This window comes from Streptopelia decaocto (genome assembly GCF_964273445.1).
Source record: "Streptopelia decaocto genome assembly, chromosome: 6".
NCBI classification, from domain to species: domain Eukaryota; kingdom Metazoa; phylum Chordata; class Aves; order Columbiformes; family Columbidae; genus Streptopelia; species Streptopelia decaocto.
This window is the reverse complement of record NC_138660.1, coordinates 1,055,177-1,197,385: the sequence shown is the minus strand read 5'-3', so window position 1 is coordinate 1,197,385 and position 142,209 is coordinate 1,055,177. Positions and strand designations below refer to the sequence as shown.

The 142,209-nt window shown below is 47.9% G+C and overlaps 3 protein-coding genes across 5 annotated transcripts; 2 read left to right on the top strand and 1 right to left on the bottom strand.

Moving 5' to 3' along the window:
* The first annotated feature begins 44,594 nt into the window (after positions 1–44,594).
* On the top strand, positions 44,595–58,254 carry GPR149 (G protein-coupled receptor 149). Its single transcript, XM_082056021.1, has 4 exons — positions 44,595–45,612; positions 46,591–46,783; positions 48,854–49,164; positions 57,247–58,254. The coding sequence occupies exons 1-4, from the start codon at positions 44,644–44,646 to the stop codon at positions 57,817–57,819; spliced, it is 2,046 nt and encodes a 681-aa protein (XP_081912147.1). The 5' UTR covers positions 44,595–44,643; the 3' UTR covers positions 57,820–58,254.
* Positions 58,255–61,693: 3,439 nt separating this feature from the next.
* DHX36 (DEAH-box helicase 36) lies at positions 61,694–81,779 on the top strand. Its single transcript, XM_082055842.1, has 25 exons — positions 61,694–61,926; positions 62,692–62,813; positions 63,618–63,819; positions 64,562–64,600; positions 65,719–65,889; positions 66,847–66,926; positions 67,895–67,969; positions 68,094–68,260; positions 68,819–68,900; positions 69,372–69,512; positions 70,537–70,639; positions 72,242–72,329; positions 73,150–73,205; positions 73,320–73,384; positions 73,849–73,992; positions 74,595–74,712; positions 75,350–75,448; positions 76,415–76,588; positions 76,884–76,970; positions 77,617–77,700; positions 77,796–77,895; positions 77,981–78,071; positions 78,970–79,090; positions 79,643–79,795; positions 80,841–81,779. The coding sequence occupies exons 1-25, from the start codon at positions 61,732–61,734 to the stop codon at positions 81,024–81,026; spliced, it is 2,943 nt and encodes a 980-aa protein (XP_081911968.1). The 5' UTR covers positions 61,694–61,731; the 3' UTR covers positions 81,027–81,779.
* A 990-nt stretch (positions 81,780–82,769) lies between these two features.
* ARHGEF26 (Rho guanine nucleotide exchange factor 26) lies at positions 82,770–124,536 on the bottom strand. 3 transcript variants are annotated; one of them, XM_082055246.1, is made up of 15 exons: positions 124,506–124,536; positions 123,075–123,618; positions 121,612–121,651; positions 119,579–119,724; positions 114,265–114,321; positions 109,760–109,920; positions 102,630–102,782; positions 102,085–102,214; positions 101,482–101,556; positions 100,088–100,177; positions 98,308–98,462; positions 92,181–92,420; positions 88,417–88,508; positions 87,929–88,033; positions 82,770–87,084 (listed from the first exon to the last, which is right to left on the bottom strand). In XM_082055246.1, exons 1-15 carry the CDS (start codon positions 124,508–124,510, stop codon positions 86,942–86,944), a joined length of 2,136 nt encoding a protein of 711 aa, XP_081911372.1. In that variant the 5' UTR covers positions 124,511–124,536; the 3' UTR covers positions 82,770–86,941. The 3 variants fall into 3 exon arrangements, with proteins under 3 accessions (XP_081911372.1, XP_081911370.1, XP_081911371.1); XM_082055244.1 differs by lacking the exon at positions 124,506–124,536 and having other exon boundaries at positions 123,075–124,270; XM_082055245.1 differs by lacking the exons at positions 82,770–87,084; positions 87,929–88,033; positions 88,417–88,508; positions 92,181–92,420; positions 124,506–124,536 and adding an exon at positions 94,862–95,183 and having other exon boundaries at positions 123,075–124,270.
* Between the last annotated feature and the right edge of the window lie 17,673 nt (positions 124,537–142,209).

Here is a 142,209-nt window from a genome sequence, read left to right as displayed (position 1 = left end):
CTTACTTTCACTCTTTGTTGTTTTTAACTGGATGTGCTTGGCTCCTATAGAAAGGCAGGACTAATGGAAACAGCTAATTGCAATACAGAGAGCTCTGTAAAAGCTTGCTCAGAAAATGCTGTTAATGCATTTAAATCCCGGAGATCTGAGGAGCCTCTGACTTTCTGAATCCTGTGGAATAACAGCTCAGACTGTTCAGAGTGCACGCAGTACGACTCGCCACTGGCTTATTTTCAGAGTTTCTCAAGGACTCGGTGTTTAGCTCACGCTTGGTACAGGTTTGGAGAAGCTTCATGAGCGTTCCGTGTTGCTGAGCTCAGCCTGCTGGCCGCCGGTGGGGTGTGCGCGGTGTGCGTGCCGTGCGCTGGGCTCTCCCGCGGTGCTCTGTGGATGTGGCTGCAGCTTCAGCTCGGAGCGAATGGACTGAGGTGCATCTTCGCATTCCTCCACCAAGAGAAGCCTCTGAAGTGCATTACAGTCTAATGCCAGGAAACTCTTCCTGCTGCTGTAATACAACCACCCAGGTAGAAACATTTGGTTTGGAAATAACGGGCATTTTAGATTTACTGAATGAGAATCATCCGTGTTAAAAAGCATTAAACCTCTATCAAAACCTAATAAATGTTGCATGACAATTAGAAGTGGGATTTTTCACTTCGATAGCAGTTTAGCTTTTCCTCAATTGCCATCTCTGGCTTTTGTATCTGTACCCACATAAGCAGAAAGTACAGTTAAATCTGGGCAGGTTTGCTTTCTGGATTGTTTGCCGGATGTATGCTGGAATTCCTTCAGACGAAGTGGCTCCCTGGCCGTCTGTTTCGGGGGTTCAGCTCCTCATCAGCGGGGTGATGTTGCTCCCAAAGGCACAGGAGGGCACTTGTCAAACCGGCTGGGTTTGTGCCTTAGAACGATGCACAGAGGCAGCACAGAACCAGCTTCTGCACTGTGAGCTCGTGGTAATCAGATGACAATAAATGGTAAACAAATTCTTATCGCATACTTGGAGAAGTCCAGACAGGATATTTGCTCCTCTGCCGTTGCCAAGAAAATGAATCTTGATTTGCATAAGGTATCCAACTTCCATTTTACTGAATTGTGACTGATGAAGCTGATGCATTTGATGTACTCCTGAACAAAGAACAGAGAAAAATAATGGAAGAATGTTTTTGTATCCTACAATACTATCCACTGGTTTATATCACCGCACTGGGGTATTTTAAGAGAGTACATTGGTTTGATGTGCCTTAGTTATCTCCTGTGTTTATTATTGTGAAGAATGGATTTTGACGAAATGATTTTTCATGTTTGTAAGTCAAGCAGTGTACCAGTGATCATGTACTGCAACACTGTTCCATATAATTTGCAGTAATTTAAATTCATAACTTAGATTTGTTTTCACTGGGCTGAAATTAAGTTTGATTCCCTTACTCCCGTTATTTTATACTTAGTGGTGTGCACTGACATGGATGGATTTGCTTCTTGTTTCAGGCCAAGGAGAGAGGGAGGCACATACCTGTGTATTGAGGAGGTCTGGAGTTGAAGCAAAGATTTTATTTTTATTAAATTTCTCCTCCACGAAGGCTTGATTCTTGGTTACCTCAGTGAAACTGTGGAATGTAATGTCAGATGTAAAGAAGTGAGGGCAGAGATCTTAGGAGAGTAGAGAACAGAAAGGGCTGGTGGCTGTGGGAGCCCCCGGCGCAGCAGCTGATGCGAAGGGTGGTGATTAACTTGTGGCACTGCTATTGTGCCGTGACTGACAGCCTGAACCCAGGAGAGGCACGGCAGTGATTTAGTCACAAAAACATGCATAGCATTAAGGAGAAACCTGCGCCTTCTCCGTGCCTCTGCCCTGGGTGACGTGCTGCTCCCTGGGGATGCTCCGACCTTGGCCCGGCGCGTTGGGGCCCGGGCTCTGCCAGGGCGGCCCCCCGGCGCACACCGGTGCCCCCAGCCCGGGGGGTTCCGCTGCTCCCGGGGACCCGGCCGGGCTGCCCCCCGGCCGAGCTCAGGGTTGTGCCGGGCTGCGTGAGCCGCCCAGGCTGAACCGGCGGATTCTCTGTGCAAGGAGAGCTGAGCGAGGAGGTTTCTTGTTTTCCCTTGTTCGTACATCTGCGGGTGATCAGGAGCACCCGTACGTGACCTCGGGAGATGTGGCTGTCACTGAGCTGGTAATGGCTTGTGTACTGGTGAGCGCAAGGCTGGACCGGAGGTTTTGTGGCCTCTCCGTGAATGTGGACCCACTTTGCTGAGGTGGGATGGTGACAGCAACACTAACCCAATCCTCCGGATCACAGCACCTTTTAAAATCAGAGATACATTCTCAAAACTGTGAAGTGAACTGTGTGTGTCGCGGGTGCCCACCAGCAATAGTGTTGTGGTGGGAAGTGCCAGCAGTGCTGGCTCGTTCCAGGCAGCACGGGGGGCTCAGGGCTTTGCCGCTGCCACAGCTGCCGTGCCAGGAGCCCAGGGTTGGTGTTCATCACCATCCGCATTCTTCCACAGCACAGATGTTGCTTAAATCTTTAATTTCATGCGTTAACTCATTCAGGGCTGGATTCCTGGGGGCCTCGCGCTTGCATTCTCGTGTCTGTGGGCAGCGCTCTCTGCAGAGGACTCTGCAGCTCTGCCTCCCAGACCAGCAGCAGCCTATGTGCAAGCAGTAATTCTGACCTGCCCTTCTCTGATGGGTGTTTTGCTGACTCCCTGTGCTTGTAGGATACCTTGATGGCATTTTTGAAGTACAGACAGCTTGGCAGAGAGGAGCAAGCGATCTGTCACCCGAAGTACGATGATCACTGTTGTCACAATTCTTTGTTAACTGTTTTCCAGATGTGCCCTGAAGAGAGGATTTCTTTCAGAGAGGTGTCAAAAAACACACAAGTATCTCAAAGAAGTGGTTAATGAGGAGAACAGGAAAGAAAATGGCAGAGCATGTAAAAGATGTGAGTAGAGCTGCAGTGCGGTAACTGCGCCCGCGTGAATGTCATTGTCCCAGTACACACACTTGCTTTGGGAGCTGTTGCGTTCTTGCTGAAAATAATAATCAAATATTGCAGAAAGTTTTAATTTCATGCCATTGCTTTTAAAAGGACTAGGGACAATGTGATTTCCATTAATTTTAGAGTTATGACACAATCATGGTATTGACTGTTGAAATGGATGGATTGTCACACGAGGATCAAATCGAGCTGCAGGAAATGGAAGTTGTACCTGGCATGTGGGCTGTGGCACCTCCGGCTGCAGAGGGGGACGACCCGGACCGTTTGGCTTCCAGCCCTTTCATTTTCCTGCTCTCCTGAATCCGTTCAGACAGTGTCAGGTCACCTTCTGTGCTTGCCCTCTGCAATGCGCTCTCACGGACATTTCAGAGTGAATTTCACAGAGGAGCAACACTCCCACTGCCAGAATATTCTGTGTGGTTCCAGAGCATTGCAAAAGGGATGTGGAGGAATCCTTGGAGAAAAGATCTGTCATCCCTTAGGCATTTCTGTATGAACATTTTCAGCTTGTTTATTTATAAGATATTAATGAAGATGTATATATTTGCAGCATGTTGTCATAATATGCAAATGTCACGATGCTCTCATTGGTAGCCGTACATATTACCCATACATTGCTGCTTCAGTTTTGCAGATATGTCTGCACCGCATTCTGCAAAATCTTTGAGAAACACATAAAACTGACAAATTAATGCATGATTTGGGTTTTAACATTATACAAATTATTCCTTTTTCTTTTTCTCTAAAATAGTCTTTAAGCAAATAGCTGCAAATATTGAAAAGCTACAATATAGCACAACAAAGACGTATAGCTCCCTCAAATTCTGTGATCAAGTGTTTAATATTTAGATGTTCCTTGCACGTGTTCTCACCAAAAGTATTAAACAGGGAAGAAATCTTACTATTCAATATGGAAAATGTGACGTGCTGGGATGCTGCACCGGGGTTGAAACATTGTGTGAAAAGATCAGCTTAACTGAAAGTTTACAAAGAGCTGAGATGCTGAAAGTCATTTGTAACCATTTCCTGCAGAAAATACTGCAAGTCAAAGAAGAGGCTGTAGCTCCTATTTAAAGTAAAACACATATCACCAAATTTCATATATGTACTATTATAGGCAAAGTACCCAGCAGTTTACAAGGAAAATAAAAATAGCTAGCAGAAACTGGATAGAATAACTACAGTATAGGTGAAGTACATTTTCCCTAAATGGAAACTGGATTATTCCAGACCTCAAAGTTCTGAACCATATTGGGAAGCAATACAGCAGGGAAAGGCATCAGTACTGCTGCTCTGATCCAGTAACCCAGTTAGGAGTGACAGACGCAAATGAGCTGAAGACTATTAATGTGCTGAAGACTATTAATTATGCAGTTCCCTTTCTTTTGAATGCTGGGTTACTGTACCCATAATATTCCGTGTTTGTGGGCAGTATACAGCAAGGTTAGCTATGGAAGAGGAAGCACAGAAGGCATACTGACACCCTTGTGAAATCAGGACAGCAGAGCTGCAGGTTCTGTCACCGAGCATGTCATTGAAACGGGCGGCTGGGTGAACTCCAGTCTTGAGGTGGCTTGGAACAATCTTGGGAGGTTTTCCTTTCTTCCCAAGTCATTGTGTTGTTCTGAAGAGTCGGCTCAAGCGCAGGAGTAGCGTGAGAGGGCGAACAGAACTTCTGCAGGAGCCGCGTTCAGATCTAATGGCTAAGGAGATTGCCACAGAGTGTTCAGAGGCACGTTTCTGTCTGATGCTCATGTTATTAGTGAGACTAAGATAATTATTCTAGTTATATTTCTAGTAATCATTGTAAGGAATGGGCCAGATTCCTCTTACCAGGCTATTTTTATACCTCTCCAAATGGAGCTCTGAGTGGGTGCAAATTACCTCTGTAACTGAACAGATGTGAGTACATGCATCCCATTATTAGAAACATTTAAAAGAAGGGCTGATGGAGAAGCACTTGCACCAGCAGAGCTCACTGCACTTTTATGATTTCCATACTTTGACTTTATTTTCCCCCCTTCTAGAAAACAGAGGAGAGAGTGTGATGCTACTGAAGGGCTGATTTCACAGCACTGGAGACTCCAATTCTGTTTGCACAGCGAGCAGCTTTGGTGAGTATTTCACAGTTCAGTCAACATGCCTCTGTTTGAGCTGCGAGTCCGTGTGGAATCTCTGTTGACAGCTTGTAAGTCCTTTTACTCACAACTTCTTCAAACAGGCTGAGATCGGAATCAGCTGAAGTTCTTTGGTTTAATATTTGAGTGAAAAATTCATTAGCCTCTACTTCCACGCACAGGATTGTTGAGCACCCGGTGCAGCTGCCAGCGAGGGTCATGCCCGTAACGTTGGCGCTTAGCGTTGTCAGCATTGCCCGCCTTGAAATTGCCAGCTCTTTTTCATCTGGGCTCTGAAACAGCTGTTAAGGGGCAGTGATTTCTGGCAAGTTGTGATGAGCTGGAATGAAAAGCAAAGTCAAGTCATCTGTTTTCAAATCCGCGTACATTCTCCTACACCCCGGCTCCCACATACGTACGCATTCTTGAGGAAATCTCTGCTTGAAGCAGAAATAGTTTGCAGCAGCGTGGGATATTTAATCAAAGACAGTACTTGCTTAGGCCACACATAAATGGGCTGGATTGCAGCTTGAGGTGGCTCCTCCCGAGCTGCCGGCGCTGCGGGAGCTGTGTGCCCGGGCCTGCGCTCCCGCTCCCCGGCTGCGGAAGGGAGGACGCGCTGTGACCGCGCGGCTCCGTGGGGCAGCGAGCCGCGGCGTTTCCTTTTCAGTCACTGTCTGCACAGAAAGGGAATCGAAAGGGCAGCTTAGAGTGTAGGCTTGCATGTATTTGTAGATGGGGTAGACCTTGGTGTACGTAACTGGAATCCCACCAGAAAATAGCTGTGAGACATGATCTGTGTGCAGCGTCGTCTGGGTGCAGCTGAGGTCATCTAGACTCATGTCTGTCCTCGTCTGAAGCTGATCAGAATATGAAGGAACAGAAAATAACACACAATGGTCATCAGTATTTTTCCTCGCTTTGTAAATTGTTGACTGAAAATGCAGCAGTGTTGACTGGCACTGCTCTTATTTCCTATTGGAAAAGAACCTTTTGCTGCCGGTGTGTTCACGGGTGGGTGAAGGTGAAAGAGGTTTCTACCAATTCTTCCTGCTCTTCCGTCTCGCCCGCACAGCAGTGCCGGTCAGCTGTCCGAGCGGGACCGCTCCCTTCAGGAACCGCTGGGCAGTGGAGCGGGACCCTCCCGCGGAGCAGCCGCAGCCCCTGCTCGCACGCCGCCCGCTCCTGTTGGCGCTCGCTGTGCCGGCCTCCGCGCCTTGCTGAGAGCAGTTGCCTTGGTCTGTTGTTGGGGTTATAGAGCTTTGTCTCCTTATGGACGGGAATGAATTAACTCCTGGAAGTTTTCATATCCAGTGGTGGGGAAGATGCAGAAACATAGATCCTCATTAATGTTGCTGCCAGTGGAAGTTGCATTCTTGAACTCATAACATACTAATTGGTATGGCTGTAGAGTTCCTGGGAGGTGGCAGTCAGAGTAAATTCTGTTCTATGAAAGCTGAGTAGAACGTGGGGACCTTCCTCAGATGAGCAGGTATTACACGCAGTCTCTGAAGGCAGGATTCTAGAAATCCACATTCCTCGTAGCATGCTACCAGGGCTGTTGTGTTCAAAGAGATTTTCCGCAGCTACTGAATATGAGATTAAAAGTCATGTAATTGAGGATATTGCTGTGGTTCCAGCTAAACTAAACACACGTGCATACAGTGTAGACCTTGGCATGGGTAGGAGAGATAATAGCAGTGAACCGGGCAGACTGGGGTGGTTCCGCAGTTCACACTGTTTGACGATGCGGTGCCGGGTGGGCTGATAGTGCTGTTTCAGAGGCCGGGGAGCGGCCAGTCACCACGGTTCTTCTGGTTTCAGTACTGGAAGATCAGACCTACCAGAGTGAGTTGGTCACGTGAACTTCCACTGAAAACATTCCTGTTTAATTTTAGATTGTTTTTGAACTCTGGAAGTGAACTCGGGGTGCTACTTCTGCATTTGGGTCTCCAGTGAACCAGGTCCTGAGGTTTTGATTCAGTCCTTATTCATGTCTGATTCAGTCAGATTCCCACAGAATTTGGTGAGAAAAAATGAGTGATAATCTGTCATAAAAATGAGTCAGGATGCGTGTGCATGCACCGCAGTTCAGATGTGCTCTGTTGGAACCAAACTGCACGAGTCCATGTAACTCTTGAGACACCGTGAGACAGTGTGAAGGTACTTGAGGGGATACTGATCACTCGGCTTATGTTACTTTTATTCCTCACACACTAGAGCTTGAAACTCAGCTGGAAGACAGGAATCTGTCTTTGGAGAGTTCAAGAAGATAATTAAATCTTACTTTCTGGCTGGTACAGCAAATGTCTGTGGAAGGGAGGGATTCTAATTATGCCAGCCAGTCATTAGGACCTTCTGCAAGTACCCATAAGGGCTTTGGGCATAACGCAAGGAAGTGGATGGGACGGTCCAGCTGGAGCATCGAAGGGCCCCGCAGCGATGGAGGCCGTGCTGCCGTCCCCTGGCAGGGCCGCACACCCAGAGCCGCCTGTGCTTCCCGCCCCGTCGCTCAGCGGTGCTGGCGTTTCCTCCTGGAGAACCCTGCGGGCGTCTGGCTGAGGCCCTGTGGGAACATGAGGATGCAGATCATGACATCAGGTGTATGGGGCATTAGGTGTGTCCCTTTACTAGTTACATGTTGCAGCCACCTCTTGCCCCCTCTCTTTCCATCCATTAACTGTTTTTCTTCTCCCGTTTCCCATGATGGTCTCTCCAGCAGTGTCACTCTGTGCTCATCTTTCTCCCTCTCCTGACTCCCACATGCTTGGTCCTTCTTCCTCCATTCTCCTTTCCATTTTGCCATTATAGATCCCTGTAAGCAGAGATACAGTAGCAGTAGATACACTTTCAATACCACGCAGCCCTGTTTGTGCTTTGTCTCTGCTGGTTTTCCCTCCTTCCTTCAGAAGGCTGTGGACAGTTGGAAGGATGTGTTTGCGCAGTCCAGGAGTAACCGGGACTGCTGGAGAGAATGATGAGAGGTTTGTCCTCACCCCTCTGATGGCCTAGGGCTGTTTTTTCTTCTCTTTCGAGGCCCTTGGCAGCAGTGTGGATCTTCGTGTGGATCTTCGTGTGGAGGAAAACGCATGAGGTGTGTCCCTGTTTGAAGTGGACTTAGCAGTAAAAGTCATTCTTACCAGACTTGCATTGTTTGAATTTCACGACACCGTAATTCAGTTTGGCAGTTTTGAAAATTGTCCATGTAATGTCTGCAGCAATTTCCGCACGGCATTTTCCTGCTTTTTATCTTTTCCTCTTGTTTTGGTGGCAAAATGACATTGAGTCTCAATGGCTCATGACCTTAAAGAGGAGGAGTAAAGTAATCTGGCTCCTGCCTGAAATTACAGGCATGCAGCATTCTCTCCCACACATTCTGCCTGTGCTATTTATTTCTTCTCTCAGGATTTGTGCTCATTAACACTGAGTCCTCCTGTTGCTGTTTCGAGCTCCAGCTGCTCCCATCTGTACACCGTGATGCTGTTCTGCGCTATGGAACTTCTCCCGCAACAGCACATTTACTCGTCGTTGAATTCCCCAGTCAAACCCACACAAGGCAGGCGGCGCTGGAGCGGACAGGCGGGGAGATCTTCAGTGCGTAAAAACCTCCCCAAGGCTCTTAGAAATGGCTTTTTAGAGCAGCCCCGGAGAGCAGGGTGACAGACGCCTGCCCCCGGGTGCCCCAGAGCACTGCTGGCCTGCGGAGAGCTCACGTCACCTCACTGAGAGCCCAGAGATCGCTGCGCATGAGGAGGAATTCTTAAGTTGGAGTCTGGGTGAAGTTGATTTATTTCTGATAGAATACACAGTTTAAAAAAGCGTTGCAGGAGATGTTTTTTTCATGTATATTAACCTTGATCCCATTAAAATATTGCATACGTTTGGGATTTAAATTAGACTTAATAACATGGCTTAGAGTATCATTTGGGATCAAAGGTACAGAGTCGTTTTATCATTGCTTTCAATCTCCTCAGGTCCTTGTCAGTGCTTCAGCATTCTTTTAGGGCTAGGTTAAAGTACAGGCAGAAATTTCCAAGGTTTTTTTAGAAACAATTACTTGTTTCCACAATGAAGTGTAAAAAAAGCAACACGGTGGCCTAAAAGTAGATGAGAGACTGCAGGATTCCTTCTTAAAACCAATAAATACACTGAATCACTAAGGCAGCCACTGTAAGGTCAGGAGGCTGAGGCTGGACAGGCCGAGCGCTGAGCGGGTCCCAGCGGCGGGTCCTTCGCTCTCCAGACCAGGGGAGATCGCAGGGGTGTCTCCTCACCCCAGTCAAGACCTTTGTCTCTGTGTTGCTGCATGTGCTGAGTCCTTTCCGACAGCAATAAGAAACTACCACATGTTAGGGAGTATAAGGCCTCGTGGATGTAAGAATATCCAGATTTCTTCCCGTTTGAAAAAGTATTTAATTCATAGTTACCTGTGTAAAAAAAACACAGTGTTGGTCACCTGGAAATTCTCCTGAGGTATGAACACACCAGCTTGTTCAGCAGATTTGTGTGTGATGTGTAGCGTTAGCTGATGTTCAGTAATGAAATTAAAGACATGCAGTAATTACCTGGGTAAGCCCAGAAGAGGCAGGAAAATCTGCTCTGTTTGAGGTGGGGATGAGAGGGAAGGCGTTTGATCTGCCTTCACTTTCATGTTGCGGTTGTGTCTTTTAACTTGTGTGATTTGCAAGGGATGTGTTAATTAGGAAGGGAGTTCTGTACGGTACCGGGAGGGGAGGAGGGAGCAGGGACGCACGAGGGCACCAAGAGGAGTCTCTGGGAGAGACCCGGGAGCCTTTAGGCCAGGATGTGTGTGAATCCAGGTTTAAAAGCTTTCCGTCCCCAGACGACTTCCCATTCTCACAAGAGGTTCAGCTCAGGCTTCAGTTTATACCTGTGGCATGTGAAGCTTCTCTTAAGAAGGTGAGACGAAACCACAGCAGTGTATAGCAGATACCGTGCCAAAGGGTAGAAAACTCCACCAGACAAAGATCAGTGTGCTCCTGAGAAAAGGCCCAGAAATGACCTTTCCCATCTGCTTATCCAGAAGAATGAACACACACCAAGTGGAAGACAAAATACATAGAAAATGTTGATTTTAAGCAAATTTCTTGTCCTCTCCAGGCTTATTTCAGTTCTTGTTGATACTTGATTTTGCCACAGCACAACCTCTGTCTGTGTTCCAGGGGAGTCAGTCCACCCGAAGTGATGGCACTTGGGCTTTGCTTTAGGAACTGAGAGACGCCAGAGGTCTCACGGACATCCCTGGGACACGTTGGTTTGACACACACGTCCCCTGGGCATCCCTGAGCCCCAGAGGGACCAGCCCCGCCTTGCCAGAGCCTCTGAGATCCTTGTTGACACTGTTCTCTTGAAACAAAGGGAGTGCATTTAAAACAAATACTTGTTAGTATTGCTGAACTCCCCCAAGTGCCTTCAGGACTTGCACAACACAGGCATCTCTGCTTTGGCAGAGATGAGTTTTTAAGAATTGACTTCACAGACTGGTTTTGTTTTGCTCTTGCTGTGGGGTGAGCAGCCTGAATGCCACAAGGAAACAAAAGAAAAGGAGCCTGCGGGCGAGTCCTCCTCCCCAGCCCTGCAACCCCGCCCAGGCCAGCTCAGCACCAGCAGCAGCACTGAGAAAAGCGTTTTAACCCCATGGGTCCTGAAGTGTATCTCTGTACTGTTGGCAGGGTCAGGGGGACAGAAAGTGGGTCACTGATCTAAGCACAGAGGGGCCAAGCACCAGGCTGAGTCTTGCTGTGCTTGGAGAAATTCTGTGTTGCAATGCAGACAAACCCCGAGTCAGTCGGTTCTGCAGCGTTTCAGCACGGCACAAAACCACCGCAGAGCTCGTCTGCTGGACATCATGAGATCCATTACTCAAGATAACCTGCAATCTAAGTCAATATGTCCCAGTAAGTGCATCGTAATATCATCTCTAAGATGCAGGGAATAGGAAGTAACTCAGCCTTTCCTCTTGCTTTCCTTGGGTGAGCTGGAGCCTGCTTGAATGATCTGCTCTCTGGGTGTGGAGAACATGTTGGGCGTCCCATTTTTCCTGATAAAGTAGCTGAAGGAGGGGGTGTAGGCATGGCATCCTCCAGCTCCTCACCCCTGGCACGACGAGGTGAGAAGATGGCTGGGTTAGACTCCTCAGCATCCAAACCCAGCGTAGTGTGTGGTCCCTCATCCTCCTGTGCCATGTTGAGTGATTTCCCTGCTGCCTAACTTTGTATAATGAGGCTCCGAGGAGTTAGATCAGTTGTTCACCCTGTACCAACCTTGTATAAGTTTGATTTGTGTTGCTTTGAAAATTCAAGTTCAGGAGTGAGAGTTGGGGGTAAAGTTCAGTGATCGAATGTCATCAATGTGTCATGTGGTGGTGACAAACCGACCTCAGGGAAACCCACATCCGAACAGCTGGAGCCAGGCCTCAGGCTACATACAGCCTGAGAAGTAAGTCTAGAAGTTCTTTCTTGTGCCACTCATCTTAATTATGTGTTTAGAAGTCACAGAAGTGTCTTACGGGGCAAAGAAAATAAGCCCTGCTCAAGCATAAAGGAGCAGCTGACAGTCTTGTTGAGTTTAACTTGTGTATTTGTTTGCTGCTTGTTCTGTGTGCTGTGGTCGAAACCACCAATGCATGTTGTTATTGCCTGTAGAAAAACATTCATTATTATAGTAATTTCATTATTGCCTGTAGAAAAAACAGTGGTTGACCCTCAGCTGCTGGGGCTTCTCGCCGCAGTGGAGAGGGAGGTGGGTTAAGTTTTGTGTACGATTGGGAAGGGGGAAAGCTGACCGAGAAGTGTGCGCTACAGAAAATGAGAAGAATGAGGAAGATGTAGTTTTACATGTTTAGCAATCAATAACTGGCCGGTTTCTTTATGTTTGGTCATCATGAGCTGTCCCTTGTGGTGTCTGCGTGCAGCACACTGAGGATGATGTGTAACATGTAGGGACAGCCAGCCATGGTGCATTGCTTACTGCTAAACCAAAACAAGCAGGAAGGACACGAGAGCCATAAAAAACCATCCACAGCTTTTACCTGGCTAAAGCCCCTTTTCAAAGTCAGAGAGCGTGAACGGTATCCTTGGGCCCAGCTCAGCGAGCCCGGAACCAGCCAGCGTGCCTTGGGTTGGCGCGGAGCTCGGCCGGTTCTGTGGAGCGTTGGCGTGTGTCTGTGTGTGAACGCGGGATCGCAGCTCCCTCTGGTGATCACAAACGTTCACAGTCCAGCTGCCCCGCGCACGTGCAGTTGAGTAACAAAAAGTTTGGCAGCGGTGACATTGGTTCCATGATGTACATATGGCTCGTTCAAAGACACAGTGACTTCCAGGGGTTGCTTTCATGAGCTTGCTGGCGTGACTTGCTGGAACCCAAGAGTTCACACTCTTCATTGTTAATTAGTGCAGTACTACAGTGCATATGGAATTTAAAAAATAATTTAAAACAGAATGTTAATTGTACAAACGTTAGAACAAGAATCTTCAGTGCTTTCTGTACTCTCTACTTTCTCATGTTTTCCTGAACTGGCTTCTGTAGCCTTGCTCCCTCACTGCAGAAGTACCAGTGAAGTTTGCTGGTTTGCCCGCTCAGTGTGTTCTGGGGCTGAAACTGCCTGTAATTACCATGGCTCCTTTTCCCAGAGCACCTTCCCGAGGCTTCAAAAGTGATTTGCACCCTGAAGTTTCACCCTTGAACATTCTAAGCTCACGTCAATACCACTTGAAAGGAATATGTAAGTTTATGCAGGAAACTTTTTATTTTTACTGTAGCTTTGTTTTCCTGTTTGCTTGTGTTTTGCTGCTCTGTCATAGTACAAACTTATTTGTTACCTAAGTTATATTCACTATTAAATTTTAAATTTCTTTCAGATGCATAGATGTAAATAATGGTACGCTTTGGTAAGAAATACATGTGTACTGTTTCTCTGTGGTGAAGGTGATGCCTTTTATCTTGTTTTTATCACTAGCAAGAATTACGGCTCCTGGCGGTACATGGGAAAAAATACTCTGCTGTCAGGCCCTTTCTGTGCGTCCCATCGTGAATACAGGTGGCGTTATATCTGAGACGTGGCTGAAACCCGCCGAGCCGTGGGCGCTTAGCCTGGTTCTGCCGATTCAGAGCAGTTTTTCCTCCTGTGGATATTTATGAGCAGTCCTTTGAAGCATCGTTAGTCTTTGCCGTGATTGCTGCTCTACTTCTGTGCTGTGCCAGCTGATCATTCACTGCTAAACATGGAAAAACATGATCAAACACCCGCTCTGGGAAATACCTAGAGGAGATACTTAAATTGGGTAGACACTGAGAAAGAAGGCGTTTTAACTCATACTGTGTCAAAATGTCGTTTTCATTTCGTTATATAAAGCCAAACATAAGACAAGAAGTATGTGGTTATATCACTCAAACCACTCGCCATTAGCTGTACTGATAACTAGCACTAATTCCAGAGGAAGCACTTAAGTAATTCCAGGATGAAGATTACTGGTGACTGTAGTTTAGTCTGAAGAGTGTACCTGATTCATTACGGTAATACAATTTGCTAAGCGATAAGAGGAAAGATCTAGTTGCTCTGTTAATCTAATGGACGTATGACTGAGTTACTGAGCTGTGCCGGGAGCCGGAGGGAGCGCCCGTGTGTGGCTCTGCGGCCGCGCTTCGTGTTCTCGCCAGCCGCCTTCCGCTCGTCCACCGCCTGCGCCGCTTTCACGCGTGCGCCGCTTTCACATGGCTGCCACTTTCACACGGCTGCCGCTTTCACACGTGCTCCGCTTTCACACATGGCGCCGCTTTCACACGGCTGCTGCTTTCACACGTGCGCCGCTTTCACACGGCTGCCGCTTTCACGCGTGCGCCGCTTTCACACGGCTGCTGCTTTCACACGTGCGCCGCTTTCACACGGCTGCTGCTTTCACACGTGCACCGCTTTCACACGGCTGCTGCTTTCACGCGTGCGCCGCTTTCACACGGCTGCTGCTTTCACACGCGCGCCGCTTTCACACGGCTGCCGCTTTCACGCGTGCGCCGCTTTCACACGGCTGCCAAGGTGGGTTCTGCGCTTGCCCATCCACAGTTCACGCAGCGCAATGTGGGAGTTGCTGTTTATTTGTTGGTGTGGAAGCAGCAATGTGTTCAGGCCAGCCGGTGGATCCGAGCAGCTTTTCTAGCTCCATCGCTGCTTGTCGTTTTTTGGGTCCCATCCTGGTGGTTCCCATGACTGCTCAGACGGTCGTTCCGTTTGTCTGCGCTGGATCACGTGAAAGGATTTGTTAACTGGATCGGGATGTCAGATGACTGTGGGCAACTACACGTGCGCTTGGAAAATGGACATGTCTCAATTAGGAACGTTTGGTTGGCGTGACTGTTAGCAGGGCTTGTTTTCCAGGGTGGTTACCAGGTTCAGACCTCAGTCGTGACCGGAGGATTTCACTAAGAAAAAGCTGTGTCTGGCAGAGAAAGGCACCCAGCTCTCACTCTGCCCATCCTTACTCAGCCAGAGCTGTTCAGACCCATTTCAGTGTTCGATCGTGAAAATGAATGTGGACTCCATTGTCTCCAATGGGGATATAAGCCAGTGCCGCGGGTCAGCAGTCCCAGCACCGCAGGTCAGCAGTGCCAGTGCCGCGGGTCAGCAGTGCCAGTGCCGCGGGTCAGCAGTGCCAGCACCGCGGGTCAGCAGTCCCAGCACCGCGGGTCAGCAGTGCCACCACCGCAGGTCAGCAGTGCCAGTGCCGCGGGTCAGCAGTGCCAGTGCCGCGGGCCAGCAGTGCCAGTGCCGCGGGTCAGCAGTGCCAGCACCGCAGGTCAGCAGTGCCAGTGCCGCGGGTCAGCAGTGCCAGTGCCGCAGGTCAGCAGTGCCAGTGCCGCGGGTCAGCAGTGCCAGTGCCGCAGGCCAGCCGGCAGTGTCAGTGCTGCTCCCTGGCTGTGCCCCTGCTCCGCGCCCTGTGTTTGCGCTCCCGGCCGCTGGGGGACACTGCTCGCTTGCCTCTTTCGCTGTGCTATTGAACACACAAGGCACGTTGTTTCTCTTAAACTCAAGGACATGAATTCCTGTTTTATTCCTCCACATGGCGCACAACTTCTAAAACTGGATCCAAAGGAGACAGAGTTCTGCACAGTATGGTATTAGTTTATTCTTGTTAATAAAGTTGACGGGTCAAAGATGGGATTAAATAATGTTGCGGGGATGCTGATGAGAAGCTAGCACTTCGTTTCCTGTAGGAAACGCTATTGGAATAACTGAATTTAGCAGCCATATACCTAGAGCAGACAGAGGGATGGGACAATAAGCTGTATTTGTCACCTATATATGCGGTTAAGCAGCTGTACTGTACAACCTGTACCCAGTGCTTAAGACACAGGAGTTTTCTGCATAACAGAGCAGGAGACCTTATACTTTCAGTGGTTGTTTTCAGAGCAGAGCACGCAGCTGGCGATAGCAGTCCTGGTTCTTTTCAAGGACATCAAGATTCTCCCTTTAAGTGGAGAGCAGCTGTGAAACACAAAGGAGAGCAAGAGAGAAGGTCTTGTCATAGTCTTGAATATGTTTGGTATGTTAATAGGTTTGGAATTGCTAACCAGATGTGTTGGAACTGTTTGTGTCCAAAACCTCAGGTCTTTTACGTGTAGGTTTGGCTCTTCTTTTGCTCTCAGTCCCTTTAACCAATCATGCCACTAATAAATTCCACTGTAGTTGAATTGTGTATCAACAGTACACAAATAGCCAAAACCGAGGTTGCAAAGAAGGGCATTACAGATGTGTATATAAAATAGTGTAAGTCTCACTGGCTGATGAATCTACCCAATCTGCAGCAGATTATGGCTTGATTTTATAAAAAAGGACACTTGCACTCACCGTTACGGAGTCTGCACAAAGCAACGTGGGACTGTCAGGAGCAACGGGGAGCTCACCCTGCACACGGTGGGTGAATATCCAGCCTGTCCCATGTCAGACCTACCGAGAAAACCAAAGATACTCAGGAAACTTTGAGGTAAATTGAGAAATACACCTTGGAGTGCAGCTGGTACCGTCGGGTGTTGTGTGATTCTGTGTCACCAAGGCTATAGACCTGTGTCGTGTGGCTGCTGATGGTCCAGCATTGAGGGCTTGGGAAGGTTCCTTTGGTTCAGGTCCAACACGTTTTTTATGCGATCACTCCTGCCAGCAAATCATTGCTGTTCAAACAGAAGCTGCATGTAAATAAGCAGCTGGACTCGTATGTTTTATTCAAGATAAAAGCTATTTTTAGATCAGCAGCGAGTCGTTGCCTGTGGCGTTGGAGGGAGGCACGGCAGCGGGTAACAGCGATGGGACTAAACGTGGAGCGATTTCTCATTTGGTCAGCAAACGGCACATGGTGTAAATTGTATTTCTTAGATTTCTTCTCTGGAGTAAATGGTGGATCGTGGGGGAAATGTGCAACTTAATATGTGGAAACTTTTATCTCTGTGGTATTTATAGGTCCACATTGATTTCTATTGTTCAAACACCATGGTGGATAAAAACTCATATGGGACAAAGGCATAAACAGGAAACATGGGGGATGCTACTGATTATTCAGCATAAAACATCAGACGTCATTTTCTTCTCGCTCGCTGCCCTTCTTGCGGTTTGCGTGGCCATCCCCACCCCTTAGGGGAGCAAGCAGGAGCTCTGGGGGTTCGATAACCCTTTGTTTGGAAGCTTCTCAAATGGTGATGTTTCTTTCCAGAATGAAGAAACTGAGATGTCAAATGACTTGGCAAGAATTGTGCAGAGGAGCAGCTGTTAACGCTCAGCTGACGCAGGAAATTGTACCTTTTGTCTCCTTGTCACAAAATTAACACCAAGTCTGCAACTGTGTTTTGTCCACCCAGCAGAAAAAGGGCCCTGTGAGGCTCCCACGGTGTTTTTAGTAGGAGGACACGCTCCTGCAGCCCTGAGCGTAAAGCCAGTCAGTCTTTGCAGCTCTCTTTTCCCAAATGAGGGTAAGAATTGTCTGCTCTCAAAAGGGAATGAACATCTGAACTTTAATGCTTTTAAAGATTACGTTCAGAACAAACTGAGCTTGATACAATTTTATTAGACCCTGCTGGTTGAAAACTAAGTGGTTACTAATAGATAGAGGCTGCTGAGCTTCGGTTTTGGTGGCAGAAGCTCTGAAGAGCGTGCTTCTCAAAAAGCACCTGGGGCTGGGCTGGGCTGCTCTGCGGTTCCCGCTCCGCTCACCCTCAGGGTGTTTGCAGCAGATCTCCAGGCCAGGCTCCTCCAGGCCCGGCTCCTCCAGGCCCGGCTCCTCCAGGCCAGGCTCCTCCAGGCCAGGTTTCTCCAGGCCTGGCTCCTCCAGGCTGGGCTCCTCTAGGCCGGGCTCCTCCAGGCCGGGCCCCTCCAGGCCAGGTTCCTCCAGGCCAGGTTCCTCCAGGCCAGGCTCCCCCAGGCCAGGTTCCTCCAGGCCAGGCTCCTCCAGGCCAGGCTTCTCCAGGCCGGGCTCCTCCAGGCTGGGCTCCTCTAGGCCAGGCTCCTCCAGGCTGGGCCGCTCCAGGCCAGGCTCCTCCAGGCCAGGCTTCTCCAGGCCAGGCTCCTCCAGGCCAGGCTCCTCCAGGCCAGGCTCCTCCAGGCTGGGCCCCTCCAGGCTGGGCCCCTCCAGGCCAGGTTCCTCCGGGCCAGGTTCCTCCGGGCCAGGCTCCCCGAGGCCAGGCTCCTCCAAGCCAGGCTTCTCCAGGCCAGGCTCCTCCAGGCCAGGCTTCTCCAGGCCAGGCTCCTGTGCCAGGACGCTGACAGTGTAAGGTGCCACCTTTTTTTTCCCAAAGATAACTTACTATAAACTGCAAATTAAGGGATTTAATTAAAATAGTGTTTGTGCTTGTAAGTAACTGTTAGTGTCAGCCAGCAAGCAGCTCTGTGCAAAGGCAGGTACTGCAAAACCCTGGAGACATGTTTGTAGTTGTACTTTTCAGAATGGAATCACTGAGTCAATAAATGGGATTACGTGTGCTCAGGAGAAAGGAGGTTGGCAGGACTTGCACCTGCTGTTCTCTTAGGTAAAGAAAGCGTATGTGTGCTGAGCTCCTTTTCGCAGACGTGCTTTACTAAGCATTATGATAATCTGACTTTGCAAGTATTTGTATTGCGAGTGGGTGGAAGCTCTGAAATTCAGGGATATCTTGGTGGCCTATTAAGTACAAAACAGGTAAGAAAAAATGAGACGGTATGGGAAAATGAGGGGGGATAAAGGTAAGCAGAAGCAAAAATGCCCCCCCGCTGTTAGGTCTGCGCTCACATAAGCCCTGCCTAGTGTGTGTGGTGACTGAGGGGGAGACTCTACAGTTTGTGAACAGAAGAGGGAAGGAAAGAATAGTAATGATAATTACTGAAGTGTTTATCATTTGTGATATAAGCATAAGAAGTTTATACTTGGTTTGGAAAATGCAGTTTGGGGTTTGGTGGTGTGGTTTGGCTTTGGTTTTGTTTTCTAGGAAGACAGTAAATAAGTGAAGGATCTTTCTTTCAATTGTTCTTAGTATGTTGGAGAAAAGGTCGTTTTCCCGATGTTGGTTTTCCCCGGCGCTGCAGTTTCCTCGCGACGTGCACGTCTTACGACAGCGACTGCCAAGGGAACGGTGGATTTCTCATTGATGTCAGTCCCTTCCACACGTGCATCCTGCTGACGCACGTGCCTTTCATTAAACAGACAAGACGGATCGGTGCTCGTGGAGCAGGCAAAGCGCCTTCGTTCAGCCCAGGGCTTGGACACAAGTGCTTATTCATTCTCACTGTAGGTGTTCACTCCGCTTTGCCGTACCAGTGGTTTTGCAGCTTCCAGTTGCTCTGGGACATCTGCCATTTTCTCTTAGTTATATTGTTCCTTATTGACAGACTAGTTTTAGAGCAGTACAGCTTATTAATGAGAAAATAAACACTTCTCTTATTTTTCGGTCCGTAAAGCTTCTGAAATGACAATAGGTAAACCTGGTTTGGCTACTCTGAAAATTCTATTTCTTCCCATTGTGAGCAGGGCGAGGAGGAGGATGTGGGATAATCCTGCCCCAGAACGCCTGGCAGAAATGGGGCAGTATGAAGGATCAAATTCCAACACATTTTTTCTGACCTTCCTATTCTTTCCTGTTCTCTTGCCAAAACAGTGACCAGTAATTACTCTCAGGGAGAGTTTCTGGTTTTGGAGTTAATTTGCTGTCGTTGAAATAATGAAAATTCAATTGAATCAATTCGATACATCTGCATGGAGCCAAAAGTTCAAGTCTTCTGCACGCTTCCTTGGTGACACATTTCATTGCATGGAAAGCGGGAGAATCTCCGTGTGTTTGGACAGAATCTCTGTACCTGTGGGTTGTGAGAAGACGTGTATCTGAAGCTGCCTCGTCGTCCTGGCACCCCCTTCATCCTGCCCGCTGTCCAGTCTCTTACTTTAGGCTGTACAAATGGAAATAACAACCCTCCCTACTATGACTATTATTCTCTTCTAGAAGGATAGTTACTGACTCAGTCTTTTCAAGAATGCCACTTTGACCTGCTTAGAAGTGTATAGGAATTCCGTTCAAACGCTGTGAGCTCTTTAATGATGATTTAATACACAGTTACGGTGGGGCTGCGAGCGCGTCTCCGGGACCTCGCGGGGAGCAGAGCCCGAGCCAGGAGCTCTGCAGCGGGTCTTGCCGGGGAGGGACAGCGTGTGCAGACAAACACTCGCTGGGATGAGCTTCGGGCGGGCAGGATACCCAAAGCTATTGACCAAAACAAGAAGAGAACGAGTCTGGAAATGACACACAAAGAGTTTCAAATGATTTTGTAGGATTTATTTTGTGTACATGAAAGCAACAAATGAACTGGAACAGCTCCTGCGATGTGTGTTTCCCGGCGGATCCTTTGCAGCACAGAGCAGTCCTAGCACGGAATGAGCTGCTCCTGTAGTGAGAAACACCATCTTACCCTAATATCTCTGATCTGCTTGTACACTTTTCCTATGTAATTAGGGATCACATCCCTTGTACCGCTCCTACGTGTGAGTGATGGGTATTTTTGACGGCGTTATTGCAGTGTTTAAATCCCTCGCCTCTCACACAGCGCCACAGCCCACCAACTTCACCGCAAGGAATATGCAAATCCTCCAGCAGCTCTCAAGCGCCTGAAGCTGTTGGGTCTTCTCGTTGCCGAGTGCCCGTGGGTCAGCGTTGGAGCCGCTGTTGGCGCAGCGCCGTCCCAGCGCTGGGGAGCTCTCCAGGGACTTGCTCATCCCTTCCTGTTGCTGGCAAGTCGCACTTCACATACACTCCGATATGCTGTTTTGTAGGGATGGTGTGCAAATAGCTAATTCCCAGCGCTAATCCTACGGCTTCTAATAGCTAGTGGTGAATAATGTTCTGTCCATGAATGCTGAAGCCCAAACTGCAGCCCAGCACAGCACAACTTGCCTTTGACCTGTTAGACCTTGGATTGCCACCCGAATACAAGTATTAACTAATAAACATGGAGTTCTTGTTAAAACACAATGTCTGATTTTGGTACCAGGAACGTGTTTGATGACTCAGAGTAATTTCTGTGAAATTTCAGTGAGAAAATGTGTGGATGGGCGCTAAGCTGGGCCTTGCTCAGGCTTGGGTAGTGCACAGGTTCTAAGTACTACGATCAGAAGGAAGTAACAGATAAAAGAACACCAGTGAATTTTGGTTGGGAAGGGCCGTTTATCACGCCATCAGCTGCTGACAGCTGCTCCTTCAGGACTGCTTCACTCTTTAATGAATACATTTACCATGAATTTTTACATCAGAAAATAAACTGTGATTCTTAGAGCTGTAATTATGTTGAGTAACCTGTGGGCAGCATAAGCTCCAGCGGCGGGACTTGAGCTACTGTCATCCATTAATTTGGGCTTCATTAGGTTGTTGTGCCAAGAACGGAAGCAGACGTCTCAGGGAGGTGGCCGGGTGCTGAGCTGATGCTCCGCTGCCCTGCAGACAGCCCAGCAGGCTGTTGGATTTTGCCGTGCTCTAATTCTGAAATAGCTCCACCAGGTTCTCTGTCGTTACTCCGGGTATGTGCTTACGGTAGAATCTAACCTTGTGTTTCTGCTTCATTCTTAGAAGCCTTCTCTGAGGTGCTTCTCAGAAGGCTGTGGAAGCTATTGAGAGATTGCTGAAAATTTAATTGAATCCTGAGTTGTTTTGAGGTCTTCAGTCTGATTGAAGACCCAGAGTGAGTCCCGGCTGGCGGAGCTGCAGCCCTGTGCGTGAGCTGTGCTCAGTGTTCTTTCATTAAAGACCTGGGTTTGTGAAGGGAAAAACGTAGCCCTGTGTGTATGGTGCAATGTTCTGTTCCTCTTGTGGCCTGCAGCTTTCTTAGCTCGTATATTTGACAATAATACTGGTACACCCAAAAAGCAATGTAGCCACCATTCTGCGTTTCCGTCTCTTTCACGCAGGTGGGTTCCTTGCTGAAGCACAGGGTGGAGTGCCCTGGAGAGCACGACATGTTTTTGGCAGGCGGGTAAGGGAACATCCAAACGCCGTCACCAGCCGCACACACGGACGGGTCCTTGGCCCGTTGCGGCCGCTGCGGTGCTGCCGACTCCTGCGATGGCTGCGCATCGCTCAGGCACTTTCTCGCTTTAGTTTAGGTAAACCTAGCACGCTTTCTTTTAAGTAAAATCTGTTGCTCGGTGTGCCTTTCCTAGGCTGGTGGAATTGTTCTGGTGTCTGTTCTGAGTTCAACACTTCTGTAGCCTGTAAATTCCCTTAGATTTTTTAATGCTAAATAAAAAAGTTGTTCCTTTCGATGGAGAACGTGTGTGTTGCTGGGTCAGAGCTCCTCCTCAAGTTCTGTTCAGAAGCCACTCAGCAGTTTTAAAGTCGGCTGAAAAAATTATATGGAAGATGCTCAGAAAAAACGGACAGTAATAGTTGGGAAAGGCCGTTTGTAAAGTGCTCTGTAACCATCAGAGATCGCTGTCAGCTTTAGGAAGATGGACGTTATAAGGTTTCAACTGGCTTGTCTTGGAAGGGGAAATTGGTTCTAATTTCGTGCATAGGAGCAGGGTGCGTTTAAGGAAAAGCTATTATGAAAAGAGAAGTCTTGCTTTATATTAGACTTTCCGTTGCTGACATCTCCGCTGTACATCTGCTGCTCTTCCGTGGCTGAGAGGAACCCGCAGTGGTTTGCATCTGAGAGAAGGGGAGATTCAGGGTGAAGGCACAGCCACAGGAACACGATCTGCAGGAGTCACCGCAGGAACTGTGGCGGCTTTGGGCAAAATATTTGGCTTTGCCTGTAGAAATTCCCAATGTTGGCCACCTTGGAAGAAGTTCAGGCCAGTGTTAGTGCTGGGGTGCGGGGGTGCTGGCGCCTGTAGCTGCAGCCTGGCACAGGTCAGGGATCCGGGTGCGGGTGGGGGCACTTCTGTCATCGTCCTTCTCAGCTGTGATATTTTCACTGAAAATGTCACAATAATTGACCGGCATTTTCCTGCTGGGCACACTTAGTGCCATTGCTGTTGTCCGTCCACAGATCAATCCAGAGCACTGCTCTGTCTTCCCTTGGTTTATTCTACACTGTGAGAAGATCTGGGGATTGACTTGACGTTGTTCTTTCTCACCCCAGCGCCACCATTTCCACGTGACTCCTTTTCCCAGCCGCCTCTTCCAGGAGGCCCGCGAGGCCTTTCCAGCCGCCGTGATTCCCAGGTGCTGCCCATTCCTTTTGCCTGTAAGTTATAGCTGGAGAAACAGAAACGCTCAATTAAGCCAGGAAAGTTTCAGGATTGGATGTACTTTCTCATCTTATATTTAATCCTGATTTATGTCATATAATAATGAAGCTATTCTGCTTTTTGCTTCAGCTGTTTTAATCTTTAAATGAGAAGTTGGTGGCAGCAGTTGTCAGTCGGGTTCCATCCCGGGCAGGCGGGATGAGGAAGGTCAGAAACAGGCTTGTTTTAGGAGGCAGGTAAATAGCTTTAAAAATGCCATCTGCTCAGAAATGTATTCACAAGGCTTCCTTTCATGCTGGCACTGAATCTGGGTCAGTGCTTTTCAGATAATACTCCATTTGACTCAAAAGAACTTCCAAATTGCACATTTCTCACTAAACAATCAGCCTCTGCAAAAGCTTTCTCTGGGGAGGAGCGCCAGGCCTGCCTGTGCAAATGGGTCATTTTTACACTTTGCTTGGAAAATGAGCATAAACCAGCCCAAGCTTTCCCCCCAAAACCCACATGGAGAATTTTCTGCCCCTTGTATATAAGAATGTAAATGTTAATTCTTCCCGTCTTCCATTAGTCGTTGCTTTGCAGGGCTCAGTGCTATGCATGCAAACACCTGCAACTCCAGAACACATTTAATGTTATTTTTTTAATGAATAAATGTAATTAACTAAAATTGCCCAATAAATAGGATTATATTTTAATACTCTTATAAAATTATATCTGATATTACTGTACTGGACCTGCTATTCGCACAAGCGTATCTGCTTTACGTGCTGCCCACTGCGCATTCCCTCCAAGGTGTTATGTTCCATAGGCAGGAGAGTTAATAAGATTTCGTGTGATTTTGTTTTTTGTTGTAATAAAATCCATGGTTTTATAAAAGAAATAATTACATTTAGTAGTGAAACATGAATAAAAAGGTGAAAAACCGTTCCCCATGGAATTGAGCACAGACAAGTTTTGGAAAGATGAGAGCCCGACGGTGTTTGTTGTGGAAGCTCAGGCAGCGCCAGCTGGGACAGCCCCTTTTTTCCCGGCAGTTTTTGTCTCCAGATGATCTCTGCTCATCTCACAGAACATGTTTTATTTATGAAGCGTTAATTAGGTTCTCTTTCTAATGCGATTCAAACATGCCGACAAATAGGGCATATTAATGGGAATATTGGGTGTCACAGTGCAAGAATTACGAAATTAGTATCCGTCCATTTTTGTCAGTGATAACCCCATTCTCATGCATCTCTCAGCCTGATGAAAAGAATACCTTGCTGCTCATTTAGATGGTAAACTGTCTAAATTGTTGCATTATTTTTGATATCAAATTGAGAATAAATTTGAGTAATGTTGAAACCGTTTTTAAAATGGTTTCTCCATAATTCCCAACATATTGAAAGGGTGATATTTTCCTGAACATTTCAAGTCATTTGCAAGATCCCAGCATGCCCTTGCAAGTTACAGAAAAGCCCATATAAATCACAGTTAAAGTACTGTCACTTTTTCAGAACTAGTAGCATTATGATAATGCCTCTACTGAAAACCAACAGCAGAAAACTAAAGCAAATAGAATTGAATCACTTCTCATAAAGGCTCTAAACGTAGGCTTTCCCCATTCCCATTACAAAGGAGAGCTTGTTCTCAGCTGTCTTGGCGTCCGTCGGTGATTCCACGTGTGCGCAGAGCACCAAAGTCCTTGGGACTGCCAAGTCACCTCCTTGGTAGGTGGTGATGCTACTTTTGTATTGTTCTGCTTCTGGTTTGTGAATGCTGATGGATATGGGTTTATTTGTCTGGTACTGGGAACGCTTGGGGAACTGCGTCCACAGTGGGTTCGGGATTCGTGGTGTCTGTGCTGAGCTGCGGAGCTGTATAGTGAAGATTGGTTGGATTTTACCCCCAGCCTTCTTTTCCCTAGAACCCGTATGTAGTTGTCCCGATGTCATCCATAGGTCTGGATTCAGCCCGCTTCACTCTACGTACCTAATTAAGCGCCTAAATTTAAACTTGGGATCTTTTTTATGTTGAGTGGAAAGCAAGAAAGGGACAGAATAGAAGGCAAGTTATTAGGATAAATGCTTCCCAACCTCTGAAGTCATGTAGGATTAATTTTAGTCCTTTATTGGAGGGTTTTCATGGTTTAAGACGTTGTCAGCAGCGCTGGAGCAGAGGGGAATTCGCCTTCCCTTGGCAAGCCCACCTGCTGCTCCTGGTCACCGTCTTGTCCTTCGTCACCTTCCCAAGGACCGAGGTGAAGCACTAGACAAGATATGCAAGATAAGGACAATGCTGTTTGCTGCACAGCAACAAGAATTCCTGATAGATACAGTTCCCGTTTGTAGATTTCAGAGTGGTCGTTCTGCGTTGTATTAGATGGGAATGATCTAAAATATTTAAAAGCAGCAATTTGCAAGGAAGGCTAATTGCTAAACGTTGAATTTGAACATTTTCCTTCTGCATTTTCAAGTGGTTTGGAGAGATTAAAAATTCATGAAGTGAAACCAAAGCGAGCGCAGGCGTGGTGTGAGATGTTGCTGGGAGCAGCGGAGCTCTGGGAAGGCCGCGCTGCTAACGCTGCTGTCTGCGCTCCCTGCGATCCTAATGCGTCTTGAACGATGTGATTGAGTCTCATTAGTTACTTACAGAAGCAACATTTCATTCAGATCAATAGGCTGAGACTGATCTCCAGTGTGACGGGAACAGCAGCAATCAGGGCTCGCGTTCGCCTTTGTGCTCCAAGTAGTGACGTTGCAGGATGCTGGTCCCAAAATCCTGGGTGTTTTGGAAACTGTGACAGATGTGCAGAAATTCAGTGCATGCAGCTACTGTTAGAATTAGGTAGTGAGGTGATACCCAGACAACCAGCTGACCTCTCGAAGCTGGCTTAGATGACTGCAAATCTTGTCTTAACTTGCCTCATTTTCTATTTTTATTGTATTCATTCAGAACTATTTTCTTACAGAGATTTCTTTGCAGAAAGTTTAGAAATCCATCTATCTTGCCAAAAATTTATTTGGGAACATTTTAACCTTAGCTTTACAAGATAAGATCTCTCTGATATGCAGTTAACTTCCACATGGATTGGATCTTTGCTAAACCCAGCATAGCAGCTATTAGAATGGCAAATTACATTGCCTACTACTGAATATTAACTGTAATATTGCTTGTAATGCACAGCAGTGATGTGTCACCGCTGCTCCAGAACAATCAGCTCTAGGTCTAACTTCTAATGTTTTTTTTTCTTTAATGCCACATTCCTGTGTAACTCAGAAGTTACAGAAATAAGCATTACGAATCAGTTTTAAAAAACACTATTTGGTAGCATGTTCTTACTACTGTTTTATTAGTCTGCATATTTAAGGGGGATTAAATGTGTGATTACTCTGTGATTTTATGTCAGAATATTTATTTCAGTTTGACTTTCGTGGCACAAGAATGCAGGATGGTGTTAATGGCAATGAATTACCATTTTTGTTTCATTGTGAAGATCTGCATATGAATCACAAATGACGCCTTCTGCTCCCACTGTTTCTGGAGAAATAGTAGTTGATGAGGCGCATGAATATGATAAATAGTTTCCTAAGCAAATGTCTGAATTACTTTGATAAAGCAGTGTATTTTACAAATTCCTAATGGACAGATTCCCTGGTGGTGAAGTGCATTGTGCTGGAATATAAATTGCCAACAGGAATTTAGTTGATGTACAACAGTGCTCTTCACACATAACGCTCTCCATGGCTCTGGCCGTGTCCCTGGGGAGCGCTGCGGGGCGGCACCGTGGAGCAGACGCGTCTCCCGAGGTCGGCGATGCTCTCCCCTCCCTCGCCCCGCTGTCCGCCCGCGAGCGCGCTGCTGCTGCTCAGGGACGGTTACGGGCACAGGAGCCGCATTTGTAAACACTGTGTGGAACTGGTGATGTGCATCTGTGCTCCCTGTGCTCTGCTGCTGGGAGTTTAGGAGCGAACACAGGGCTTGCGAGCGAGTTTGCCAGAGCCGGGTCTGTGTGCTGAGCCTGGCGTCGGCCCGCGTCCGCATCCCCGGCTGTGACTGATGCCGCTGGGGACCCTGCAGAGCTCGTTATGCTGAGAACTCGCTGTCCTCTGAGCTATTCCTGCCAAAATTCAGAGGTAGAGCTGTAACTGTTTAGCATTTAGGCTGCTTCTTGACACCACAAGACTTCCGTATTGACAGATACATGCATGTGGCCCAAAGGAGGTTTATATTAATTACTGTTCTGTGATCATTGGCACTTCACAAGGGTGATGAATATAAAGCAAGCGATTGTCTTTACGTTAAAAGGTTGAAAATTTTAAGCAGGATTTGTTCATCTCCAGGACATAATGTAATATGTATTTACTTACCCAGCTGAACGCAGCAGAGCTCGTTGGCTTAAGTCATGACTTGAGCTCCCTGAAAACATTGCATTAAGCTAATGATGCAGTTGTGACGAAATCCTAAAGCAGCTCTTTACTAGTTATGGTTAAACTGACTTATTGACTAGTTCATTATTTTGGAGTGTGCTATATCATTCAGCTCATTAGTTCTTACCGAGTCCGTATGAGCCTTTGAAATGCTCTTTATTATCTCTAATCAAAGCTGAGCTTTTGGGGTGGAGTGAGGTTTTTGTGGAAAGGGAGCAGTATTTTGCTAGTTCACCTGAGTGCATTTGGGGTACATTCTGAGGTGGTTTTTACATTTCTTTGGTCTTGATGCAGTAGTTTCACATGAGAAGAGACTTTTTCTTTAGCGGGATGGTGAGTGTGCGAAACCAGTGCAGTTTTGGGGACGCCGCCGCCATGTGCCGTTCGTACCCTTGGAGCGAAGCAGGGCAGAGCACACGCCGTGTGACAAGTGCTGCACAAACGAGCCCTTGAACTTACATCTGCCTTGACCGGTTTAAATATTTACCTTGAACATCTCTCGCAGATTGTATAAGGGGGCTTTTGTTTTGTATTTGCAGAAGCTACAGGATGCAGTACCCTCTGTAGAGCTCTCGGCACAGATGAGTGTGCATTGCCCTGACAGCCCATCAGGGCTGGGATGGCAGCATGGGGTAAGTGTGCATCACCATGTTCACTCCTCTGCTGCCTCTTCAGATACATTTCTAGGTCTTTTTTTTTCCTGCTAACCTTCAAAGTTCCCGTTAGTTATCTTTTTCATGATATAAATCATCTGTTCATACTTGAAAGTTAATGACTGATGAATCACGTTAAAGCGCTGTGCGGTGGGAGCTCTGGCCAGGAGGAAGGGACACGCTGTGTTGCTGGGGAAGGGGAGGTGTCTGGCACCCCAGAGCCGGGGCTAAGAGATGAAAATGAGAGGAGAGTCTTAAATAGATTACTTGGGCTCCAACATCTCCTTTCCAGTCTCCTTATTTGAACTCTGAGCTCACCTGAAAGCCTTTGCATCAGGGGCTGGAAGAACGTGGTGAGAAGAACCTAAAATAAAGTCTCTACATCAGCCAGTAGGTCTGGCAGTAACCTCATTTTCCAGGACCAGCGCTCTGGCAGTACCTGTGCATGTCGTTCTGGGCAAAAAAGTTCCAAGTGATTAAAAATAATACCATCACCCCCCAAAAATGTCAAGTCCTGTCTCCACAGAAGAGAATCAGGGCATCATTGATTCGTGGAGCTGCACTCACTGGGTACACTCACCTGGACTCGCCAGCTGGGCCTTGGAGCTCATGGCCGCCTCCTTCATCTCTCACGTTAATAATCGTGAGCTAAAGGAAGTTCCAGATTTGCGTTCATTTTCCTATACATAACAATAAAGTTAAGTTTAGTCCCGCTTTAAAAAAAGATAGAAAATACCACATAAGCCTACAAATCAGGCTGGTTTTGAAGCTCAGTAAACACAGAGGAAGCCGCATTTTAATCAGAATGCAGAACTGCATCCTAATCACATCTCGGCACATGTATATTTCATAAGTGCATTTTCTGCAAAGCAAATACCGTCGAAGGGATCGCTGGTACACCGGATCTGATCTGCTTTGCTTCTTCACCCCAGACCAGACCGTCACTGCGGATATTATAATCACATTGTGATGTGATCCATATTTTTAAATTTATGTGGAAAATAGAGGTGAGATCCTGAGGAGAGAGTGTGTGTTTGCTTGAGCTCTGATGCTCATCACTTAACGGCCAGCTGGATTTTTGAGAGAACAACCATTTCCTAGCAATGAACTGGGCCCTCTCAGGTTGCTGCAGCCAGGGCGGTTCACGCTGCAGTTGGTTCTGTTGATTGAGTTCGTTCTGATCCAGTTGTCATTTTCCCAAGTAAGTTCTTTTTTCAATTCCATTTCTTTTCCCCAGCATGTTTGACAATATTTCTTTGTGTTCAGAGGGAAGCACTGTACACTGGTCTTGGTGTCCTGAAACTTGCAGTTACAGGTTCAATTACCTTGGAGCATTATTTCACTCTATATTAGCTACCAGAGACAAGAAGATTCCAGTTTCCCAACCACTCAATAGAACTTGCCGAGTGGACCACAAAACACAGTGAAAACAATAGGAATCTTGCATTTATTGACTCTTTCCTACATTAGTTTAGTGGTTTCTAATAAGTGGCTGATAAATTGATCACCGTTCTGTATACTATGGAGTTTGAAATAGTATGTGACGCATTAATTCCGCTTGAAATGGGGCAAATCAAATACCTGCTGTAGTTGGATTGACACAAGGCCAAATCCCAGCCTTTATCGGACTAGAGAAGACCTTGGTTTTCTACCAAGCTACCAGAAGGAGCTTTGTCTGCTGCTTTTATTGCAGAATACCTGACTTCGCATTTTGACTCCAACAAATTAATTACCTTAATATGATTCTGCCACTTTCTCTGAAAAAGAAAAGAAAAAAGAAAAGAAAAGAAGCCATCCATGGAGCAAGTCGTTGAGCTGGGAAGCCGTGAGTTCCCCAGGGCTGGTGTGGGTCGGAGTGTGGGAAATCCAGGCAGCTTTGCTGGCACGCTGCAGTCTCCCATTTGGAAGATGATCCAGAGCTTTCTCAATGTCCTAAGTCTCACTGGGCTGTATTACAATAAATGCCAAAAGCAAAAAGATTCTGACCAGAACACCCAAGTGGACCCAGAAGCTATAGCAATGACCTTGTTTTCCTTGTGGTAATGCAGTTGTGCATTCCTTTGCTCTTGTCTCATGTTGCTCTCTGGCCAAGGTTCTTGTTCTCTTTGTTATGTGAATGGATTTGTCCAAAACTTCCTTTATGAACTTCGGCTTTACCAGCGTTAGTTCCCTGGAGGTAACGTGCTGCTTCGTTCTTAAAACTGAGATGTCACCCACTGCTGCGTGAAGGAAGAAGGTTCAGAAGCTGCAGAACAACGTCAGGAACCCGAGATCCGCCGCACTGGTCCTGGAAGGTCCGTGGTCACTGCGGGTCCTTTCTGCGTCTGCTGGACGCCTCACCCGGCTCCGGCTCCAGCGCCGACGGGGGCTGGCAGTGCTGTTTCCCTCCACTGCCTGCAGTGATTTTCCTCGAAAGGATTCCCAGTTGTCACCCACGCTCTGACAGGTTTTTTCCTCTTCAGACACTTCGTTGATGAAAAAGTATTTTTAGTTTGATCAGAAGTAGGAGGCTCTAAATTGCAGCTGATGTTGTTGCTTCACGTGCCTTTGATTGTTTGGTGAGTTCTTTTTTGTGAGAAAGGTAAAGAGGGGCAAATGCTCTTTAATCACGGTCAATGGGAATTCACCACAAAATCAAAGGAACGTGAAGCAAGAACAGCTCTTGGGGTTCACTGCACGTGGGGTTCACAGCTCTTGGGGTTCATGGCTCTCGGGGTTCACTGCGCGTGGGGTTCACAGCTCTTGGGGTTCATGGCTCTTGGGCTTCACTGCACGTGGGCTTCACTGCACGTGGGGTTCACAGCTCTTGGGGTTCACAGCTCTTGGGGTTCATGGCTCTTGGGGTTCACTGCACATGGGGTTCACTGCACGTGGCGTTCACGGCTCTTGGGGTTCACAGCTCTTGGGGTTCGTGCACTCGGTTTCCCAGCCCTTGGAGTTCCCCCCACGACACAGCTGGACTCTCCACTTGTTCTGGGCTTTTAAGAACAACTCCTGTGATTTTCTTCCAAGTTCTGCATTACAGCATTGTCATTAAATAAGGCTACAAGAATTGTCTTGAGTTAAACTAATGATGCATTCACATCCTTTTGCCAATTTGGCATCGTAAGAACACTCTAAATCAGAGAAATGTCTGAGTAGGCTTCAGATCTGAAGTCGTCATGCTCTGCAATAAGCTTGCGTTTTTCTGGTTTTATGCTCTTAATCATGCTTTTATGAAACCTGACTATCTGGAATATTCTTCTTGTTTATCGACATTAGAAAATCATCTTTACTAATACAGTTCTTATACCTTTTCTTGCAGTGTCTTTAAGCAGGTGTGAAGGTTAGGAAACAACTGTTTCCTTTGTGTGGAATGGTTCATTTCTGGTATGTTGTCATAGAGCTCCATTCCATCAGCAGGAGAGAACTGTGTTCCTCCTCCCGATACACGTGTGAGTCTCAACCTTGCGATCTGTACGGAAATTAGTAGCCTTGGTTATTGAAAAATAAGAATGCAGTAGGGACGGCAGCGTGGGCCCTGGATCTAGCGCTGCACAAGAAGGCTGTAAATCATTTTATCCAATTTTTCTTTCTAGAATTGCATGTGGTGCACGATGTTGAATTGTAGCGTGTTTGAATTATCGTCAGGTTGCTCAGTGCCATGAAATAAACCCTGTGAATCGGAGTGTGGAAAATGGGGAAGAGAAGATGAACAGAATACAGAGAGGCAGAGAAAGAACAGAAAAGGTGGAAGGGTAAAAAGTAACAGGAAACAGCAAAAAACAAAGGAAAATAACTAGATATGTGGGAAAATGAAACGGAGGAGTGAGACCAAGAGGCGTTCAGGAGTGAGGAATGGAAAATCTCTGAGAAACCACTGTAAAAAGATCAAAGGAAGGATGTGGGGGACAGAAGTCTGCTAGTGTGCAACACTGAGAACAGGAGTTTTCTTCTTCTTCCCATTTCCTCTTATCTTCCCAACCTTCTAAAGGTTCCTCTTACTATGTTACGTCTTCCGTTTCTTTTTCCTCTGTCCTTGTACAGTGTCTTCTAGGAGCACCCAGAGCCGTGTTTGGCCAAGACAGCGGTTGGCAGCGGCTTTTTCACTGCACGCTGAGCGGGGAAACAGCTGATTCTTAAACCTTTTTATTGCAGTTCGAACCCAGTTTATATTCGTAACGAACAGAAGGAGCTGGCGGTGTCTGCCGGGCAAATCCTGAAGGAACTGAATCCTTTTCACTGGCAAAAATATTAATGCATATTTTACTCCTTATGTTGTGAACTTTCACTATGAACAGCAAAGGTTTTAACTGAAAATGCATGTAAGGGGCATTGCTGGTGCCTGGGGGGGCAGCAAACAGACCCCCCGGGGTCCTGGGGTCAGCGTGGCCTCTGCTGCGCCTCCGTGAAACACCATTCACATTAGAACTTCATTAGGAAACGGATGACGAGCCTGACCTTGGGTCAGTCCTTATCTTCATTACAGCGTGTTTCTTCCTGTTGCAATCCAAAGATCCCCGTTGTGTGCTTGCCGAAGACACATGTGATGACAGTGAGAGTCATTTGTACTCCTCATTAGACCTGAACGTGTTTGGACATAGACAACTGAATTGGAGGGGTTTTTAATATTCCTTCAGAATCATTTTAGCAAACCAAAATTAACAAAATGCGTACGAGAAAAGCAAACTGCTGTCAATATGTAAGAGCAGGCTTTAAGCAATTTCTTGCATACCGCTGACCCTCAGATTGGGATATTTATAATACATCAACCAAACCTCAACATTTAAATCTTAATTGACTGGAAGTCAGTCTGTGGGATACTGTGTGGCCCAAGGGACTTTTTAGATGGATATATCCATGTGTTAAATTCCATGTATTTGCAGGAGCGTTTTCCCAGGTTGCCTTACAGTCAGTATTATGCCTTTATCTTGAATTATTTTTCCCCTGTCATTACTGTTTCTAAATATTTGTTCTGATCTAATTCACAGGCTTTTGGTAAATGATTTCACCAAATAATAGTTTATGTAAAATAACTTTAAAAAAATCTTAGCCTGCGTTTAGCATTGGAGCGTTAGGATAATGCTGTGCTGAATCTCTGGTGGAGTGGGACTCTGCTGTGTGTTTGCGAACACGGAGAAAAGACACCCTGATTTCTTTCATCTCAAGAACGCGAGTTACCGCACAAAGTGGGCAAAGGGCTCCAGAGCCAGCGGCTACGCAGCCCTGGGGACGTGGCTGCTGGGAGCTTATTCCCCTCTGCTGGATCTTCAGTGGGGTCCAATAGGCGCCTCTTGGAGCAGAATAATACTCTTCCTGCCTACAGACTGGAAACATCAGTGATCAACATTACCCTTCTTTCTAAGCAAAACGTAGTAGTCAAATAGTTAAAAATGGTAGATTTATGGGTCGGTGTTTAATCAGTAAGGACAGCAAACATCCAGTGGTGAGGAGCAAAGCGTCATTCCCTTCCTGGCATGAGCGGTGGTCGATGCTTTTCTGATATTTGCAGAGCCCAAGCACTCGGGTCCATCTTCCAGTTAACACGGGGCCGCGCTGGGCACTGAGCGCCCGTGGCGGAGCAGATTTCTCCGCTCCCATGTGGAGATCACGTGCAGGAACCTCCACGGTTTGTGTCAGGTGTGAAAGGAAGCAGCAGAATTTTAGGTATGTACGTAATACATACATTCCAGAAACAACCTGAACTCCAGACATCTGCCATAAATAGGGATGTTGATCTGGGAGTTCGTGACGTGAATCAGAGAATGAGTGAACAAGGCATGAAGAACACTTTAAAAAGAAATGGACAGTTCTCCAGAGATGAGATTTGACATCTGAAAACTCTTGATGATCGTTTAACACAAGGGATGAAATGAGAGACTATAAAAGCTTAGGTCGCTGAATGTGTAACAAATCCTATTTCTGTAATATCAGGTAATGTAAGTGTTATGGCATGATTGAGTGAAAATCAGTCTGTGAGTCGAGATGGTTCAAGGATCTTTTAGGTTGGAAGTGATGCTGATAGCACTGATAATACAGGTGGTCACACTGTTATCTGCCGGTGCTGGTTATGGCAGAGCAGAGGTGCTGGTGGACTGATCAACTGCCCTCAGAGTCAAAACCCTTTTCTTCTTGAAGAAAGAACGGGAAGACGGAGATCTGTGGACTAACTCTGTTAGTTTGCATCCAGAATTGGAAAAAATAATCAATTCAAATTGTTTTAACTGTTCGTTTTGTGCTGTCTCAGGTCATTGGTTTTCATAAGTGCGCTTTTCTCTCACCACGTGTCAAAAGAGTTGACACCAAGCAGCTCGTCCCGCTGGGAGGATGGAGGACGTAGCATGACAGGTTGATTAAAGAGAATAGAGTAGTTCCTATGGGGGTTGTTGTTGAAATACAATCCAAGTCCTTTAGGTTTTGTTAATGCAGGTGAAAATGTGACCCTGTTAGATGAGTGTGCACGTGCTTCCAGGGGCAGGGCAGGCGGTGGGCGAGCAGCACCTGGCCCGGAGGAGGCTCAGCTCCTGGGGTTTGCTCTGTTTGTGAGAACATTCCGAATGTCCACCCCATCATGCACAATCTGAGGAGCCACACTGCCTGTGCAAGGCTTCTGGCACCTGTTCTGCATCTCCTGGGCTGCCTCCCTTTGCTTTTCTTCCAGCTGCCTTCCCTCCCTAAGGACAGTGGCAGGAGCGCTGCTGCAGCCGCTCCTGCGCCAAGCACCGACCTGCTTGTTTGGTGGGATTCACGCTGCGTCTGCTGGACATGCCTGCTGACACCTGCTGACACCTGCTGACACCTGGTGACACCTGCTGACACCTGCGGACACCTGGTGATGCCTGCGGACACCTGCTGACACCTGGTGACACCTGCTGACGCCTGCGGACACCTGGTGATGCCTGGTGATGCCTGCTGACACCTGCGGACACCTGGTGACACCTGCTGACACCTGCGGACACCTGGTGATGCCTGGTGACACCTGGTGACACCTGCTGCCGCCTGGTGACACCCAGCCAGCCCGCAGGCTCCACAGCGTCCTGCCTTTGCAGCATTGACTCGTCCTTTTGTTACCATCAGAGCCTTTAAAGTCCCTTGTCATTCCTGGGTTCTGCCTTCAGGCCTGCAGAAAGCTGGCTGAATAAAGGACGCGAGCCCAGATCCATCCTTGGCCAGTATTGTATTCATTTGCTGTAATCTTCATTGAAATTTTTTCGAGGTTCTTGAAGATTTGATTTTTTCCCCCTCTTGTGAAATGCAATAAAAAAGTCTGTTCCGAGACTGACACAGAAAATATCAGCCATCTCCCAAGAGAGATGGATTTTTGCGGTAACCCTGGTGTTATTTTTCAGCTCCCATATTTACGCTTAACTTTGTCTGACTTTAACTAACTAATGGACTTTCTGGCTCAATCCAGACTCTTAGAAAACTTGGAGGTTCAGTAACCATCGTGTACAGGGGAAAGAGTTCTGAATGACGTTCCATTTTCGTTTGGTCTGTACGCAGAGGGCAGCTCTGAAGTGCCTCAATATCTCAGAGTTGCTTGTCTTGTCCTTTTCCATACGTTATTTTTATCTGGAGCTCGTCCTGTAGCTCGAACAGCCTCACAACTGGCGAGCACTTGACAAAAAGAGTTTGTTCTGAAAACTGAGTAATGAGGAATGTATTAGAGGAACCAGTGTGTTTGTTTTGCTTCTTGTCGGTGTCACACAGGCTGTTGCGCTACCAGATCAGCCCTTAATGATGTGAAAAATGTCCTTATTGAGAACCACTAGGTCCCTGTTGCGTAAATGCTCACAAATGGCACTGAACTGACTGGAGAGGGAAGCCGGTTTTGGAAGGAATGTATGTTTTTTCTTAAATAATGCATTATCTTAAGCTCAGCTAGTAAACATTTGTTGTCAGCGCCCATCTTAGTTTGCTTTGTTTGTGTGAATATCTGAGGTGACAGCAAACATCAGATTATACTGTGTGCTTTTGAAGGGAAGGTCTTCTGTGTGACCTGGATTTTGAGCTGATAGTTACAGGTAGAGGCACTCGGGCAATTCCCAGCGTCTCCACACCAAACTGGTTTTGCTGCTGCTCTGGGGGCCGCATCAGCCCCCCGGGGGATATTGAAATGGGTGGGAGCTTTGATAGGCTTAGGGGAATATTCCTGAGGAGTGAAAAGAACCCAGGATCGCTTTGGGATTTAACCATTTGTCTGTTGGCAAAGGTTTTGTGGACCGTGCAGGGGAGGAATGCTGGTGTCCATGGCCTGGAATGTTAACGCTGTGCGGAGATGCTGGAGCTGGGAACAGCTGGAGCTGGGGACAACTGGAGCTGGGGACAACTGGAGTCGGGAACAGCTGGAGCTGGGAACAGCTGGAGCTGGGAACTGCTGGAGCTGGGAACTGCTGGAGCTGGGGGAGCAGCAGGAGCCAGGAAAAGCTGGAGCTGGGGAACAGCTGGCGCCAAGAAAAGCTGGAGCTGGGGAACAGCTGGAGCCAGGAAAAGCTGGAGCTGGGGAACAGCTGAATCTGGGAACAGCTGGAGCTGGGAGCAGCAGCTGGAGGTGTGTAGCACCAGGCCGGGCAGAGCACGAACCAGCACAGCGCCGTCGAGCACGTGGCTCCACACGCCTGCTGCCTTATCAGCATTTACAGCCAAAATCCAATTAGTGAAAAGTGGCATTCATTTAGAAGATTCTGAAAATAAGAAATATTATCATCTGCAGTGAACGTTTTCTCTCTCACGCACGTACCACCGGGTGGGGACAGCTGGGAAGTCCAGGTGATTCCTGCGTAGTCTGCAGGATTCCTGCCCCCACGCTTCAGCTTTGCTGAAAACACCGTCCTTTTGGTGAGCACATACTGCAATTAAACCTTTCCATTAAAACAACTTAAATTCTTCCATAAGAGGAAATATTTCATTTTGTATTCCAGTATCATCTTTTACTACCTGTTTCACTCTTCCCAATGCAAACTCAGTCATGCTGTACATCGGCAAGGCCAGCAGACCTTCTTACTGTCACTCAGAATTAATTAGGAGCCCTTTCTTTGTTTCATGCTCTGAAAACACTTCAGAAACACATGCACACTTGATTACTCTTTGGGGAAGAAGTTAGAGGATATGGTTGTGATATAAAGTGTGATTATCAGGGACAGCAGCACCCAGCTATGGCAGAAAGCAGCGGCTGGACCTGGCACGTGAATTCGCAGCCCATATGACATCCTTTTAAATTTATTAACGCTGTGGGAAAGAAAATGGGGGTTTGGTTGGGGTTGGTTGGGGTTGTTGGTTGGTTGGTTGAGTGGTTTGTTGGTTTGTGTGTGTTTGTGGTGGTGGTGTTTTTTCCAGCAGTCTTACAGGATCCACCAGATTTGCTGTATATCCTCTGTTTCTTTTACAATGTCAGTTGTAGGTTTTTTCAGTTTTACCTCAGACTCTTTTTATTTTCCCCCAATTTTTCCAGACCTTTCCAAAGCTTCGAGTCAGACCCGAAGTCTCCTAAGGAAGCCCCAGGAACACCTCGGTACCCTGAGCCGCCTCCTGGAGTGGGTGAGCTCCAGCTGTTCCTGCAGCTGGGATCTCCAGATGTTCCTGCAGCTGGGACATCCAGCTGTTCCTGCAGCTGGGACCTCCAGCTGTTCTGACAGCTGGGATCTCCAGCTGTTCCTGCAGCTGGGATCTGCTGCTGCCCCACTGCACGTTGCTGCTGCTCTGCCGGCACCTGCGTCCCAGGTTTGTCCATATTCTTCGGCTGTCATTTATGGTAGCATTTATATTGGTGGTTTCAGGGTAAAGCAACACTTGATATACAGGTTTTCTTGAATAGTAGTATCTTTTCAGGAAACAGGTCAGTGCTAGAAAGGTGTTAGTTAACACCTTAGTTAACCAGCAAATGCACATTCTTTGTGCCCTGGAGGCAGAGTTTGGTTCCAGAGCTGTCAGTCTTCACTCATTAACACTTGGTTTCATGGTGGCTCCTGGGGCTGAGATTCCTGCTCCCCTCGTCAGCTTTGCTCGGAGGTCAGCGCGAGAGGAGATGCTGAGGAAGTACCGATGGAAAGAGAACCGAAGGGCTAAGACAACCGGCGGGAGAGCTCGAGACGGTACAGCAGGTACTGAAACCTGCACCCGGCATTACAAATGGCTCTTGCGGTCATTAATTTAATTACTATTGGCGAAGGTTCTACATGTACAGCTGATTTTCCTGCTGCTTCCAGACGGGGTCATAGCCAGGTCACTCAGAGGCATATGCCTTCTTCCTTTTTTTCCCTCCCTCCCTCCCTTCAGAAAGGGATCATTATTTCTTCCCAGCTGTGTGGATTCTCCAGTTAACTCCCTCCGTGCCGTTTTCCCCAGTGTGGTGTTACTGCTGCCCAGCTCCCGCTACATTGCTCAACATTTGCTTTTTCTCCTATGTGCTACATACATTTTGCAGTGTCTAAAATAACAGTGACTGTCGAGCACAATGTTACGTTTACTGGATTTCTTCTGAGACTGGGTATGATCGCGCTAGTGCAGCTGCATTACAGGTGTTCTACTGCTAGTAGAGCTGTGCAGCAAGATTAAAACTGTTCATATCGTGCTGTTCCATGAATTGTATTCATAGCCTGCTGTGCTGTCTGTTGGGAAGCAAACAGTGACGGGAGGTGCACTGGAGCTGCTTCGCCGCCGTCCGTCCGGCTGCTCTGAGCAATGCCCGGAGCCAGCGCCCGCTCTATGGAAGGGACGTTTTGAAGTGTGTTGTCTCAAGAGAACATCGTCCTCTCCATGCTCGCCGGAGCTGAGCTGCTCTCCACTTCGGTGCCTGCAGATCTTGCTGCCGTCTCTGTCTTGCCACCCACCAGAGAAACAGTGCCTTCCCGATGGACTGTCCTTTCTCCTTGTGTACACTGAAACAGCGCCTTCCCGATGGACTGTCCTTTCTCCTTGTGTACACTGAAACAGCGCCTTCCCAATGGACTGTCCTTTCTCCTTGTGTACACTGAAACAGCGCCTTCCTGATGGACTGTCCCTTTGTTCTTGTGTACACTGAAACAGCGCCTTCCCGATGGACTGTCCCTTTCTCCTTGTGTACACTGAAACAGCGCCTTCCCGATGGACTGTCCCTTTCTCCTTGTGTACACTGAAACAGCGCCTTCCTGATGGACTGTCCCTTCCTCCTTGTGTACACTGAAACAGCGCCTTCCTGATGGACTGTCCCTTTCTCCTTGTGTACACTGAAACAGCGCCTTCCTGATGGACTGTCCTTTCTCCTTGTGTACACTGAAACAGCGCCTTCCTGATGGACTGTCCCTTCCTCTCCCTGTGGACACTGAAACAGCGCCTTCCTGATGGACTGTCCCTTTCTGCTTGTGTACACTGAAACAGCGCCTTCCCGATGGACTGTCCCTTTGTTCTTGTGTACACTGAAACAGCGCCTTCCCGATGGACTGTCCCTTTGTCCTTGTGTACACTGAAACAGCGCCTTCCCGATGGACTGTCCCTTTCTCCTTATGTACACTGCGTACTTAAAACCTCTTGCCTTTCAGCTTTGCCATTTTGGAATTACTATTTTATAGTTGTTTGTTTTTCTTCTGGGTGGTCCCACTTTGGACATTTCCTGAGGAACAGCACATGATCATCGCTGGCAGTGTGTGCACAGCACAACCCAGACGGATCCATTCTCCTCTCTCAGCCATCTTGTTTATTGCCAAACTCACTCAAGTGCAGGCGCTGTTTTGCTTTTTCATTCGCACACAGTTTATAGACTTCTGACAGTCTCGGGGAACAACACACACCGTGATTGCACCTGACCCGGTGCACGCTCGGGGCTTGCTCGCCTTTAGCTGCAGTTGTCTTTTACTAATCCTGTAATTCTCCAGAAATGTTCAGTTCATTGCAGTCTCAGTCTATGGTTTGTATTCACAGAACAGGAGCAGACCCTGAAGTTGGGAGCTCTGCAGGGGGCGCTGCTCAGTCACAGAACCCCAGAATATCAGGGGTTGAAGGGCCCTGGAAAGCTCATCCAGTGCAATCCCCCCATGGAGCAGGAACACCCAGATGAGGTTCCACAGGAAGGTGTCCAGGCGGGTTGGAATGTCTGCACAGAAGGAGACTCCACAACCCCCTGGGCAGCCTGGGCCAGGCTCTGCCACCCTCACCGGGAACAAGTTTCTTCTCATATTTAAATGGAACCTCCTGTGTTCCAGTTTGCACCCATTGCCCCTCGTCCTGTCACTGGTTGTCACCAGAAGAGCCTGGCTCCATCCTCCTGACACTCACCCTTTCCATGTTGATCCCCATGGATGCGGTGCTGGCCCATCTGCTCGGAGAGGACAGGACGTGGACGGGACGTGGCGGGGCACGGGCTGTGACGCTGCGCGGGTGACGGCAGCCGCTGGTTCCCGGGGGAGCATCTGCACGGCAGGGGCTGTCTGGCTGGAGTTGGAGCTGGCGCAGTCCTGCCCGTAGCGAGCGCATACGTTCAATCATATTTTTAGGTTTAATGGAATTACTCCTGATTTACATTGCTCTAATTGCTCCTCATCAGTAAGCAACCTTTCCTACAGCGCAGCAATACAGCTACAGCGGACACGGATTAAGTATAAGAGTATCTGCCTTTTATTAGAAGCCACCATAGATTTAATTCATCTGAGGCAAATAACTAGATGAAATAATTAGCTACAGTTTAACCATCTTGTATCTGAGAGCGATGTCTGAATCTCATAGACCAAAAATTATCATGTATTTTGACATCTTTTTAAAAGTCTATTAAAAAAATCTAGGGGAAAAAAAAAAAAGGAAAAGCTTTTCTCTCACATCCTCTTGAGGAATAAATTACAAAGACATTTATGGGATTTTATAGATCTACATTTATGCCCAGCACAGAGGTTATATCACCTTCTGAAATGAAGTAATGAAGTATTTGTACAGCTGCTGTAATAACCTTGTCTCTCTTGAGTGACAAAAGGAAGCAAAACCGTAAGTCAAAGCCGAGCTTAGTGCAAGGTATGAAAAGAAAATGTGACTCACACACTAAATAGGATCCATTTTCAATACCCTATTTGTTGACTGTATTTCATGAATGCTGAATATTTCATTCTCTTTACAAGGATTTCTGAATTGTTACATGCAGCGTGTCTCAGAAATGCTTTCACAGTCTGTTGAGTAGGGCTGACTCTTCCTCTGGCGAGAAATGGTTGTGCTGTGTGCTGGAAAAGAGGCCAGAGAGATTTCCACGCGTAATGTGTTTTGTGTTTGTGATCATTCCTCAGCAGAGAGAAGTCACACCAGGATAAAGGATCTATTCCTGCGTTGGAAGGAGCAGTATTGGTGTCAGGGAGCTGCCGTGGCTCAGGCGGCGTGGAGCGGAGGAGGAGGGGACTGCATGGTGAGATGTCCATCCCCGGGTCCCGGCCTGCCTTGGCACAGTCCAGCCCCGGGACACAGCACCAGGTAAAGGTGTCGTCTTCTTCTTTCTCTTGGTTTCTGCAAGGTGGTTGCCCATGGCTTTGTGGCAATGCTGTGTTACTCCAGCCTAGCACGGTTCCTTTGGAAAATTTGGAGAAGGGGGTTGTACTGACTCGTCTCTCTCTGCTTGCCTGCTTGGCCTTGCCACCCCCTGCTCTAGCTGAGTCTGTTCACGAATTTCAGGGTGAAGTTACAACTGCAAAGATAATGTTCCTGTACATTTTGAAAGACTGCAATATAAACTCATCCTTTAGAAGGGCTCAGAGAATCCAGCTGAGGTTCATTAGCCCCAGCCACAAGAGAAGTTTCAGAGCTCAGACCTTGCTGGGTGTGCAAGTCAAATATGCGGCGGCACAGCTCTGGAAAATCCTGTTGCTCTTTGCTTGTTCCTTACTGCGGTTGCTTTATCTCTTTAGTTTTAAGATGAAACTGATCTTTCTGTACATGTTTTATCAGAATTTTTCAGTCATGTTAAAGGAACGTAAACCTTTGGCTTATAACTGTCAAGTGACCAGAGGAAAGAGCATTTCACCATATTGTGAGTGACGGTAAAGCTGACACAGGGCATGGCAAGGCGCAGTTCCTGCAATAAAACACATTCTGAGGGAAGGGAAACTGAAGTGAGTAATACATCATCTGCCTTGAATGGGCATGATGGTAAATAGAAGTGACTTTCCTTTTATAACACCGATGAGCATTTCATTTTGAATACAACGGGAAGGCACAGAATGAACTGCTCTGACCAGAGTGTCCAGACACCTCCCGAGCGGCACCGTGGCCGTGCAGCCGAGCCAGCAGAGCGCGCCGGAGACGGGAGGAGGAGCGCATGGAGGGAACTTCCAGGAGGTTTGTGGTTGGTGTCTGCAGCCGGGGCTGCTGGACACCCCGTGTGGGCACAGTGACTGAGGATACGCGAGAAAAAACTTCCCAAAGCAGGGAAAATGGATTTCCCAAGCATCATTGAAATTGTTTCTAGACACCCAGCAGCAATATGGCAAGGGCACATGATGACACAGGCGGTGGAAACAACCAGTGTAAGAACAAAAGTGACTGATGACATATCAGGAAGCACTAGGACATGCCAGGGTGGATGAAGCTGGTTTCCCACAGTTTAGATCCAGGTTAATTGACATTTCAGCCAAAGCTTGCTTTATGGTTGGAATATTTATAAAGCCTGTGATTTGTGTTGGGCGGTTTCTAGTGACGAGGGGGCGGTGCTGCCGGCTGCCGTGCCCGGGGAGCTGCTGCGGCCTGTCTCCTCGCTTCAGCTGCTCGTCTTCATGCAACTTGTGGGAACTCAGTAGGTTTGGCACCGCCAGTTAGGAAGAAAACGATCATTTTGTCAGAAGGAATTGAGGGGTGGGGAGTGGAAGAGAGAGGCATGTGCAGGCACGTTGCCACACTTGGGCAGCGCGGTCGTGTCTCCTGAGGAAGCCAAAAATAATGGGCCAAACAAGGATGAATGGTGCATCTTTCTCTTCTCACCTCTTGGCTGTACTTCTGCCCAGCTCACACTGTTAAGATTTAGAGCACTGTCCTTAATTTGAAGTTGACTCTTGGGGGCAGAGGTGACTGTGATTTGTAAATAGGAGGAAATGAGCCCTGGCCTTTAGCCGGCACAGCACAGATTAACAATCAATAGTCCAGCAGGACAGATATATCACAAAAGCCACATCAAATCCTGTACGGTTAAAGGCCAGATGGATGGTCCAGCTCCAGGGCTGTGCCTCGTGTGCAGGCAGGATGGATGCTCCTCTCCTTGTCACGTTTCCGACATGAGGGTTGATGGTCCCTGTTTTGGGGCATAACCCTTCCCAGAGCCACGGCGGGGCAGCGTGGAAATGGGACATGATGGCTTATTCAGACAAGCTGCCATTGCCCTGAGCTCTGATCCTTGTCCTTGCCCCACGGCACAGCTACAGCCGTGCCTTCTGTTCTGCTCCCTGTCCATTTGGGCTCCAGCGCCCGAATCGCCGCCGGAGGGGCAGCACCGGGCTGGCGCTTCACACAGCTGCTGCTGGTCAGAGGGCTGAGCAAGGGCCGGGTGGTTAACAACACAGGTTTCTAACCGAGTGCATTTGTAATGTTACCCAGACTAGTGAGTAATTGCAGCAGCCTTACAATATTTAATCAGAAGATATTTTTCTTGCATCCCCGTTGTGTATTTGAACTGCAAGTGGTGCCAAAAAGAGAAGAGAGGCAGAGTGCTCCGAGAAGGTTGAATGAACCTGCCTGTCCACTTAACATCTGAGCGTTGGAAATTCTGTCAGCTTGTTAGTTTCTCTTTCTCTAGAGAAAACACTCATAAGGTGCCAAAATGTGTTTGGCTGTGATTCCGTCCGTGTGTTCCGCTGGTGCAGACGACATCTGATGCAGCTCAGATTTGAATCCTGCAGGGAATGGAAGTTTCCTAAACCCCAAACTGAGTTGAGATCCCGCGCAGGCAGACGACTCCTGGTTAACATGCACGGCCGTTACCGTCAGGAGGGGCAGGTTGTCACCAGGTCACGCAGGGCTGGCATCGGCGTGTGCGCGCACGCGGGCGCTCGCAGCGGGAGCAGGAATGCAGAGCCAGAGCAGACACTCCCCTCTGTTCCGTCTTCAGAACAGGCTTCTGCGGCTTCTCCCCTCGCTAAGCTGGGCGTGCAGAAGTGCTGAGGAATAAAAGCAGCGCTCTGGCTCGCGATGCTCAGCCCGGGAGCAGCCGTGGGCTTTACGGGAATGACATTTACGGCTGACATCAGACGTGAGTATTTGCATTGGATTTGGGTGTCAGCATCGGGGGTGTGGCTTCGCAGGGACTCCGTTCCAGGCTCCTCATCCATCCAGGAGGCAGCTCCCTTGGAGAAGACACTCGCTGCCCTGGCTCCGCTATCCTGCTCGCATCCGACTCCTCCCTCCTGCAGCTCCGAACAGCGCAGGGTGAATCCACAGCCTCTCTTTCCTACTATGTTTCTCCCTGAGCTACTAGAGCTTGAACGTCCGTGATACTCTGCCTTCATTCCAGCTGAACTCGTGAGTAAGGCACGTTGCCTGAGATTTGTCAAAAGTGAACGGCATGTTATTACCTGAAGAGCCTGAACGAACCAGCTGCCAGTACTGAAAGGATTATGAAGAACTGCATTTTTTTCAGCACCTTTGATACTTCATTGTTGCCTGATTTTTCGAGAGCCTGAGTTGTTCTGGTTCTCAAGGGTGCTTTCACCTGGATATTTCTTCATCAGATGTCACAAAAGAGACTCTGGGAAAAGAAACTTGTGATGTGGAGCTAACAGTTGTGGTTTCAGCTAGTGAAAACCTGCAGAGTCAGTGCGAAGGCTTAGACAAACAAATTGCCAGGGACCATGTCGGTAGCGCCTAATAATTTGTCACTCAATGGGACAAGCTTCTTTGCTGAAAATCATGGCAGCACGGGTAAGCCTAGTGAGCAGAGAACTTGGAATGTCTTTCTGTTCTGCTTGACTTGTATCATTGCGTTCGCAGCACTTCTGGGCAGCATTTATTCACTAGTTTCCCTGCTGAAAATGCAAACCAAAACCACGGTTTCAATGATCGTGACCTCTTTGTCAATAGATGATTTGATCAGCATTGTGCCAGTGATTATTTTCATGCTCGCCCAGTGGTCAAGTGATGTCCTCCCCCAGCCTCTGTGCACCACCTCAGCGCTTATGTATTTATTCCAGGGCATTTCTAGCAACCTGAAAGGATCTCTTATAGTTTCTTACAACTTCTACACCATCAACAAAACTGAGCCAGTGAGCTGCAGCACTTCCAAGCGACGAGTGAACGTGGTGTGGGCCATTCTTACCATTTGGATTGTCTGTTTGCTGATCTGCATTTTGCCTCTTTGTGGCTGGGGCAAGTACACCCCCACCTCCTGGGGCTGCTTCACCGACTGCGCCAGCTCCTACGTCCTGTTTTTATTTGTTGTCTACTCGCTGTGCTTCTGCCTTCTCACAGTGCTGTCTGTGCCTCTAACTTACCAGCTGCTGTGCTCAGACGAGCAGCAGCTCTTGCACATTGATTACCAGGAGATCTCTGGAGGCTGCGTCACCCCTGGGACCCCCGTGGGCTGCAGCACGGCCCCCCCCTCGCTGCCAGCGCCAGACCTCGTGGACAGAACCCTGCGGCGTTTCCAGGCCGTGTGCCCGAGCTCGGGGACAGTTCTTAGCACAGGAGTGGCTGAGGGTGGTGCGGCCGAGCCCCGTGGCCTGAGCAGCGTCCAGAGCAGGAACTTCACGGTGGCCTTCGCCCAGAAGCGCTTCTCGCTGATTCTTGCATTGACAAAAGTCATTCTCTGGCTTCCGATGATGGTAAATTGTCAGGCTGCTTTACTTTCTCATGTTTTCTGACATTTAAATGGCGTGTGAGTTGGTGTGCCGTGAATTGAAGCAGATGAACAGTAGCCATTGCAATTGTTCCTTATACTGTAGTTTGTGCTGGCAAAAGTCCCTCTAAGCAGGTGTGTGTCACTATATTTCTGTAGCAGGCTGTGAGCAGAGCCCGGTTCCTCAGTGTGTTACTCTGTCGTCACATCGTTTGCATCACCTGAATACAGGGATGAATAGGGTCCGCCCTTTTGTGCTGCCAGCTGTCTGATAAGCATTTTTTCATCATGATGGGGTGTGTGAATTGCACTGAGCAAGCTCCTCTGCCCCTCCTCACGGCTGGGAGTCCCGTCCTTTGCCAGGCTGGTTAAAAACCAGGAGTTTGTTAGAAAACTGAGGTTTGCTTGCATCTTTGTAATCTGTGTAGCAGCAGGGGGTGGAGGGAGGGCTGTCCTTGTGCATGCACTGGCGTATTGGGAACATATTGGTATGATTTGAAAGGGTTCTGTAGAGAACATGGAACGTTGGGCAGTGTCATCCCTGTCCCCAGGTGTGCAGACCCAGCACCCGAGCTGCTCTCCGAGGAGGGAGCGTTGCAGAGCGCCTGCGGGCAGCCCTGCCTGCTCTCCGTGTCCCAGCAGGAGTCGGGGTTCCTCAGTCTGTGAGGACAGACACACAGACACAGCTGGCAGTCTCTGCTAAGTTGCTTGGACTGACAGTTCCTTCTTTTATTAGTGTTCAGGCATCTATATTGACCTTAAACAAGGGTTTTTCTGAGAAATGCAGGATGAGGAGAGCCTGTGTCAGTGTGTTTTCTCCGCTCTCCGTTAGGCACAAAATCGTTAGGCTCAGCAAGCAGTAATGACAACCTGTGTCTTTATTCATAGCGAGATGTTTTGTTTATTCCTGGAAGCATCTCGTGTGCCCGAAGCCATTTACATTTCAAAATGCTCTGCCTTTCAGATACAGATGGTTGTCCAGCACATCACTGGCTTTCAGAGCCTTTCGCTGGAGACGCTGAGCTTCCTGCTGACTTTGCTGGCTGCCGCCGTCACCCCCGTGTTTGTCCTGTCGGAACACTGGATCCACCTGCCCTGCGGCTGCGTCATCAATTGCAGGAGGAATTCGGATGCGGTGTCTTCAGAAGAGCTCAAAAGTAAGTATGGAAGGGTGATGCAAAGCTGGAATGTATCTTGAACAGAATAGGAGGTTAGTTACAGTACTTTGTACTCCTTGAAATCCTTTACTTGAATTATATAGACGTTATTCAGAGCAATATATGAGACTCGCAACATTCGTGTGAGACAGCTGGGTGGAAATAGTGGATGTCGAGGCACAGAAGCTTGGCTGATTTTCACGGGTCACTGTCAGATCTTTTAGCAGAGTCCGATGGAGTCTGAGTCCTGGTTTCTCTCTCCTACCCTGGGAAGAATGGATCTCCCAAAATCTGCCTTTTGCTAACCATACTATGTTCTGCCATAAGAGCGTGACCATGGGGTGACACTCAGAGCAACAGGAGGCAAGAAATACAGCTCTCACTCCATCAGCTTGTCCCTCGTGAAACACACGTTTAGGCGTCTGTGAACGTGAGTAACGTTGGCATCGTCGTGGCCACAGTTACTTACAAAACACCTCCATCTCCAGTGCTCACGTGTCTGCACAGAGGGATTGCGCTTTGGATTACAAAGGAAAATACATTTTCAGTATTGTTCTGAGACGTGTTTGGTATTAAATGTTTTATTGAAGCTTATTATACCTGGTAATGTAACTTCAGTATCTTTATTAGTGATTAATTTACATTAATTACACACAAGTGTATGCGTATGTGTTTGTACGTTTGCTATCTGGGACAAGCAAAAATAATTTTAAAAACTCAACAATAGGTAATTGTGCAAAGTTCGAAGGATAGAAATCTGCCACAACATATTCCATCCATCTCTATCCGTTAGGTCTCTGTCAACATACAATAAATATGTTCTGGTAAAAATACCAGTAAAGAAACCTGGAAGAAGGGAAGATGGAGCGATAGTTTATCTTTTAAATTTACTTTCATAATTATCATCAAGAATAACTTAACAGAAAAACAATTAAAATTTCCTGTTTATAAGGCTGCAATTATATTTGTATATAAAAATGATAGATTTATGCATTAATCATTCAGAAGTGAGAGCTGCAGTGCTAATGTTTAATGCAGGTGTCCCTGGAGGCCTGGCCCAGCGGGAGCCGAAAGTGCTGGCAAGTTCTGTTTAGGAAGTTTGGAATGGAATGGAATGGAATACGATAGATAAATAGGGAGATAAATGTACAACAGATAGAAAAGTAGCAATTAGAAAACTATTGTTAAAAATGTGACTTTTAGATATTTGTACTAAAGACTGTTCTCAGGTACTAACGCCATGGCTGCTAAGGCCAGAATTTCATCCACTGTTGTATTAGGTGCATACAAATTGTTGAGTAGAAATAGAGGTTGTATAAATATATCCTCGTACCTTTTTAGTTCATAATTTAGCGTGAAAGGCCTGGTGGGAAGATGATTTCATTAGTTAAATAAAAGACACTTCTTTAGTTACTACAAATGTGAGAGGAGAAGGAGGAAGATAAAGAATGGCAGGTGATTTGTGTTAGAAAAGAGGAAGAATGAAAGGGTATAAATAATGATTCAGAATTTGTATTTAGTTCAATTACTGTTTAAGATTAGTTGGAGCACTGAATTTAGAATGGACAAGATGCAAAAATTTTGTTGTGTAAATATTTCAAATATTTTTTAATTGTAGAATTCTGTTTCTCTTGCTTGATTCTCGATATTGAGGGTTAGTTATATGTATTCTCAGAAATGTTTCATCATTTTGTGCCGTTTTTCACCTGCAGGGATACAGCTGAAACAGGCTCTGAAAACGAGAGCATTGCACATGTGGGCATTTTGTTCTCGTGTGTATCCCATAAAACAGCATATATCATGTGTTTTTGAAAATGGCAGATAATCTCCTGCTTTCCGGGAATACATTGACTTCGGAACGTGTCATTTGAATCCGTGAAGAAGGCGGTATAATAACATACTACCTGAGAAGTCTTTCTTCTCAGCAGTTCATTCTTTCTGTGGGTAGAAAATTGCCTGTTCCTAGCGGCAGTTAATAATTTATCCCGTGTCATTTTCGTTGTGTGTGTAATCTCATTTTTCTTCCTGGTTTCCACTCCTCAATATGACGTTTCTTTCCCTTCTGCTCAGCCACACGTCGGGGGTTCGAGTTCAGCCTGTCCTTCCAGCAGGGCTACGGCATCTACAGGATCTCCCGTGGGAACCACCGCGACGGGGACGGCAAATCCACGTCCTGCGGCAGCCTGGGCAGCCAGGGCTGCGCTGGCGGGGCCGGGACGGAGGCGCCCGGCGCCGCAGCCCCGTCGGACGGCGCGCGGGGCGACGCGGGGGGACACGGCCCCGAGGGCGCCGAGCGGAGGTTGTCTCACGAGGAAAGTCACAAAGCCGAGCTCAGCGACTGGGAGTGGTGCAGGAGCAAGTCGGAGAGGACCCCTCGCCAGGTAAAATACCAGTTTGCCTTTTCTTTCTCTAATCGCAAGAATTACCTTACGAAAAAATAAGGATAGTTTCTACTTACATTGAAATGGCTATTGGTAGAGTAGTTACTTTTAGTAAAAACCATACTTAGCATTCTGTGTTTTAGTAACCACACACATTTGCAGACTCTGTTCCTACAGTGATTTCTCATGTGTCGTTTTAATCCTAGGGTTTTAATTATTGATATATTGTGTGCACCTGCATAATCTGTATATGATAACTTTGCTCTATGGATTATATTAAATCATCTTAATGAATATGAATTTTCTCTCTAAAACCTCCCCAAAGATGATGTTTTCAAGAGTATTTCCAGGCATCTGGTGACGTTTTTGTCATGCTTACCCTGTGGGTAGGGGAAGAAAGAGAACTGCAAAACATTGCTTGTCCACACTGAAGTGTCAGTTGCCCGTCAAAGGGGTTTAAATGTCTCCATTGAAATAAGCAGAAGTCTCTCAGTCTGAGAACCACATTTCCAGGTGGTGTAGCTGCATGTTTATGCCCTATTTACGGGCAAGGGAAGATGGTCTGTAATTTTCCTGGAAGCCGTAGTTTTTCCCGGGCTGTCCTGGCAGTGTTGGGAAGGGGATCCTTGCATTAAAGGAGTTAACTTTAAAGTCACCGTGGCCAAGCTCCTGCCCAGGCAGGGCTGACCGCAGAGCTGCAGCGACCTGTGGCGCGTACGGAGGTGAGATGCGTAAGATGGATTTTATATCTAAATAAGGGAATCCCTTCTCCCTCCGAACAAGACAATTTGGTAAATTGAGTCAGAGTAGGAATTTGTTTGATTTTTCAGATGTGATTGATCATCGCTTTCATGAAAAGGCAGATGTTGGCTCTGGTGCAGTGGTGAATTACTGTGTTAGTGGGCAAAAGTAAATGATGACTCAGCCTGGTTTTAATCTACTATTTCTTGCCAGCCCCTCGTGTGCCATGTGCAGTTTGGTTAATAACGTTGGTGTATCACTAGGTTCATCATTAACCGTGGCTCTCCTTGCGGGAGTTTCCAGATGGTGTTTAAAAAAAAGCCATGAAAAATCCCTTTTCCCCTCTCCCGTGTCTGCGGTTTGAAACAGCGAGACCTGTGCCTTGATTCCAGCAGGTACGAGCATCTCCCTGGCAGCAGCTGGCAGTGACTTCGTGTCGGTGGCTTTATTTGCCTTGGGCCTTTATATGTCACTTTTGGACATAGTTCTTCACTACTTGCATTACAAGGAATCCCAGTTCTTCCTTCTGTGACATTTTCCAAGCTGTAACCCTGGTGCAGTTGCCAGGCATTAAGGCTCCTGTGATCTGAAAGTTCAAGGCTCCTCAGTGGCAGATCTCGGTGTTTCTGACATTCAGCACGAGCCTCGCGAGCTCCGCAGCGCTGACATTTGCTTTGCTGCTGAGAAAGGGCAGAATATCAAACTCCAGCAAGCATTGTAAAAATAACTGGAATGCATTTCTCAGATGTATGGTGGATGAAGGATCAATTTGGGCCAAAAATTAAATAAGCTGAAAACCGCTCCTTTCACTTACCCTGTCTGGAAGTCCCTAAGTATCTAAGAAAAGTCACTTTCTCCCCATCACTGTCCATTTCTCACCTTTGTTAAAAAGGGAGTCTTTCCTTAGTATTAATTGGCCATGTACTTCTGCTTAATTTGTCAATGAAGCTATCCAACGGGGAGAAAATACCAAACCTTATAAAGAAATGGATTATCATCCTAATAGGATAAAAGTTCTTCATCCTCAACACTTTCAGGCTATAAGTGCTTGATCACAGAAATAAATACAGCTGTTCGCATTAGAGTACTTCCAGCTTTCTTCTCAATAAGCAGCAGGCTGCTTGGTCACCCAGAAGCAAATCTCTTGCGAGCAGCGAGGGCAGCGGCTCTGCCCCGGCGTGGCTGTCTGCTCATGGTCTGCCCTGGGAGCAGTTACTCCATCAGAGGGATTTCTCTGCGATAAAAGTGGCATCAAAGGAGAACGAGGCAGCGGGTTTCATTTAGTACCTACATTGGCTTCCTGTGATAGAGAGGGGGAGAAAAAATGGTACTTGTCATTTCTAACTCTTGCTCAGCTGCATTTTTGAAAGATACGTTTACATCTCATAAGATACCAGTGTATCTGCCTTTCCAGAAGAGACCGGGTGTGAATATGTCATGTACTTTTTGCCCGTCGTTAAGCGCCTTTAGGCAACAGAAATCTCCCAGGCTTGCAATATGTTGTGGGCTTTCTGATTATTTTTTTTCTCTGACTTGATATGTATGGGTTGCCTCCAGCAAACTCTTTGAACAGACTCTCTCTGTAGAACCTGTTAGTGTGCCCTGCGAAGAGAAGGAGGGGGAGCTGGTGTAATGATTTCACTCCGGAGGAGCCAGCGCTGGATCTCTGTGTGTCTGCAGTTCCTGTGAAGTTTTTCCAGCAGTGATAAATGCACGGGATCTTTCTCACTCCAGGAAAGCTCTAGAGGTTCCAGTAGGCACCAGGCATGGCACTGAGGCTGGGTTGCAACTGGACTTGAAGATATTTGCTTTCCAGTGGCCTCTACAACCGTCCCGCACGTATCTGCTGTGATGGTCTCGGCTGGTCTCTGCCTGTGGGTGGTTTTCCCTTGGTTAACAATCAGTGTAGCATTTCACACCGTCTTCTGGCTTTGCTCCGAGCGGACAGAGCGGTGCGGTCCTTGCGATGTTTGCTGACTCTCTGCTTGCGCTTGAACTTCAGCCGGCGCTCTGTTATTTGCAGGGACAGGAGAAACACTGAGAGCAGAAGCACTTCCCGGCAGGCCGGGCTGGACACAGCGCGGCTCCACGGGAGCGTTTGCCGTCCTGTGCCTGCTGCCTGTTCTGGCTGCTTCACCTAAATGGGCAACAGCTTCCAGACCTGTTGCTCAGCAGGTCTTGATGAAGGCTGGATACAAGTTTACATGCACAGGTGGAACTAGAGAAACAAAATAAAACTGGGCTGAGGAGACATAATGAGGATAAAGAAGCCTTGTGGAGCTGAGCATGACACTGTGTCGCAGACTCTTGCAGGAATCAATCCCGCAAACAGCCGCCACTGATTGCTATCAATGTTCCTTTTCTGAGAGAACAGACAATGCTGCAAACAATCAATATCACACTGACCAAGGGATCTTTGTACATTGGCCCTAATGCCACTTAATGGAATATGAGTTACAAAAGCAGTGCAATTTAGACACCTTCCAATAAAGCCATTACACTCCAGCCTGATATGTTCTCCATTTTTTAAAGGCTTGTGCTGTTCTTCAACATATTTTTCTTCATTATGTTTTCCTAGCCAGCAAAAGCACCATTTCAGTTTCAGTTTACAATAGCTGCAGCTCAGCAGGAAGCCTGTTAGTATGATGCTTGCAAATGAACTCAGATACTTTTTCCTGGGACTGGCAGTACATGTCAAATAAACTTCACTGAGTCTGGTGAAAGGGTGAGGCCAGTTCTGCAGTTACTACAAATAAGAGAATGGACGTCAGCAGATCATCTGTGCAAAGTGTGACCTTCTTGGTAGCGGCGCGATGAAGGAGCTGGACCAGACATCCCGGGCTCTGATTTCTGTACCCACCAGGTGCTGCCCAGTTCACCTCTTTCCTGCAGAGCTGACCTGCGGCCAGTTAATGGTGCAATTAGCCCTGTCACTCAGCACCCTGGGAACTCATTTTCAAACACTGGTGGCTGGAAGGCTTTGGCAAATGTATATAACTATGCAAAAGCAATGTTCTTTAGACTGGGATGTGTAGAGTGCGGAGTTGTGAAGGAGGAAACGTCAGTTCTGTGGATGCCAACACTGCTTTAGTTGTGGTCCAGCGGACAGCCCGCTCATCACTCGGTGTCCGTGGTGCTGTGCAGTGGAGCCGCAGAGGTGGAGCCGTCTCTGTGGCTTGGAGGGACCTGCTCGCCCCGTGTTCTGCTTCGAGACCTCAGGCAGCTTCTCCAGAGGTGGACACATGGGCCATCAGCTTGGCCTTGGATCGCGTGGTGGGTGGTTGCCCAGCCACCTTCCCCGTGCCACAGGAGGAGCCGCACAAGGTAGAAATGCAGGAGCCGCGGTTCATTTATGAGGTAGCCACAGTTCCTTCATCAGGTAGCCACGGCGCTGGCATTGTTACACTTGCAGGTGCATGACTTCATGATTTAAATGTTACTCTAGTGTAGATTTGGATAATATCTGTGTTTCTTGCACACACCCCAAATATTTATCTTCATGCAAATAATGAAAACCAACACTGAAGTTTTAATTCTGAGCACTCTTTTTTACCTGGAAGTGCAAATAAATTATTAGAAATGGTCATAAATATCTCACACTGTGTTGGAGAACAAATGCACAAAATTACGTAAGGACCAAGCCTGTACTTGTTCTAAAAATCTTATTAAAAATAACAAACATTTTCATCAAAGCGGGCACTCCTGTTTTCACAGTTGCTTTTGAAAGGTCAGTGCAGGATGTGAGACAGCAAGGCAAGAGGTTGGGTGAAAGGCAGACATTGCAGCAATCCGCCAGGCAAGCCTCTTTCCGTGTTAAAGAGGGTTGTTTCTCCTAAACCCAGCTATTCCGTGTGTGGGGAAGATGGTGGAAACGCAATAGATCTGCAGCCACGCGGCGGGCGGTCGCTGGAGCTGCCGCACACTTTATTTGGGGAATATTCAAGGGATTTCTGTTGGGGTCATTCACGGCAGCCCCGACGACTGAGTGCACACGTTCTGGCGTGCAGGTGCGAGTGTTCCTACCTCGGGTGCCTCTGTGGCACGTTCTGTTACTAGTTTGCTCTGAATAAAGGTCTGGCCACGCCACGCAGGCCAAAGACAAATACTGGTTTTTAGGGTCGCCTGAGGTGAGCTTGGCTGTTCTTGTCATACCCTATTAGCTCTAAATTGACTGCAGTCAGCTTCTCAAAGGGCAAATCATTGCAGTTATTAATTTTACTGCAGCTAATCTTGATTTTTAGGGAAGTGGAAGACTTAGCATCTATTTTAAAGCAAACAGAAAACACATTGTCTCTGGAAAGAAACGTCGGGATCCTTCCTGGAAACATTCTAAAAATAGAACTTTTCAGCTAGAGCTGTATTCCACCGAAGTAATTAGGAATGCAAACTCATTAGGGCTTTATTTAGATGGCTGCTATTTGTGTTTGGCAGGGCGGTGTGGCCCGACGGGATGCGGCAGAGCCCGCGGCTGCGTGCGGCTGTGTCCCCTGGGCTGTGTGCGGCTGTGTCCCCGCGGCTGCGTGCGGCTGTGTCCCCACGGCTGTGTCCCCGCGGCTGTGTGCGGCTGTGTCCCCGCGGCTGCGTGCGGCTGTGTCCCCACGGCTGTGTCCCCGCGGCTGCGTGCGGCTGTGTCCCCGCGGCTGTGTACGGCTGTGTCTCCGCAGCTGTGTGTGGCTGTGTCCCCACGACTGTGTCCCCGCGGCTGTGTCCGGCTGTGTCCCCGCAGCTGCGTGTGGCTGTGTCCCCGCGGCTGCGTGTGGCTGTGTCCCCGCGGCTGCGTGCGGCTGTGTCCCCGCGGCGTGTCCCCGTGGCTGTGTCCCCGCGGCTGTGTGTGTGCGCGGCTGTGTGCGGCTGTGTCCCCACGGCTGTGTGCAGCTGTGTCCCCGCGGCTGTGTCCCCGCGGCTGTGTGCACCTGTGTCCCCATGGCTGTGTGCAGCTGTGTCCCCGCGGCTGTGTCCCCGCGGCTGTGTGCGCCTGTGTCCCCGCGGCTGTGTCCCCGCGGCTGTGTCCCCGCGGCTGTGTGCGCCTGTGTCCCTGCGCTGCGCAGGAGCCGCTCTCCGTTCTGGGCCCTCCTGCCTTCCCCAGGGACGCCATGCACACTCCGGTGTGATCTCTGCTTCGCTGCAACACTAATGTTACACCTGTCTTCTTATTCCAGAGCCTGGGACTCCCGACACTGGAAAATTAGGAATCGTGAGGGAGTCTACAAACTGCCATGCGCTGGAGTCCGTCTGCCCAGACGCGGGCGTGCGGAACCAGTGGAGAGGGTGTCTGTCCCGCTTGGCCACCAGCTGCCACCTCTGGAGGTCTCCCAGTAGTCCTCTGCTATATTTGAGGGGTTTTTGAGGCTATCTGGGACCCTCTGGCATCTCGGCTGGCGCTAGGCAGCCGCCTCTGGGCAGCGGGTCAGACTGGGGTGTCTGAGTCCTCGGCCGTCGTGCACAGTCAGGGAGGGCAGCTCTGGTCTACCCTCCAAATAAATTTCCTTCTTCCCCTTGATCATGTGGGAATTCCAGGCTCTTAGGTGTTTCCTTTCTTCCTCTGTTTAACCTTTTTTCCCTCCACTGGCCTTTACCATATTGCAATGGTGATTTATTGTCCTTGAAGCGAGGCGTGAGCTACGTGAGCCACCATTCGGGTCCTGTGGCTCTGAACGGTTTCTCTTTGATTGCCGCTGCTAACAAGCGTTACCCAGCTAAGGCTCTCAGCCTTGTTCTCAGGAGATGAAGTATTCATTGATCACCACGTCTGGAGAACGGAGCTGCTCCTGCTTTCCTTGCCCCACTGTGCAGTCATCTGCTCCCCAAAACAACACATTGCCAGGCAATGCTGGGAAGGGTGGGCTTATCCGGGCTGGACGGTGGTCTCTGCAGGTTCTGAGCGCTGGAGAACTGGGACCGCTGAGTTTAGGATCCTTGTAACAGGATTAATCCAGTTATGCTCAATATAAGATGCAAAAAGTATGTAGAAATGTTTGGTACTTGAATTATTCATACGTTAGCCTTACGGAATTTTCTAGGCTTCCTCTAGCAGAATAAATTCTTGATCGCTTGTGAAGCAGAGTTTGAAGTTATTTTGAACATGACGTGTAAGTACATGAGAAGCAGCACTGAGAGCTGGTTCCTGACTTTCCTCCAAGCGCCCAGCTCAGCAAACCGCTGCTCGGCTCCCGCAGCCTGCGGGCGGCAGAGGGGGCGCGCGTGCCCCGGAGCCTACAGCCGCACCGCAGGGCTCTTTGCTCCAACTGTACTTGCAGCTTAATATGCATTTATTAATATTTCACGTAAGTATAACTATTTCATGGCAAAACAGATAAAAAGGGCGTTTCTGTTTGGTTTCTGCCAATAACAGATTCTGTGAAGTTACATTCCCCTTCCCTCCCAGAAAAGCCGTAGGGATCAGACTGATTTCCTATTCAGGGAAGGCCCTGAGGTTACTGGGTTCCATAAACAGCCTTAGTAGGAGCATTTGAACACTGGAAGTGAGGAGGGGACAGGGCAGAGTTTGCCTCACAGCAACAACGGCTGCTCTCTCTCTTCTCTGAAATCTGGAAGGTGGATAATTTAGTTCAATAAAGAAAGAATTTGCTTGATCAATTATGCACAGACTTCTCTGTTCAGAATGCATCAGCGCTCCTTAAGGAACACGTACATTTGTGGTGTATTTCATTGTGATATTTGTGTGTGCTCGTTAAAAATGCATGTGCCGGTATGTGCAGTTCTCCAGCGCCATCCCTGTCCCAGATTGCAGCGGGCAGGAGCTGTGCCGTGGGAGCCCGCGGTGGGACGGGATGCGGTGACACCGGCCACAGACAGTAAAACACGGCGAGGGAAGGGCCGGCGCCCGCGGGCAGGGACTGGGGCAAACGTGGCAGCGTTGGTGGTGCTGCAGCGGGCTTGGCTGCTAAAACGTGGATATGTACTTTGAAAATGACCAACTTGCTGTTTCTGTGGTGCAAACCTGCAGAAGCCAGTCCAGTCCTCATTTCTCTTGGTCACTGGATGAGGAGCTTTGGGGATCGTTGTGTTGGTCTGGGACAGGCAGAGGGTGCCGAGGTGCCCGTGAGCTGCAGCGGCCGGTCCGTGTAGCCTGTGCTGACACACCGTGTCTGTCCAGGAGCTGTGGCTGAGGCACGGCCCTTGGGACTTCGCGTTTTATACTGAAGTGTAGAATTAAAACCACTTCTTTTTACTCTTTAAAGACATGAATTCCAGGTTTCTAAAATAGTGCAAGGGAAAATCTACAAGGGTAAAATAAGTTAATAAGCATAATTGGCTTATTTAAAATGATTCTGACTTCAAAAATTTGCATTAAATAATGGTCATTCTTTCTTCTTGCAGCGGTCAGGCGGGGCCTTAGCCATCCCTCTGTGTGCATTCCAAGGAACTGTATCTCTGCAGGCACCCACGGGAAAAACGCTCTCCTTGTCGACATACGAGGTAAGCACGGAAGGGCAAAAAATAACACCCACGGCAAAGAAAATCGAAGTGTATCGATCTAAAAGTGTTGGTCATGAGCCAGACCCAGAGGAGTCTCCTAATAGATTCGCTGACACGAGTGTTAAAATTCATTTAGAGGTTCTTGAGATTTGTGACAACGAAGAGGCCCTGGACACTGTGTCGATCATCAGCAACATCAGCCAGTCCTCCGCGCAGGTCAGGTCCCCGTCCCTGCGCTACTCACGGAAAGAAAACAGGTTTGTCTCGTGTGATTTAGGGGAAACCGCCTCCTACTCCCTCTTCATCCCGTCAAACAATCCCGGCAGCGATATTAACATCTCCATTCCAGACACCGTCGAAGCTCATCGACAGAACAGTAAAAAACAGCAGAAGGAAAGAGATGGGTATCAGGAAGAAATTCAGATGTTGAATAAAGCATACAGAAAACGGGAAGAAGATGGCAACAGCAATTAAAAGGCATTTAATTTAGGTATTTAAACTGATAGCCGTTGCTCCTCTTGACTCAAGGTACTCTGGCAAATACAATGCCAACTGTTTTTGCTAACATAAATTAATTTTATTTCGGTACGCTGTTAAATAGATTAAAACTTTTAATGATCTGTGGATGGGATAACAAATACTTCAGCGCTTTACAGCTTTCCGTTGTTTATTTCAAGTTATTTATAGATCTATTTATTTGAGGAACACTCGTGTCTAAAAGGAATCCGAACCAGAGTCCTAAGCAGCAGCTTTGGTGGGTTGTTGGCCCCGGGGGGTCTGCAATGGGAACCTGCGGATAACGAGGGAAGTCGGGGCGGTTTGGGCGGACTGGAGTTCTGCTCTGACTGATGTGCCGCACGTGGAACATCCGTCTGAAATGCTGTGGCCCAAACCTAGGAGTGGCTCATTTAGTTGACTAGAGGATTAAAAGATATGTAAATGGTTTAATTTTCTCCTATGTACGTGATTCATATGTAATACCATTGTATAGACATTGGAACATGGGTGGCTGAAATACAAGTGTGCACATTGTGTACATGTGACATTGTGAAACTGAAATGTGCTCATGGTCCGACATTTCTTTGATCGAATGTGACAGATGTTGATGAATTTTCTGCCAGTTACTCGGGAGAGTTCCCTTTGTTGCCTCCACAATCTCTGACCAAGTTAAGAGGTTTCCCAGCCGTACAGAACACTTGCACCCGCTCCAGGTGAAGCAGCATTTGAAACGTTTGAAGAGGTGGGATGTCAAAAGTGATTCAAATAAAGCTCCCTACTGACTTACAAGGAACCGAGAACTAAGTCTAAAACCAACCTTAAACCAGTGAATACTCTTATTTTGTGACAAATCCACGCAAGCCAAGGTGGAAGCAATGGAGTCCTCAAGCCTTACATTAAATATGCTGCATATGCTTGAAATGATTGTGCATTTTGACTGAGAGCTTTTTTTTCTGAGGGTTTGTCATTCGGTCAAACAGAGGTAAATGTACTCCCAGGACTTGCAGCAGTTGTATTAAAATGATTCTTCTGCTTTACCGAATAGATTTACTTTCCAGTGGTGTGCGTGACAACATCATCATTTAGGCGTCCGCAGTTTTCCCCTTGGTGGGAACGTGCAGGGGAAAATAAGCACAACCACGTTCAGGATTCCGTTGTGGGTTATGAACCGACAGAGCAAAAGGGCCAAATCGCGTGTCCATTTGAATGCAGCGTTCGAGATGGAGTCGCGAGAACAAGCGGGCGCGCTGCCTGCCGACTGAGCGGCGGAAACGAGCGCGGATGGCGAGCGGCGCGGCCGTGCCGCGGGACGGCGCTGTGGCGCTGGGCCACATCGGGGCCGAAGGCTGGAGGGGCTGCGGTGGAGCGGATGGCTCTGCAGGCTGTGCTGTCGCGGGCTGCCTTGCCAAGGTGGAAACAGGGGCTCTCTGAGATCACCTCAAGGCTCTTAGTTCCACTAAGACGCTGTTACATTTCAGATTTAACAGGAACCTACAGTAGAAGGAACTGTCAGTGGTAAGTTGATGGAATAAATCTATAGCCATACACAGCAGAGGGGCGTTTTGCTCTGAATATCTTGCTTTTTTTCATGTTCTGTAGAAGGAACGCAGAAAGGGTCCCTATAGCAAGGGACACAGCTCAGATCAGGGTGGCAAAGCTGTGGTGGAGGATATTGTCCGTCACAACTGCAGTGTGGTCGCTGTTCTGTTTTCCTGGAAATGATTTGGACGGTGTTAACAGGGTTACATGCTGATGTGTTTAATCTCTGATGGATATATTTACAAAGCGTTAACATTTGGAGGCATTGAAATTCTGCGTAGCTGTGACCCAGAGCTTGGCCTGATTGTAGGGCATTGTCTTGCTGCTGTAGTAAAACATGCGTTTTCTTTATTGGATCTGTAAATTTGATAACGTACAAATGTCTGACGATTTTATTTTTTGCTCTAAATGACTCACATCATTAAACAGTTTAAAGTGTCTGAAAACCCAAGTTGTAATTACTGACTAGATTTCAGCTCCTTGCACAAAGGAAAACTCACTGTTTGAGGAAGTTTGCTCCTGGCTTGTTTATTCATGCATTAAGCTGTCTGCATTTATCATTTGATGGAATGTATTTGGACGTGATTTTTGAAACAATTCCGTTATAGCAGTTTTTAAGGAAAAAAAAATTTCTTCCGCTTCTGTTGTTTTTCCCCGTCTGACCTTTAATGTGTTTCAGCAGCAGCTTGACATTTGAGAGCAAAGTGTTTGGGGGTGACTTGAAAGAGGCTCATCTGTGCTCAGACACCACAGCGGTGGCTGAAAAAATCCCTTGGAAGAGGTGATGTGAGTCAGCGCCGGCGCTTCCCTGCGCTCAGGACACAGGGTGCTGGATAATGCTGAGGACAGAAAGCAAGGAGCTGGAAAATAATTGGTGAGATCACGTTTGGTAAGCAGTATATGCAATGGGTCAGAGCTTCCTTCCAGTGGCACTTGCGTACACTGAGAATAACGTTACATTAGCAGAGCTGTAAGAAAATAAATCTGTAATGCACAGGGCCAGGCCCAGGAATCCCAAATGCCTTCAAGGATTGTGCTTCTTGAAATAAAACATACGGCCAGGTGCTGAAATGTAAGTTTTCTGTACTAATCTTGCTAGCGAATGTCTCTCGCAGCAGCCCTGGAGCGTCCCTCCCGAGGCTGCGTGAATTGCAGGTGCAGGATGTGGACACGTGAGGCAGAAGGACGTTGCCTGCTGGATTTCTCATTTCTCTGCCGCGCTCCTTCCCGTCATCTGCCCTTCAGTGATTCCCCGTATCCTCCGGTCCCTGCTCGCTCTGTTCTTGGTCCCCCTGTTTCCCTCTTTCTCTGGTCACCTCGCCCTGTGGATGTCTCAGATCTTGCTCTCTATTCCTTTTTGTGCAAATTAAAATCCGAGCTCCTCCGAGATACCCTGGGAAAGGATAAGCCCAGCAGCAAAACAAGCGGCTACTCAGGTGCATAAAGTGTTTTGTGAGGAGAAAGAAAAGAAAATACACAGATCTTTGACTTGAATACCTAGTTCTTATTTCTTTACGTAGCCCATCGCTGGGAGGTGTTGGCCTAACGGGGTAAACTGTCGGCAGAGGAGAAAAGAGAAGATGGTTTCCTTTGGAAGAAGCAGCCCTGTGCCTGGAAGAAGTTTGGAAACCACTGTGTAACGTTGTATTTCAGAGATCTCAACACTAATAATTTCAAAACTTGTGTAGATCTTACCAGGGAAGAAGAAAAAGCAAAAGAATATGTAAAGAAATGAGATTGAAGAAGCATTTTTAGATGCACAATGGTAAAGAAACAAAAAGAACATTAATTAACTGTTGAAAAACAATTCTGTGAATAATTTTATCTAATTACAAGGTTTCATTTAACAATCAAGACAAGTTGGACAAAGTAAACACCAGATACAGCAGCCAGCAGACCCAGACTGGTAGGTATTTGAAGATGTATGTTCTGTTTTAAAAAGAAACAATAGGAATAGCCATCTGGTTCCCAGAAATATGGGTAATAACGCTGTACGTGGTGCTGGAGACTGGCTTTTAATGTTTTCTCAAAATCTTATCCACAGCCTCAGGAAGGGACGTCAAAACCTAGATCTGTACATTGAAACAAGGAGAGAGATTGGAGCAGGATGAACTCCAGTGACATATTGCGGTGAATATATTTCCTTATTTAATGCCTGTTGCGCTTCTCTCGCGGGTGTGTGTCGCGATCGTGCCGCTGTCCCCGTGCTGGGCGCTGTCGGGCCGGTCGCGGGCTGGTCGGGGCGGGACTCGAACCCGCGGAGCAGCGGGGAGGGCGGGCCGGCGGGCGGAAGTGAGGCGGCGGATGAGGCGGGTGGCGGCGGCGCTGCGAGCCGGCTGCCGGGCGGCCATGAGCTACGAGCACCACCGGGGCCGCGGCCGCGGCGGCGATGGCGGCTCCTCCGCCTCCTGCTCGTCCGCGGGGGGACACGGGGGCCGCGGCGGCGGCCGGGGGCGCCACCCCAGCCACCTCAAGGGCCGCGAGATCGGGCTGTGGTACGCGCGGAAGCAGGGCCAGAAGAGCAAGGAGACGGACCGGCAGCAGGTGAGGGGCCGGGCCGGCCTGTGGGCGCCCCCCGGGCCGCTCCCCGCGGGCACGGTCCGTCCGGGACAGCGGGGACGGGAGCGGGCGATGCCCGGGGCCGGCGGGAGGGTCTGCGGCCTCATTGATCCCGTTAACTGGGCAGCGGCCGTGGGGCAGAGCCGCCTCTGACGGGCTCCCCGGGGCTGCCTTGGTCTGAGAAACGGGCACTTTGTTAAACGTGATGAAAGATGTCACAGGATCCCAGAATGTCAGGGGTTGAAGGGCCCCGGAAAGCTCATCCAGTGCAATCCCCCCATGGAGCAGGAACACCCAGCTGAGGTTACACAGGAAGGTGTCCAGGGGTTGGAATGTCTGCACAGAAGGAGACTCCACAACCCCCTGGGCAGCCTGGGCCAGGCTCTGCCACCCTCACCCCCAACAAGTTTAATCTCATATTTAAATGGAACCTCCTGTGTTCCAGTTTGCACCCATTGCCCCTTGTCCTGTCACTGGTTGTCACCAGAAGAGCCTGGCTCCATCCTCCCGACACTCCCCCTTTCATATTGATCCCCAGGAATGAGTCCCCCCTCAGTCTCTTCCAAGCTAAAGAGACCCAGCAGAATTTGCATATGTTTGTTTCTGCATGTCAAAATTCCTTGTGAGGCAGAACTTTAAAAGTTCCTCATCACTCCAGAGAGTCTCACTAGTTTGATATTTAAGTGTTAATAACATATCTGTAGGTATGCTGAGTACATGTTGATGAAAACTGGTTTTTATTTTAACTAGAGAGCTGTTGTGCGTATGGATGAACGCAGGGAAGAGCAAATCGTGCAGCTGTTGAATACTGTCCAAACCAAAAATGAAAAAGAGCAAGAAGCCATGTCCTGGTGGTCTGGGGATGAAGAAGGGTAAGGAGAAAGAATTACTAATACTTTTATTTACTTTGGGTTGAAGAAACTTCCCACAAACTGGCAGAAAGATACATCAGGAAATATTCACATTTAGTAAGTGATTTAGGTTAAGAAATATAGTCAGTTTTCCCCCCATATATTGTCATACTGAAATGGTTATAATTGTTGCTGTAAAACCCTGTTCCAGATTATCGTTAAGTTTGGGGTGTTATATTTTTACTTAAAATCGTACAATCCTGTAAGTGATCTCCAGGCCTATTAAAGTAGATATACAGAATTTTTAAGCTCCCGTGGCAAGTGGAATTACTCTCCCAGAGGTGGCATTCGACTCCATTTTTCAGGTGTTGTGCAGTCTTGGAATGTTTTCTCAGCCTCTGTGAATTATGGTCCATTCTGAGCACGTAACGGATTTTAAATAGCAGTGAAATGGGCAGTCAGGTTGTTACTCAGAGGCCACTAAAATGAGGTGTCCGGATCTCCGTTCTGCTGAGTGATCCCGTTACAGGGCAGCGGTTCTGCCTGCGGGTTAAGTGATCGTTGTCTCGAGATGTCCTTTTGTATTATACAAAGCTAACAAAACGTGGTACATTTCTATATACGGATGAAAAACTTATGGTGGCTGGTAGTTTCCAGACTTGAATTGTTTTAGTGACATGCTCCGTATTCCCATCAGCTGATGGTCAAGCAGCTTGTGGGTGTCATGTCTCAAAACCAGATTTCAGGTTTGCCATGAGTGGGTCAGTGTGGCCAAGCACCTTCTTGGATAACCTTGGAAGTTTCTGTTCTCTGTGCTTATTCCAGACCCGCTCCAGAAGAGCCTGCAAAAGTGAAACCAGAGGCTGAAAAAGCTCCTGTGAGACAGAGACCAGTCTTAGAGAAAACATCCCTTGATCGGGATGTGGAGTATCTCTTTGAAAAAAATGAGCAAGATACTGATTTAGACGAGCAACTTAAAGAAGACTTAAGAAAGAAGAAATCTGATCCAAGATACATTGAAATGCAGGTACTTTTCCGTGTGCTATGTAGAAAGCTTTTGATTGTCAATTTTGTTTAGGTTTGTTTTAATTAAGCTAACCAGAAAACACAACTTCTTGAGGTTTATATTGGGAAGTTGTCATGATGCTATTTTGGCTAAAAATTATGTTCAGAATTTATAAAATACATATCTGTCAGTAGGACAGTGATTAAAAAACAGGCTTTCGGTGACAGCTTCTGATTCCATAAAATCTAACATTTTAAGCTTACACATTGTTTAGTTTCTGTGGGGGTTTTTGATTGGTTTTGTTTGTGTTTTGTTTGTTTGTTTTAAACATACTATCTGCCTGCATTTATGTCTAAAACAGCCCAAAAATGGCTCTGAAGGAATTGCCTCTAAAAATTGTAGTTTATGTTGTTTAATGTAGTTATGTTGTTATGTAGTTATGTTGTTTAATAGCTATATGTGAAGTTGTCAAATAAAACAGTGTTACTGTTCTCCCTCTGATCCAAGGCCCTGGTCTTGCAGCTGCACATACGTACCTCTTCACGTACGGAGCTGTTGGCTCAAAATAATTCTGCTAAATTAAATGAAACTGAAAACATGCATGGAATTTAACTTATTTCTAGTGGGCCCGTGTTTGTGTGTTAACTTAATAGTTTGTCATGTTATTTCTTGGTTTAGTTTAGGTCGTAGATTAAACCAGGTATATTACTTCATTGCTGTAAAGGTGTTTAAAGTTATGTACTGTTACTTTCTTTTTCCCCAGAGATTCCGAGAGAAGCTTCCTTCATACGGGATGAGACAGGTAAATATGTATTTAATTGGAAAGAACACATGTTACTGTTACCCTGTTGTAAAACAGGATAAAACAGCTGGGACAGACAGGAAACCCTTGTTGCCTTTTGTGAAGGTGCTGAAGCATCCCAGGTTCTGACACTGGCTTTGAGTTCTCTGCAGAAAGCAGCTCAGGTTCGCTGCTTCGCGATGTGCCCGAGTTCCCGCGGAGCTGCGTGCAGCTCTGGCAGGAGGGGCAGCACTAGTGATGGGAGTGGCGTTCAATGCTGTGCGTGTTTAAGTACTTTCTTCTTTTTTTTTAAGTGTAGGTCCTTTTTTCTTTCTCTGTCCGTTAAACTTACAGAATATTCCTAGTTATTGGACTTTATATAGAGTAATTGTCATGCTTTCTTTTTCTTAGATATATAAAATTGTGGCCGTTTGTTGAATGTTTGCCCAATTTAGGATGGGATATAACGCAGGTTAAACCTCTTTAATCACAGACTTTATGGCTGTACTGCTGGCTGTTACTGCCATTAATTTCTCAGTCAAATATCAAATCAGTGACAGTGGAGGTTATTATAAATGGATGTTAATTCTTCATTTGATGCCACCAGTATGAAAGAGATGATATGAGTATTCTGTTACGGCATTTTTTGTAGGTTCAGTGAATGATTAGTGAGCTTCCTTTCTAAAGTGTAATAAAATTGTTACTATTGGTATAAGAAACATTACAGTGTTGCACTGAAAATCTTCAGTTATTGCAGTCTTGCAGTCCAACAGAAAATGCTTGCTTGCGGTCACCAAAGATACACAGCAGGCAAGTGAGAGGGAAGGTTAAAAAACATATTTCAGGCTTTCATTTTAGTTATTTTGTGTTTTCATATAGGATCTTATATAATTAGAACTAGTATTCAGGTTTTATGTGCTTTAAACCTTACAGGTTGTAAATGTAAACGTGTAGAAATTACTTCTGTGTGGTTTAAGCTAAACTTTTAGTATTATAAGAAACAGATAAGTGTCTGTCTCTTTAGTTGCTATGACATTATCTTCTAAGTTTGCAGCACAGTAGCAGAGAATTGTCAAAATCCTTCTAAAATCTATGTTGAATAATAATACAATAAATGTTTTCTCTTTGTTTGGAAACAGGAACTTGTAAACCTTATAAACAACAACAGAGTGACTGTGATAAGTGGTGAAACCGGTTGTGGAAAGACAACGCAGGTCACACAGTTCATCTTGGACGATTACATCGAGCGAGGGAAGGGCTCGACGTGCAGGATCGTGTGTACGCAGCCCAGGAGGATCAGCGCTATCTCCGTAAGTGCCGTTTTGACAAACATGGTAACTTAGTTCTTGGGATTATCTTTATTCCCAGTAAGCCTGAGGAAAAATTACTGCCTTACTTAAAATACTGGAATGAAAATGTCCATTTACTGGGCCTGGGATCCACAGGCAAGCTTATGAACTGAGTAGACAGTCTGCTAGATTATATGAAATTAAGATCTGGAAAACCACCAAATGAGCAGATGGGTGCTGTACATCTCTCAACTGCTCTGCCCTCACGTGTAGCCACACAAAACGGGGAGATCAAGATGAGTGTTCAGCCTGTGGCGGACAGTGAAGATGGTTTTTTGTGTGTTTGTTTTCAGTCACCTTGGATTCTATTGCAAGTAACAGTAGTGTTAATATACACTAATGCGATATTTCATAAGTTCTGGTCGTTAGTTGAATACCAGCACTGCAAGTCTTATTCTTCCCTCAATTTAATCATGGCTTTTATCTGTGATTTTAATGGGTTTGAGCACTGCAAATGTGAATTAAGGTAAACGCTAATGTTGTGATTTTAATGGATTTGGGCAGTGCAAATGTGAATTAATGTTGGGTCAGGCTCTTTAGAGGTACATTAATGAGCAAGAAAGAAGTTGGCTTTTAAGTGCACCGTAATTACTCTCCTTGAGAGTTACGTATCAAATGATTATAGAGCCTTCCTTCCCATGAGGAAAAGCTCACCTGCTCAAAGGGAAGTGTGTTGCTAAGGCCTGGACGGTTGTGTTCCTGTAAAACATGTCCTGGGTCACAAACCTGTGCTTGGGTCGCTGACAGGAAACACTGTTCTTAGTGGAGGAGAAAGGGATTTTCAGGGTGTTCCTTGTTGTTGACATAACATCTTGGCTCTAGGTATTCCATGCTGATGTCTAAATCATAGATCAGCCTTGTGGGATTTTAAAAAAATGTCTTTATTGCACTGTTTTGATTTTTATTTAATTTTCTAAGGTGGCTGAGAGAGTTGCTGCAGAAAGGGCAGAAGCTTGTGGTAATGGGAAGAGCACAGGATACCAGATCCGGCTGCAGAGGTAAGAGAGGCAGGTGTCGTGTGTTCATGTAGAGTAGGATCTATTGTTGGTCAAGCAAGAAAACTCAAAAAGTACTTCTTAACATAGGAGACTGCTTTCATTCTGATAATTTCTCCAGAAGGAATTCCTGTGAGTAACTGGAGTAGGGAAGAAGGTTTTTGAAATTTACCAAAGAGTTTGTGCGCAATTCTTGTGTTTTATGCAGTGTGTAACAATGGCTGGCACCAAAATGTCCTTTGTCTAGTAAGTCCTTTTTTTCAGCTCTTCTAAAAGGTTCTACTATAGATAGAGATAAAACTGGTGTCCCTGATCATGAATTTGAAGGAAAAATTGAAATGTTAAAGGAGAGGATGCTGTAAGGTGTGTTTCTGTGGAACACTATGTATTTGTTACTACTTAGGTATTGAGTAACCCTGCTGGGATCGGGTAATACAGTTAGGGGCACTGACAAGAGTCTGTAGCCCTAGTGCTGCAGAGCAAAAGCTGTTACGTTTGGAGTCATCTATAATTAAAAAAAAATAACTGAGATGTTACTAGCAAATAATGGAATCTCAGTTATCGTTGAAGTAAAAATGCTGGTGAGAGATGACAGTTTAGTAATTTCAGCATTTTAATTTGAGTTTATAGAGTCTCAGCTCTAATTTTTCTATACTATTTAATCAATACTGTCATACTGGTGTATATTTAGGTGTCATCTGTGCTGAGCTTAGGTAGCTGCAAGAATTTGGGGTCAGCAGATCAATGTACAAATGGTGTCTGGGAAGTCAGGGCTCCTGTCAGTACCAGCGGTTCATTCCATCTGCAGAGGTGCCGCAGCGGTGCCTGGGCTCTCGCTCTCCCGTTGAACTGTGGGCAGGTGGAGCACGGGGCACTTCCCAGGGTCTGTAATGACTGTCTGCACTGCAAGTTTTTAGAGTACTTGGAAAATGCAGGAGCCAACTGAGGCATTCTTAATGCATCTCTTTCAGCCGGTTACCGAGGAAACAAGGTTCCATTTTATACTGTACCACAGGAATTGTCCTGCAGTGGCTCCAGTCAGATAAGTAAGTTTTCCTATTTAATAAGAGACTGAATACAATTATGAAATGACTACTTTCTAACAGTCTTGGCTCTGTTTTTTTAATTTTGCTAATACCAAATATTTAACTTCCTGCTCTTCTGTTTTAGGCACTTGTCCAGCATTAGTCATGTAGTCCTTGATGAAATCCACGAGAGGAATCTTCAGTCAGATGTTTTAATGAGCATTATTAAAGATCTTTTGAATATTCGTTTGGATCTGAAAGTCATACTAATGAGTGCTACTTTAAATGCAGAGAAGTTTTCGGAGTATTTTGGTAGGTGAAAAGCTTCCTATGAATATTCCTCCTCAGTAATTTAGGCTTCTACAGTATAATGCATTAGTCAAATTTTAGGATTGATTTTTATCAAAAGAGGTGATGACTTCAATTTTACAAATAGTTGCCAGCTGCTGGAGATGCCTATTCTCTTAGTTTTATCTGATCATGAGCTTACGTTGCTTCTGTATCTGCTTTTCAGACAGTGTTTGCATATTAAATATTTACTGGTATTTACCCTGTTTTAGAAGTCTTGGTGTGAGTGCACAACAAGATTGAAGCCTTTAGTTGTTCCGTCTTCCAGCTTTATCCTGTAGCTGAAACAAGGTGAACATGCTAGAGAACAATATGCTGCTTGCTACCTTTGTATTTTTTTTATTCAGCAGCTTTGTTTGGGATTGAATTTGGCGTCTTCCACGATAATTTCAAAATAAACAGAAAAACCCTATGGACTTGGCAACTCTATTGCAAAAATAGTGAAGAATGCTTATTGCCTCTGTTATTTCAGTTCAGTATTTTATTTGCTGTTTGAAAAGTGAGTTATGCCTTCCTCGACAGACAACTGTCCCATGATTCACATCCCTGGCTTCACGTTCCCTGTGGTAGAATACCTTCTTGAAGATGTCATTGAGAAGCTGAGGTAAGCGTATGTTCTGAACACCCTTAGGGATGGTTGTTTGGTTGTTTGTTTTGCACAGAATGCCTTTTCATATGTTATCTTGGTATGAATAACCTGTGGGAAAATTGACATTTTCAACAGAAAACCTTCAAGGGATGTTTAGTAGGTTTAACAGTAATTAAAAATGGCACATAGCGAACTGGAAATGTTGGCTTGAGGAGGAAGAAGACTTGTCTCTTTTTGCTTTTGGCGTGGTGGATTTTCAGGCTACTAAATCAAGCTGGTCACTTCTTCCTACGCATTCTCATGCTTGCTAGAAATGGTACCTATTTTTATAAGTAAGATTTCTTACAGAAAAGAAATTCAAGTATTTACCTTACATCATATAGCTAAAGCGCTGCATATTTTCCCAAGTTCTGAAAACTGCCATGCAGCTGGCTTTAAATGACCTTGGTTTCCGAATGCGGTTATGTCTGTTGTTGAAATGTAAAGGTACACCCCGGAGAGCAGCGACCGGCGCCCGCGGTGGAAGAAAGGCTTCATGCAGGGACATGTGAGCAGACCAGAGAAAGAAGAAAAAGAGGAGCTGTACAGGGAGCGGTGGCCAGAGTACTTACGGCAGCTGCGGGGCAGGTTGTCTCAACTTACTCTTTTGTGTTAAGTTTTTAGACACGTCTTAGCTGAGAAACATAAGTTAATGCTGTATTATACTACCGTGTTTCTATTAACAATGTGATAGTTGCTGCTGTGGAAGGCGATAGTGCTGGAATTGCTGCTTTTTAAATATGCTGCTTTTTAAATGTGCTGGTTTTTAAAAGAACAAACAAAACCCCAATAAAACAACAAACGCAAACCAAAAACAAACAAAACCCAACAAAACAACCCCACCACAACCTTTTTCCTCAGAATGGTTTTATATTCCTCTGTGGTGATTTAAAACCAAGCTACATAATTTTGCCTCTTCGGTACCCAGTAGAGATTTTCCACTTGAAACATTCTTTTGATTGCCAGCATTTGACTAGTTTGGTAATCTGGACAAGATGATTAATTAGATAGCCTGGCTGATTCATTTCAGGAACAGCATTTTCCTGTTCTTCCTCTTGTCTTATTTGTCCTCTGCATTTTGGGACTGTCTATAATATGGCAGCAATAGTGAACGTCGGTGGCTTGGTTGTATCTCCCTTTTCCAAGGGCAGAGTCCTCGATGCTGTGTCTGTCTGGGCTGTGCTCTGCTCCCTGCTTTGTGCTCCTGCCCTCTCCCACCACGGCCTTTGAATCAGCCGGCAATTCTTTCCATAGTGTTGGCTTCTGTGAAAGCAAAAGGCTGAACAGATGAGGTGCCTCCTGTACTTGCTGTGAGGGATAAATTGAAGGGTAAACTGAGATTGCTCAGGTCCCAGGTAACTCATGACGGGGAGAGAGATGGTGTAAATGCTTCAAATGCAGTTCAGTCATAACATGGTGTTTCTTAAACTTACTGTTCTAAACTGACGATAATCATTCTAAACTACAGAGTACATCGGAGGTGTAACTGAACAAAGAATAAGTTGAACAGCAGTGGGTTATGTAGATGCATGATTGCAGAGCCTCGTAACAGAAACAGGGCTGCATGACTCTGTGTTAATACTTACTGACGTGTTTGCTTTCAATGCTGTAGGTATTCAGCAAGTACCATAGATGCCTTGGAAATGATGGATGATGACAAGGTTGACCTTGATCTTATAGCAGCACTTATCAGGCACATTGTTTTGGAAGAAGAGGTGGGTTTCTCTCTCCTATCACCATATTCTAATGATGTGACTGAATTGTGGTCTGTGACTGTTGGGAACATCGGAGCTGATAGTTATTTCGGCTTATGATACAAAGAAGAGTTTTTTCTTTTGCTCTTTTGAGAAGTCATTAACAGCTTTAAATATCTAATTACTCTTTAAGCCCTGAATTTAGAATGTAGTTAGCTACTGTGTTTATTGAAGTGATGGGATAGAATCCACATTTAAAGGGGAGCACGCATCTAAGCGTTTCTGGAAGAGGGGTGTGGGCATTGAGGGGAGCTCAATGTGTGTGTGTGTGCAGGAGGAACCTGGAAAACTTACAGATATGATCCATACGCTCATTTGTGGTTCCTTCTGAGCAAGGGGAAAAAAGAGCCTGAATTCTTTCAGTGGCAGTAGGGACTGTCTTCTGAATAAAACAGGACAGATATCTGAAGGTTTGGGTGCCGTTCGGATTCGGATTGCTCTATTTTCTTTTTCTTTTGAATAAGCTTTTAAAGAAACTTTCAAGTTAATTATACACCTTAGTTATTTGATGGAAAGGAATATAATTACAAATTAAATTTTAACTCGTAGTTCTTTCTGTGACGGCACATTTGTCAAAGGCGGTATTCTTTGTAGCGTGCAGTGAAAGTGAACGTTTTGTGAAATTGCAGTGGAAACTGTCGGAAAACCTCTTCAGTGTACAACTGAACGTCTGTTCTTAATTCCTCGGCGATGAGGGAAGGGGAGGAGCGGTTGTTGGAGTTGATGTTCACTGCCTCATACCTGCACCGTGCACTTGGCTTTAATGGGTTTTGTGCCTGGGTGATCCAGACACGACTGGGATGCTGTGGGGCCTGGGTTTGTATCCAGCCCAGCAAAATCCGGTCCCATTTACCAAGCACGCAGCTTGGAGACTCTTCCTGCTTTCAGCTTGTCAAGATGAGTAGTTAATTACAGCTGCAGTAATAGTTCTCCCCAAATGTGCCTTACCTTGTCAGTTATTACTAACATTATCAGAATACTAATATCAGAAGGGTCCTACGCTCGAAGCAGTGACAAAGATGAAGGAAGAGCAGTCTGTTACCATAGGCATAACATATGTAGATTGTCATAACGTGAAGCTATAAATTTGTTTCTGAGCTCAAAAACATCTGTGGAAAAGCTGACACATTGGCTGATTCCTTAAAGAGAATTTTTACTATTGAAAATACTAAATAATATTTAAGTTGATAGATCATTTAAGCTGAGGATAACAAGCATGAGTTGCTGTTTTCATATTTTGTCCTTCCTGTGTTGAAAATTATACATTAGTTTCTCTCTGTTTTACTTGCAGCTCAAATATCTCTAGTGTTGACATGGCAACGTTTTAAAACACCGCAGGGGAAAAATGTTAAAAGTCCAATTTTTATCTGTTATGTTCAGATAAATATAAGTAGCTAACTCTTCTAAAAAGCAATGTTATAAACTTTGGTCCAAATTTGAGTCAATGTGGTTTCAAATATCACCTGTCCAGCATACCTGTACCAGTGTGCAAGTAGCTGGTTCTTTTCATAGCCTATAACTGATTCTAACCCCTTTTCCTTTCACTGCCTCTTCTGTGTATAGGAGGGAGCAATTCTGGTGTTCCTTCCAGGCTGGGACAATATCAGCACTCTGCATGATCTCTTGATGTCACAAGTCATGTTTAAGTCAGGTAAAACCAAAATTTTACATGGAAATTCTGTCAGTGGCGTTAGTGGCAAACTCTTAATTTTTGCATGTGACTGCTGGTGTTACACTGTGGGCTTTTTCTTGTTTCTCGAGGTGATTGTTGTGTGCTCTGCACTTTCTGTATTTCTGTATTTTGCATTTTCTGCATTTCATCTGCTAATGATAATCACTCATTTTCCTCAGTGTAGGAGTGAACAACTGAGAGTCTGACCTGCATCTTTTTCCTTGTGTCCTTTCATGTAGCTGTGACTTCCACCCCAAATTAATCTCTTTCTTCATTCTGTGTTCATTTCCTCTTTCCCTGTCTGCTGCTGTCTGCTACTTTTAAAGCCTGTTTATTTCTCGTAGCTTTTTTAATTGGGCACTAAAACACCCTGTGCCTATACAATACGCTTTATTCTGTCCTGTTTGCATCACTGATAGTTTCAGCTGACGTGTCTGACTGTGCTCTTGGCTGTTCAGATAGTCGTCTTGTACTTGATGTTGTAAAAATTCCAGAAAGAATTGCAGTTTATTGAAAAATCGAGAGTGTCAGTTTATTTGTTGAACCTCAGCAATTAAATAATTTGAGAGTTTTAAAATGAAATAAAAATTATTGTACATAAATCCATAACTTCTTGTCAAGTCATCATAGTGTAATTTAAAAAAAAACCTTTATAGCTTATTACTTTAGAATTTGCCATTACAATAAATATACATGTGAATTCAGAGTCAGACAGTAGACTTAGTTGCATACTTGATTTTCCTGTAAAATTAAATTTTCTGTGCTTACACCATGTCTTTTACTGATTTTTAATTTTCAGATAGGTTTATTATCATACCTTTACATTCATTGATGCCTACTGTTAACCAGACTCAGGTATGCTTCTCTTTTGTTGTTATGCAATAAAGTAACATTTTGCAACTACAAAAAAATTAATTAAGCATGTGTTTGGTTTTGGCAAACATATAAACGGGCCATGGATAATTACAGGTTTTCAAGAAGACCCCGCCAGGAGTACGGAAAATCGTGATTGCTACCAACATTGCAGAGACGAGGTAAATGGCTGGCTGTGCGGGCTGGAAAAGCTGTGTGGGTAACCGAGTGAACAAACGTGGTAATCTAAACTATAAACCCAAAATATCTGCTTTTGTATTTGTACCATTTATTTAGAACACTTTAGAGATCTTTGTAGACTAAACAGGAGTTTTCCTTTCGTTGTTTTAAACAATTAGAACATGGTGGATGTTGCTACAAAGACTGGCCTTTGTTGTCCATGCGGAGTGCGAGCTGCCTGTCTCCTGCAGGCTTTGGACCCCATGGGCTGGCTTTTGCCAGACCTAGCAGGATAAGTCAGGCTCTTTTTTGAACTGCATAGTAACATAATTCTTCATGAAATTACAAACAATTGTTTTTAATTGTGGTTCCCAATTTGGGTGGGGGTAGAGAGAGGCTTTGAAATCCTAGGTCAAGCTTGCAAAGATGAAGAGTTGCAATGTTTCTTCTCTCTTTTTTTAAACAGCATCACAATAGATGATGTCGTGTTCGTTATAGACGGTGGCAAAATAAAGGAAACTCACTTTGACACCCAGAACAACATTAGCACAATGGCAGCAGAGTGGGTTAGTAAAGCTAATGCCAAGCAGAGGAAGGGCCGAGCAGGAAGGTAAGAATAATGGCATGGTTAGAAAAGATACTAAAGATACTACTTTGTTATTCTTATGTCCAGAAGCAGATGCTGACACAGCCCCCTCTTGCCTTAGGGAAAGAATGGTTACTTTGTCTTTCTAGGAAACCAACTTGTGCTGTGTTTAACTTAGGAGTTTCCTGCTTTTTTATAGGAGAAGTTGTCCCATATTTTTAAAAATTTCTGTTGGTGGTGCTTACCTTCACACCTGATTTATGAAGCTATGGTACATTACAGTGAAAACTGCCTGCAAGTTATTATCCATAAGCTATATACCAATTTTTTTAAAAATTTATCTCCCTCTTCTCAGAATACCTTGTGGAATTGTTTTCTCCTGTTCAGACTTTCAGTTCTTCTCTGGTCTCTTCATGGCTCATTTGAGCAGTTGATGAGGTGTCTGTGCTCCGCGTGCGTTTGCTCCTGTGGACGGGCCTGTGTTTCAGAAAGCTGAGACGGCTTTAACAATTGAATACACTTCATTTCTGATTCCTTGAGGTGTTTTGGAAAGCTCTTTATAAACAAACACAATCATAAATTCACAGGGCAAAAAAGAATACAATTGTTTCTTTAAATAATTCCAGAGTTCAACCAGGCCACTGTTACCATCTCTACAATGGGCTGCGCGCAAGCCTTCTGGATGATTATCAGTTACCGGAGATCCTGAGGACGCCTCTGGAAGAGCTCTGTTTACAAATCAAGGTAAACGTAGGAACCTTCCAACAGATCTGTTACCTACTTTGCCATTGCAAGAAGAGACTGAGAGATGAGGTTAATGCAACTGTGAGCCCAGGGCTGTCTTAGAGTCCAAACTGTTACACCAGAAGTACAATATATTTAGCTCATTGCAGCAACTTTTGCAACCTGCATACTTGTATCTAGATGCAAAAACCCAGGAAAAAGAAGATTGTCTGGTAGAAATAAAAGTTCAAGTCTATTAACAACAATTCAGACCATGCTTCCTTCCCTCTGCCCCCAAACATCGTTCAATCAGAGGAGCGTGGGTGATGCCAGTGAGTTGAGGGACAGGATGTCTTAAAATAATTTCACTAAAAAGTAGGTTTAGAACTGATGTGAGTTTCCTTTTTGGCAGTTTGTATTGAATTCCTTGCATATGCATGAGGAATACATGGGTATGCCTGCTGAATGAAGAGTAGGTGCTTAGTTTCAAATTTCATTTTTAATACATTTTTTAATTTTTGCCCTTAGTTCTTAATTAATGAAAATCTAACTCAAGCTGTGAATTACTCACACTTTTAAAAATGAATGTGGTCACTGCCCATGGATTTTAGTTGGCCATCTTTCTCCACTTGCTTTAGGATTTTCTTCTTTCTTTCAGATTCTAAAGCTTGGTGGAATTGCTTATTTTCTGAGCAAACTAATGGATCCCCCATCTCGTGATGCTGTAATGTTGGCCATCAATCATCTAATGGAGCTGGTAAAGTCTTGCTTGATGTACACAGGAAGAAGAATCTGTTTAGAACCATGTTACTGCCCTTTTTTGGTGTCGGACAGTTCTGACTGTCCAGGTCTGACAACCCCTTATTGTGGCAGACCCTTTGTGTGTATATATATAGATATAGATATAGATATATAGATACATATCTTCACTGACCAGAGAAAATAATTTCACATAACAGATGATGTTTATGAGCTGCATAGAGTAGTTCCTGCAGCTTGCATTTAAGTTCCCCCTACAGATATTTACCTCACTGCTTCTGTACTCTGCTGCTCGTAGCTGCATCCACCGAGCCTTCTTATCACAGTCAGATCAGTGGAGAGTTGAGATGCCTTTTCCGTGGAAAAATCAGTATAAAGGAGAAGGATCTTGGGTGTCATCGCCCCTTTGCATGCTGGGGAAGACACTGGTGACACTTTGTACTGCTCACTTCTTGCCCTGGTACTATTTGTACAAATCAATTGTAGTAATAAATTGAAACATCTGATTTAGGTGAAGAGTAATATTTAGACTGGCCTGATTCTATACAAGCTTAGATAAAACTAAAGTTCAGCCATACACTTGGTGTTCTGTGACAGTGCTGTATAGTGGCAAAGGATAGAGTAAATAAAAACAGAAGTGACATTGTGGGTAAGACGTGAATCTAAAAATAGTCTTGATCGGGAGAATTAAGTGTTAAACACTCAAGTATTTCTGTCACCCAGAAAGACACTGAGCCCTAGTAAACCACTTGAAACACAGTTGAAGATTATTGCCATTTTCTTGTCTCTAATTAAATGTTTCTTTTTCTCCATAACTTGCTGGTCGTTTTCCTACCGCGGCTCATTACAGCTGGCTGTGCTCTCCCGCTCTGGGCTGCCTTTGTTCTCAGCCATAGTGCCTGTTTCCAGGAATTCCAAATACTGCTTTTATTTGTTTCCTTTGTTAACTTTCCTCTCCTGACAGAACGCTTTGGACAGACAAGAAGAGCTGACTCCGCTGGGTGTCCACTTAGCGCGATTACCAGTCGAACCGCACATAGGAAAAATGATCCTGTTTGGAGCGTTGTTCTGCTGCCTGGACCCCGTGCTGACCATCGCAGCCAGCCTCAGCTTCAAGGACCCCTTCGTCATTCCGCTGGTACGGCTCCTGGGAGGAGAGTTACACATAGGATTTTAAGAATCTCAGAAGGATAGTTGGACTTATTGAGATGTTCAAAAGCAGTTAGTCTTATTTTCACGTGAATTACATTTTTATTAGTAAAATATTGCCTTTGCATACTATGAAGATGTTGTCTTTGCCTACAGAATAGTGCATGTAGCTTTAATTTCCATGTATGTGGCATACAAAGTATCGCTCTGTATATGTACCTGAATTAGGGAAAGAGAACTGACGTGTCAGTCGTGACTATTTTATAGGTTCTAATTATTCTTAGGGCAAAGAGAAAGTAGCAGATGCAAGAAGAAAGGAACTGTCGAAGAATACTAAAAGCGATCATCTGACTGTGGTGAATGCTTTCACGGTAGGCATGGCTTAAGTTTGGGTTTTTGTTTTTTTTCTTCTAGAATTTTGAGTAATATGGTTTATTCTAAGGAAAAACTGATGAGTTTGTGTTCAGAAATATTTTTATCTTGGCTGCTACAGAAACATAAAACGAAATTAATTTTCACTCTTCTAGTGTTGAGGTGTCTTGTCTTCAGGCTCATTAACCTAATTTCTTGAGGACAGGCCTGTAAGAGCAGACCAAGAAAACAATGGTATAGTTCCTTTGCTGAAGCCATTAGTCATTGTCCTTCTGGCCTCTCCAAGAGGTTGGCGCTGACTTCAGAAGTACTGCAGGTGCTGGATAGTGTTGGGGTGAGAAGAGGAAGAAATAAATGGCCTGGGATGCAGTTTCTGCCCAGGTCTGTTAATAGCAACAAATGGAGTTCTGGAAAATTCAGCTGGATTTTATTCCTCACCATAGAAAAAGAAGGTTTTGATTCAAAATGTAAAGTTGTGTTTTGCTGCTCTGTGCTATGTATGCATAATATAAAGAGGTCGAAGGATTTGCTTTCTCACTTACAGAAAAAAAATGAACTATATTGTTTGTTGGCCTCCAGTTTTTGTTGTCCTTAATTTTTTAGTAGGTGTTCGTTTAAAAATGTCTTTATGGTTTTTATTTTTAGGGCTGGGAAGAGACTCGGCGTCGTGGTTTCCGAACTGAGAAAGACTATTGCTGGGAGTATTTCCTGTCTGCAAATACCCTCCAGGTAAGATCTGACAGGTTGGAAGAGGATCATGTCTGTGGGAGGAGGGGAAGCTTTTGGCACAGCGTCGTTCTGGGACAACTTGTGTTGTTTCCTAGATGCTGCATAACATGAAAGGACAGTTTGCTGAGCATCTCCTTGCGGCTGGATTTGTGAACAGCAGAGACCCCAAGGATCCCAAATCTAATACCAACTCAGGCAAGCGGTGGGAGGAAATGGAAAATCTCTGATAGCTGAAATCTGATTTAAAGAACTGTGTTATTTACTTTGCTGTCCTCTACAGATAACGAGAAGTTGCTCAAAGCGGTCATCTGCGCTGGTTTATATCCAAAAGTTGCAAAGATCCGTCCAAGCTTTAGCAAAAAGAGAAAAATGTAAGGATTTGGTGTAATGTTGGTTTGTGTTTGAGGTGTGTTTCACATTGGGTAGTTTGAGGTGAAGCTGCCCAGGAAGGCTCCGTGTTATGATCCACTACACGAGAGGCTGGTTACACTGAGCAGTTTGGTGCAGGGGCTCTCCCCACCCCGTGTCTCTCTCAGAACGCTGGACTCCACGTTTTGCAGAACACTTGTGCACACAGGGAGCAGAGAGGCCGTGATCCGCACCCAAAGGATCGCACCTCTGAAATGTGGGAAGGAGAACGACAGTTGTGCTTCATGCATTTCTACTTGGGTTCTGCTTTGTCTTGTCTGACAACACTATAATGTTAGAAGGGAAATGTGATTTCGGGTAGGAAGTATTAATATAACCAAAGCGGTTGATTGTTGTCCCTAGAGTCAAATTTGTTCCAAGGCACATGGTACAACAGAGAGACCCCCGTCCAGACGGGTGACAGGGTGGAACTGCTCCCTCGTTCCACACTGACACTGCTCCACGCTCAGCAAACAATTCAGATGTGCAGGTTCCTTATGTGGTGTTTGCAAGAAATTGCTTGAAACTTGGTGTGTGGCACCAGGTTCAGTAACTCAGAGTCACTCATTTGGAAGAAGAAGGCCACTCATTTGTTCTAGTTGAGAGAACGACAGGGTTTATTAAGAGGGTAAATTTGGCAAAGAATTCAAACTTCTTCAATGCAGAGAGAGATGTCTAGAAATTCATCCTGTAGATTCAGTTGTAATCTTTTGGGAAAGGAGTTAAAGTCTCTTTGAATATCCGTGTACTTTCAGAGTTTAGAACACGAGTGGGTAATTGGAGTGGTTTTGAATTTGGAGCATGATTGTGCTAAACTTCCAAGATCTTAATCCTAAAATAAAAACTTTTTTTTCTCTTAAGGGTGAAAGTTTGCACCAAGACAGATGGAACAGTTAATATTCATCCTAAATCCGTTAATGTGGAAGAAACAGAGTTCCATTATAACTGGCTGGTGTACCACTTGAAGATGAGAACCAGCAGCGTACGTGATGTTTGTGTTTGTGTGATTTATTGCCGTAGCTCTCGGAGCAGGTCGGGTCAGGGCTCGGAGGGGCTGTGAGCGGTGCCTTTGGCTGCAGGCTTCCTGTCTCGGGTCATTTCTTTTACATGCCATCAGATTTTGTTCTTTGTCATACTGGTGGTATTGTTCCATAAGTAATTTATACTAGCTTATGGGTTTTTTGGTTGGGTGGGGGTTTATGTTTGTTTGAAAGGTTCTGGCAATGACAGGTGTCATTTTTTCATTATTATTATGTTTTTCAATCCAGTGTTGTACTTTTGAATATGCTGAAACTTTTTTCCCTCTGTTACAGAATAGCTGGTTTCATTTCACCACTTGTGTGGTGGAATCCGGAGCCGGTTTTGCTCCTGTTCAATCTGATTTCATGTAACTTAGGAGTTGCTTCAGATATGTCTTGCAAATTTATGAATGACTCTGAATAATGACATTCTGAAACTTATGAGTTCCATTAAGGGTTCCTGAAGCCATTTCAGATGTTTTGAAGGGTGACTGGGCAATGTTGTTGTCTTGCAGATTTACTTGTATGACTGTACAGAGGTGTCTCCATACTGTCTCTTGTTCTTCGGAGGAGATATATCCATTCAGAAGGACAAAGATCAGGACACCATCGCTGTGGATGAATGGATTGTTTTCCAGTCTCCAGCAAGAATAGCCAACTTAGTTAAGGTGACTGTGTGTGGTAATCAAGTATATGGAAGGCTTAGCGTAACACTGCTGCTTCTTAGAGAAATCTGCATATTGAAATTACTGTCTACCTACAGAGTTTTCACTGTAGGGAGATAATAGTGTTTTAAACGTATTCCCAATAAGCAGTTGAAGTACACAAAGTAAATGAGAGACCTACTGAAGGTGTGGAGATGAACACAAGTTAACACACAGTAGTAAAAATAACATTCTGAACAGTCTGTATCCCATGGTGAACTGGGCAGGAGCAGACAGCAATGTACTCCCTTATGTTTGCCCGTAGGAGCAGTCAGGTTTATTTATTTATCTGATGTAATTGATTTAATGAGGGCGTGTCCCTGTTGAGGCATCGGAAATGTGGCTGTGATGTTCTTCAGTCGGTGCAGCCTCTGCTGAAAAATTCATGGGAATATTGAAAAACTGTAGAAGCTTCAGGGAAGAGGCATAGGGTGGATTTAAAGGATATATAAACATGTTTTACAGTGAGAGATTTGAAGAGCTTAATCTCTAGTCATCCATAGTAAAAGCTGTAGGTTTACTTGATCTGTGGTTCTGTGACCAGCCCGCGGGATGTCCCCGTGGGTGTGGAAAGGTGAGGCTGGGGCTCGTCAGCCAGCGGTCATGAGTCCCGGTGGAGGAGCTGACTAGAGCTTCGTGTAATATTGGATCCTAGAAATCGTATCTGAGTCTTCTTTTAAGTCAAACATTCTTAATCCTGAAATAGCCAGCTAAGGGACACGTAGCCTGTTAAAGGCCATCGCATCCAGAGATTGTCATCTGCCGTAACAGGTAAAACTGATCATTTTTGAGAAGCAGCTTTTGATCCCAAAGACAGCAACGCTGCAATGAATCGATAGAAGAGCAGGTGTAAAGATGAGAACAGAGGGCCCAAGGGGTTTGAACGTGCTGTGGTAATGCTGTGTGTTGCTCTGATGGCCTCTTTTTTCTTTTCTCGTTTCTCTTTTCTGTTTTTTTTTTCTTAATCTTTTTTTTTTCTTTTTTCTTCATTCCAACAAACTCTTTACAGAATTTAAGAAAAGAGCTCGATGATCTTCTACAGGAAAAAATAGAAAACCCGCATCCCGTGGACTGGAATGCCGTTAAATCCAGGGACACGGCAGTGCTGACAGCCATTATAGACTTAATCACAACACAGGAGAACGAAGGTGCCAGGAACTATGCTCCGCGGTTCCAGAGCGAACGCTACAGTTGACACAGTTCCTTCTGGATCCATAAAACCAACATCTTCACCTCTTTTGTTTTGTTTCTTGTTTTGTTTTTTTTTCTATAACATTTATTTAGCTAAAGGAAAAACTTTTCTAGGGTAAGCTGCTGATGCCCTCAGACTGAAGACCAGTTATTTTGAAACAGTCGGCAATATCTGTATATGCATGGTATTCTGTGTTCAGTGTAGCTTTCCAAGGGAAGATGCAATGCTAGCAGTGTCAGTTGATGTACGGTTCTTGTCCTGCTCTAGTTTGTTTGGTTTTTTACCCACCAGGTAGCAGATATTAAAGAAACCTGCTAACATACTGCTTAATAACACCTGAACTGCTCTTGCTATTGGTAGAAACATCTCAAAATAAGTTTTTTTTAATTGGGGGTGGTGAATAGTTCTACTTAGTGTGTTATTCCAGCTGTGCCACAGTCTGCTCACCAACACTTCCACAGAAAGCAATTACAGCTTAATTAAACTAAACTTGAAAACGCTTTTCCAATTTGTACTGTGGGAGGAAACAATCTTCAGAAATATTCTCCTCTTCTGCCTTTCATCCCTTCAATTAATTTTTGTTCATTTTCTGCGCCCGTCCATCATCAGCACTGACAGAATCTGAGGCCACAGGAACCGTGGGCAGTGAGCAGTCGTAGTGAACACGCTGTCCGCTTGCGTTGCTTTCTGAGGCTTTGTAAAGCAGCCGTGTATGGGTTATAGGATTACATTAAAGGTCTTTTATTTACAGTGTTATTTCATCTGCTCTTAGTTGTTAATGCTTTGAATGCTTCCAGCTCTGTAAGAACATTGTTTAGGATTTCAGGTAAGGTGACTAGCTTGAGAAATACTGTCAACTGCTCAGTTGAAATTATTTTGTGCAGAAATGTTAGTGACTGTTCTGTGCTTTCCAGGGGTTAACAAGGGCGCCAAGCTCGTTATTTGCACAGCACAGCTGCAAAAGGCACCTGTAGCTCAGCCCCCCTCGGTCCGTTAACGGCCTCACCCCAGGTGCGCTGCGTTAGGGAAGGAGGCAACGGGAGCCTCGTGCGCGGCCGCGGGAGCGCGCCCGGGGGCCACCGACCCGGCCGGAGCCCCGGCCCGGCCCCCCCGCCCCGACCCCGTTGTGCGGGACCCCCCCGGGGCCGCGAGACCCCCGGGGGCCGCCGGGATCGGGCACGCGCGGAGGCGGCCGTTCCATCCACCTCAGGGGCGCAGGACCGGCGGTGAGCGAGCGGCGGGAGCTGCAGGTGAGCCCGGGAGCGAAGCGCGGGGGGAAGTGAACGGAATCGGCGGCGGTTTGTGAGGAAATGGCAGCGATGATGTCGCTTGGTGTGGCGCTGGTGGAGACAAAGGTGCAGCTGCAGCGGGGCGGGAGGACACAAGATGGCGCCCGGAGCCGCGGGGGCGGGACGGTCGGACACGGGGGGGGGCGGTCGGACACGGGGGGGGCCGGTCGGACACGGGGGGGGGACGGTCGGACACGGGGGGGCGGTCGGACACGGGGGGGGGCGGTCGGACACGGGGGGCGGTCGGACACGGGGGGGCGGTCGGACACGGGGGGGGCGGTCGGACACGGGGGGGGCGGTCGGACACGGGGGGGGGCGGTCGGACACGGGGGGGGGACGGTCGGACACGGGGGGCGGTCGGACGCGGGGGGGACGGTCGGACACGGGGGGCGGTCGGACGTGGGGGCGGCCGCTCGCGTCACAAACCCCCGGGTGTTGGGGAAGGCTGGTTGGATTAGGAATCAGGAACACTACAGGGTTGGATTAAAGTCACGAAGAAAGTAAAGACCAGCAAGCGATCCCAGTCGTGCTCTTTGTTCTCGGTTTTCTGCGGTACTTAAGTTATGGCTGGATTTCTACTGCAGAGCACTGAGGGTGGAAAGAAAGGGTAACAGTAGCAGCATAGATTGAACAAATTAAATATGGATGGCAGTTCTTTCAAACGGCTGTCCCTCCAAATTGTGGGGGATCGGGCTGTGGTATTGAGGCCTCCACCAGAACTAAAGGTCACGGGCTGGTGTGGTCTCAGCCTTAATTATAATGTGACTGTTGTGGAAAAAAAATGGTACTAGTTACACTTTCCCCAGCTGTGCTCAACAAATCCTTTTAAGCATAAATGTATCAAAAACCTCCATGTTCCTGAGTTGGAAAATGAGCCGTTTCCCACTCGCGGTGTCCTGGTTTGGCTGGGGAGTTACTGTCCCGCCGGGTCCGGTGCCAGGTCCGGTGCCGCGTCCTGCGTTGTGGTGTCAAGAGCTGGTAACGGGCCGTTTGGGGTGCTGTGGGGTGAGCCCGGCTGCCCACAGGGATTGTCCCCAGCTCGTGGGCCGTGCTGCTCGGCAGCCGGAGCTGCAGGACGAGGGGGGGACACTGGGAGTTGCGGGTGTCTTCCCAAGTCATCCATGTGTGTGATGGAGCCCGTTCTCCTGGAGGCGGCTCAACATAAATCCCTCATTTTGCTTTGCTCGTGCGCATGGCTTTTTCTTTACCTGTTAAACTGTCTTTATCTGAACCCCAAGTTTTCTCACTTCTACCCTTCCAATTCTCTTCCCCCTCCCACGGTGCGAGCAGCTTAAACCACAGCATGGGCTTATCGCACAGTCTATGTAGCGATGCTGCTGTGAGGTCTTTAAACCTCCCTTTGAATGCGGTGGCCAGAGATCACAGATGTTTCTCTCCACAGTTCATAGTGCACTTAACAAAGGCTGTTTCTGTCCATGTGTTTGTTAGTTTCTAGCATCTTCTGGAGCTCCAGGTTATGGAATAAAACAGAAATCATTAGTGGTAATTAATTCTTCCTGACCATCGTGTTATTTCCAGTTTGCCCAAGTGATGTGGTTGTTATGATACAGCTGTTGAAGATCTTTTGCAGAGCTCAGAGCACCACTGAGAGCTGTCTCTGTCGTTTGAGGAAACAAGACTTAGTCTTGGCATCAAAGTTCACTCTGGGCTTGTTTCGAACACTTGTGTTCCCTCGGCTTGTTTCGACTGAGTGTGTTACTGTAGAAACAGGATACGCAAGAAAAGAAAGGTTATGTGAATATATTCTATAGATACAGAGTTAAGGTATGTGCATGTAAGTATGGTGCTGCACAAAGACTGCGGTTCATGGCGTGTAGGTTGTTTAAAGTGATCCTGCTTCTGCTAGTTTGTTTGCAGCCGATGAGCTTTGCATAATGGAGAACAAATGTATTCTTTGATGTGAAAGAACAACACTGCATTATCACATCACTTCTCTGGAGTTCAGCAGACAAATGTACTATGTGTTATGTTGCAGGGATGATATAAAGAAGTAGAAGTATGGTGTTAATAACTGTTGTTTAGTGGTGTCGGGTGAGCATTTGGCAACGCTGGGACAGGTCGGGCCGGGGCACCAGGTTCCTGGAGGGCTCTTGGTGGGCTCCTGGTTCTCATCTGCGCAGGTTTAGCTGCCAGACATACATGCTGGACTTCGCATGGCTTCTGCACACCTTAAATAATCTATATTTAATTGCAGCATGTAAAATTAAATTTTGGTTCAGGGAACTGAGAGCCTTTTAGTTTTGGTCAGCTTGTCAAAACCTGATGAGAGAAGTTATGTAAGGAAGGGGTACACATTCCAAGCGCTGCAAAAATGAGAGTTAATTTACCAGTAACGAACTCCCAGCTCTATTCTGTCACTGCTGGGCTGTTTAATTGAAAAGGAGGTACTAGTGTCACCTCGTTGTCCTCGGGTGGCAGAGACAGCGAGTGTGTGCTGGTCAGTGCATCAAGGAATGGGTTTTGCAGATGATTCCCACTGCAGAATTGTTTGTCTTGGGGCAACTCAGAGTTGAAACATTTTTGGTAATGAAAATATGGTGGAGTTGCTACAAAACAAAACCAAAACCGAACCACACTGTGCAAACCCCTGGGTTTGGGAAACTGTTCATACAACTCAAAGCACAGATCCTTAAGAACGTCTTGGCTGGTTTAGTGTGAGCCACGAGCTGCTCTCCTAGGCCTGGGTTCAATGCCATTGCTCCAGCTTCACGGGCTTGGCTGGAACCTGTGTCTGTGACAGACGAGGTGGACACGGGATGGGCTGTTTGTCTGTACAGAACAGATGGGATTTCTCTGACAAGAATGACCCGAACAACTTGCAGTTTAACAGTATTTGTTAAAGAAAAACTGAAGCTTTTTTTAGTAAGGATTTAAAAGTATTTTATTGATTGTTGTCCTATAAAATCATAGAAGTCTTTAATCCCTGAAGAACTGTGTCTGACAACAGGAAAACTGGAAAATGCCTTTAAAAAAAATTACAGCATTTTTGGAAAAACTAGGTATGAAAAATATATACAATGTATTAAAAAAATCTGAATAACATTAATGTCTGGATTTATACATTCAGTTATGTGTTAAACATCTGCCTGTGTACAATAAAATTTGTTAAAAATTTATTAGCAGTATTTCACTATGTTAAATAAGTTTTTTGTTCAATTTACAGTTTCTCTCATTACTATTTTATCAGTCCACTTATAAATTAATTTACAAGGCTGTATAACCACTGTCAAGACCACCAAGGTAAGTACTTTTGTACAAAATTATTGCTATCCTAATATATTTTAAATTGTTACAGAGATATATCTTTATAAACATCCAATTCATTCACAAATCAACATATTACAGTATATAAAACATACAGCCCCTTTAAAAAGACAGGGAATGGAACAAAGCAGAGTCTTGTGTAAGTGTTTCCCTTTTACTGAACACGTGTTCTACCCCCGAGCTGTCAGCTGGTCCTTGGGAAGGTGAAGGTTTTTAGAATACAGACTGTCACAGCTACACACAGAGAAGATGCACTGAAATGTACGTTGTGTTGGGTGTGTTGTGTTCACACCTTAAGTGGTTGTTTTTTCCTGTGGAATTGCAAAGCTGAACGGCAGCGTGAGGGGGGGCAGCGTGGGGGGGGGGCAGCGGGAGGCCCAGTGCTGTCCCAGCCGGGACTGGTCACCCCTCACCTGCTGTCTGCTCCAGGTGAGAACACCTGGCACCTTAACCAAAGTTTACAGCTCCATCGTCTCCTCATTTTTGCCCGTGGATCCAGCACAATGCTGACAGCTGCTGAGGATGGAGGTAAACTGCAGTTCAGTTGAACTTTCTGGCTCCAGAGAAGGAAGTGATCAATCTCCTCTAGTACAGGAGAGCAGAGACACTAACAACAAAACCCAGAACAATGTATTTCATGTATTCTGCAGTCCCATCAAAACTCTTGCTCTGAAGCAATAACTTAACATGAAGACCTAGTTAAACACAAGGAAAACAGGAACAAAATAGACACATTTCCAGCAGTTATACTCCTTTAAAATACCTCTGCTGAAATGGATCTTAAAACAGGCTAATCACCATTGCCTGTTTTGCAGAGTTGGGTACCTCTTTCTTGCTTTCAGAAACGCTTTCACACTGCAGCACGAGGAGGAGAACGCGTCGGAGCTGCCTGAATGAGAATGGTGCAGTCCTGGAGCGCCGCGGGAGGCACCGCTCCGGCCCTGCTCCGCGTCCTGCTCCGCGTCCTGCTCCGCGTCCTGCTCCGCGGCTGCTCCCCGCTTGGCTGGCATGGGTTAGAGAGCCCATTACTTCTTAGGAAGCCCGGCCCTGGGTCTGTGCTGGACAAGCAGGCCTTTCTCAATTACAGGCTTGGCTATTCTCACTCAGGTCACACACAGGTTTTGACACAGTGCCTAAGAAACCTGTTGAAATCTGCGGCTGGTTGAGCCAGCTCTCAGTTCAGAGCTCTCAAAATGCAAAACGACAGGACGGGTATGTGAATATCAGTGCTCTGTCACCGGGTTCTTTGCGCTGGTGCCCCCTCTCCCCGCGCGCTGTGCGCGGCCGTGCCCGCTGCCGGCGTCGGTGCGAATCCTGAGTGCAGGAGGGAGGAGCAGGACGCGGCTACACGTTGGTTTCAAGTCCCAGTAAGCGTCCCATCCGTTCCATGTTCTTGTCGAGCGTGGCGCGACACGTGATTTCTTTAGCGCACTCCATGGGGAACCAGCCCCTTTCGCCATCGCGCAGCCGCTCCCCTTCGTACCAACCTGCAGAGGGAACAGACCCGAGTAACAAACCTTCCAAGTCATGTTAAAGGTGCTTTGTCAGAACTCTGTGTGGTGCACTTAGTCCTCACGTACGTGCTACTTTCACCTGTGTAGTGAACAAAGTACCAGATCAAGAAAGGTTCAGCAGATTGGTTTTTCGTATGGCCAGAACAAAACAGTATGCAAAAAATAAATATTATATGAAACAAGTGTGATACATTTTTGTATTGTAATTCAAATATATTGTTTGAAATAATATAAAGAATATAATATAATTGCAATCTGAAGGAAGCCATGCAGCACAGGTGACAGGATCTTTGATTTCATTTGCAATGTAGAATTGACATCGTAAAAGAGGACTCAGTGCGTCAAGCATCCTGAGGCTGGAGATATTGGTCAAATCACGTGTGTGTCCAGGCAGAAAACGATTTTAATCTCAGGGAACCTGCTGCTGTAGAAAACTGGAGCACAGCGCTGTGCTCAGCAGGCACTGACACAGCACGGGACGTGGGTAATTATGGCCTTTTCTCCTACTCAGACAAACTTATTAAAACCTCTGAGCTCTATGTTTTTTAGGCAGAATTCAGTCTCGTATTTGTGGACATTCACCTGTCAAAAGCAGCCAGCACACACCTGCTGCAGCTCTTTACCTGTGTCGATTGTTTCACCTGAGAGGCGATGGGAGACGGCCCATGTGCCGCCAGGGCAGAGCCGCCGCAGGAACCCCAGCACAGACGCTCGGGTTTGTTCATGGCACGGCCAGCGCCGTTTGGAAGCACGTTTTTCTAGCTGGATTCACCCGCAGTGCTCACAGAGGGTTATTAACGGCAACATTTTCACTCACCGTCACTGACTTTTTGATAAACCAACACGACGTCCGCAACTTGAAGAGAGAGCTCATCGGACTGCTTCGCTGTGTAAGTTCTGATGATCTCCACCTGAGTCAAAGCTGTGGGAGAAACGAGCCAGGCTGAATTAAACAATTCATATTAGCTTTTATTAAAATATATATGTCATTTACTCTAAAAATTTCCATTCTAGAATATACACCCCTCAAAAAAAACCCAAAGGAAGCAGCAAATCATGCAAATGGCTCCATACCTGAATAATCACACGAAAACATGGGATAAACATACACGGGATAAACATACACGGGATAAACATACACGGGATAAACATACACGGGATAAACATACACGGGATAAACATACACGGCAATGGGCTTTGCAGTTCTGGTGAACAGACCGAAACACCCGACAACAGGTGTCAAAGGCTGCAAGGGGCGTGCGGCACGGACCCCGCGCGCCGCCCCCGCTCAGCCCCGGCACTTACTGGTGCGGTCCCGGTCCCGGTCGCGGTCCCTGCCCGTGTCCGGCCCGGCCCGGCCCGGCCCCAGCGCCGTCACCCAGCGCGCTCTGTCGCTCCTGCAAAGCCAAACACACAGCTCAGCCTCCCAGCCCGTGCTCTCCATCGTGCTCAAGGCTGCTCTCCATCGTGCTCAAGGCTGCTCTCCATCGTGCTCCAGGCTGCTCCCCGTGCTGAGATTGTTGAAGTTTTCCCTGGTTTGGATACAGACGACAACCCAAAACTTCCTTTCTCCTCTCTCAAAATATGCCCAGAAGTTTGATACTACTTCTAGTAATAGATTATTCAAACATATTAAACTATTTTAAACATGGTCAATTAGGAAAAAACAAAGCTTATATGCATTGGATCTACCAGCTTCATGTCTCATATACCTTTAATTTTAATTATTTTTAAGTTACACAGATAAACTTCTCCACTAGTGTCTGTAACTCATACTTCTTAGTAGCCTTATTAAAACCAAAACCTATCATCTAATGTACAAAGCATCTGATAAATGTAATACACCAATTGTAATGTACAGTACCACGGGCTGCCTGTAAGAACCACCTGTAACACACACTTAGCGTGAAAAAACCACCAAACCAGAACAAACCAGGCAAAGCAACCCACGGGCCCAGCGCACGGTCACACGTCGGTGTGTCCAGCACGGCTGCCCTGGGACCACCGGAGGCCCCCCCGAGTCGCTGCATCCCCCTTGGATAGAGCAGGAAACACTGAACCAACTCAGACTACACGTGTCGGTGTTTCTGAGCTGAGCAAACGAATTACTGAGGTTCCGAGTGCTACACGATACATCACAGAGTGCAGATCACAACTGATTTTGGGAGGGAGTGGAACAAGCTAAAGGAAAAAGAAAACTAATCCTCAATCACCTATAAATGGCTGAGCTGTAACAAGTTAATGATTGAAACTTTGAATTTCTGCAAATAAAATTTGAACTTGATTCCCAAACCAAACATTCCAGAAAAAAAACAGATTTTCTCACGTTTGCTGAAGGGCTTTGCCATCAGAACCGAGGGAGCTGCAGGGTAGAATTCTTTTATTCCCCTTCCCCGAAGATAAAGGTTTGTTGCTATCTTTGGATAACTTCAGTTTTTAACTAAAATAACATCTGCATTGTGCCGAGCCCCCACTTTGTCAGAATTCAGAAGCCTCTGCAAGCAGCAGCAGATGGGGTTTGGGAACGGCCCGCGGGGTCTGCGGCCGCCGCGCAAACGGGACAGTGCCCGCGGCGGGGGGGGAGCCGGGACGGTGCCCGCGGCGGGGGGGGAGCCGGGACGGTGCCCGCGGCGGGGGGGCAGCCGGGACGGTGCCCGCGGCGGGGGGGGCAGCCGGGACGGTGCCCGTGGCGGGGGGGGCAGCCGGGACGGTGCCCGTGGCGGGGGGGCAGCCGGGACGGTGCCCGCGGCGGGGGGGAGCCGGGACGGTGCCCGCGGCGGGGGGGGCAGCCGGGACGGTGCCCGCGGTGGGGGGCAGCTGGGACGGTGCCCGCGGCGGGGGGGGCAGCCGGGACGGTGCCCGCGGTGGGGGGGCAGCCGGGACGGTGCCCGTGGTGGGGGGGAGCCGGGACGGTGCCCGTGGTGGGGGGGGCAGCCGGGACGGTGCCCGCGGCGGGGGGGCAGCCCGGGCTCCAGCGCCAGCGCCCACCCGGCACCGGGCACCGAGCACCCGAGGGGAACATCCACTCACTGTTGTCAGTAGAAATACAGTTTAGTGGCATTTACTAAGAAAATGGGGGTTAAAAAAAAAAAATCCCCAACATATCTTCTTTCTCAAAGATGAAACACCCGCCCATCCTCCCGACACCTGATACCTGTTGGTCTCCTACCAGCGGCCAGAACTACAACACGAGCTACTTCAGACATTTCGGTCATTAAAAGCGGGTGCTACTAAACTGGTGCTTCAACCAAAACAAGAAAGTCTATGTACAGTTTTGTATGAGCTTAACTTCCTGGCCTTTGTTAGAAACTGGGGTTATTTAGACTCCTCTTTTCCTTTCCTTGCAACCGTTCTTAACAGGAAAACTACATTTCCCTCAGACAACTCTAAGAAAAACGGACTAAGGCCAGACCATGTCCACGTTTAAATACATATTTCTTCACAATCTGTTTATACCGTGCATTTTGTGCCTTATTCACAGGGCAATATAAGGCTCCTGACCTAACACAGAGACTCCTGTCCTTGGGAACCACACGGCACATGAAGTGACAAACACCAGCAAACTGTGCTACAATAATACTCTATAAATAATAAATAATAATAAATAACAATACTCTATAGTAAATAATAATACTCTATAAAAATAGGTAAGTTTCAAATAAAGTCATTATTTTCCGGATCTGTTCCTCTGAGTGACAATCTGCCAGACTGCTATTTATATTACAAACAGTATAGAGCAAATCAATAATAAATCTGCAGAACAAACTGTCTTTTGATAAGAAGCCCAGACAACTAAAAATGCACTGCATTTTTTCCCAATAAAAATGCATTTCCAAACAAGTCTGAATCATCTTGCTTTATAACGAGATCTTTAATAGAAATCATTCATGATCTGTAGTTTCTTTCAGGGTTATTCTAAACTTTGAAAGCAAACCTAAAACCGTTCAGTTTTTCCAGGCTGGGCCGTCTGGACGACTCTGCTCCGCGTCCTGCACCCCACACACAGAACCTTTCAGCTCGGGCACGGGCAGTGCCACGACAAGACGCCTGTTGTTGCCGTTCCTAGTGCAGAACGCTCCAAGTGGCACCGGGACCGGGGGCACGTCCGTCCCGGGACCGGGGGCACGTCCACGTCCGTCCCGGGACCGGGGGCACGTCCACGTCCATCCCGGGACCAGGGGCACATCCGTCCCGGGACCAGGGGCACGTCCATCCCGGGACCGGGGGCACGTCCACGTCCGTCCCGGGACCGGGGGCACGTCCCAGCTCATCAGGGCTGCTCCCACCCCGCACCATCCAACCGTCCTGTTCTAATTAGTAACTCACTAATGGCTGCTCCGGGATGAGCGTTCTGCATTCAGACCCCAACACCGTTTGCCTGCTACCACCGTTCTGCCTGTTTCCTCCCGATCCCGTGCTCTACAGACAACACGGTGTGACCCCAAACTGCTGAAAGAACTGACAATCAGAACAAGATACTTCAAACCAACGAGGAACAAACCAGCACAGAACCACAGAAACCCCATCGCATTTCAGTCATTTACAACCTAAGTAATATTATGGTTTAAAAAAAATAAAGGAAATGGAAGTTGTGCCACATAACACAAGTGTTAAACACAATCTAACGAGGACGTATGGCCAGATGGATGGTTCTTAGTGATAATGTGAACTACAAAAAAGACCTGAGTATCTGAGTCATCCCTGGGGTTTGTTGTAGCAGGAATACAATGTCTTTTAAACACTTGTCTAAGGCCCCTGAGAGCTGCAGTCCAGCCCCAGGTCTGCTATGGAGTTCCTTCCAGAGCCCCTCGAAACCCCCAGAAATCCAAACCGCGTGAGTACCTGTCCTGAAGCCCTTGTTAGCTCACCAGTAACGACTAGAGGGGAACCAGCAGCCCCTGACTGGGGCCTGGCGATCTCTATGGCATTGCAATTCTGGGCCTTAAGAGCCAAAATAGTAGCGCACCATACCAGATACCCAAGTTTCTACAATTCCAGCACACCAGTTCAATTCTCCATCATTCCCGCGCCACGAGCTCGAGGCCAGAGAAGCAGCCGGGTGCACTCACTGCGTGTCGGTGCCCAGGAGCAGCTCCACGCTGTCCCCGGCGTGGTTGCTGCGCACCAGCAGCCGGAAGAGCTGGGCCGCGTTCTGGCCCTGCCGCGCGGCCGAGGCCAGCGCCGCCGGGGCCAGCGCCGGGGCCAGCGCCGGGACGTTCCGCGCCGGAGCCAGCGCCGCGTCCTCGGCGCACGGCTGCACCGCCAGCTGCTCCCGCAGAGCGTAGTCCGTGACGTTGTAGCTCTCCTCGCTGCAACAAAGACAGGAGGAAAAAAGGTCAATGTTTAATGTTCCACTAAGTACGTCTGGAAGCAAACTCGAGTCACGGAATCCACTTCTTACCATGCAGCACGGCACAACTCTTCTGACACCTCAGATCTTCATCTTTTCCATTTGTTTTCAAAACTACCCATTTTCCAAAATATAAATGATGTCAGTTCTTAAAGCCTGGAGAATTTCATTTAGTGACCCAGTTAAATTACTTTGGTGTCCTTGACAGGGTGTCAGTTCAACTTAACTCCATTAAATCTGAAAGCAGGCACAGTGGTTGTATAGAACTGTGCTGGTTTTTTTCTTCTGTAGCTTCAAATGAACAACTGACCTTAATTTTAGAATTTTATAGGGAAAAAGAAGTAGTTTCCTTTCCCTGTGCCTGTGAACTGCAGGTATGTACACTGCCTCCAGATAAACACCCTTGATTCTTATTTTAAATGCAGGACAATCGTTGTCCATCTGCGGGTACACAGTCTAGTCCAGAAACTATTTTACAATATTCTGAAACAGAACCTGAGCTGACTGTGAATTTCAAGAGCGGGCGAAGGCTCCTCACACGCCGGGTCTGGCGAACGCAGCGCACACCGCACCTTTCACACAGTGCTCTGTCAATAAACACACCGCTCTAAGCCACATTAATACAGATCGTGCATTTCCAAACTCCTGAAGCCATGAAACATCATCAAAGAAACAATTACAAGAATTTACACCACTTAATCCAGAACTAGCAGCTGATGACAAGGAACGAGCAGCCAGCTGGAAAGGCCTTTTGATTCTACTGGAACTTGTGAGGGTATTTCCTACAATTGTCTTACACGCACTTCAGCAGGTCACAGCAGCCGTCTAGAACACCAATAGACTGATCACCCCATGACTTCATTTCACACACACTTGTAGAGCTGTTCAGATTTAGTGTCCTACACTGGTACAAGACAGAAGAGCCGTGCTTACATGGGCACAACGGCAGCTCCCCCGCCCTGCCCAAATCCTGCTCGTGTCACATTTTGCAGTACACCAAATACAGCCAACTTCAAGGTGCAACTACACATACTCCACCTGAAGCTAAAATCCATTCATACCCCAGTCTCAAGCAATGAAAAGCTATGCAAAAGCTTCACATTGCTACAGTTCATGAAAAATACTTGAGGAGATTAATTTTGGTGCCAGAGATGCACAGAAAGCTGAGCGCTGAGCCGAGAAACCAAACCCCGACCCCCTGGAGCTGAAGCACCCGAAGCCCCGACGGGACGTTCCCCTTCCCGGCAGCTCAAGCGCGGGTCGGCCACGGTGTAAGAGATGGAGCCCAGGACTCTGCTCCGTTGGGATATATTGTACCCGGCTCGTGAACTGTCAGGGAAACACCTGCAGACACCTCAGGAGCTGATATAATGGTCTCTATAATTCTTGGGTTCAATCCTTCAGAAAAGAATTGCTGAAACACAACTGAGCGGCATTATGGCTGAAACCAGGAGCTGTTGCTGATTCCCGTGACTCATACAGCATTGCAAGAATTTCTCTAGTCAAGTGGCGACAGGTTTACAGATCATATTTAGTTGTGGATTTTTGGGCATTAACAGTTTCTGGCTGTGCATCTAGTGGAAAAACAAAGTTCTCGTTTCAACAGCAGGGGATGATTTTACTTTCGGTCTGTCAATTAAATACCTGAAATGGGGTGTTTTGCAGTACAGGTTTGTACGTTCTCAAAGAAAAGTGAAGGTGTCTGAAGAGGGGCGGGAGCAGAGTCCCCTAAACCCAGCTCCAGATACAAATGAATTCACTTCTGTACAAAGAGATGCTACTGGTCACTGAGAACAGCGGTTTCGAGCGCCAGCTGCAGTAGAAGAAAAAACTTTTGTGTCTAACAGTTATCTGACTCTCCCTCTTAACATACATAATATGGAACAGAAAGGGTTGGTTTGGCGTGGGGTAGGCGGTGGGTTTGTTTTGCTGTGGTTGGTTCTGGTCAGTTCGGTGCAGTCTGAGCAGAGCTGGGCAGAGCTGGGCAGAGCGGGCCCAGCGGGGGGAGGCGGCTGGAGCTCTGTGGAAAAGGAAGAGTCGTCTATAATGCTGCATTCCTTACCAAGCGTAACTAATAACAAAGCCCTTACTCACTAATCAACGGAGAAAAACCTCTACGAATCCTTCCTGTTTCTTCTTCCATCAACAGCGCAGTGCGACGTGAAGCTGCCGCGCAGTTGGTTTGGCCCCGCTCTGCGGTGATGCCCCCGGCCCTGCCCCTCCCAGACACGCGGGCGCTGAGCAGGGGTACGGCGGGTAACGGGAACCACAATTAACACCTCCTTTAAAACTGCTGTGCTCCGCTAATCCAGCAGGGCAACTGCATTTTCAATTCAGAATTGATCTCCTTTGCTGAAGGTTTATTTCAGGTTTGGAACATGAAACAACAGGACTGTTTTAGAACACTTTGCAGGGAATGCCTGCAGATTTCAAAGACACTTTGATGAAGACCAGGTATCTATGGGTGCAACATCAGCTGTTCCAGGCCACCTGCACTGGAACAGAGAGCACACGGTCAGTGCCCTGTTTGCTTTCCTCCTTCCAGCTGCGCGGCTCCCAAATCCTGGCTGTTGCGCAGCAGCTCCCGTGCGTGTGGGTGCCTCCGGTTACAGCCCCCAGCGCGGGGGAACAGGGACCGTTCCGAGCAGCGCTGACCCTCGGGCGCTTTGTGCTATGAACTCCAGCTGCATTCCACCAAAACAGACAGGGCTCCAGCCGCATCCTTAGGGGATGATGGAGAACAGAATATTCAATACATGTACACCCATTCAAAAATAAAAGCCTCTCTGGAGTTCACCCGCGATCCTCTAAAAGCACTCAGGATGTAACCTGGTGGATTTTCTGAACACCTGGATAAAGCAGCTTCTTAGCTGTATGTAACAGACCTTTATTAATTCTGGAGTTCTCTGCAGAACACAGCGCTCGCCCACAGCAGCTCTGAGCGTTAACAACTGAAACGTGTAAGCAGATCTGTGTGGTCCCAGGAGGGGCTGTGGAACAGAGGGAGGCGTTTGCTTTTGGCGCAGCTCAGAGCCAGCCACAGGGCGCCAGAGGCAGCGGCTGCTCTGGGCCGGGCCTGGGGCAGCGCGTCCTGCTGGACCCCAGGTGTGACACGGCCGGAGCCGCGGCTCCCGCACGGGGACACCGGCAAACTCAGCAGGAGGACACACGCATGAACGTACAAGTAGTATGTGTACTAAGTATTCTGTGTTCTAAATTAAGCACTAATTTCATCATACTTTGTGGAACTTACATTGCATGTTACTCCTTATGTGAGAATGCTGCCTTCAAATGGCAGCGGCAGCACAGGTGACAAAAGAGAAGAGGCCAGAAAAGGAGCAAAGAGAATGAAACGGAAGGGTAAAAAACTACCACAAAGCTGAAAGAATAATACATGGATGTTCAGGTTCCTTAGAGTCAGGCTACACTTGGCTCCTTGCAGACAAGTCACACATACCAACCGGACAGTGCTCTTGTGGAGATGGATGAGGCCCTGGCGCTGCGCCCAAGGGCCTGCCCGGTGACGCTGGGGGCCGTGGAGCAGCCCCGATGTCACCCGGCGCTTGGCTCCAGGCGGCCACGGCACCGTGTGGGGGCAGAACCCACAGCCGGGCACCGCGCTGCAAACCGGCCCTGCCACCGGGTCCGACACCCCGACACACCCGCGCCGCTGGGCTCTGCAGGGTGACGCAGTAACATTCTACAGCTATTAAAAGAGTCTATTTTTTAAATGACATACTGAAAAAATCTAAATTCCATTTAACCTACTTAATGAGCAAGAGAAAGCAGTTAAACCTTGCGATTTCCTATCAGGAGGTGAACTTGTAGCTGCAGAAGATTATGAGGATTAAAGAAGCCTCATTACAATTACACCATAAGAAGTCCGGAGCACGCCTGGGTATCCACCAACACAAGAGCCCCTTTTATCTTTTTACAGCTAGAACGTATCAGTTCTCATTAGGAAAAGGCTCCTGGAACACGCGCTCACTCCGTATTTACAACGCGGTTGGAAAGGCCCCAGCGCCGCGGATGCGAGCGGCACCGCACGCCGGGCCTGGCTTTACTAGGTCAGGACTGAGCCGTTCCCAGCTGTGTGCCTGAGGTTCTGCATATATGGCAAACTGCTCAGACCAGAGAGCTGGAGATTCGCTTTGGGGTGAAGATTAAACAGCGTGACTGGAGCACTAAGTAATTAGTATTTTTAGCACAGTAGCGAGGAGCGATTCTGTGCAATGTTAAGAATCTTCTGAAACGCAACTGCTCAAGTAAAAGTACAAACATTTAAATTCAACGAGCAACAAATATTTCGGAGCAGGGCTGCGGTGTCCATGGGAACAGGGCGGGCGGGAGCACAGACACCAAAGGCTCCAGTGCTCTCTGTGAGCCCGGGGAGTCGCCCATCGCCCGTCTGGGGTCCTGGAGCGCGACACCCAGCGCCACCGTCACCGAGGGGCTTTGGGCCCCTGACAACATTCGCTTCCAACAGCTGGAAGCTGTTATACATCAAACCCCGAAGTCTGGATAAGATACGTTGTTATAAAAATCTGTTTTATAATCTGGACAAGCCATCACATAGGAAACCAATAAACAATGTAACAACACAGATAATAGATTTTCCCACTGTTTTCCCAACTCAAACACTGACTCAAAAAGGCGACACCAGCGGGACGTCCTGCAGGGACTTCTGGGGCCCAGGAGAGCAGCGGCTCAGCACCAGCTTTCGCCAGCTCTGAACCTCGGAAACGCATCAGGAACACGCTGGGCAGAAACCTGGTCACTTCTCTGCCCGTCTTCGTTACAAAAACCCTTTCACTTCAGTATCTTCCCCCTCCATTTTCATTTTGGTTTCTCTTTGCTTAAACATTAGCCTTTTCTTCCCAGATTCTGTACCATAACTTGTTCCTCCAAATTTATTTAAGCTATGGATTTGAAGTTTCACAGATGGGCTTCTTTTAAAGTGGCCAACCCACATGCAAAATAATTGTTCTTCAAAACAGTTTTTAAACACAGGAATAAGGTTTATCTATCAAGTATCATCTAAAAGCAGAGGATGTAAATGCAATTGAATTTGATTATTCTAAACTTACCCTACAATGTAGTGATAAAACTGTAACTGGACGCTGCTAGAAGTTGTGTCCATTACCTCACTGGGAACACCAAGCCCTGTGCAAAGCGTGGAGGATGAAAACTGCTCCTCCTCCATCCCTCCAAAACTTCTCCCTTTGTAAGGTATTAAGGATGAACTTTTTAATTTAACAATTTAGAATTTCCATTGCATTTGCCAAAAATAAAACCTGTTTGACAAGGAGTCATTTCTCATTTCTAAATGCAGTCTGATAGAGCAACAAGAGAAACTCGAATAACTCCAGAATTCAGCTGCTCTCTCAGACACAGCACGTTACAACACAAAAACGGCTTCGCAAATGCTTACTGGACTGAAAACACGTTTAGTCCGTGTTTCCTCTTGGTTTATGCTGCAAAGGCACCAGGTCCACTTACTTCTCTCGGAACCTCCTTCAATCTTTCAAACACACAAATATCTAGAAAATACATAGAAATGCTGGGGATGTGACCAACTTCGTCACTCCAGAGCCAGAAGCTGGGTTCTCCTTTCCCGGGGTGAGGAACACAGTGGACACGGACCCGCCGGCCGACAGACCCGGACCCGCCGGCGGACAGACCCGGACCCGCCGGCCGACAGACCCGGACCCGCCGGCCGACAGACCCGGACCCGCCGGCCGACAGACCCGGACCCGCCGGCCGACAGACCCGGACCCGCCGGCGGTCCCGCTGCGCTCAGGGAGCCGCCGCGGGTAAAGGCCGTTTGGCATCAGGGCCGCTCTTACCTCTTCTTCTTGGTGATAATGAGGACGTCGTTGAAGAGGAAGAAGTACACCTGCTGCTTCGAAGTCCTTTTAGAAAAAAGTCCAGTGTCTTCTACATAGGCTGTTAATTCACCTCTTTTCACCAACCACCGTGAAGAGGAAACCAGGGGAAATGGCTGCAAAGCAAGAAAACAACATTGTAATCCTTCAAAAGCAGAAATTAAAAAAAAAATAATAATAAAAATCAGATAACAGAGTTCTCTACATCTGGGGAAGAACGGCTGAGTGGACACTGGAGGCTCAGCCATGAGAGCACAAGCACAGGACGGCGGTTCCGGAGGTGAGAGGTGTGTCTGTCACCGCCAGGCCCAGCGGTGACCCCGTCCGGCTGCCGGTGGCTCCGCAGAGCAGGACACCGGGCGGACGGTCCCGGACGCGCCAGCCGCACAGCGGCTGCGCTCACCAACACACAGAACAGACCAACAAAACACCCGAACAAACATTGACCCCCAAAACACCACCACAACTTCTCTGGTGCCAAAACTTCTGAATCTTAATTAAAAATTAAATCCTACAGATTGGCCATGTAGAAAAGGGACACGGTATGTGAGTAGCGTCCTTTGTATTCCCATGAAATACTCCACAGTTACATCAAACAAAAGAACAAAGTAAAACAAAAGCCCCAAACCACTGTGAGGTTGAGCAAGAACAGAAATAGTTTACCTAATTTATAATGGATAGAAAACACAATTATAGCACCATGGTGATGGTTTTACAGACAAAAAGTACTTTAAAAACTTCTATTTGACTATGAACTAAAAACTCCTGTAATCTGTCCTGCGAGTTCACCACATTTACCTAATTGCCTGTATTCCAGAGGCAGCTTGGTTTTATTTCAATATTAATTTTTCCTTAATTGCCAAGAGTACATCGTGTGTAATACCATCTCCTTTCTATAGAAAACAAGCTGTCAGAACTTAAAAATGTATTGAAGCATGGCCAAAGCAGCTTTCCACGCCAGCTGGCCAGCCCTCCCGCTGCAGACAAGGTTTAAACCTCTACGTGGTTTCTGTCAACATGCACAAAGAAAAAAAACGCATAAAAATACAGCAAAGGCAGCGTGGGGCAGGGGCAGGGCCGGGGGGCAGCGCTGTGGGGCAGCGCCGGGGGGCAGCGCTGTGGGGCAGCGCCGGGGGGACAGTGCCGGGGGGACAGTGTGGGGCAGGGCCGGGGGGGCAGCACTGTGGGGCAGCGCCGGGGGGGCAGCGCCGGGGGGGCAGCGCATCCATCCCGGGCCACAGGGAAGCAAACACCTACAAACCACTTAAGCACCCGCCCGCTGTGCGATTCTGCGCAAGCGGTGACAGCACCAGCACGCACGTCATTGTCAGTTACGTAAAACAGCATAAAACTGTTGTGTGTGACGTCCTGGGCGCTGTCACTCCAAGAGGGACAGGGGCGACTCCACAAAGACAAACCCAGAATCTGGACATACCTCATTTTTCAGTAACTAATATTGATTTATTCTCTTTAAAATGTATCTATCCCAATAGTCTCTGTCCCCGAAAGGCCTCACGCTGGCGCTGAACGGTTGGTGAGATGTGCCTCCTTGGTCACTCCCCGAGCTCCCGGGGCCTCAGCTGCCCCAGAGCATCGACTGCTCCTCCTGGACGGGAAACTCCCGTCAGCCCTACAGCCCATGATCATTTACTTTGTGCTGGCAACAAACCCACCAAAACTTCATATGCAGTCAAAGCTACTGAAATGCTACACGATCCATAGTCAAATATCATCGCCATACCTTGATTTTAAACTCCAGTTGGGAGTTAATTGTGTACATCATTTCTGTCCTCTCCATCTTCCGAGCACCTTCGTTGCACAAACGCACCAGCTGGAAACCAGACATTGATTTAACACATTTAATGTACTCGACACTTGGAATACGAACTTGTGTTTGTTTCCAAAACGCACTTCTGGGGAAACACAACACTTAGAAAGGAACTGATGCTTTCAGGCTGGGTCACACACCATGTTTCAAGCCTGGACTGAACGTGGCCTGAGCACCCCTTTCAAATGCCATTTTCGGGCATGCTACGTTTTACTGAACCTGTGCACATAAAAACGGGGGCAGAGACGGAAAGGCTTGAAAACGCCTTTGCCCTGACCCTGCGCCATCGTGTCCCGACCACCGACCACCCCCGGCCCCTCCATAACCAAACACCGCGCAGCCCCCGGCCCCCGGAGCCCCCGCGCTGCCAACCGGAGGAGATTCCCCAAGGAATAAACAGGCATTTAGGCTTAAAAACCATCCCTAGCGACCTTTCCTAAATAAAACATTGAGAGTTTTTATGCTTCAGTGCTCTTCCCGTTTGCATTATTATTATTGCATGGAGAACATCCATTTTTCCCTTAACGCAGACAAGAACGTCCAAGGCCCACGGTGACACCCAGTCCCAATGCAGAGAAGCCTTTTGCTTCCCTAAAGCACGCCCAGCGCTGCGCGTTTCCCCAGGGGCTGCGATGCACCTGAGCTCCTGACACTCTCAGATCTTGGAGGCAAAAAAATAGACACTCTTAGATCCTGAGGTTTTCCTTCCACACCACCACGTTCTGTTTGAACAGTTTTCTGTTTCCAGAACATTAAACAGCTTGGAATTTCCTATCCATTAAAGAAAATGGTGATCTGATAACTCAGGTTCACATAGAAGGAACCAAAATTTGCTACACAAGGAAGTGCTGTTCAAATTCATAATCTCTGCAAGGAAATGGATTTGTGCTCTTCTTCCTCCACTGATTTTTGGCAAAAAAGCATGACTATGGGAACAGAAAACAACTGAGAGCAGGTGATGTGGTCAACTTACACCAAACCCAGAAGCAACGCTTACGTTTGCCTGGAATGCTCAGACTCTGTACTGTCAGGACAGTGCTCTGGCTCTTTTGTCCGTGTGGTTCACCGTAGGCCTTTCTGTTGGAATGACTGGCAGCAAACAGCAAGTTTGCCCAACTACACAATCCAACAGGTGAACAAGATGAGCAATAAGCATGAAAACCAATCCTCAATGACTAACAAAGCCCAGGAGCAGCCACTGCTCCCCGTGGATTTCTGCAATGACGGAAGCAGGCGGTGCAACCTGGGAAGGAAAACAGTCAAAGCAGAAAAAATTCTGTATCCAGATGAAGCTTTTAGGAACATACCTTGCTCACTTCTTTCAGAGCTTGCTTACAGTTCTCATATTTGGATGAATCCTTTGGAGTTTTCTGACAAATAGTCTGAAATAGAAGGTCAGTTCCTTCAGAGGACTGAGCAGCACAGATTGCAGCAAATCCCGAGTTTTACAGGCATGTTCATCAAAATCAGAGGGGTGAGGTCCCGCCCCGCAGCGCCGCACGCGGTGGGAGCACGAGTGTATCGGCACACGGGCTCTGGGGGTCACACCGGCTGCGGCAGGACCCTCATCACCTCAGCTGCGTGAGCCTCTCGGGTCCAGTTCTAATCCTAACGCTATAGAGAATTTCGGTGCCAGGTTCCTCCTTGGTTTCAGAATCGTTTTGACCATTTACTGTCCAATTTTTCTATTAGAATGTCTAAGTATTTAACTTCTGAATAGCGGATCAGGAGGTACCAATCACAGCAATCAAATTGTACAGTACTTCGTAATCAACAGACCAGGATCTACAGCCTGGAGCCTGGTACAAGAAGACATGAAGCAACTGGAATGAACTAGGAATCGACTATCAAAGAACATTAACATGAAAAGAATATGCATCAAGGAAAAAGAGAAAAATAACTGTTCTCACATCCATCAGTAAGGGCAGCCGGGTGACCCTCTGCATGGGCAGGATGAGGAAGGAGATCATCGGCAAATTCCGGCACTCTTCGTGGGACTCGATCCGTGATAACGCCTCTTTAAACGCTGGATTTGTGGCTCTGGGGGGAACAAGGGGGAGAGAATTAAATGGTATGTTTTACTAAAGAATTGTGAAAGTTGCTATATTTTAAATAAATCTCGATTTTATTAATAGCAAAGTGTGAGTTGAATAAGTCACCTCAACTAAACCTTCAGCTTTATTTATTTAGATGTGCAAGACCAGTACTGACATTTAGAAACCTTGAGTCCTGTCTCAGATACACGAAGGTGAGTGCAAGCAGACCCATATGTAACACACGGGGAAAGTAGGTCTGACAGCCATTAATTAACCTGGGATAACCGGGGGGCAGGAGCCGGACGCCGCGCGCACGGCCCATCGCTGCCGGAGCCGCGCGGTGCAGCCAGCAGTGACCGCGGCTCCCGGGGAGCGCAGGGCCCCCGGCGCCACAGACCCCGCTTTAAACCCATCCTTACAGCAGCTTCTGCAGCGTGCGCTGCTGATAGACCTCGTTGGTGCAGTACTTCACATAGGGATCGAACGTTGAAGAAGCGTGCTTCTCAACTATATCACTGATGTCATCAATAAAGATGTTGTTCTGATGTCTCTCTTCGAGTTCCTTAAAGAACCTGCAGAAAAAAAAAGAAATTACTTGTTTTTGCAACAAAACCAGCAGACTTTCTCTCACAACATTTTACGCTTCACCTGAGCGCCCCTACCGAGCACCACCTGCCCTTCCAAGCATTTCCAGGGCTGCGGCAGCACCCTAGGACACCCTGCGTATCTTCTGGTACAGGGAGGCGCTGCAGACAGCGGGTCAGTGCTCACTGCACCCAGCTCAGTGGGCCAGAAAAACCCATCTTGATTCCACCAATTAATACCCACTGACAAATGCACCAACAAAGAACATTCTTTGGCACTGGAAGCATAAATCTTTTTGGTAAGTTATGAAGACATCACAACACGAGTTGTGGTTTGCAGCCCTTGCAAATGCTGGAGAGAGGAAAGCGTGTGACGCCCCGAGGAGAAGCGGGTGCCCCTGTCTGGCTGCCCGGGCTGCAGCCTTACCTGCACATCCCTTTGTCACAGGACAGAACCATCTCCTGCATGTCACAAACAATACATTTATAAATCATCCTGCGAACATTTCCAGCAATGGGGATGAGGCTATTGCCATGTTACACGATTGCTGGAACAGCCAAACTAACACACCCAGCTCACAAGGACCCTGGAGAAGGGACAACGACCGGACACATAACTCGTGCCACACTCTACAAAGCTGGGCTGTCGCCTGCCAGCCCCAGCTTCGCCATTACCACGCGTTAGTGCTGATCTTGTTATTATATGCAAGAGAACAAACTAGTCTTGATATCTGAGGAGAAATTTTTGTTAATATAAAAATATGAACCACAGAAAACCATAAATGAAGCATTGCTTAGCCCTGAGGAAGGTGCCTGACAACTGTCCCCACAGCCCGGAAATAACAGTGATTTAGAGAGTGCCCAGGACATTCTCCACAGGCAGTCTGCAGTTTGTCACTTCATTTCAAATGACAAAATCCCCCCAGGGCTCCATCCCCTCCCCCTCGGAGCCCAGCAGGTATGGCCACTGGAGGGAGAACACGGGCACTCCCAGGTTAATCTTTGTCACACGGGCACCGGTGCCAAGTTGGCAACCGCCTCATGTCAAAATGGATGGAAAACAAGTCCAAAGTGCAAGGCGTTACGGCACGGCAGCTGTGCCCAGCCCGCGGGGCGGCCGGAGCGGAGCGCAGGGAAGGCCCAGGGCCCAGGGGGCACGGCGCGGATCCCAGGGGGCACGGCGCGGATCCCAGGGGGCACGGCGCGGATCCCAGGACGGCACGGGCGCCTTGGCCTTCCCCGCGCACCCAGGTGACGTTACCGGGGCAGCAAACCGTCACACCCGCTGAACGGCGGGGAGAAAGCTCCGCGTTTTTATATGCTGCACATAGACCTGCTTTTCCTATGAAATCCCAGCACCCCAGCCTCTGCAGATCCCCAGCCCCACCTGCTCACACGGGGTCACAGAGCCGATCACACAGGATCTGAACGTCTCAGAGCAGGAGACTCCACACCCGCTCTGGGCAGCCTGGGCCAGGCTCTGGCACCTCAAAGGAAAGAAGTTTCTCCTCGTATTCAGAGGGAACCTCCTGTGTTTCAGTCTGTGCCCGTTGCCCTCACCCTGGCGCTGGGCACCACTGAACAGTCTGGTCCATCCTGACACCCACCCTGAAAATAGTCATAAACACTGATCAGATCCCTTTCAGCTTCTCCAGCTCAACAGCCCCATCTGTATACACGGTTGTCACACTGATCCGGCCACATCCGGGGCAGGAGTCACAGCACGATGCACAGGACACACACACCGGGCAGAGCGACCCCAGGCGCAGACCTGCCCAGCCCAAGCTCCAGAGCAGAGCCCTGCAGCGCGTCCGCACCAAACACCCCCGCTCCGGAGCCCGAGCTTCAAACCGCACTTAGAGCACACTGACCCAGCAATTTGCAAGAGCAGCCAAGGGAACACACACACGTCCTCCCGCTGTGGCAGCCTTGCTAAACACAGATATTTCCAGGCTTACTAACAACTTGGTGCCTTTTCAAAGCTACACATCTTCCTATGCAAGAAGGGCAATGGCAGCTCTCTGAAGCCAGACTGACCGCTGGAAGACTCGCGCCTGGTCTCAGCTCAGTAAAGTTGCTGCTTCGTCCCTTACCAACATATTTTGGAGTCACTGCTCTGTGTCCTCCAGAATCCCTGGGATCTCCTGACTATCAAAACAGGCCTGATGGTCAGAAAAGCAGATTATGCAGCAAGGCTGGGAGAAGGACGAACCCCACAAAGGGTGGATTCAGCAGCTCTGCAACACCTGGAAACCCCAGCCCCACAAAGGGTGGATTCAGCAGCTCTGCAACACCTGGAAAGCCCAACCCCACAAAGGGTGGATTCAGCAGCTCTGCGACACCTGGAAACCCCAGCCCCACAAAGGGTGGATTCAGCAGCTCTGCAACACCTGGAAAGCCAACCCCACAAAGGGTGGATTCAGCAGCTCTGCAGCACCTGGAAAGCCAACCCCAGCACGGTCTGAGCGCTCCCGGCACCTGCTGCAGGTCATGGAGCCACCGGTCCTCACGTCCTGCTCCGGAGCATCTGCGAGGCTCTTATCCCTCTTGTTCCCATCTCTCTGTCACCGTTTCCAACACAAGCCCTCGGCCTCGCTGACAAGGAAGCCGCTTATCTGCTTCGAAATGGCCAGTATGAACAGTGCTCTCCGAACACACCAGCTCTCCCCAGCTCGCACCTCGGTGTCACCAGTGGGTAACCACCCTCGGGACATTGCTCAGCTTTCAGCGGAAACTGCTAACAGTGAGAACGGATAAAACACAGAGACTATCCATCTAGACCAAAGAGGGGAAAAGGATGTTAATGACTTATATCACTGTCTTACCTGGAAATCAAATCAGTGATCTATAACTTACACATAATTCTCTTTCATTATAGTTCACCTGAATCTCTCAGGGTCTACTCACACTATTGACATTTGTACTATATGCAGGTTGTGGGGGTGGTGTGTTCGATCCTCCAAAGAAACTGAACAGCAGAACCGCATTCTCTACAAGTACTGTTTTTAACGCCTGGTTAACCGACTCTACACACACTTCTCTACCAAACACTAAGACTGTATTTTCCTATGGAAAAAAGATGAAGATGAATCATTTAAAATATGTTGGAAAGAGGCGAAACATTAATCTAATTTACAAAGAAATGCTATGAGAAAGTTTACCCAGTTCCCAATATATAGTGACACATACAAAATTAAATTAAGATCCTCAGATAAGCCATTAACCTCCCTCCCAAACCCACACAGGCTTCTCTACTGAAATCAAGATGCAGTTTTAAACCAGCAAGAACCCGTCAAAATGTTTTTGGTTGTGTCTTTTTTAGCTAACGCTTATCTCCTGATAGTCCACAAGCTTTTTGCCTTTTGCTGCCCCACTGGCAGAGAAACACAACGCTCACGCTTTCCTGTCTGCTCTAAATGGGGTGACTGGACCTGTCAGAGCAGCTGTGAGGCCGTGTCCCCATCTCCCCGGGCGGCGCGGGGCGCACGGATGCTCGGAGGCTGTGAGGCTGCTGAGACTCGCCCGCTGACCCTGCAGCATTCTGGGCCGCACGGATGCTCGGAGGCTGCGAGGCTGCTGAGACTCGCCCGCTGACCCTGCAGCATTCCGGGCTGCACGGATGCTCGGAGGCCGCGGAGGCTGCTGAGACTCGCCCGCTGACCCCGCTCCGGGCTGCACGGGCCTTGGTCTCTGGGCCAGCTGGCCGGGGCGGCCCCGCGAGCCTCCGCCACACAACAGCTCAGCCCAGCGGCAACTGGTGTCATCCCGTGTTCTCTCCGTTACCAGCTCCCGTGTTACACACACGGGCAAATGCAAAATAAAAGACTGAAGCTTTCTAAAGGCACCTTACAAGCTGTTTTCGTAAGCAAACACATTGTACGCTGCGCGAATTATTCCAATCTGCTCCTCTTTGGCAGAGACGCTGCGCTGCGCTCCCGAGAGCAGAGCCGGCCCTTGCTGCCTGTGTTCTGCCGCCAACAGAGGCGCCTTTGTTCCCAGCAATGGCCCGGGGGGCAGGACGAGCCCAGCGGGGGCTCTGAGAGCGGCACTGAACAGGGTCCGACTCAGCGGGCCCCGATACAAGCCCTGGGCTGTTCTGACTAAAGACAGTGTTTCTATCAGCTCTTATTCTTAAACTCTTCCCTGAGCAACCAACCCCACTGACAACCACACTCCTACACTTCTACTCAGATTGTGTATTTTCAAGGAAAGGCTGCTTAAAATATAGTACGATGGGACAGATGCTGTATTTAATTACAATTTTATAACAAAAGGATGGGGGTTGCTACCTTGACAATGGGAAGCGATAGTTTGGAGAGCGCGAGGCAGAGGTTTCTGTTCTGGAATCGTTATTTACACAACTGAGGGTGCAGAAAGCCAGCCCAAAGTTTGTTATAGTTTAACAGGATTGCATAACCCAGGAAACAAAATATGTTTTCATTTAAGTTTAAAAAAGAGTTTCACATTTTGTTTTTTACTCCAAGTTACAAAAAAACAAGTTCTTAAACCATGAGACTCTCCAGAGAAAAAACAACATTATAATTTTAGGTTAGCATGGTATTTTCCCATTCTTTCTTACTCCCCGCCACTTCCCTTGAAGCCTGTTATCGGAAGGATTGTAAGAATTCCCCTCAACATTGCTCTCCCCAGCCCCATCTCTGCTTTAAACATTTTAAGTGAGAAATTCAGAAGCGGATTGAACAAGCTGGCAGGTTGATTCAAGAGGGAAAGGTCCAGCCCACGCCTCTCAAACAGCGATGAAGCCCTGCACTTCCATTCGGCTCGCTAGAAAAGATGCCAATTCACCTGCAGTACATGACGGGTCTGTGTCTCCAACAACAATGCACCGAGACTCCCGCACGTACGGGCTGTGAAACAAAACCTCATTCCTTCATAAACTTCAGGAGACAAAGTCAACCTGCTGCACAACAGGTGTCAAACTCCACGGGCTGCACGAGGCTTCAAAGAAAGAAGCCGAGAAATGACACGACCATGACTGGGAACGGGAAACTTGACGAGTTCCACAAAGGTAAATGCAGGTTTAATGCTAAAGAATTCAGAACATCACAGTTTCTACAAGAAGGAAACAAAGGGGACAAAAGAAAAGGGAACAAACCCAAAGCTGTAGGGGTGGGAAGGACTGGCTCAGAAACGGTGCTGGCCTGACGGACCCCTCATCCCGCCATTCGCCCCATTTCTGAAATGAGGCCAGTATTCCCTCCCCAGGGAAACACAGCCCTGTTTAAAGTTGTACAGCGCTACAGTGAAGATCAGTTGGTATCTTAACTAGGCCATGCACATCCTTCAGCCATTGTGCTTCATCTCAAACTAGAAATGAGGTCTAAGAAGCACAGACACTATTTCTGAGTTATGTAGATCACAGTAATTCACCTGCTGACCTTGCTATTAACCAGGCTAGGATAACGAACAAATTATAACAAAGCAAAGCCTCATTACACAGCTTTTTGAAATAGAGTGCGAAGTATTCATAACCCTGAAGAACACCAGGAGCGCACAGACACACAGGTACCACGTTAAACAGTTACCAGCAATCACAAAACAGCCTCTTCAGCATTTGTGTCATGTAAGGTCTGCCAGCGTTTCCATTTCATCAGGCACTATTTGTACTGTGTCTTTTTTTCTTATTGAATCTGTATGGAAGAAACTTATTAAAAACTTAAAAGCAAACCCAACCTGTAAAGCACAGCAGATTGTCTCTGTATCAGAAATACAGGTCTCCGGCGCGCGGAGCCACATGTGCAGAGCGAACACCGGCGCCGTGCACACAACGACGCCGTCACCGACCCCGCGCACCGAGCCCGCGGGGACAGCAAACGGGTGCGAGCGAGGGGGGAAACCCGGCCAGAGCTCCTCGGGGCCAGGAGCAAACTCCTGCTCCTTTTTAACATTCAGTAAGGGCACACTAAGCCTAACCGACAGACTGTCAAGATTAGGTATGAATGTTTAATGTACCAACACTTAGCTTCCCAACTGTTTGGATTTGAAGGATGCTTAATTCCACTAAAATACACTATATTCTTTCCTTCCCTACCGATTTAGATAGAACTAACCCCATGCCTATCCCATTAAATACAAGCTCAAACGTAACGGAGAGATGAGTCAGCCAAACTCATGTGCATGTCCACTGCTCTTTGTGTTTTCCACCTTAAACTGGTGTGACAGTTCTGGAAGAAATGGTTCCCACTCTCAAATGGCTCCTTCAGATTCCAATAAAGAACCTGCTTTATGTTCAAACAGGTGTTAAAGGAATAACCAGCCATGTCCAGTTCAGCCTACCCACAGTAGTACTAAATCAGTACAGCCAGCAAAGTCAGCAACTGCTCAACTTCAAAAATAGGGAATATTCTGGCAAACAAGAGCAAGAGGCCTGAGAGAAGAGGCAGAGCCCGCAGCCACCACCCCACAGCACAGCACCAACCACAGCGCCACGGGGCCAGGACACGCTGGGAGGGGTGTAAGGAAACAGAATCCAAACACACACGGGCTTACTCAGCTTACAAAACCAGAACTTACAATTAGCAAAATAAAACCTTCGCTGTTTACACTACATTAAATGATTCTTCAGCACCGCAGGGCACACATGTTTTGGTGCTCTCACAGAACAGAGGATCAAATTCCACTCTAATTTATTCACAGCTTATAAAAAACCTAAGACTCCACATACCACCACATGCAGCAGTTGACTTCTCATTCTTCAGCTGTCAGCCCTACGTTTTTGCCACCTTGCAGCTGTTCCTTCACTCTGCGGCAACACCAAAGACACTATTTTGTACACTGCATTTCATTACCTGCTTGAAAGACGTTTTGACGACCAGCAATCAGCCCTCACTTATCATTTCAAAAAAAGCAGTGTAAATAATTTAAAGCTATAATTACTCAATTTAAAATTTGTAACTTAAAAAAAACGTACATTAAAAAAATGCAAAATGCATTGTTACACTTACTTCTTACTTGCTTCATACACATCTGCGATGTTGGAGAAGAGGTGGTGGCTCTCCGTCTTGGTCATTGTGGCGCTCAGCTCCCTGGAGTTTTTAAACATCCGGATCAGAATCTCCAAGCTCAGCAAATAAGAATGTTCGGAAGATATCACCTCGAATATTGCCTGAGAAGTGGAAGGGAAAGAACAGACTATTGACAGGGCTTTAAAAAAAGTGGAGGGGGTAAAATGAAAAGTTACTGGATGTAATGTAAGCTAACATAATGTAAGTATAACATAAATATTCTTTTCCATGCTAGTTGCTTTATTTACTTAGAAATAAGTGGTTTAATAGTAGAAAAAAAGACTCTCTCAAATGCCTTTTCAACGCAACTGCCAACAGTTTGAAGACAACATTTACCACCAGCTGTGATCACTCCCCATTCATAGTCCTGAGAAGCGGCTTTTGGTTTGTTTGGGGTTTTTTAAATCTAAAAAAAACCAAACCACATCTGTTCCTGTGGTCTGACTGGAAGCCCCGTATCAGTCTCATACTGTTGACCAGCCAGTATTTGCTTCTGCTCTTTCCCAACAGCAGCTGCTAAGTTATTTACTTGAAAGATTCCCTGTGTACCAGAACTCTGCTTCCCAAGCACCTGCGCAGCAGCTGAACCCCGGGCAAACCCGGCCCAGCGACCTCTGAGCAGCGACGGCGGCTGCTCGGGAAAGCCCTGGGAGCAGGCCCAGGGGCAAACCCAGCCTAGCGATCTCTGAGCAGCGACGGCGGCTGCTCGGGAAAGCCCTGGGAGCAGGCCCAGGGGCAAAGCCGGGTTTAGTGATCTCTGAGCAGTGATGGTGGCTGCCCTGGAAAGCCCTGGGAGCAGGCCCAGGGGCAAAGCCGGGTTTAGTGATCTCTGAGCAGTGATGGTGGCTGCCCTGGAAAGCCCTGGGAGCAGGCCCAGAGGCAAAGCCGGGTTTAGTGATCTCTGAGCAGCGACGGCGGCTGCTCGGGAAAGCCCTGGGAGCAGGCCCAGGGGCAAAGCCGGGTTTAGTGATCTCTGAGCAGTGATGGTGGCTGCCCTGGAAAGCCCTGGGAGCAGGCCCAGAGGCAAAGCCGGGTTTAGTGATCTCTGAGCAGTGATGGTGGCTGCCCTGGAAAGCCCTGGGAGCAGGCCCAGAGGCAAAGCCGGGTTTAGTGATCTCTGAGCAGTGACAGCGTTCAAGTCCAGAGTTCAAGAGTCCAAATCCAGTGAATTCTGCTGGTGCTACTAAGGTAATCAGCATTTGATCAAATACAGTTTCTCTTGGGCACCCTGAATCTCAGTGCTCCCAAACCGTGCTCCCAAAATTATTCTTGCCCATCTAAAAAGGCTTCCTCAAAGAACTGAGATTTTCACAACAAAATAACAAGTTTTGGATTTCTTAGAACAAAACAAAACATCTACTTAGCTGAAGCCTCAAAGGTTTATACCATGCAAAGACTTATCAACTCCACAGAAAACCTACAGGGCCATTATGCTTAGAAGGAAAGGAAGTCTGATCTACATATCAGCAGCCTCTCCATGCTACGAGCTGCCCAAAAAGCTGAAGGGATCTGGTGAGATCCAGCAGGGAGGCAACGGCCACACCACGCAGGGGACGCGCGAGAATGGATCCTGCTGTGCGAGGACCCGTGCAGAGGTGACGCTTACACCACGTCCACCAGCCCGCCTGCCAGCTCCAGCAGCCGCGACAGCCCAGGAACATTGACACACGGCAGGAACCAGCGGCCGCGCAACCTGCTGCCCAACGGTGCCTGCAAGGCGCAGCTCGTGTGCGCTGCTCCCAGCCGTGCTGGCAAAGGGAGCACTCACCCAGGGACTGCTCCAGAGTGCCACGGCTCATTAGCTTCTACCCAGACATTACTATTATTATTGTTTTGGAGGGGCTTTGTTATGCTTTTACTGAGGACCCTCATGGACTTCTAGTTTGGTAACAAAGTTATTAGCACAGTCAGAAATAAATGGGGCAAAGGCAGATACTGTGCTTCTAAAGTGTAAGGAAGGGAGAGAATATCGTTTTACCATGACCCAAACACATTTTGGAGAATAAAAAAGGACTAAGAAACAACCTTGACTTTGACCTACAGTAACTCCCCCTTTCGGGGGCTGGGAGGTGTTCCCCAGCGCCTGTGACAGTTTCTGTGCGACAGCTGAGCCCAGACTGAGCTGTGCCTGCAGGAACCGAGCCGGGCGGCTCCGCACCCCCACGGGCTGGAACGCCTGCAGGAACCGAGCGGCTCCGCATCCCCACGGGCAGGGACCGAGCCGGGCGGCTCCGCGTCCCCACGGGCAGGGACCGAGCCGGGCGGCTCCGCGTCCCCACGGGCAGGGACCGAGCCGGGCGGCTCCGCGTCCCCACGGGCAGGGACCGAGCCGGGCGGCTCCGCGTCCCCACGGGCAGGGACCGAGCCGGGCGGCTCCGCGTCCCCACGGGCAGGGACCGAGCCGGGCGGCTCCGCGTCCCCACGGGCAGGGACCGAGCCGGGCGGCTCCGCGTCCCCACGGGCAGGGACCGAGCCGGGCGGCTCCGTGTCCCCACGGGCAGGGACCGAGCTGGTGGCTCCACATCCCCACGGGCAGGGACCGAGCCGGGCTGCTCCGCATCCCCACGGGCAGGAACCGAGCCAGGCAGCTCCACATCCCCACGGGCAGGGACCGAGCTGGGCGGCTCCGCAGCCCCACGGGCAGGGACCGAGCCGGGCGGCTCCGCGTCCCCACAGGCAGGGACCAAGCCGGGCGGCTCCGCAGCCCCATGGGCAGGGACCAAGCCGGGCGGCTCCGCAGCCCCATGGGCAGGGACCAAGCCGGGCGGCTCCGCAGCCCACGAGCGGCTCCGCAGCCCCCCGGGCAGGAGCGCCTGCGCGAGCCCTTGCACATGCTGCCGTTTGTACACACAGTCAGGGAGAGTTTCCAGCTTGCAAGGAAAGACCTATTGAAAATTATTTTAGTTCAAATCAGTCTGTCTATGTGACAAATGTTCTTTAGGCAAAAGATGCACACAGATCCATCTCACTAATGTGCTCTAGAAGATGGGATGTGTACACATGCATGGCATTAACATTTCATCAAGGCAGGAAGCAAACAAATCCATTTTTCTGCAGTGACAATATATTATGATGGCAAAAATAATCTCATGTGCTCTAAAAAGCAATTTAAATAATAGATTAAAGATAATCGATAAATGGCAATTTAAAAGAAATACAGCAAAAGCACAACTCGGTAGTACAACTACATCTTAAGAATATTTATCTGGGCTCCCTCTGAAAGAACGGGCCATCTAATATTCAAATGAAAAGCCCCGCAGGCTTGAAAACGTTTTGGGTAATACTAAAGCCTTTACATTTAGGAGGCATCTAAAGAACTTGTTCTCTTTGAAGGGATGTAAATGTGACTCCGGGAAACATGACTAAAGGCTCCTAAAGGATCCGTCTGAAATAAATGCCTCGTGCCTCAAAAGCCTCCCAGCAGGAGGAGGCAGAAAAGCACAACACGTGGCCAGAGCTGCTGCACGGCCTCTGCCCCAAAACGCAAAAGAATGTCAATCAGCATTATAAAAACACCTAAACTGTTGTCCAAATCTCACATATGCAATAGAAGATATTTCTGTATTTCATGTGTGAACACAACAGCTGTAGGTCGTGCAGCTAAATGAACATTTGGGGTTTGCTACACACACCTGCGAACTCCACAGAACACCCGTCAGGGCTCACGTGGGCACACGCGCTGCGGTGCGTCCTGCAGCGAAACGATACCGGAACAGATTACCACGGCAGTGTTTCGATTCAAAAAATGACCTGGTTGTGGTTTATTTTTTCCTTTTGAGGGACATACCTCAAGAACTGCAGGGATATAGTTGGCTAGGTCAGGCTATTCTTTTCAACACCTCTCATTCATTTTGATATAGGCCCTGTAAGTAAGAAGGAGGGTAAAGCAGATCAAGCGGACAAAAGGAGGAAAGAGGAAAGCGGATAAGATGACAAAAGGAGCAAAGGGGAAAGGGACAGAGAGATAAGAGAACTACATCAGTAATTGCTGCTGTTGTGTGTCCTGCTGACAGCATGGATGCCCCTGCTCCATTTCAGTGTGAAAGGAAAAAGGTTACACCAGATCCACAGCGCTTGCACCTTCAGGATTGTTCCCAGGATTAATTACAACTAACAAGTGGCATTGTACAAAGCTGCTCTTTGCTCCTCGCTGCCTTTAGACATGTAGGTGCCAGCTGGCAGGTGAATGTGACACCTTGCCCACAGAGCACAGAGCCGAGAGCGCCTGCAGCTGCGGGGGACACCCGGGGACCAGCAGGACCCGCAGGGCACGCACCAGCGCCAGAGAGGTTTGGTTTAGTGACCCTCCCTGGGCGGGGGACACCTCACTCCGGACACGGTGCTGTGATGACTTATCTCCTCATCAACAAACACAGATATGAACCCAGGCATGCAGTGCATCCCTAAACGAACAACGAAAAATCATGTGTTACTTTAAAGAGTACCTCCTGTCTTTTTCTTTCTTCCTGGCTGATCGCTTCTGATAATCCGTTCTTCTTTACCTGAAAAAAAAAGTATTTTTAGCATCTTTTGTAAAAAAAAAAAAAAACAAAAAAAAAACTTATTTAAAAAATACCACCACAGGACTATCAAATCATTGCACCAGGAATTTACCTAAAGAATCTGTCCAGCTCAGAAAGACAGTAATGAACGAGCAGCAATAAAAAGGTAAGTCAATAATAATCAGTGACTTATCAAAAAGAACTAAGTAGTTTCATTAAAAACTATCCCAAGACACAAACGCAGAACTACTGCAGCAAACGCACGCACACTCGACCCACAGTCACCCTGCACAGCCTCCCTGGGTGTTATAACACACGGCAGCACGGAAGCTGCTTTCTCCGCTTGAGTTCGATTTCTTGACGGACACGATTACATCACAAGGGCTGTTTGCTGAGTCAGCATGAAGAACCGTAGTATCTCCATTTGTCAAACACACCTAAAGGCGCAGACAAACAACCTTGACAGGCAGTTTGTTGGCCAAGAAAATATTCCAGAGGCGCTCGAGCTTCACACTTACCAGACACGGCAAAGTCCTGAGCAAATACCCCTGCATTTCAATCCCCAGCCCCACGACGACGTCTGTTCCCACCCCGCGCCCCCCGGGCCGCCCAGCCCAGCCAGGTTGCCCAGCTCTCCACACGCAGCGTCACAAAACCCGTCACGCCGCGTTTCCCACAGCCCGAGGCCACACGCTCAGCCCCCACCTTCCACACCAGAGCCCCCTGGAGCTGCTTCTCTCCTGGTGCAGATCACATGCACTGTGTAACTGAATGGAATACCACTAAAAGGCAGAAAGCGAAGCTCCAAGGAGGGGTTTCTGCATTTCCCGGCGGAGCGCTGAACGCAGACCCGGGATGAGGAGGCTCCCCCGGTGCGGAGCGGGAACAGCCGGGGCACAGCCCCTGCTCTGCCGCAGCAGCAGGGACACACACCCGGCACCGCTGCATCCTCCCGCCCCTCTGCCCATCTCCTCCCACAGCTCCTCACGCGCTGTCATCAACAGTTTCTCTTCTCACTCCACTTGCTCCCTGGAATTTTAGAGGATATATTATTCCTGCATACCAGGCACCACAAAGCCGGAGCGCAGGCTCAAGAGTAAAGACGGCAGAACATCAAGGAGCGCTGCACTTTGGTTTGCATGCACATCCAACTATATACACGTATCTATAAAAATGAAATAATCCAGTGTTCGAGCAGCTCTTCTTTTGAACAGATTCCTACAGATTCCTACATCACCACAAGCACACGCTTCAAAATACCACACAAGAACCAATTAGATGCCTCTCTATTAAACTATCAAAGTACCTTTCGATCAACGACCTGAACATTTCAGAGCATGCACTAGGAAGCACATGTCACTTTCTTCTGGATGCAGGGGAGGACTTTGCTAAGAACACACTGACGCAGGAAATGCCTCTGAGCACATCCCAGAGATTTCTGTGCTTCCCGTTAATACGGCGACTGCAAATTCCCCGTGAGGTCCACGTGGCAACTGCCGTGTTCACGGTCAAAAACCCACAGCTGTGTTGTGTGATTATTATTTTGTCATATATGGGTATGTACATATAAAATACACATGGAAAATCCTTACATATGCAAATGGGTCAACCTTATATTCTTAATCAATGGTAACATTTACAAAGAGGCCCAAAAATTGAGACTATTTTCGGCATTGTGAGGCATCCAAAACATTATAGCTGAAATAGCCTAAAAAACACACGTGATACCATGCAACCAAAAACTTAATATAAGCTTAATATAAGCTACTAACATCCGCTGGTGCCACCAGACGGCTTTGCTCAGCCACTCAGTTCTGACTCATTCGACCGCGGAGACGAGGAGGAACAATGACAGAGGGACAGGTTGGCTCTGTGGTCACCTACAACAAGCTCCTCAAAGTACGGACGTGCTGCAGGGAGAACCGAGCACAAAGATTCCTTTGAGAAATACAGTAAGTGGCTGCACCATAAACCAAACCAACAGCAACCCTTTGATACTGCGAGAGAAATGAGGGGCAATGCAGAGATCAGCCCCAGAGATCGACAGTAAAGGCGGGTGGGTGGTGTTTGACAGCACAGACAAGAGGCGGCCAGGGAAAGGTGACAGTGTGAGAGGCTCACACATCAACCTGTGGCAGTTCTTAAATGAACAGAAAAAAATCACAACCATGCTTGTCCCAAACCGGGGAAAGACACGATTGAAAAATGAAACACTGAAAAATGAGATGGGTAAAGCTTGCAAGAGCTCCAGGCTAGACGGCAGTTTGGAGAACAGGGACAATCTCAAAGCACCACTACATAAACACACTGAACCTATACGACATGAAATGGAGAATCTAATGCTAAAACACCCATTTAATATTAAATACTTCAACAATCGTGAGCATTACTTATGCTACAGGACATCTGCTTCCAGTGCCAGATCTCAAGCACTGACAGTCCTAACGAGAAGTGAACACGCACCGTACACTCCAGGCTGAACTCTGGAAAAACAGCCCTTTCCACTCAAAGTGCCCCCGCGGGACGCTGCGGTCACGGCAGCAGCGGATGGCCAGGAGCGGGGAGACGCGGCAGGGCCCGAGGGACACCGCCCGCAGGGCCTGCTCGGACCAACGCCATCTCCAGGGGTCCCTCCAACCCAACCGCTGCTGGAGCCTGCTCTTGTTGGAAAGTAAATTCATTTAATACAGCGTACAAGTTAGGATCACTGCCTGCGATCTGCTGGAAATTCTGCCAAATACCGGAAGATGGTTTTGGACTCTTATCTTGGAAAAATCTGTTATCCTCCCTCTATCAAATGTTTAGCGCAGCAGCTGAAGGCTGGGAGGAGCAGAGGCAGTAGCTCAGCTAGCTCTTTACTCGGTCATCGGCTTAGCTACTGCTGCCTCACCTGCAAGCGCAATCTAAGGAGGAGCAGAGGAGATTGAAAGGAACTGGATTTCAACAGTACCCTATTCCAGAGTCTTTAAACATTCTCTGAAGAGCTCAGAAGACAGAAGCACCCTTTTCAAATCATCCTTCCTGTGGCGGATCTGACAGTTCCACACAGGCGGTGTCACCCCGAACGGCAGGGCTGGTCGGACCCGCAGCAGCTGCCAGGCCCGCGCGGCCCAGGGACCGTCCTGCAGAAGAGCAGGTTCGGCTGCTGCCTTGCCCCCCATTTCCTACCACAGCCCCTGCTAATCAATGACATTAACATATTATTCTCCTTTCCTAACATATGTTGACACCCACTATTTTGACATTTTCCAGCTGAGCTCCTGTTACAATTCCATACTCACTTTGTAATACACATTGACAGCACGTAACTTTTCCAGCATTATAAACACGGACACTAAGAGATTCATGTTTTGTTTCCACAGTTCACTACCTTTTCCCATACACTCCTCACTTCCAACCCCGTAAATCAAGTAAAGACACTGAACAAGTTTGCCGTGCTAGAAATCATAAAAACCAAGCTGGTTTATGTATCTCTCAGTATGGCACAGGAATGGTTCTCTTGCTGGGATGTTCTTTATACTGTTTTAGTCTCCTGACAAATTAGTGTTATTGAAATTATTGTTATTATTACTGAACAGCATTCCTTCCAAAATACCTCACCGGTTGAACATTTAACTGCTAGTTTGCCTAGAAAGCAGAAAAAAAAACAATTTGACTTCATTAGAAACAAACTCTCCTGCAACATGAAGCAAATTAATTACATTTAAAGTATTTGACTTGATGAAAGAAAATCTAAAGCAAATATTTTCAAAAGCACGTTGTCTCACCTTCTTTATACTTATTGAATCAGAGGGATTCCTATTTCAACACTTTGAGGCGCAAAAGGTCACCGACAGCTGTCAGACAGCTCTCGTAGCCCCACGACACCAACAGCCTCCCGAGACCCTGCTGAGGCTGGACGGCTGTTGGACACACGCAGCCAAGAGCCCCACATACTCCAGGTGATCACGGCACGTAACAACAATCCTCTCCTACACCACATAGAGAGATGAGGTTCTACAACGTTGTACAAGTCACACTAACAAAAACCAAAAAAATCCCAGCCCTTTCATTGCAGGGATATCCCTCCAGAGGCCACAGGAACCACCCAAGGACAAAACCCACCCCAGAAACACAGAATGTTCACGGCTCCTCTGGTCCCAAAAGCACAGGCACCAGGAGAGCCTGCAGAAATACCAACTGGTATCATCAATTTGTCGGCTTATTAGCAGGGGTGCTAGCAGGGTTACAGTACTGATTAAACGGCTCACTTCTACTTTCTTTAACAAAGCTACTAAGAAAAAGCCCCTGCGGGTGCTTCCCAGACCGTGCTCAGGGTAACAAATACCACCATCTGAAACCTTTTAAAATGGGTTTGATTAAATATATGCAGTCAAATCGACTTAGAGTTGGCTCGCAGCAATTTAAAACAATTCAGCGGAAATTTGTTTGTAACTCACTGAAGCTTTTCTTTCGTATAATTAAGCAGGACCCTAAAATGAACTTTCACAACTGCACTGTATTTACGTAAAACAAAGTCCAGCAACTGATCAGGACTTCCATGTTGCTCTTGTCAAATGAAAAACAAAGCTTAGTGAAAAAACAAACAGCACTAAATCCTATTTAAGTATAGATTTCACTCTTGAGTTTAAGAGGTGCTGGGAATTAAATGTCTTTTCAAGCTTTCTGATAGTGCCCCGTTCCGAGCGGACAGACACGGTAACGTACGGCAGGCACAGGCCGCAGCTCTTCCAGGGACCCGCGCCTGAAATGCACCTGACTGTACGATTATGAAACAGTAACTCCTTCATCCTTCAAAGTTGTATTTCATTTCATCTTAAACAACACCCAATTCTTTTTCTTGGTGATTTCAAGTCAGCTACTCTCACCAGGCTGTTATGGGCCACAGGAGCCTCCAAACACTTGTGTTAGAACAAGGGAGGTGTCAGGTAAGCAGGGAACTGACTCTGGCAGGAGCATCAGCCCATACCTACTAAAACTGACCAAAACCCCATGATTTACGCTTTCTTTAGGCTGTTGAAGTTACTTGACATAAAACCTAAAAAAAAAAAGCTAAACTGAGCCATCTGCGTTTGGATCAGTAATGTCTGAATAGTTGCAAACTTGTCAATAAAAAAATATTTGGAGATAACTCACAGTTTGTAAGGGCAAAGAAGATGAGAAACTGCAGCCAACAGCTCCAGCAGCAAGTAAAGAGACTTGTCTCAGTACACTCGTAGATACTCTTTGTGTGGCTATTGAGCCACCGAATACTCACAACAGACAGTTGACTCCATGTGGATCTCAGGGGCTTATAGTGGAAAACAACCTTGTCATCCGATTTCTGCTCCCGGGGCTCAGTCTCTTCATCAGAGTCTATGTCCAGAGCTTTCTCTTTATAGTTCTGATATAATACAGCGTTTTCTATAAAACAACAATAGTATGTCGTTAATTGCTAGGAAGTTAGCTTAGCTGCTTTCACAAAAATCATAAGCAACATTTAAACAATGAACGAAAGGAAAATGTCACTGTGCCGTTCACAAACTCCAAGAGACAAAGATAGTATCGTGTTTGGGACGGACAATGGCGCGGTGCAGAACAATGGATCGCTGTACCGCTACCAAAACGATCCTCACTGCCTGAATTAAAGAACAGATGTGTCCTTTGTCAAGAAAACACAGAAAACAATTTTTTCTTCCTTGGTTTGCTGTGCAATGTTTCATAACCAGCCAGCAATTTAGAAATGGAACACGCGCGTCAGTAGCGCAGAGTCACTAATCGGGAGGTCTAGCTATTTCAATCTACAAGACCATTTTAAGTCCACTGTCCATGCCAACTTCTATTCTGCCAGCTCTAAATACCGTCTTCACACTTCACTCAACAAGGAAATGATCCAGATTTCAGAAATCTGAGGTCAGAACTATTCCAAATAGAATAAGCATGAGGCCTATGAACCTTAAACCAAAATACACTCATTAGATAGTTCAGTACTGCCACTATTAATTCAACAATACCAATGGCAAAGAAGGGCAGGTGTGGAGCACGCCTTCCCATTTCCCACCATCCCCAACCACACACCCTTCTCAAGAGCAGACAGAAAAGGACAGAGAAACTCAGACCAGAAGAACCCACAGCTGGATGAAGCTGTTAGGAAAGCAAGCTCCACAAGGTACTGTAGCCGGGCCAGGCTCCGGGAACCCCCGGTTCCCCCCGGCAAAGCCCGGGGAAGGCAGCGGAGGCCCAGCCGCGGCGCCGGAGCTCTGACCGGGCTGGGCGCCTGTTCCACCCGCCCGGCCCCACAGCCCTGGCTGACTATCACACAAGGTCTGGCCTTCTGGGTTTGTTCTCTGGAACGTGTCTTTATACACTTTTAGGACAGAAAATTGTGTACAGTAACTGAATTCTGAGAGGCATTACACAAGGTTTTTAGCTGGGATGAGTCCCAGACGAGGGGAAGCCATTGGAAGAGAACCTAGAAAATGTCATCGGGAGACTGCGAGAAAAGATGAAAATAAGAGTAAGATGGGGTGATGCAAACAGAACAAAGTGGAAACTTTCAAAAATGGAAACAAGAGGAAAAGGAAGGTAATAGAGCAGCTGAGATGACCTTAAGGAGGCATTAAGCAGAAAAAAGCCAAGAGAGTAGCAGTTATTATAATAAAACTTCCATGGACTTGTAGCCAGGAAAGATTTTTTTTTTTTGTTGAAATAGTGGGAAAAGAAGCCAAGTTGGCAAAGCCCCAAATTAACGAGAAACATAAAAGAGCAGACACATGGACAATGTTTTTCTGACACTTAAACTTGAAGCCCAGAAAAGGATTACAAAGGCACGGAATTCATCCCAGCACCCTTGACTTATGTGCAATGAAAAAATAGCTGCACAAACCATGAACTCGGAGATTAACGATTCAGGTGTTTGCTGCAGGTGAGGAGCCCAAACCCCTAAGCTGAGCCACAGAAGCCACGAGCTGCACCCGGGGACAGTGCAGGGACGGGCAGGAGCAGCCGCGGCCGTGGCACCGCACAGACCTGGCACGGAGACACCCACCAGCTCATCTTTTAGGAGGGACAGGGGGTTTAAGTTTAAAAGAGGCCCTTCAAGCAAAACCCCATTTTTAGCCTGACATTCTGTAATCTGTAAAACATTCCCTAAAGCATGTCTAGGGCCAAAGTTATGGCTCCCTATTTCAGTCAGTTGGCTGAAATCAAGGTATTTAATCCTGGACTACATATGAAAGGTGTATGTAAAATGATCCTCAAGTTAAGTTCTCTTGTGACTGAGCATAAAGGTTTGCACAGAACAGGACTTACCTTCCCCATCAAATGTCCCTTGTCCTTTCAGCACTTTCTTCTGACAATTTTAACAGAAAAGAGATATATGCACATTAGAAGAACACAAAATAACCAACAGTAACAAGAACTTCTATTTACTTGATATTTATGCAGCAAATAACAGGCCCTAATCTATAAACGTCTGATGTTGGACAAGTATTCATGAGAACAATTGCTCCACCACAGACAGTGAAAAGTTCCTCTAGCTTCCCTCTCTCGTGCACTGTTCATCTGCACTTGTGTTCCGGGAGCACGGCTCAGCTTTCGGGGCGCTCGGGGCGCGTCCCCCGCTGCCTGGGCCGCTCTCCGGGACACGCGGGACCCAGCGGGCGCCCCCGCACCCCGACCAGCCCTCTCGGGTTCTGTAAACCAGCCTTTCGAGGCCAAACCAAACCTCTGGAACACACCAGCTGGTTTGGTGTAACAAGTAGCTAAGAAGTCTATTAATAAAAAAAGCTAGTAGCAAAGAGAGCTGTGTGTGTAAAGACAGGACAATGTCATGTCCTCCTGTTTTAAACATAACTTACTGTTAAAGCCTCCACAAACCCAAACAACCCCCCTCCCTGCTCAGCAGCTACTGCTGCTCCACCGCTTGGAGCATTTCCACAAAAGCTCCCATAACCATCATTTCTAGTTCGGCAGAAAATTGTCACAAAGCTGATAATTATTTTAGCAGCTCCGGCATTAGCCCTCAGCCCGGAGTACTTTATCACACAATTCCAAACGCTCTGCAGTACCTACTAATATACTTTTTTAAAAGTAACAAATTATATTTTAAAAAAAGGAAATACAAGATTACAATATGTTCAGGTAAAATAATATTTTCAGTAAGTCTCCATAATATAATTTTAATACGTTAACATTCAGTATAAACCTACTAGTCCTAAGGGACTGCAATCAAGAATAAAAACAGGCATTCTGCTTCCGCTTGCAGGCATTAAAATGAAGCTACAAAAAGATACCTGCAGTGGCCTCTATAAATTTAAAAATCACTCCCTGATTTTTAAAAATGCTTTCAAAGTCAAGTCCCAGCTAGAGGAAGGAGGGAGGAAGCTCATCGCTTAGCCAGCCTGTTTACTCTATCAGGCAGACTTCATCAGGCCAACGCCTCTTTTTTTCCTGTTTACTGCTTTCTGGGAAGCAAGTTTTAAAATGTCAATTTGATTGTGAAAGCAAAACCTCGATGTGCTGGAAATCCAGCAGGAAATGCAAACGCGGCGCTGCCATCAACACAGCCTTGATTTCAACAGAATCCCACCCTTGAAGCCTCCGCCACTTCACAAACCACACTTGTAAGTGATCTGTGAGACCCACCAATACCTACAGAAAGTTTAGTGGCAGCAAAAAGCAAACTGAAAACATCAAAAAAAACCTGAAAAAAATCCCGCTCCTGTGTAGCCTACACCATTCAAATCTACACATCACCAACCAGCACAACTTACCTTTATCCTCCCCAGGCTCGAAAATTTCTCTTTATCTTCAACAACCGCTTTGAGCATGGGCTGGGACATTCTGTTTTTCTTCTTAAAATCCGCAGAGCTGTCGAAGTCCACGCCGCTGACCACGGCCCTGCGGTAGGACGTGGAGCGCAGGCCTCGCCTCAGCGTCCCCGGGCCGTCCAGGTCGCCCTCGGCCTCATCCTCGCCGTCGCCCACCAAGGGCAGGCTCAGGCTCTCCACCATGCTGCGGACCTTCAGCACCCTCTTGCTCGTCGCCGCATTCTGCCCGTTGGTTTTGCTCATCACCTTTGTTTCCGAAGCCAAACTCTTGGGGATGATCTGCTGCGTGCCCACCTTGAGCGCGGCGGGGCTGTGGGTGCTCAGGACCACGGGCTGCTCGGCGGGCTGCTCCGGAGGGGACGCCGGCCGCTGGGGAGCCAGCCCTTGTTCTGGCGACATCGCCGGGGAAGCCGTGGAAGGTCCCAGCGACACTTTTTCTGGTGTTTTGGAAACCCGGCTGCACTGCAAGGGCAGCGCTGGTGCGGTGCTGTTCCTGGGGGCAGGTGCGTTGGCAGCGGGCGAGGGCTGCGGGCCGGCCGTACAAACAACGCGCTCCCGCTGCGGCGCGAGCGCTGACTGACTGCAGAGCCGCAGGGGACGGCCCGGCTGGCCGCCCGCTGGGGGAACGGAGCCGTTGGCAGTAAATCCGATGGAACTGTTGGAAACCAGAGCCAGCACCTGGGAGGGCCGCTCAGGAGACAGCTCGGGGGTCACGGCTTTGCAGGCTGGTGGTCGCACCTTCCCGTTGGACACCGATCCCATGCTGGAACCAAAGAACGCGGGGCGCCTCCGGAGCGCTCCGCTGCCCGGGCAGGTGCCGGCGGGCTGAGCCCCGGGGAAGCTGCACCTGTCCTCCACGGGGAAGTCGGTGACGAGCAGCCCGCTGGGGCTCTGGTAGGACTGGGGCCGCGGTTTGCTCCGGGCGGTCGATCTCCGCTGCCACCGCGGCGCCGCGCTGCGCTGGGAGAGCTCCGCCTCGCCGGCCCCGTCCATCGCCCGCTGCTCGGGCCGCCGCGACCTCAGGGCGGCGGCAGCGCCTCCCGCCCGGCGCCGCTCTCCGCCGCCCGCTCCCTGCGGTCCGGCGAGGGGGGAGCGAACGGCAGCGCTCGGCAGGGCCGCGGCGGGCGGGCAGAGGCAGAGCAGCCCGGGCACAGGCAGAGCAGCCCGGGCACAGGCAGAGCAGCCCGGGCACAGGCAGAGCAGCCCGGGCACAGGCAGAGCAGCCCGGGCACAGGCAGAGCAGCCCGGCCCGCGCTTCCCGCTGCCGCCGGGCGCCGCTCCCACCTGCCGGGAGCCCGCGCTGGGCCGCCCGGCGGCGGGGAGGGGAGGGCCCGTTCCCGGTCTCGGTCCCACCCGCAGCGCCCAGGGCCTCACCTCATGGCAGCGTCCCCGGGGAGCGGGGCACGGCCGCCTCCCCGCGCCCCCTGCGGCGCCGAGCCCGCTCGCAGCCCCCACCGGCCCCTGCGGCCACCGCCACCGCCGTGCTGGCCCGGCCCGGCCCCTCCCCTGCCCTCCGCCCCCGCCGCCCGCACAGCGCGGGCAGCGCCGGGCGCGCAGGTAGCGGGCGGCGGGCGGAGCCGGAGCCGCAGCCGGCGGGCAGGGGCGGCGCTGGGCCCGCCCGAAACGCAGCCCGGGCAGAGCGCCGCGGCTGGCGGCTCCGCGGCGAAGCTGAACTCGTGCACCTCCGCGGTAGCGTCCGCTCGTGTGCAGCGTGGGCTGCCGCGGGCACGACCCGCCTCTGGAGCCGTGGTGCACAGGGAAGCAGAGCGGCCTCCAGGCCTTTTCCAGCCCCTGCAGTCCCGAATAATGACCCCTCCGGGCTTTTCGCTGCAGGAACGCACCAGCACCCTCCACACAAGGACAAGGTTTGATTTTACACCTGGCATGTGCCCGTGAACAGGAGTTGTGTCTGGCAATGCCATCCCGTGTGCCACCTCCGCCGTGCCCACACACCTGCTCATTAGTCTAACGAGGTGCTGGATTGGCCAGCTAGGGCTGGTGTATTGTTTGCTAATGAAGCACAGCTGGGAAAAGGAGCAGCTTTTTGGTACGAAAATAGGACATAAACCACGAATCTGCTGTTGGTTCTGACAAATGACATCACCCTGAAAAACCTGCGCCCGTAAAAACGTTGAAACTTAACTGTGACTTGGGTACGTTATATAAACAGATAAAAGGGGAACAGAGTAGGTTCTAAAAAGTAAACCAGAAGCCGTGCTTGGCGTTTGTGCCAAGGCCCCGTCCTGCGCCCCCAAGGCCACGCTGCCCGCCCCGCGGGTCCCGCTCCCGCCGCGGCCCTGAGCTCAGCCGTGCAGACGCTTTTCGTGTTCTCTTACATTTAGTAATGATTACAACATGCGCTCACTTCACTATCTGCTTCTCTGCAGTTAAATTTGTCTCTACTTCTGTTGGAAAAACATAATTATCCCTATGTTTTCAAAGCAAGCTTGTCGCAATATGTGGACAATTTAGCATGAGTATTTATTTAGCTCTGCTATTAACTGTCACATTGGATACATCAAAAATCATTTAGAATGCTTTCCCAGTATTGAACCACAAAACTGAATTATTTGTCAGGCTTCCCTCAAATGCATAAAAGATCAACTCTAGGTGCGATTCTGTTCCTGTGTGATGCATCTGATCAGATCAGCAGAACAGAAATACCTCGAATACTTGAAGATGCTCCACTCTGCAATCCAGAGGCTTGGAGACGGCACAGTGAAGCACCGAAGGACATCCCTATTCCTGAGAATCCTGGCCTCTGCGGTTTTGTGCCGCCCAAATTAGTGCTGAAACACTGAGGTCATTTACATGTAACTGAGCTTCAGGAAGCCGTGAAGCGGCTGGGGCCGGCGCCGGCTTTGTTAGGCTGAGCTGCTTCCTCCCCCTGGCTGAGAGGGCACTTTGCTTTCATTACCTGCAAGACGCCAGCACAAAGGAACACACAAAGCTTTGATGTGGAGAATGGGCCTGGGACAGCAGCAGCACAGCACAAGGCAGGTGCCCCCGGCAGCCCCCCAGGCCCTTCCCCAGCGCTGGAGCCCGGCCGGGCTGCGGGGGATTTCGGGGCGCAGAGCAGCCCTGCGCTGAGCGGCTGTGACACAGGCAGCTCTGCACGGGAACGCACAGAGGTCTGTAACGCTGCCCAAGTCCCCGCGGCTGGCGGGAGCCAGGGGGACAGTTCATTGTTCAACCAAAATCCCCACTGGGTTTCTCCCTGGCAGATGCCAAATCCTGAAGCGATAACTAGGCAGTCTGAAAGCTGAGGTGATGATTGCATTTGTTGCAAGAAAGGAATTTAATCAGAAAAGAGGAGAGAACTATAACCAAAAAAAGGGCTGTCATCAGACCTGATGGCAACTATGGCAAGGGCTGTCCAAGCGATGCCCCAACTGACCTGTGGGCACGGACTGCGAGCAGGAAGGACCAGGGGAAGCCCCACAGACAAGAATTCACTCCGGTGCATCAACACAAGCCCGACTTCTACAGTGCAAACTGTCCAACGCACGTTCAACACGATAACTCGCTCATTTGGAGCTGGGCACCCACTCAGGCTCCTGGCTAAACCCAAAGGGACAAGGGGCAGAGAAAACATAGTGAGATTTGTAACTGCTCCCTCCAGACTTGCAAGAGTTCATATATCACTGAATCAGAGAAAATGCAGTAGGTTTAAAGTGCTCTATTATCTTTTTAAAGATACTAAAAATATTATTTCTGCTAAGCCTCTTCAGTAGGTAGTAAGCAATCAGAAAAAACAGAGAAAAGAATGTAAGGAACAGCCAACCATAAACTTCAGGGGCATTAACTCTTCTGCCGGAAGAATGCAGGCAAAACAGGTCTTACTAAGAATAAAATTAAGCAAAGTACAATGGAATTAAAATTGACAAATTTGTATGTCTCACAAGTGAGACGACACTTGGGATTGCGCAGCAGCCCCGAGCGGCCGCGCACACGAGGAGCGGCCACAGATGTCACCCGGAACGCAGGTTCCGCCGGCACGCAGGGCTCCACAGCCGGTGCATCGTCGTAAAGAAAAGTCACACACAGGATTATTTCTCAAATAATCTCTCGGCTTTCCACATGAAATTGCCAAGGAATTGGATATAGTTGCAGCATATTACTTAACTCGTAAATCCTAATTATTAATAACTGAGCTAATCAGCTTTTACAAGATTATTCCCTTCCACATACTTATTAAGTATGATGCAATTACAAGAACAATGTTTCTTTCTGAACAGCCACCTTGGTGGTTCGATTTCATATACACTAAAAAATAACTACAATAAAATTGCCATCATAAGAAAAGAAAAATCATCTACATATTTTAAGAGAAGAAATGAAATGCAATGCAGTTACTAACACCTCTCACAGAGCAAGGTCTCGGTGTAAAGTCCCCGAGGTATTTTCCAGACGGGTAAAGCTCTCAGCCGGGTCTCCGCTGCACTCAGGTCAATCCAGTTAGTGACCTTGAGCATTTCCTAGTGAAAGCTTTAAGTCGATCCACCATTTCCTACCTAGTACAGAAGATCTAAAAGCCAGTGTTATGAATCTGCACCAAAGCAGAAAGCACCTCTGTCCCTGCCGGCCCCGACCCTCCTTCACATCCGCACCACGCTTAGTGTAACCAGCACGGGACAGACGAAGACTGAAACACACGCAGATATCTTCAGCAGTTAATGTGGTTATTCCTTGAAAATCTAACAGAGAAAATGGCAGATTATTCTCCTTTTCCACACATCCAAACCTAAAGCATACATTTCCTCTTTGTGAAATCAAAGAGAAAACGCATTAGTGAGATTGTGGCTTTATTTGTGAACTAAATGTCTGTTCTTCACAGCCCCAAATGCCGTGCTCACCGTATGCGTCCTGCAGGAGAATTCTTAATACATGGCAGTCTAATCACTATCATACTCTATGTATTTTAGATATATTAAATACACCATTTTCTTCTCTCCAACTCAGTACAGCAGAATTGCATTTCGCACTTGGATACAAATGAGAGATTGTCTCAAGGTAACAAGACAACAAGTATCAGTCAGCGGGGCTAAACACGGCTTTAGGAACGTGACAGCTTTTAATAGGTTCCTTTTCGTAAGATCTCCATGTAAAAATCAAATGGAAACATTCACGCAGTAATTTACGGGAGATGTCTAAAAACTCTCGAGTTGAAGCTGTGCTTTCTGACCAACAACACGAGAGGAACAGAAGTACCTGGACACTGTATGTTCAATGTCAAACATGTTTAGAATCGATCATGGAGCTCCGGGCTGTCTCTCTGCTGGGTGCTGGGCTCCAGCTGAACACCTAGAGATGTTCAGGAACCCTGCAACTGGGTGTAACATCTGTCCCCATTGGTCCCCGTGAGCGGAGAAGGGCTGAAGGCTCTCAGGGAAGTGTCTCACTGCTGCTTAATCTGCAAAGAAAGGGACTGTATGTCCCAGCTCTATTAACTGGCAGCTCTGAAATATTAGTATAAATAACATTCTTTTTAAACTCTTTTCTTGTCAGGACTGGGCCGGTCTGTTCACAGGCAGCTGAGGAAGAGCCAGCTGTTCCCAGCAGATCAGTGCAAGTCTCAGTCTCACCGTGAGCGCGCCCGAAGGGGTAAGACTCTTAGCGTCTCACAGACACCCACCCCCAGCAACCGCAGTGACAGAGGTCACCGGGAGCCGAGGACGGAGCGCCTGGGGACAGGCCCGCGGCAGCGCTGCCTCCCGGCCCGTGCGGGGGAGCTGGGGGTGCTGTGTCTGCAGAGCACAGCGGGAACCCCGGTTCACGGGCACCGCGGCCGCTGCTCCTGCCCGCCCGGGGTCCCCTCCTGGAGCGGCTCCTCAGGCACCAACCGCACCAGGAGCGGCTCCAGGTCACCTGCAGCAACCAAACCATGTGCATGTGGGGGGTTTTAAATTTGGATGTGAAAATCATTTCCTGTCTTGCTTGAATCATATGTCCTCCTTTGCTGTTACATTTTATTTCACAAAAAAGTTTATACCTGCAATACTTTCACTAACAAAACTCCACGGGCTTCAATGTAGATAATTAGGTCCAGTAGGATTAGGCCTATTGTTAAAGAAGGATATTTCTGTAAAAGTTTATCAAACTTTCCTAAAGTAGCATCTATTTCTAATTGTTGTTCTGCAAATGTGTAATGAATCTGAATTTTACAGGAGACTTGTGAAACAGAAACCGGAGTCCCTTCATCTCCAGTTCATTGATGTACATTGTTCGTCCAGTTTCAGGATTCCACTTACATGTTCAAAATTCTGACAGTGAATTCCATCTCCGTAATTGTGAGAACATCCTTTCTGTAGGAGAACAGTTAAGGAAAAGTCTCTGAAAAATGTAGGTATGAACTCTTTCAATTGATTACTATAGTTCATAAAATGCTGCTATTCAACAGTTTAGCAGAAGATAAGGCACTGCAAACATTCCCTGACAAAGCACTGCAGCACTGCTTGCCAGAGCTGAAGACATTTTGTGGTTGCTCCTGGAAAGCAAAGCGAGCTCGGGCGCCGCACAGCGCGTCCCGCAGCTGAAGGATGATCTCCAGCTCCGCTCGCTCCTTACTCTTTGTCTGCGTGTGCACAGAAAATGCCTCAACAGGTGACTCTGTGGGCATGTGTCCAAAGAGCTGCTGCTTATTCTGCAAGTCTGGGGACTTTTTTTAAGGAATGAACATTCTGCTCATGCAGAAATTGAACAGAAATCCGGAGAACCGCTCTGGTTTTGATCTGCTGCCCTAATGACAGCGGCTAATGGACAGCTCTGGCTCAGGGCTGTCACGCGGGGCAGCCGGAGCAGGACAGTCACCTGTTCCTAATGGCTCACCTAAGCTGGGCTCATTTTGTGAAACCTGGTTTAGTTTCAAACAACCTGACAACTGATTAACCCACAGTTATGCGCCAGATTTCTCTGTTGCTGCATTAAAATGCTGGAGTTTTACAAATGCCATAGCGACAGCGTCGGCAGATGAGGAAATCCGGAGCGGGAGGCACAGGCACTGGTGTGTCTGTCTGTCTGTCCGTGTCTGAGCAGCTGAAGCCCCACAGTGCCCCGTTCCTCCTTAAGCCCAGCTCTGTCCCTCCGCGCTGGGATTCCTCGCTCCGCTCGGCCTCTTGGCTGCGGCTCCCGCGGTGGAAACTCTGCCTCAGCACGCGGGCCGGGCCAGACCCGGCTCTGCCAAACGCGCCGGTGTTACTGCTGACTCCAACAAGACCGTGATTTTGGCTGCAATAGAACTAACTGGATCTGAACACCCGTGAGTCTGACAGAATCCCCCGATCTGCTTAGTGAGAGGCCACTCCCGCGTCACCCCAGCCCTTCTCGGTGTCCCATGTGTCCTGTGCACCACAGTGTCCGGATGATGTGCAAGGGGTCCTTCTGTAATAAGGCTTTTTGGTCAACAGCAGTATACTAAGATTGTTCCTTTCCTAAACACTTTGAAAAATTGGCACTTCTTTTATTATCTTTCCTTTTCAAGCTATTAGAAGTGTTCCTAATCCAAAGCTGAACCCACTAATTACATACAATACATTTTAATTAGTGGGATTTAGTCTGGTGTGTGTGCCGAAATTCAGCTCTGTGGTTTCTCTGAGCTCGGGTTTTCTGCAGCTGTCTCCTTTCCAGGCAGATTCATGTTCGTATTTTCCAGCAGTCACTTAAGCGTTTTCAATTGGAAACACCTCCTATTGTATTATCTCAGTCCTTTTTTCACCCTTCACCTTGACCGTGACTTATTTCCTAAGCTACCACAGAGAACTTCAAAGTTAATTTATATCCCTGCTTCTCAGCATAATGAAAAGGCACATCCTAGAGTGAACCTTCCATTGGCTCGTCCCCTACACCATCATTTTCAGAGCTGATGATCTTTCTTCTTCAGCCCTTCTGAAATAATTTGCGTAATTCATTTCTCTCAACCTTATGTTAATTAAGATAGTAGCCTAATAATAGTGAACGCAGATAGGTGATGCACAAGAACCTGCATAGATCTACCAAAAGAATTCTTAAATTCTACATGTTCTATGTGTGTATATATATCTGTCCATGTGTGTACATAAAACAAGTACACAAAACCCTAGAGCACATCTCAGCACTCAGAGGCAGCATTTCTACGTTGACAGCACAAGCATCAACGAAGCAACTCGAGTATCTCTTCAAACTACTCGTGGCAGTGGCTGGTCAGCTTGAGGCTGTCACCGGAGTGTTCCCGTCAGGTCAGGACAGAAGTGACGCTCCCTGCCCGCCAGCAGTGCCGGTGCGGAGCGGGACTGCTCGGGATCGTGCGCGTCAGCCCCGGCTCAGCCACGTCCCCGCTGCGCTCACAAACCCCGCCGGCCACGCCGGAGCTTCCCAGAGCGCGGTGTCTCCTGTCCACACACCTCCGGGGCCCTGCAGACCTGCCCTCCCATGGCCTGTGATCAGCAAACGCGACAGCAGAGAATCCGGGCTGGTTTTCAAACACCACCCCACCAGCGCTGCGGCTCCCACTGTAACACAGAATCACACATGGAATCGACTGGGTTGGAAAGGACCTCAGAGATCATCGAGTCCAACCCTTGGTCCAACTCCAGCCCATTGACTAGATCATGGCACTAAGTGCCATGTCCAATCTCAGTTTAAAAACCTCCAGGGCCGGTGAGTCCAGCACCTCCCTGGGCAGCCATTCCAATCCTGACCACTCTCTCTGCACAGAATTGCTTTCTAATCTCCAGCCTAAATTTCCCCTGGCAGAGTTTAAGCCCATGCCCCCTTGTCCTATTGCTGATGCCTGGGAGAAGAGCCCAATCCCCACCTGGCTAGAACTGCTCTTCAGGTAGGATGGGCAGTCCTGCAGAAGCAAAGCGCAGCTGGTAACATGCTTGCACGGGTCTCAGTCCTGCAGCAGCAAAGCGCAGCCGGTAACGTGCTTGCACGGGTCTCAGCACCATGAAGAGCTACCAAAGAATAATTTACAAAGCACATTTATTGCACGGTTTGTAGATGGTGGTTCTGGCAACTGAAATTCTAGAACTGGTAGGTGCAGTCACGAGGAAGACAAGAAGGACCGGGGGTATGTGACACTCAGTATTGCAGGAAAGAAAAGCCAGACCATCAGCTGAAACAACAGCGAGTCAGCAGCAGCGTGAGAAGTCTGAGAATTTGTACAACACTTGAACAAGACTACAGAGAGAGAGAGAAGATGGGGGTTTTTGGCTCACTGACCGAGCCAAGAACAGAGCAGAATCCCAAAGAGAACTCGGGATTCAAAGGGCAGGACGAAAAGCAGCGGCCAGACACGGAGCCGCGTGCCAAGGGCCGCTCTGCCGGGGAACGGCGCGCTCTGCCCAACGCGGAATCTGGCTCAGATTAGTCATTTTATCTGTGAAACAAGCCCCCACAGACAAAACATTTTTATTGCTTTTCAGCTGGTTTCAAAATTAGTCACAGACTAATTTTATCCCGTAAATCAAGCTGAAGGTGATCGAGACCCTGAAAAAGGCATCCTTCCAGACAGGCAGGGCTGCACCCCACATCAGCAGAAACCTTCCCAGCACAGCTGCCGTGGAGAATAAGCTGTTGTACTAACGTTAATAAAGAGTTTAAATACTTTTCAAGTTACTCTGAAAAAATGTAGCATTAAAGTCACACAAACTTACTTACTGCAGCAGGTCAGCTGGCCAGCGTGCTTAAGCCTGGCCTAACAAAGAGCAGACTGCCCAGGCAGCTCCAAGTCCACATACTTTACCTAGTTGGGAAGAGCTTCAGTAAGTGAGAGCCCTTCTCAAAGGACAAGGACTTACTCAGCTGAGTTCTATGGAGTTTGTGAAGGCCTTACAGCACCTGAAGCTGCAGAGGAACGTTGCACTCGCTGGCTGCGGAGACAACACACAAGCTGCCCCAAATGCACTGGGACATGTTCGTGACCGTTAAGCCGAGCAGCAGCTCTAGCAGTGCTGGTTTTCAACCGGATGGAGGGAGCTGGAAAATGTCATTTGAGACTTACTGATGGTTTTCCAGCAGAGGAGACAACGCTCTGTGGGCTTCTGAGTGAACTGAAGGAGCCCTGTGGGTTGCGGTTCCTGTTCCAACGCTGCTGGTATTGGTGCATGGTCTTGCCTACCGTGCTTTGGGGTTTTAGTTTTACAGGCTGATATTATGTATTTTGTACCGATGTTTTTAATGTTGAATTACGCTCCTCTGGGGTATAGAAGAAGAAAAAGGTAAGAGTGGCCTAAAGTGTGTCACTGCAGAACTCTCACAAAGGTTTGCCTGGCGAGCTTTGTGCTGGTAAATCCACGTGTCTGGATTCATGTGTGATGTCAAAGTCTTTACAGGTTTATTCAAAGTTTCTATGGAGGTGAAAGACAAATAAAGTGGCTGAAAATATTTCAAAAAGCAGCCTGAAAGCAAGATAAAAGAATTTCAGCCTTTGTGTCCTTACTTGGAAAACCTAAAAGGAGAACTGCAAGCAGCAGTTTGTCTGTGATACTGTGAAGTGCTTCCTGTTCTTGTTTCTGCATGTCCTTTCTCCCTTAAAAACTGGACAGATAAGACAAGAGGTACTGAAGTGCTGGTGTCCTCTGTCCTACCATGCTGGGTTCAGCTGGCACTGCTCAGGCCGACAGTCCGACCAACCCACTGTGGCGTCAGTGTCCATGTCAGCGTGTCAGTGTCCGTGTCAGCGTGTCAGTGTCCGTGTCAGTGTGTCAGTGTCCGTGTCCTTGTCAGTGTGTCAGTGTCCGTGTCCTTGTCAGTGTGCCAGTGACCATGTCAGTGTCCGTGTCAGTGTGTCAGTGTCCGTGTCCTTGTCAGTGTGTCAGTGACCATGTCAGTGTCCGTGTCAGTGTCCGTGTCCATGTCCGTGTCAGTGTGTCCATGTCAGTGTGTGCATGCCAGTGTCCATGTCCATGTCAATGTGTCAGTGTCAGTGTCCATGTCCGTGTCAGTGTCCATGTCAGTGTGTCAGTGTCCGTGTCAGTGTGTCAGTGTCCATGTCAGTGTCCATGTCAATGTGTCAGTGTCAGTGTCCATGTCAGTGTGTCAGTGTCCGTGTCAGTGTGTCAGTGTCCATGTCAGTGTGTCAGTGTCCGCACCAGTGTCCGTGTTTGCTCCTCACGGGAGGTCACTGCAGCGCTGGGAACGCTCCCAGGCATGGTTACAATGCACTTGATGTTCTGGCTTCTTTCCATGATAAAAGGCAGAAGCCAGAAGGAAATGGAGAACATGTTTTTCTTGCTAAGAGAAAAGAGAAGAACATGTTACAAGCCCGTTTACCTGCCCTGATTCCTACTTGTTCTGTATCATAATTAATCAAATCTTCAGGTAGCAAAATAACCAAAACACACTATCTTATTCATCTCACTCTGAGTTATGCAGGCTCTTTGGTAAGAGCAATTGTTTTTAAGACCTAGCTCAGGGATGTTACATTCAGATACAAAGGCTTGCAAGCGGAGAACTCTCATGTGCTGAATGGCACGAAATGTCCATTTTTGTCCCGCAGACGTTTCTCGGTGCAGCGCCTGCCAGGGACCGTGCCGTGCGCTGCCCTCGCGCCCTCGGGGACTGCTGGGGCTTGGCAAAGCGCCGGCTCTGACGCTGGGCTGAGCGCGGCACGACCCGCGCCCTGCGGCTGTGTCACCCACAGTTCGTCACGATGCGTCCCGCTGAGCTGTCCAAACTCCTTTGTAAACACTCCACACGAGTTTACTCATTTAGAATTAATTTTTAAGCTCAACTTACACATGCCAGGTTTATAGAGATTTAAGTGCATCCAATGGGGATACAATAACAATTACAGTTCACCGTGTCCAGCTGGGCTGTGGAGGGGAGTCCTGCAGCAGTGTCAGCACTGAGCTGAACCCATTAGAGAAACAGCCACGTGCAAATCAACTATCAGCCACCATGAACAGTATGACAGCTTTTTTTTAAAATTTCACTTCCAGTGGGATAAAAATAAATACCTTCCCAGAGGATCTAACAATCTGAAGAAAAATTAAACCGCTACATAAATGTATGAAAGTTTTCCACAGAACACGAAGACACGCGTGTGCCTTAACGACCCAGACACACCATCCTTCCCTTGCTCCCTGATTCCCTTGTCTTCGCTGTCGGTGTTTAACTCTCTTTCTGTTAACAGTAACGTCCACGGGGGTACCGCAGAGCACACGGAACCGCATTCTGAACAGCCGTCTGCAGCACCAGCAGAGCAGCGGGCTGCAAACACCCAGACACAGCAGCTGCTCCCTGCCCTGCGGGTTATTAAGCGCTGCCCCGAGTCATAAATGCCCCAAACTGTAAATGCCCCAAATCATAAATGCCCCAAATCATAAACCCGAGGGCAGGATCCGGCTGTGTTCCTGAGAGCCCTTTGCAAATGGCAGCTGTGTTCACGATCCCAGCACGGTAATCCATGACAACGCACGGGGAAAACGTCCAGAGGGCCCTTGCTAATGTGGCACGTTGGTACTGATCAGCAAAACCTTCTGCGAGGAGCTGGCAAGGAACGGGAGCGAAGGGGCCGCGTGGATGAGCGCGGCGCAGGCGCCCCAGCCCCTCCCGCGCGGCACCGGGCTCTGCGGCGCAGCTGTTCCGCACGATCGGAGTCCACCAGCCCGCGAGGGCCGAGCCACAGCTATCACTGATTCCCAGTTCAAACAGCCGTTCCCAAATCCCCTGGGAACTGCAAGAGAAATACTGAAGCCAGACGTAAGAGGCACAGGAGGGGCCGCCAGCTGCAGATGCTCTTATCCCTGACAGGGAAACCTAGAAATATTTGAAATACTCCAGATAGTTACGGCTGGCGAGCAAACTGCACGGCAAATACATGTTTTGTTTTAAGTAAACCATTAGCAGAACAGCCCAGTCACAATGACAGAAACCACACTGATACTCTTGGACTGCAGCACCTCACCGTAACCGGCCAGACACAGCTGAGGCTCCAGAACGAGGCACTTCCAACAGGGGAGAGAACACACAGAGCAAGTTGCTGCGACGGAAAGGTTCTGAAAGCTCATCTTGGAGACGCACGAGTTTTATTAGCAGCACGTTATATTCCAACAAAAGACGTCTAAAAATAGCCTTTCTCACAGAGTCCTGCTGCGAGTGAAGGATGCACTGAAATTACAATACAACTAGAAACCTTTCTTTGCCCTTTGCACAGTCAAATCCTGATCCTTCATTACCCAACTGATTTAAGTCATGGTTAGGATTTCAGAAAGAAAACTGTATTTTAACTACGGTCCATACTTGTTTTAATTAATCCCTCGCTTTATTGCACCTGGAGGGATTTTAAATATACACATATTTGGCACTATATACACTATTTGTGTTTGGAACCAAACAGTTTGTGGGGAAAACAAACAATTAAACCCCAGGGTTTCTCAGTTTTCTTCTATTTTATGTCACTATACACACAGTTCAAACATAGTAGGGAAATTAAACCTTCAGTTTAAGAATCTGCATTGCTTATGTGATGGTCTACACAACCAGGAAATGGATACGGAGAGGGAGAAGGTAGCGATGAGGATCCTGCGTCTCCAGCCCTGCCCCCAACCTCATCACTCACTCTGCTCCACACAGAGCAACTCCAGCTCTGCTTGCCCTTGGCAGAAAGCACAAGAAAAGTATGGCCTTAATCCACTAAAAACATTAAATCAGATTTTTGTTATTTTAATTCTTTTTTAAAATGGTTTTTATTAATAAATTGTGAGCCTTTGGCTCCATCTTTTTCTGGGAATCTCACTCGCGTGATAACAAAATGCTGCCAACCACACTGCTGAGCAAGTAAAGATTACGGCAAGTTCTCTTCCTCCTTTAGCGTGTTCATTTTCCTCAGTCTTGTCCTGTATGTACTCCCGTATTCCCGTGTTCCTTTCTCAGCAGAACAGCTGGCTCAGCAGCCCCCTGCCACAGGTCACGTTTCTCAGCCGCCACGGGCAGCTCCCAACATTCCCAGCTGGCTCCTCCCTGACACAGACGCCGAGGTCTCCTCAGACGGGCCCAGTTTCCACCGTCCCTGTCCCTCCCGAAGGAACAGCTATTGCTCTTATTGCTCTTATTGCTGCGCAGGGAGGACAGGCCAGTGGGGACCCAGACCGTGTGCCGCGGGAGGTGCTGCGGCACGGCCGCGCTGCGCCGGGTCCCCGCGGAGCGCTGCCCGGGCGGACGGACAGGGCAGGGCACACAGAAACGCTCTTGTCGGGCAGCAGAAAAGCTCAGCATGGCTTGCGTTCTGTGTTTAAAAAGTACAGTATGAAAAGCTCTTCTCAGAGCTAAAGGGAGGCGGCTGAGCCGGCAGCCACAATAGAGCCGCATTAACAAGCAAGGAAGCAGGCAGCTCCGAATCCATTAAGAGACAGAGTTCGAGACTTGGGGTTTTTTTCTCCCCAGGCCATACACCATCATTTCACTTACACGTGCTTCACGTTTTCTCCCATTCTCGTTCTCGTTTCTGAAGCCCCAGAATGGAACAGAATAGATTTAAATGTGCATTTGTGATAAAGACTATTAAAGAGTGTTCTCTTAATAAAGAGTAAAATTGGTAAAAGAGTCCTTTTAAAAAATAATAACATGGAAAGTAGGGATAGATGCTATGATTCTTAAAAAACCTAGGAATTATTTCGTACGTTTCCACCCCTACTGAAGGTAAGACAGAAAGCACAAGCCTTAGAGGTTCATTTCTCTCCTGAAGGCGCTGCTCACAGACACTGTTCTGATGGGGAAAACGACGTAGATGGAACAAACACGACGGGGTGAGAATGTCCAAGACATGGAAAAACAAGTGAAGAACAGGCAGTTCCAAATTCTGTATTCACAGGCCAGCGACCCCGTCAGTGACCATGAATACATGACTTAATCATTTCAATAAATGAGGCCTCTGTTTGGGTCTGCAGGGCTCCTGTGCCCTCTGGACGCTCCGCAGGACGGGACGGGACGGGCAGCGCCCTGTGTCCCTGTGTCCTGCTCGAGTCTGCACACGGGTCAGCAATGAGGCTCCGTCAGAGGCCAAACCCCACGTTCCTCATCAGACTAAATCACTGCTGACCCAATCCCATTTCAGTTCTGCCCACATAAAACAGAGCTGTGATAATCACTACTGGACACTAATTAATAGCTATTTTCATTTACAGATCAGAATAATACACATGTGAGCTTGCCAATCATACTGGTCCAGAACTAACACTAGATATTTGAGGGAGCAAAATGCCAACAACTCTTTAAACAGTGACTGATGTGCCGTTACAAGCATTCATCCAACCAGCAATTAAACCACGTGCAGAAAATTGGCCTGTAAGAGATCAACTACTTCAAACAGATCCAACAAGCAACACGTATTATTTGAAACACAGCAGCTGGCCCTGCGCGCCAGAGGCTGGTTCTCCTCTCCTTGCCACGGACCCCTGAGCTCCCCCTGCCCGCACTGCCGGGCTCGCTGCCCCCTACCCGCACTGCCGGGCTCCTGAGCTGCCCCTGCCCGCACTGCCGGGCTCCTGAGCTCCCCCTGCCCGCACTGCCGGGCTCCTGAGCTCCCCCTGCCCGCACTGCCGGGCTCCTGAGCTCCCCCTGCCCGCACTGCCGGGCTCCTGAGCTCCCCCTGCCCGCACTGCCGGGCTCCTGAGCTCCCCCTGCCCGCACTGCCGGGCTCCTGAGCTCCCCCTGCCCGCACTGCCGGGCTCGCTGCCCCCTGCCCGCACTGCCGGGCTCCTGAGCTCCCCCTGCCCGCACTGCCGGGCTCGCTGCCCCCTGCCCGCACTGCCGGGCTCCTGAGCTGCCCCTGCCCGCACTGCCGGGCTCCTGAGCTGCCCCTGCCCGCACTGCCGGGCTCCTGAGCTCCCCCTGCCCGCACTGCCGGGCTCCTGAGCTGCCCCTGCCCGCACTGCCGGGCTCCTGAGCTCCCCCTGCCCGCACTGCCGGGCTCCTGAGCTGCCCCTGCCCGCACTGCCGGGCTCCTGAGCTCCCCCTGCCCGCACTGCCGGGCTCCTGAGCTGCCCTGCCCGCACTGCCGGGCTCCTGAGCTGCCCCTGCCCGCACTGCCGGGCTCCTGAGCTCCCCCTGCCCGCACTGCCGGGCTCCTGAGCTCCCCCTGCCCACACTGCCGGGCTCCTGAGCTCCCCCTGCCCGCACTGCCGGGCTCCTGAGCTCCCCCTGCCCACACTGCCGGGCTCCTGAGCTCCCCCTGCCCGCACTGCCGGGCTCGCTGCCCCTGCCCGCACTGCCGGGCTCGCTGCCGCGCTGCCGGACACGGGGCAGCCGCGTCCCCTGCGCCTGGCACCGTGCACAGAGCAGGGTTATCACCGCTCCTGCGGCTCTGCTGCCGTCACTGCCTCTGCCTGCAAACCCTCCGACAGCATCTATGGCGCCTTCGGATTCCCCCTTCAGCAAAACCCAGCTCTTGGCACCACGCTGCGATGAGCAGCGATCCTTAGCAGAGCGCTCTCCGTGTCAGCCTGGCTAAGCGACACCGCTACTCACAGACTGAGGTGTCTTTAATACAAGAATTTAGGGAGCAAACAAATGAGAGCCAGTTTACGTGAAGCACTGGAGAACAGTGCGCTGAGATTCACGTGTCAGACTCAAGGCAGAACTCCTTTGGTATTCACTGCAGTGTTTTCACTGGGATGAACATCTGGTTTTAATAAGAAACATTACAGGCTGTACCGAGTCCCGCTGCTGTCAACTGGAACTCGGGGAAGTAACAGAAAACAGTTATTTATGAAAACACTGAATCAGGGAGGGTGCTCAAGAGTCTGCAACACAGACATGTGCACAGTTTATCACTGGACTTCTGGTTTCTGTGAGCGCTGAGCCAAAGATCAATGATCTGTGAACAGTATTTTTCTGCCTACACAGAAACTCCGTACGTAGAATGGAATCTGTGTTTTCAAAAATATACACACACAAACATGTGTTTTTATATATATATATATATACACACACACACACACATCCTTACCCAGGCAGTTTGATGAGGGTAACTTTACTATAAAAAGACTTATCAATACCTAATCAAGTAAAAAATAAAAAGTAATGTCTGACTTACATGATCAGTCATTTATCGTTAGTGACCAATATGATCAAAATTATGCAGAAAGTCCATAGACAGAAAGACTTGATTATAAACATATCTATGCTGTATATGAATACAACCCAGCTCAGCTCAGTGGAAGGACTAATGGCTTCTCCTTGGCTTAATTTTTTAGTCCAGCACATAAGTTTCTTCTAATAGTGCAAATACTTTGCAGAAGTCAAGACTGACTTAGTACATGGAGAAACAAGGGGTTAAATCGGCAAAGAACATTCATTAACGCATGTCCATATGGCCTATTTGTACAAATGTATAAATAGATTAATGAATAACACAATATTCCAGCCTAGGAATGAGATGAGTCTTTCCCTCTGTTTGTACATGTCAGTGTGTGATTAAGTTATAATTGGCAAATATGACATGAGAAGTTACTGCCTTAATCTTACAGGTTAAAAACCAAGCCTGCAACAAAGGTTAGTCTGGCTCCTAAGCCTGATCCCGACTCCTCATGCGGACTGGAGCAGTTCACGGGCAGACCTGCAAGTTCTTCTGCGAGCACAGATGGGTTTCTAGATCCAGTCTTAACGGCTTTGTGTGCCCGTTTCCCAGAGAAAACAGCGACAAAGGAAGAGCAGGAGAGAGCAACTGTGACCATGTACTGTGAAAATACAGATCACAGAACGATTTGGGTTGGAAGGGACCTCTGAAGGTCACCTGGTCCAACCCCCTCCGTGAGCAGGGACACCCGCAAGTTTGTTTTCTATGTTATCGACATATCATTTCTTTGTTATCTATAAAAAAAGCAGGTGAAACAGCCATTTGACACAAACTGGAACCACAAGAACAGCAATACCTTTTCAGAACAGCAGTAAACTTAAAGGAAGGCTTAGAAATGTCTTTGTAAAGAGAATAAAAGAGCCATTAGCAGGGAGGTACAGATGTGAACATTTTAATTGAAATACTTGTTTCAAATTTGCAACACTTATCGAAGTGTTGGCATGGAAAAAGCTCCCAGGCCTCCTCCCCCACGAGCGAGTGCCCCGAGCGGGCCAGCGGCGGCGCCGGGAACGCCCGAGAGCGAACGGCAAGGGTGAGAGCAAGCGCCACAATAACGGCTCTTCCCTTCCTGAAACTCAACAACAAACCCAAGTGTTTAGCATGTATCTATCATTGGAGCATATTGAAACTTTGCATTTTGGGTTATTTGCAGACCTTGCTCTTTGAAGGGGCAGCTGAGAGACCCTGGCAATTTGAATAAGGCCTCCAGGAGCCTATTTGAACAAACCTCTGTGCTACTCCTCTGAACCCAATGTGCTCCAAGTCAGGTTGCAAAAACAATTCTGATTTTCCTTGTGCCTAGAGAGAGCTCAACACAGGACCAAAGAGAAGTGATTAGAAATATTAAAAAAGGAGAAGAAATAGAACAGGCAAAAAGTCTCAGGAGAGCAGATCGTGGAAACGCTGGCGTTGGGAGCCGCAGGGCTGGCAGGCGGCCGAGAGACGCAGCCGAGCAGCGGCCGAGCGGGAGCGCAGCGCCCGGCCGGGCAGGCGGCGCCGGAGCTGCCACCCGGCACACGGAGGGAGAAGGGAGTCGGAACTTCAGAAAGGACATACAAGAAAGAAAACCCGGCACGTGGGGAGAATGAGAACAAGGAGACACGATCCAGGACTTGCAGAGACCTGGGACCAAGTTGTGGTCCAGAGAAAGCCACTGAATCAAAGTCCGGTTCCTTCTGGGCAGGGCAATTTAAACTGCAGGTTTCTGTGATCTCGCCCTACCTCGGGCTCGGCTGGCGCAGAGGCAGGCAGGGCGGCAGGCGGGGGGCTGAGGGGAGGCGTTGAAGGGAGCAGACACATTTAACAAGAATGCATTCCTTTTTATCAAATTCTGTTCGTTTTCCTGGAGGTTTCAGACAAACGTGCAAGTTTAGACTTCGCATTAAAGTTCTGCTGCATATGACTCTTTCAGCCAGTCGCAGCTTTATTTCTGTCTTACCTGCTCTCCATGGTTAAGAACTAAAGCCTTGCCTGCCTGGCAAAGCAGAGTCCTTGTTTCAAGAGAGTTTTAAAGACAAA

Excerpts from the sequence above, each read along its gene's own strand:
- ARHGEF26 (XM_082055244.1), bottom strand. The coding sequence starts at position 124,124 with ATGGACGGGGCCGGCGAGGCGGAGCTCTCCCAGCGCAGCGCGGCGCCG. Across the intron at positions 98,463-100,087 it reads AACTGGAGTTTAAAATCAAG|CCATTTCCCCTGGTTTCCTC; the intron begins GTATGGCGATGA and ends CTTGCTTTGCAG. Across the intron at positions 92,421-98,307 it reads ATTATCACCAAGAAGAAGAG|CGAGGAGAGCTACAACGTCA; the intron begins GTAAGAGCGGCC and ends TCTTTGTTGCAG.
- DHX36 (XM_082055842.1), top strand. The coding sequence starts at position 61,732 with ATGAGCTACGAGCACCACCGGGGCCGCGGCCGCGGCGGCGATGGCGGC. Across the intron at positions 72,330-73,149 it reads ACAAGTCATGTTTAAGTCAG|ATAGGTTTATTATCATACCT; the intron begins GTAAAACCAAAA and ends TTTAATTTTCAG. Across the intron at positions 73,206-73,319 it reads CTACTGTTAACCAGACTCAG|GTTTTCAAGAAGACCCCGCC; the intron begins GTATGCTTCTCT and ends GGATAATTACAG.
- GPR149 (XM_082056021.1), top strand. The coding sequence starts at position 44,644 with ATGTCGGTAGCGCCTAATAATTTGTCACTCAATGGGACAAGCTTCTTT. Across the intron at positions 46,784-48,853 it reads GTCTTCAGAAGAGCTCAAAA|CCACACGTCGGGGGTTCGAG; the intron begins GTAAGTATGGAA and ends CCTTCTGCTCAG. Across the intron at positions 49,165-57,246 it reads CGGAGAGGACCCCTCGCCAG|CGGTCAGGCGGGGCCTTAGC; the intron begins GTAAAATACCAG and ends TTCTTCTTGCAG.